The 141,769-nt window shown below is 41.1% G+C and overlaps 8 protein-coding genes and 1 long non-coding RNA gene across 12 annotated transcripts; 1 reads left to right on the forward strand and 8 right to left on the reverse strand.

Moving 5' to 3' along the window:
* Nucleotides 1-1,331: 1,331 nt before the first annotated feature.
* Nucleotides 1,332-23,862, reverse strand: grb7 (growth factor receptor bound protein 7). Its single transcript, XM_040014358.1, has 15 exons — nucleotides 23,733-23,862; nucleotides 16,652-16,820; nucleotides 14,879-14,996; nucleotides 10,793-10,949; nucleotides 10,597-10,718; nucleotides 8,331-8,405; nucleotides 7,369-7,506; nucleotides 7,162-7,272; nucleotides 5,918-6,016; nucleotides 5,751-5,834; nucleotides 5,547-5,663; nucleotides 3,601-3,658; nucleotides 3,420-3,507; nucleotides 2,513-2,606; nucleotides 1,332-2,423 (listed from the first exon to the last, which is right to left on the reverse strand). The coding sequence occupies exons 2-15, from the start codon at nucleotides 16,813-16,815 to the stop codon at nucleotides 2,277-2,279; spliced, it is 1,572 nt and encodes a 523-aa protein (XP_039870292.1). The 5' UTR covers nucleotides 16,816-16,820; nucleotides 23,733-23,862; the 3' UTR covers nucleotides 1,332-2,276.
* A 3,084-nt stretch (nucleotides 23,863-26,946) lies between these two features.
* On the reverse strand, nucleotides 26,947-35,837 carry arf2b (ADP-ribosylation factor 2b). Of its 2 annotated transcripts, none has more exons than XM_040014362.1 (5): nucleotides 35,709-35,837; nucleotides 34,455-34,612; nucleotides 33,503-33,613; nucleotides 30,974-31,098; nucleotides 26,947-28,832 (listed from the first exon to the last, which is right to left on the reverse strand). In XM_040014362.1, exons 2-5 carry the CDS (start codon nucleotides 34,600-34,602, stop codon nucleotides 28,671-28,673), a joined length of 546 nt encoding a protein of 181 aa, XP_039870296.1. In that variant the 5' UTR covers nucleotides 34,603-34,612; nucleotides 35,709-35,837; the 3' UTR covers nucleotides 26,947-28,670. The 2 variants fall into 2 exon arrangements, with proteins under 2 accessions (XP_039870296.1, XP_039870297.1); XM_040014363.1 differs by lacking the exon at nucleotides 35,709-35,837 and adding an exon at nucleotides 35,293-35,628.
* Nucleotides 35,838-40,087: 4,250 nt separating this feature from the next.
* Nucleotides 40,088-50,392, reverse strand: LOC120723062. Its single transcript, XM_040014356.1, has 15 exons — nucleotides 50,231-50,392; nucleotides 48,335-48,611; nucleotides 47,610-47,685; nucleotides 46,447-47,257; nucleotides 45,632-45,766; nucleotides 45,364-45,493; nucleotides 45,152-45,280; nucleotides 44,039-44,143; nucleotides 43,447-43,610; nucleotides 43,207-43,357; nucleotides 41,617-42,183; nucleotides 41,044-41,150; nucleotides 40,746-40,866; nucleotides 40,569-40,669; nucleotides 40,088-40,279 (listed from the first exon to the last, which is right to left on the reverse strand). Exons 2-15 carry the CDS (start codon nucleotides 48,603-48,605, stop codon nucleotides 40,115-40,117), a joined length of 3,033 nt encoding a protein of 1,010 aa, XP_039870290.1. The 5' UTR covers nucleotides 48,606-48,611; nucleotides 50,231-50,392; the 3' UTR covers nucleotides 40,088-40,114.
* A 1,980-nt stretch (nucleotides 50,393-52,372) lies between these two features.
* Nucleotides 52,373-56,755, reverse strand: LOC120722963 (serine/threonine-protein kinase pim-1-like). Its single transcript, XM_040014155.1, has 9 exons — nucleotides 56,610-56,755; nucleotides 54,061-54,303; nucleotides 53,822-53,956; nucleotides 53,606-53,700; nucleotides 53,421-53,468; nucleotides 53,099-53,317; nucleotides 52,811-52,991; nucleotides 52,554-52,724; nucleotides 52,373-52,464 (listed from the first exon to the last, which is right to left on the reverse strand). Exons 1-9 carry the CDS (start codon nucleotides 56,668-56,670, stop codon nucleotides 52,373-52,375), a joined length of 1,245 nt encoding a protein of 414 aa, XP_039870089.1. The 5' UTR covers nucleotides 56,671-56,755.
* Nucleotides 56,756-57,890: 1,135 nt separating this feature from the next.
* LOC120723065 (serine/threonine-protein kinase pim-1-like) lies at nucleotides 57,891-62,628 on the reverse strand. 2 transcript variants are annotated; one of them, XM_040014361.1, is made up of 9 exons: nucleotides 62,522-62,628; nucleotides 59,973-60,215; nucleotides 59,734-59,868; nucleotides 59,518-59,612; nucleotides 59,333-59,380; nucleotides 59,011-59,229; nucleotides 58,723-58,903; nucleotides 58,466-58,636; nucleotides 57,891-58,376 (listed from the first exon to the last, which is right to left on the reverse strand). In XM_040014361.1, the coding sequence occupies exons 1-9, from the start codon at nucleotides 62,580-62,582 to the stop codon at nucleotides 58,285-58,287; spliced, it is 1,245 nt and encodes a 414-aa protein (XP_039870295.1). In that variant the 5' UTR covers nucleotides 62,583-62,628; the 3' UTR covers nucleotides 57,891-58,284. The 2 variants fall into 2 exon arrangements, with proteins under 2 accessions (XP_039870295.1, XP_039870294.1); XM_040014360.1 differs by lacking the exon at nucleotides 62,522-62,628 and adding an exon at nucleotides 60,595-60,876 and having other exon boundaries at nucleotides 57,892-58,376.
* Nucleotides 62,629-62,755: 127 nt separating this feature from the next.
* LOC120723064 (serine/threonine-protein kinase pim-1-like) lies at nucleotides 62,756-68,636 on the reverse strand. The gene is made up of 9 exons (XM_040014359.1): nucleotides 66,511-68,636; nucleotides 65,889-66,131; nucleotides 65,650-65,784; nucleotides 65,434-65,528; nucleotides 65,249-65,296; nucleotides 64,927-65,145; nucleotides 64,639-64,819; nucleotides 64,382-64,552; nucleotides 62,756-64,292 (listed from the first exon to the last, which is right to left on the reverse strand). Exons 1-9 carry the CDS (start codon nucleotides 66,569-66,571, stop codon nucleotides 64,201-64,203), a joined length of 1,245 nt encoding a protein of 414 aa, XP_039870293.1. The 5' UTR covers nucleotides 66,572-68,636; the 3' UTR covers nucleotides 62,756-64,200.
* Nucleotides 68,637-77,213: 8,577 nt separating this feature from the next.
* LOC120722989 lies at nucleotides 77,214-81,047 on the forward strand. Its single transcript, XR_005693652.1, has 2 exons — nucleotides 77,214-78,181; nucleotides 78,280-81,047. It is a non-coding gene; the product is annotated as an uncharacterized LOC120722989 (long non-coding RNA).
* Nucleotides 80,038-95,987, reverse strand: grnb (granulin b). Of its 2 annotated transcripts, none has more exons than XM_040014207.1 (17): nucleotides 95,863-95,987; nucleotides 95,494-95,569; nucleotides 92,263-92,403; nucleotides 89,967-90,092; nucleotides 89,231-89,344; nucleotides 87,880-88,021; nucleotides 87,631-87,758; nucleotides 87,313-87,442; nucleotides 87,139-87,230; nucleotides 86,373-86,517; nucleotides 85,882-85,988; nucleotides 85,471-85,707; nucleotides 84,739-84,975; nucleotides 82,875-83,129; nucleotides 82,563-82,796; nucleotides 81,957-82,166; nucleotides 80,038-81,688 (listed from the first exon to the last, which is right to left on the reverse strand). In XM_040014207.1, the coding sequence occupies exons 2-17, from the start codon at nucleotides 95,494-95,496 to the stop codon at nucleotides 81,542-81,544; spliced, it is 2,448 nt and encodes an 815-aa protein (XP_039870141.1). In that variant the 5' UTR covers nucleotides 95,497-95,569; nucleotides 95,863-95,987; the 3' UTR covers nucleotides 80,038-81,541. The 2 variants fall into 2 exon arrangements, with proteins under 2 accessions (XP_039870141.1, XP_039870140.1); XM_040014206.1 differs by having other exon boundaries at nucleotides 81,957-82,205.
* Nucleotides 95,988-97,095: 1,108 nt separating this feature from the next.
* LOC120722988 (protein FAM171A2) lies at nucleotides 97,096-111,064 on the reverse strand. The gene is made up of 8 exons (XM_040014208.1): nucleotides 110,737-111,064; nucleotides 106,213-106,440; nucleotides 105,534-105,626; nucleotides 103,452-103,610; nucleotides 102,956-103,135; nucleotides 102,744-102,857; nucleotides 102,117-102,243; nucleotides 97,096-101,514 (listed from the first exon to the last, which is right to left on the reverse strand). The coding sequence occupies exons 1-8, from the start codon at nucleotides 110,831-110,833 to the stop codon at nucleotides 100,026-100,028; spliced, it is 2,487 nt and encodes an 828-aa protein (XP_039870142.1). The 5' UTR covers nucleotides 110,834-111,064; the 3' UTR covers nucleotides 97,096-100,025.
* Between the last annotated feature and the right edge of the window lie 30,705 nt (nucleotides 111,065-141,769).

Genomic DNA, 141,769 nt, shown 5'->3' on the forward strand with positions numbered 1-141,769 from the left:
TGTAACATTAATTGTGACTTTTTTGCCCCTTTGATATGAATTTCCATTCATTTGGCAAACAGAATGGATAGCTGTAAATGTTTTTACCATCGCAAGCTTTGATTTTATTGTAATTTTCCACTTCGAATGACTACATTGTGATGTTTGCACTGAATCGTGGATAACAGACCCAGATTAATAGGCTTTACTGCTGCAGAAGCCTCAAGGCAGACACTTAATACCTAGCATGAACGCACGAGATGATTCAGGTTAACCCCTTTTTGCATGAAATTGATTAAAAACTATAGTTGATGTTTTTCAATGTGTCATAAATATGGGAAACAGAACAAGAAACAAATGGAGCCTAAAAAAAATAAATAAAATGATACACCTCCCCGGACCGTCACTTACCCACTGCCAAACGGGTCATGCTGGATGATTGTCTCATCTATGGTCTCTGCAGACTCTTTCACATCTGTCGCACATGCTCAGTGTGAATTTGCTGTCTGCGATGAGATCAGGGTGCCAATAACAGAGCTGCCAGTTCTGTGTGTTCTCAGGCTGACGCCAACTGAACAGCGGTGTGCTAGCACAGGTCTGACTGAAGGACATCAGGTCTGCGTGTCACCTCATGGTGTCTAACAGTTTTTGGCCAAAACATGCTGAAGGAGCCCACTGGAGGTCAGGTACCAGTCATGCTGCTGGGTTAAGGTCCTTCATCAGCTCTTTTCTCGTGTAACAGCCCATAAATGTGCCACCCTGGAGGAGCTGGACTATGTGCAACCTAAATGGACTGTAGGCATGATGCAAACCCACCAGCCACAAGGACAAAAAAACAAAAAAAGCTAGAGTCAGGAGGGACGAGGAGCGATCATCGAGCTGTGGTCACCTGTTAAACCATGACCTCCATGGAGGTAGTCTCATTTCCTCTCCAGCGCACCTGTAGTCACGTCCATTTGCACTAAAGGAGCTGAAACAGGCTCGCAGTGGTTTCTGCTCTGAACTGGACAGGCTGACATCCCTTTGTTATGCTTTGATCAGATTAAGTAAAGTCAGTTAAAGTTTGAGTAGTAAAAATAATCATTTTAAATTCAGAATCTTTTTAATATGAAAGTTTATTCAACATATAAAACATCTGAAAACATTTCATGTCAATAAAAGTCACAAATCCTGTTCAACATAATAAAATGAGTGGAAACTAAATTTGTCTTTGAATGAATAATGCCCATGTGGGTATACATGCAAACATTTCAGCAACAAATCTTCATGATAAAATCCAAAAATGAGGTGTAGTCAATCGCCCCCCCCCCCCCCTGTTGGATTTTTAATTTAAAAAAAAAAAAAAAAAAAAAAAAAAAGCTGGTGCATATTTTCCAAATAAATTCTGAGAAGTAGAAAAACATTTTGTAATTATTGCATTTTCTCTCCACCTCAACACCAGCTCTGCTTTTTGGTGTAAACTACACTTTTTCACCTCAATTACACAGAAAACTGTCAGAAATCGACCTATAAAATAAAGGGTTACGACAGAGTTGATGTATAGCTTTGACCGCATCTCCTCTGCAGTTAGCTTTTTACTCTCGTAAAACCAAAAGACAGATTCCCCTTCACCATCATTGTGCAAATACAGCAGTGAAATAGCTTTTACTGTTACACGAATTAAAGCTGGTTCTGTTTAAGGCACAAATACAAGTACAAAAAAAAAAAAAAAAAAAAAAAAAACTGCAGTCAGGAGAGTGAGAATTTACATGCTACATGATTGCAACCAGGTGCATTTTATGGTTAAATGTTCTCAGTAATCCACACATGCTCTCGTCCTACGCTGAGCTGAGAAATCCATGAATTCCTCCTCTGAGCTTTGAGTCAGAGCGCCCTCTGGTGGCCACACTTCTACTGTGCAGGTGAGAATCACACCTCTCGCTGCTCATCACAGTGAACGTCTGACTGCTCATGGCAGCCGCAGCATGGATCCGAATCAAAGTGCACGTCATCAACATGGTCCCCAAAGCGCTAAAAAGTCTGTCTAACGCGGCTAATTAAGCCGTCTCCGGTGGGGCCGCTGCTCGTTAATTAAAATTAAAAAAAGCTACAGTCTGGAGCCGCACGATGTGGAGAATGTGTTTAAAACTAAAGGGAGGCGGAGCAGAGAGTATGCTTTTCGCCCGTCTTCCCTCGAGTCCTCGTCTCACAGCCTGATAAATTCATCACACTGCAGTGAGAGATTTTCTTTGACAACCTGAGTGGGGAGTTTGGGTGGTGGTGCAGCTGGGCAGAGGTGAGGTGAAGGAGCTGCGGGTTTATAGTGCTACGCAGACGCAGGGGTGTTTGAGGCACACTGGCAGGATGCCCTTGTTGATTTGATGAAACTCGACCAACTGCAGGAGGTCGATAAAGAGCGTGTCGCCGTCGTCCATGGTGTAGTACTTCCTGCCGCCGTTCTCAAACTGCAAACACGAAGATGATCAAAATTAGGGCGCGTCATACGCACAGAAGGCTTCTCCTTTTAAGCAGAGACTGAATGAAGGGAACTCACTGGGATCACCAGGTAGTGTTTGGTCTTCAGCTGATAGCACAGCGACAGGACGAAGCACTGAGTGTGCTGTTGGCTGTCACGAATCAGGAACATCCTGCAAAAAGCAGCTCGAGTTAAAACTGCGAGAGAAATGCACGACAGACAATCCTTCAGCCTGTGGGATCACTGGTAGAGCTACACGGAGGACATGCTTTATGTCAACTTGGCCAGTAAACCCAAATATGACCTTCAGTGCGTCACTGAAACTTTCTTCCTCTATTAAACCTGACAGGATGGATGCTGTATGGAGTATTTTAGTACACTGCACAAAAGCACCATGAGAGGCAAATTCTACAGGTTAAAGATTGCAACTGCAAGAAGTAAACTTTGTTCACGTTAAAAAACAAAAAACAAAAAAAACAAAGCTGTATTGAGCAAGTAAATCAGGTCGCCCAGCAAATATGGTGAAACATTCATGGGAGCCGAGCTGTAACAAAACATGGTAGCAGCATGCAAGCCTTCCAGTGAGCCATCGAGCACCAATGAGGCTTTGTGGACTACTTAGGAATTGTAAGTAAAGACGGTAACGCTTCGCCCAGGAACCCTTTCAGCCCATTGATGAGCAGAAAGTGTCAGTGGTTCCCTCTGAGAATAACAGAAGGGAGAAATAAGGGCATCACCATGTTCCCTCTGAGGTTGGGTTGTGGTGGCAGCAGGCCAAGTAGAGCAGTGGGCCTTTCCAGTTCCTTCTAGGTGACCTAACCCAGTCCGGATGAGACAGATAATCTGTGTGTTTGGCTAACATTAATAACAGTAGCACAACCTCAGTTTTACATTCGCATGCTAAATACTCTCCATACACAACTACTTGAATACAAACGATCAGTCCACAAGACACTCGTACAGATGTGACGCCTTTATCACTCACCCGTCCACCAGCCCCTGCTTCTCTATCAGTCTCTCTGCTTCTTTTCTGGAAACACCACCATGAAACCACAGCTGGGTCTTGTGGATGGCTAATAAGAAAATAAAAATAAATTTAAAAAAAAAAAACCCCACACACAACCACCCCCGGACAACGACCCACATCTCCACTCATGTGAACTTACAGGAAGGGCTCACAGCAGAGTTCAGGTTAGGCAGACTGCACCTCAGGGCCTCTCGCCTCTGTGGCAGAGAAGGAAAAAGCAGCAAGAGAAACCAGTTAAAACATCAGGCCAACACAGTAATCTCAGGCTGGGTGGTGAGTTAGCTGTAGTCTAGGTTTATCACATCAAGCTAAGAGCAAACGCCGATCAAACACGGGGAATCTAAATTTCTGTGGAAGAGAAAAATCATGAAGAAATGAAGGTCTACATCTGTACCAGATATTTGTTGTGAAAAGAATTTATTCCCTTTTAGAGATCTGTATAAATATGCATGTTTTTATTAAATGTGGAAATAAAGCCTGCACCATCTCTGCTTGGATGCCTGACATCTCTCTCTCCGACAGCAGTGGCTGTCAGGCTTCAGTTGCTGATTTAGTGACTTTCCCCTCCAAAGAGCGCCTAGTGAAAAATCTATGGATGGTGCAGAGAAGGATTTGCTCTCCTGCCGCAGGCACACCTCACTCTGACTGCTGTTTACGGCGAGCAGCACCCACTCACTGTGGAACGGGGAAAAAAAATAAGACATCTTGTGGTGTCTAAATTCCTCCGTCAGCAACCAATTTAGATTTTTCCATTAATTTTCCCATTGGTCCCATCTCACATGTACCAATTTGCATCCATGTACACAAAGTGAATATTTTTCACTTTAAAAAAAATATATATTGTGAAAAAGTCCACATTTGGATGCCGGAGGTTTGACGCTGCCATGGATCATTTCACCACTCATGTTTATTTATTAGCCCATTAGTTATTTTAATGGTGTTGTCATCTGTTAGGATTAGACAATAAAATCTGTTAGGTTTAAATAGTAAAACTTCTCAGCAAGACAATAAAAACTTTTTATGATTCAAGTTTGAATATAATGGTCTGACATTTTTTTCCCTGGTTGCCACAGCGACGGGTGAACGGTTAAAAGTCTCCACAACATGTAGTTTGTGCTGCAGACGTTAATCATTTCAAGCATTCTGGGCGGAATGTAAACAAAACAACATGGCAAACAGTGAATGTGACCATTCACTGTTTGCCATGAGGTCGAGCTGAAACCACATTACATAAGCATCCTCACCAGGTTTCCTTTTAAAGCCTTTACAGCAAGTTTGATGGATGCTCAGATTAAAGACGTTTCACAAGTTTCACACAGGGATTATCTGGACATACTGAGTGAAACCCGAGCTGTGATTCAGAGGCCGCTCGAACCACATCTCTGTAGGACGTCAGAGAGTAGATATTCCAAATATGTTCATTCCTCCCGGGTGCTGCTCAAACCTTGTGTTTGTAAAGGGGAAGTTTACAATTAAGAAAAATAAAGTATGCCGAGTTAATCATCAGTCACTGTTTGCTGTGCAGCAGTGGAAATGCTGACAACCATCACTGGAATATTTTAAAGCAAGTTCTGAAGCCTCAGAGGGGGAGGTGGGGGGGGGGGGGGGGGGGGGGGTTACTTTCATCTGAGAGCGCTAAAATAATTTTGTTTCTATATATAAAACTGTACAAGTGTCCTTTTAAAGTTTTTGCTTCAGTGATGTTATTAAAAGCTGTGCTTTACACGGGGTCATAACGTTGCATATAAAGCTAACAGGGATTTGATGACTCTTCCCATCAGCTCTCGGCCAACTCGCCGTCAGTGTCACAGGCCTGAGCTGTTCTGGATCAGCCTCACTGCTCTCAGGTAGCACACGTCAGCTGCAAACCCGCGAGTACAATCACTGGACACTAACCAACCAGGACCAAACTGTACAGAACCAACGACAGAAATGAGGTTTATTTTATTTAGTTCTGTGAAGCACTTTGAACGGTACTAACGTGCTGGAAAGGTGCTCCATTAGTAGTTTCTTTACATTTATTTAATAAAAAAAATAAAAAAATAAAAAGTCTGGTCCTGCATCAGCACCTCCCTCCATCCTTACCCTCCATGCAAGCCCCTCCTCCCGCTCTGCGCTCTGGGCTTCCATCGGGTTCTGGATGACCCTCCCGCCAGCCTTCCCAGAGAAGTCCATGGCCACCAGGCTAGCCTCCGACTTTGACTGCCCACACAGATAAAAGAAGAGCATGACCATGAGAGGACGATCCAAAGAGGCTCAAACTCTGTGCATCGTGTGTGAGGAGCTCACTTTGCCATCTGCTAATTTGGATCCTTCCACTTTTTGTGGAGCTGCTTTGGACATCTCATAGTTACGCTGAAGCTGCTTCCCGTACTGACAGCACACAAGACTGTTGTAAGTACACATGGAAAATAAAATGATAAACAAGGCGTTTCTTGCATAAATATGGACAATACCTTGAACAATCTGAAGGCGGACGTCCAACAAGTTCGTGTCTGCTCGTTCTCAGCACACAGGATCTTCAGGTCCTGAACACGGATGGGATTTTTGGAAGGCTGTGCAAACACAAGTGAAAAGGTATATTTAATGGAGGTGCACAGAAACATGGAAGAAACTGCCAAAATTTATAATAAAACAGAAATGGATGTCTCAATATGAGAGACTGGGCCACAGTCACACAGAGTAGGACTCTGGTGTGCAGCAAGTTACTGACACAACTCAATCAGCTCCCCAATCTTTTATTTTCCATGGCAAACAAAAAGATCGCCATTCGATTCAGTGTAAATCTAACGAATCAAAACATGCAGTGCTACCAGCAGCCATAAGAAGCTGCTATTGGCTGACTGATGAGTTGAGCTGCTGTGAGACTCATTGCACGGTCGTCCACTGTGAGATGGAGGACTCCTCCAACCAGAACCTGCAGCAGGAGGAGAGCCAGTGCTCCATTTTTGAAAACCCTAGTCCAAGATGGTGGCGCCCGCGTACATCCAGCTTCGTGACAAGAAAGCCAATATTTGCACCACGACTCCGTGTCAAACTATATTTAGTATCATTAATAAATTTAGACAATGTAGCTGCTCCACATGCACACCATGCTGCAGCTTGTAGCGATTTTTGAGTCTAATTTAATTTTCCTTTCAGGATATCAGGAACTGGCCTCCTGACCATCTCAATCCAGCCCACAGGCCAAATTTTCCCCATGTGTGTTTTCAATTCAGCAGCTAATCTGCAGTAAAGAAAACAGGAATGATGCCACATCTCAGCAAAGGAGTTCTGATTTTGTGCGTGCAGGTTCACGGTCATGGCTTCTGAGCCATCATTAATCCACCCGTTTCCTTCTTCGTGTGACAAGTGAAAGTGATCTTTATTGACTCAATGAGCCACAAAGACTACACAGGCAAGAGGAATGCTAAATGGAAGAGGTGACTGAACAAACATGAGATCATTGTACCGAAAAACCCAGGTAAAACCACTCCGTAGGGTTTTTCCACTGACCCAGGTTGGCCTGGAGTTCTGTCTGTGGTTTGTCAGATTTCAGCTTTATGCTTCTGTTTACTGAACAAGGAGGGATGCTTTTATTGTGAAGCATCAGCAGAGCTTCCTTTCACGTAGTGGAAAAAACTGTTTTTGCAGTGCTGCTTATAGTGGAAAAACCCTGTTTACCCTGCCTTGGGGGGGGGGGGGGGGGGTGGAAGCTCACCTTGATGCAGAAGGTGAAGTCTGTCGGCGCTCCGTATAGTTTACGGCTGTTCACCACAGTGTAGACGTTCAGATCGTTCAGATCAGCCACATACTGCAGGTGACGAGGCTCCTGCACGAAAACACACACACAGAACCTCGATTTACTCAAACTAGAGGTCATGTAGTTACTGTGACTAAAGTCTGTGACTGTGCTGGACCTGCTGACCTTGGACGAGCCCTTGCTGGAGCTGTAGAGTCCCGAGCGGCGCAGGAAGAAAGAGACCTTCTTCCAGGCCTTTCGACTTTGTTCTTTAACATGCAGGAAACCCTGGATCTCCGGACAGGTCCCAGACTTGAGCAGGTTCTGATGAGTAAACACTGCTCATTACTGCAGGAACCTCAAATCACATACTTCCATACTTTGAAAGCACTTCAGCACTCAGAGACTCCAAGTACTCAGATGATTTATGCACGAGTAAATGTGCATTTTGAAAGCATTTCTCTCATATTTTGTTTTAAATAGTTTTAAGAGCAAAGTCAAGGACAATGCTTTTCAGATTAAAAAAATAAATAAATAAAAAAATTCTAGTGTCTTCCTCACAGTGAGGATTACTGTTTATTAATCCAGATCAGTGCCGAGTGCAGAGCACAGCCAGCCAAGACTGGCAGAATTTTCAAAGCGTTGCAGGTCAGACGACACATTGCAATTTTTTGTAAAGTTCAGACGCAGAGCCCCAAATCTTTAAACTTTATACAGATTTTCTGTGAGTTAAATCTCTTAGAAACCCAGAGAGTCTGCTTTGTTGCTCCTGAATTAATGAAAAAAAAAAAAGTCTTGAAATGTGAATTTCAATGTGATTAAAACAATTTAACCAGTCGTTTGGTTTTTCATGCATCAGTAAGAGTTTTTTTTATTAAAACCTAATTAAAAACAAATACTGGCTTTTTACTTTTTAGTAATATTCATGCTGGACCCATTTCTTTTTTTGCTGTACTCTATCATTCTGATTGAACCTTTGTAAATACACGTTTCATTTTACATTGTCAATTATAATCTTAAGACGTTTTGGTTTTGCAGTGTAAACCACTGAGCAGCAACATTAAACATCATTAAGCTCTGAGCTGACAGATCTAGCAGTGCTTTCAGCGAGTCGTTGTGAATGAGCTTCTGATTTCAGGACGGTTTACCTTAATGAGCTCTGATGAGGTCATACCCTTGTTGACATCAGCGCTGTCGGAGATCATGGACTCAGGGAAGAAGAGCTGTGAGAAGCAGAGGACTGTCATTATACCCCTGAAACGATCAGACACTCATTTACATGACAAAGAAGCTTCTTCTCCTCCTGTGACTTCATCATCCAACCAATCAGTGAGCGGGGAACACGACAAACTACACAAAGATAAATATACACCACACCTTCCACCAATCATGATCCTTTGTTCAAGACGTGGAGAAAAAAAAAAAAAAAAAAAAAGTAATAAAATGAGAAGTGATCAGAAAAAGCCCGAGGTAAATTTCCAGTCGTGTGCACAAAGAAATCAAACTGGTGCCAAACTGGCACTTTCAAAGTGCCCAGAGGGAGACGGCTGCTGTGGTTTTGTTAGCTTAAAACATGCAGGTTTCTGCACGTTCATCAACTTAAATTTAACACTAACGCAGACGGTTAATACCCACTGTGCCCGGAGCGTGAAGATTTGATGGAAAACCAACGAGGAAACATTAAACTCTTATTATTGGCATTAAAATCTCGTTCATATAAAGGAATAACTGCACTCACAGGACTCGCATAACTGCTATAAAAGATAATTATGCATAAACAAAATTAAAACCCACAAAAGAAATTCCATCATCCGATTTTAAAAAAAAGACTGTTGAAACCATCCAGCAGTCTGCAAACTGAAGCATTTATGTTGTAATGTGACCGAGCAAAGATTAAATAAAGAACATTTACTTTGCAGCTTTTGTTTTCGGTGCTGTAGCCACAAATGTGGCTGGATGGGTAATTCCAGCACCAGAGGAAAGAAAATTACACCCATTGTCTGGCAGGTGCTAACGTGCAGAAATGTTTTACACAATCCCAGAAAGGCAAAGTGTCTGCTGGAATCACTGGACTGTGTTACCGACTGATTTCAGTGCAGCATTGAGCAAATGCAGCATTTACAACGTGGGAAAATCCCCACAAACAGTGTTCAGCTCGACACTTCACAGATCCAGAAAGATGGGCCAGATGTGCTGCAGAGGTGGACCAACATCTGACCTGGTCAACACCCGGTGTGCACCCTCTGCTCAAAAGCTCTTGCGATCAGACTCAAGACACCAACATAGACAGCTGCAGGAGCAAAACACCAATCGACATCAACTGATGGAAAATGCACTAAGGGAAAATAACACGAGGCTAAGAGAAAAGCTAATAAAGTTTACATAAATTTTAAAATCTGATCTTAAAATATCAAAGAAATATCCCCGAGTATATCCAGGGTTTGAACTTAAAAATGCACTTCTGGATCTGTAAAATCCACCATGAGGTGCAGATGTGACAGAGGACAGCAAAAAGAAAACCACCAAAACAAAGACAAAAACAGAAACTGCAGATATTAAAATCTAAGGCAAGAAGAGGAAAATGCATAACCTGCGATTACACTCACAACTACATGCTACGCATGTAAGGAGGAACTCCAGCCAACTGTACTGTGAAATATGAATTTCAAGCCCTGTACATGTATAATAGGAGCAGTTACACCAATTATTTGACATGTACTGAAGAGGACAGGACATGTTTCCCAGTCTGCATCCCTGACAGCTCCCCCCTCTCTGTAGAGGACAGTGTGGTCCAGCAGTGCTTTGGCTTTAAGAGATGTGCAGCTGTAAGTTTATCAAAGGAAACTGGCATTCATATTTAACCACATTCAGCCTGAGCGCATGGATGCTAGCGTTAGCCACACCATGCAAACTAATGTGACATAATTTAGCAACATTTAAAATGCGGTTGCTTTTAGACTTCAGAGAATGCAGTATTTTCTTACTTTCACTAAGATCTTTAACTGTGCTTCACAATTTCTGTTTGCTTTATGCAACTGTGCAAGTTTAAGGCCTAAATGTATGATCTTATTCACTCCTGAGCCTTCTGGAGGCAGTGTGGGCACACGTTAGAGAGCTGTGGGACGGGACTGTTTTCAGTGCGTTTCAAGTGTCGTTTCTGTTTAACAGCACAGGTGACAGCGCAGAGTCGATGTAATGAAATATCTGAGGCATTAAGTCAGTGTGTCTGCACCAGCACGCAACCTGTCAGTCAAGCCACCATGACGTCAGGCCTTATTAACATCCACTGCACCGACTTGTTTAATAAAGACGCTGAAAATACCTCTGCTCAGAGTCTGCTGTTATGCAAGAAGGAAAAAGTTCTCTTTAGATTTGCATTGTCACATGGTTTTAAACAAACTGCTAGCTGCATACCATTGGCTTCCTGAAGAACTCGTACTTGGCGTAGTTCTTGCAGAACATAAACCTCGTGTCACCCTTCAGAGACCAGGTCGCCTGAACCTCCAACACAACCTCGTGGTCCTCCAGACACCTCTCTGTGGAGACAGGATGAGGTATGAGAAATTTCGACATACCGCGGTTAAAAGGTTGGTTCACCGTGTCGTCTTACCCAGACCGAGGGTGGGATGGACTTCGAGGAGGGCCCAGTTTTCCTGGTCGCTGCAGTGAGCCGTCTGCACCAACATGTGGCACGCCTCCCTGGCTGTGGCTCCTGGAGAAACCCACACCGACCTGCTGTGGCTGTCCTCTCCATACACCTTAATCGCCTGAACAAAGCATTCACACACGTCACATCAATGAAATTACCAAAAACTTCTCATGTTTTATCCAATACTTCACACATAATGAAGTCAGTTGGTGCTAATATTAATCTTTGTTAAAACTAAATTAGAAGCGTATAAAACTAAATCTGACTTCATATGATAATATGAAGTTATCATTTCCCAGCCTTGCATAACAGAATTGCAGAGACGCCTTCTGTTTTCTGCATTTAGATATTAATTAGCTTTTTAACTTAAAGAAATAAATTACATTTATGAGGGCAGCAATAGGCATTACCTAGGACAGTCTAGAGAGATGCTGCTGGCAGGCCTGGGCACGCTCTCATTGTGAGCTACTGACAGCCAATAAATCTCCCAAGAGACTTAATTTTATAGTTTGAAGTTTCAGAGACAGGTTGCAGCTTTTTTTTTTTTTTATATATATAAATAGTAGCTAAGTGAGAATTAAAAACTATGAGAAAGTGCACTTTTTACAGGCAATCATGAATATTTGACATAACCTGACGGCTCGGAGCAACGAACAAAACGCTGATTTACTGACAAACTTAAAATCTGTGCTCACAGCTGAACTGTATGATTTGTAGAAGAGCCTCAGTAAGCGTGAGACCCTGACCCATCCCTGTGGGAATGTTTACGTCCTGCTATCGTTTTCCCTGCACTTTTAAAATAAAAAACAGACCTCATTGATAAGCAAGTTCTTATTTAACAGCAGAACCGATGTGATTAAAGCCCATCAGCTCAGGTTCCTGAGCATCCATCCTCGGATGCGTCTTGTAGTGGGATCCGTCTTCGCTCCCACCCTCTACATTCACGTTAAGCCACCTGAACTTAACCGCGATAGGTCACCGAGTTAAGGGAGGAGCAGAAGAACGCTCCGTTTTAAGAATTCAGCGTGAGACTCAGCTTTGAGGTTCATATTGCCTCCAATTACACACTTGCCGTACCACCTAGTGACAATTATCACAACCACATCAGGCAATAAATAAACTATAATAACCAGTTGAGGAAAACAGATATCAGTGTTGGATTTTGAATAAACCAATGAAAACAGCTTTTTAAAAGCAGCATTTAGGGTCCTGGAGAGAGTCTGCAGATGCTCTGCTCGTATCACCACTGAGGTGCTAGACGCTACGTGCACAGTATGATATCAAGCTCACTGCTGGCACCACTGGCTGTGGAACAACTGTAGTACGAGGTAAAAACAGCACTGAGACGCAAACAAGTGCGCTACACGAGTCTTGCAGCTGGTTTTGGCACCGTTTCAACATCAGTGCATTCGAGACAAGCAGCCAAGATCCTGCCAACTGCTGTGCAACGTCAGACAGCCACAATGTATTTAATAAGCCTTGACACTTAAACTGAAGGCCCTTTAAATTCTTCCTAATTTCAGTGTGACATGGGCGAGGCTTGTTTTATTCTTCATCTTGTTTGCATCTTAACTTTGAGCGTCTACACCGCAGGCTTCAGACCCAATCCTCTCACATCTTCATCTTCTTCTGCACACGCTGAAGTAAACAGACCGATGAAGCAGTCGTGTCCATGCACTCCCGATGCTGCGGAGGTGAACCGAGTGCAGGTTATTCACCGGTCAGGATGAGACTGAGAGCGCTGCTGTCTGACACTGTCTGGATCTCGCAGCACGCTTTCAAGCAAAAGACAACGAACCTGCCCGACCAGAAACCCCTGAAACCTGCGCCTGTCAATCAATTAAGTCCAGACTGGTTGGGCGAGTGACTGCGTCAGACATAATAGGTACCCATCGACCAAGTGGGATTATGGGGGAGGAAAATTCTTTTAGCTGAAATCCCCACAGGTCAGTATCCAGTCAGTCCACTGACTATTCACACTGATCATTTGAAAAAGATAACATACATTTCCGTATTTAAGACACAAAGCTCATGATTTTATCTTTTAATCCAAAAGGAACTGGTTTCACTGGTTTACTACAAACACCTTTACACTCATGCACATGTGCGCTAATGGAAAGCAAAGAGTGAAGACTATCCTCTATGCTAGTCATTCATAACCTCCAGATCGCCACAGCCCATTTGGAAAGCTGAAAATCTTCTGCAGCCCACACGCAGCTGACTCACGACTCTGTTCACGAGCTTTTGTGTTTCCAGATTCATTTCAATCTCATCCCTCGTTTGTTTCTTTTCAGGTTAATGCTCCATTAACGACTTTGCATCCTGCGCTGGTTTAGTTTTTCCTGCTACTGATGGGATCAAACACAGGTCAGGATGCATCGTTTTTAAATCAAGATTACTAAATTAAAACTACTTTTTAAATTAACTGTTTGATGGCTCAATGTTACCTGTGCATTTGAGTTGATCATTTCATTTTCAGAATTTTTGGAAACTAAAATGGTAAATTAAATTAAAACACAATTAATCAGCTTGTGCAAACATCCTCTGCTTCTCCTGCCAGCACCAGATGTTTAACCAGCTGCAGTGAGTGAGAAATTTACCAAGGTCCAACATGGATACGTCCCGGCTCAGAGACGGTGTGTTGGAGGAACAGAGTTCAGGTTTCTTTGCAGGACAGTCAAGTTCTTCCACAGCAAAGTGGAAAAAGGATTTATTATTTATGGAAGTGCTTTTGGCCATTTCTTGTGTCTGCATGACTAAACTCCTGTGCACAAATTGTGGCCTCAAAGCTGGACTCGCACTCTCTCGCTCAGCTTCTTGATCTGGATGAACTCACTATTCTGTGATTTTACAGATGGCAGCAAAGATCAGCTTTAGTTTCAGCATTTTATCGCTGTGTGTGGAGCTGCTGGTGATGGATGGGAGCAGCTGAAAAGATTGTTTTCTTTCCCTTTAAGCTTGCTGAGCAGGTGGTGTGACAAAAAGACTTTCACTGGGTTTTTGATTGTGATAACGCTAATGAAGCGCGTCTGCTGTCGAACCTGAAAATAAACTTTTTTCACTCCACCTGGGTTCACCGTCCCAGTCATGGCACCTCTGTGCTGCTGGCCATGTGTAAAAGAAGGCAGGCTGCAGCTTCATCTTAAAGCCCACGCAGAGTCACACTCAGTTTCATTAACCTCAAACGATTCATTTAAAGAGAAAGAAGTCCACGGACTATTGGGACACTGATTTTGTTGAACCCTGGAAAGACCTGAAGACGTCCTCAGGGGAACAAAAAGTTAAGTCACGTCGAGTGCATTTCAGCTCACGCAGACGTCACTCAAATCGAGGGTGACAAAAGGTAAGAGCATCGATGTTTTCTGGTGGAATATTCAGAAAAAAAAGTGATAAATTCAGTCCACAGCTGGCTCGTGCAACATGCTGATGTAACTGCAGACATGTTTACTCTGGCAGTGTTTGCGATTCAAAATAAGTCCATGCAGGCATGGCAACATAGCTCTGTCAGTCACAATCAGACAGGTAAAGGCTCCGTGTTCTGATAGCACCTGTCAGCCAAGCAGGTGTGATGGAATTCACTCAGTAGAAGCTCTGATTAGCCCAAACAAACACTTCCAAAAAGTACAATAAATCCCATGAAAATAAAAGACCTAAACCAACAAAGTGTTTCTTCATATCGTACTTTCTAACTCCTCTAGCCCGACTCTGGCACTCAGCCTCCAGTGAAACTGAAATTACAACCTAATGTAGAAAAAAACAGGAGGATCCACTGGGGACAGCTTTCAAAGGTGGATTAATGATAATTTGCCTGCAGAATTGTAAAACGTATTCTTCTAAAAGGCATGACTGAAAGTCTGAAATGAGGTTTGAATTCAGGGAAACTGAAAATGGGGAATGAAAGGATTAAACATGCAGTGGTCACTTTAACAAATAGTCAAAATAAAAAAGACTTTAGAGCTATTAAAACACAAAAAGAATACTTACTACTGGAAACATTTAAAGGGTTACCTTGGATCTCTGAATTAGCTGATTAGGAAGGACACTTACATGTTTGTCACTCGACTGTGGTGGAAATGAACTGATGAGCACCGGAGATTTGGAAAGCTCAGGGAACGGGTTTGGTATGGACGGGACGGAGGAAGAGAACGACTCCACGCCCTTCGCCCTGAAACATTCAGACAGAAAGAACGCAACGACATCAAAATGAGGCAAACTCAGAAAAACTGACAAATAAGCTCATTGTGCAGTTAAATGATAAGCCTGGTAATGTTCTATATTTATCTTGATGATAAACAAAAAATAATCTACTGTAACAAGCATGATGCAGACACAGTGAAGCAGATTATATTCATATCTATTGGGGCTGAGAATTGAGACAAATGAATCCCAACAACAAGTCAAGTCTCACGTGTTTGAGACAGAAGTTCACGTAGCTAACTGCAGCGTGCACATAAACTCAACATGACAGGTCGCCCCTGCAGGCCTGCACTCATATTGCACGTTGATCAGACATTGAGAGGTCAGGTAAGGTACCAAGACAACATTCATTAGCAGCCAGTCATCGGTATCTGGTGATGAGCAGCTCGAGATCCTAGGTGGGTCTCCCTTTAGTCTGAGATTACAGGTGGTTTGCAATACCAAGCAGGATTTGAGACTTCGTGAGGTTTAAGCCTGGGTTTTCATGGGTGCTCACTTATTACCAGATATGTCACCATGCTAACTTACGCTGCAGACCTACCTGCTAAAGAACAGGTTGCGTATAAAATCCTCATCTCATGATCAATCAGGAAAAATTGTGTCATAGTTCCTGGAATATTCCTCTCACCCAGATGTGCAGACTAAGAAGATGATAACTGTTCAAAACCATGATAAACCTAAAACGGGGCGCCTCAGCCTTGCACCTGAATTTCTATAACACTTGCCAGGTCTAGTCACAGCTCAGCTAAAACTTGTAAGCAACATCAATTAAATCGAATATTAAACCATGAATGTAGTCTGGATTTCTTCCCAGGTTTCATGGGAATCATCCCCGTCACCCTATTAAGTCTCAGCTGACACAGCTGGATTTTTTCCTTTAGTTTTAAAGTCACGTAAATATTTATGCGTCACTTTTCCAAGTGCACTCCTCACATAGTGCTGTATTTGCTGTGAGATTTCCAGCTGTATAACATGCTTTTACCTCTTCTGCTCATGCACAGTGAAGAGGGGAGGAGACAGGTCAGATAATTTACAGCTGGAGAGGAAAAGTGAAAGAGAGGCAGACAGATGCTGTTATCTAATACTGTTTTAGCTGTTGGGCTGATATCAGTCTACTCATGGACACTAATAAAGCTAAATGATTCATAATCATGCGTGTGTGTGTGGGGGGGGGGGGACTGCAGCGGTGGGAGAGCCTATATTCTTTCTCCCACTGCTGGCAAGAGGAACCCATCTCCTCTTCCTGATCTTGCCTAATGTGGAACACCTATTCATTTTACTGCGCTGACACAGAGGTGATGACATCTCTGCATCATGAGAACGTCGCTCTCTTTGTCTTAGCTCATCCATCAAGCCGTGATAAAGAACCCCAGCAAAGAAAAGAAGTCAAACAGCACCTGTGTGACATCTACCCACTGACAGCTCGCAGTATTTATTACGTCTTTAAGACTGGGAGGAACAGAAACTCACTTCTTTAAACAGATGACTCTTGAGTCACTGACTTGAGTCAACATCCACCTCCTTCTTCACGAGTTTAATGATTCATGTCCATGGTGTGTGTGTGTGTGTGTGTGTGTGTGTGTATTGAGCAGTCACCGTGAGTAATGTGTGTGCTGGTCGTACCTGTTTGAGGTAATCAGGATGGGCTGGGAGCGGCGGATGGATGGCGAGTCCGATACCAGAGGAGCCAGAGTGAGAGTAGAGCTGCCCAACAGCGTCTCGGACGATTCCTCCTTCGTCTCTGAGCCCTCAAACACTTCTGCCCATGAACCTGCCACCTCCATCATGTTACCTGAGGGCAAAGGTGAAGGTCAGCCCTTAGTCACAGGCTGCTCGAGAGCTCAGGTTTATTATTATAGCCGATGTCGTCCTTGTTGCAATGAGCTTGCTGGTGAAATCCACATGCAAAATACTGCTGACCTTTACTCAGACAGAGGGAGTGTTCCAAGTGCTAAATGTATACTTAAAGCTTTATCAGCCAGCTGTACGTCACAAATGTGAGATTAAGCATAACAACTGGGAGAACGACATTTGTGCTGCATTATTGGAGATATTAATAGAAACAGTAAACACAGTAAACACTTCCTGCTGATTCCAGATTTTCCATCCATTTATTTTTGACTACCCAAATCAGGGTCATGGTTGGGCTGGAGCCTATCCCAGCTGTCATACGGCATTCGCACCTACAGCCAGTTTAGGATTAAACCATTTGTATATATCCAGTATTTTTCATTAGCTATTGTTTCAGGATTATGTTCCACATTGATGGTTTAGTCAAAACATATTGACTAGATACAATTTCAAGCCCATTTTCTGTGTTACTTATGTTGGCCTTTTCTAAAAGTTTAAGCCTGTAGGGTAACAATCTTTTGCATCTGCCTCATTTTCATTCATTTCACCAAAACTACTTTCATAAGTTTTTCAAAATAAAAGACATTATGCCACTGCCATTCAGAGGTACTACCTACTTTATTAGGAACACCTGTTCATCTCCTCACTAACACAGACAACAGCGGAAGTTCAAACCGAGCATCAGAATGGGGAAGGAATGGGTGGGGGACGACGCAATTTAAGGGAAGGGAGTTTGAATGTCGGAGATGATCTGAGATTTTTCCCTCATAGCCTTTATAATTTACAGATGATGATCTGAAAGGGAGAAGACGTTCAATAAGCGGCGGTTCTCTTGGTTACACGATCAGTGCTCAGGTAGGCTGCGGGCTTTAAACAGCGACAGTCAGGACTACGAAGTGTTCAGAGCACCGAGTGCGAGTCACATCTCAGTGAAAACGTCACAGACGAGCAGCTGGTCCAAAAATTATCTCCACACTTCAGTTAAATATAATTTCTTTGTTTTGAATTAAAATCTTAAATATAACATGAAGCTAATAAGTGCAGAAAATAATACTGCTTCACTTCCTAATAACAAGTACTGAAATGTGTATGCCTGCACTGAGATCTCACCAAATAAAACCACACAACCTCACACTTTATCATTTATAATCTCAGGGAATACTTAAGCTTCTCTCTTCTCTTTAATTCATGACAGTAATATTAGAAAGGAGGTTTAGTTTTTAACCACATGTTGACAAACTACTGCACAGAGGTTTGTTTTTCAGATCTGCTGCTGATCTCCGGAAGCTCTTTTTGTCACCATGTTTGCGCAAATTGGCGATAAACAAAATAGCTTTCATAACATGACAACAATTACACGCATTAGCATACAATACTACTAGAACAACAGCTCGGTTGAGTCATGTTTGTCTTTCTGAAAATAAACCTGCGTGGCAGACAGCCCGAGATAAATGTGAACCTGATTTTCCACAAACACCTACTGCTGCTGCGCACCGTCTGAATATGAAAACAGATTTCCTTATAGGTCGCTGAACATTTCCGTAAACACCCACACTGTGCTGCAACAGAGAGCACTGATTTGTATCAAATAAAAGAAAGCATGAAGTTTTAGTGTTTTTTTAAATCATTTGCATTTTCAGGATGGGGTCCGTCTGTGTGGAGTTCACATGTTCTCCCCGTGTCTGCGTGAATTCTCACCGGCTTCCTCACACAGTCCAGAGACATGCAGTTACTGGGGATAGGTTAATTGGTAACTCTAAATTGCCCATAGATGTGAATGGTTGTCTGTGTGCGCGTGTTAGCCCTGCAACAGACTGGCGACCTGTCCAGGGCGTACCCTGCCTGTCGCTCTAAGACAGCTGGGATAGGCTCCAGGCTCCAGCCCCCCCGCACCCATGAAAAGGATCAGCAGAAGAGGATCGATGGCATTTGCATTTTTTCCTGGAGCTGAACCATTTTAAACAAAAACAGTTTAACATTCTCTCAAATTAAGATCTCTTCTCAAACTAGTACTGATTGCCACTAATAATTGAAGTACCCGCTCGGATACTTTAGGATTTTATCAAATACAAACCTCTTAAAAATCATTTTTAATCATTTATAAGCAAATTCTAGAAAAAAAATACAAGTCAAGCTTATATAAAAACAGAGTTACAGGTTCATAAAAGCTGGAAAAGCAGGGTTAATACAGTTTTACTATCATTGTATTTACTTTCAGTTCACCGCTAACAAGGGTTTCTTTTTTTTTTTTTTAAAGTTTCATATTTAGCTGGTGGAGAGGCGCTAGCCATGTGATGGACATGTCTGTGTAAGATGTCTATCTTCTAAGACTTTTGTTTATTCTGAAACGCTAAAAACATTTCCTCCATACTTCTTCCAAGATTTATGTTGAACCATCAGATACAACTTCCTGTTGCTCCGTCTAATCTAGTTTATTTTTATTTTAGTGAACCGATCTTTTCTCCTTGAATGATAATCTGCCAGAGCACATTCATTCACATCAGGCAACATCTCACTTTAATAATTCTGCATTAGTTTGCCAACGGGTCCAAAAAGTGTCGTGCAAAAAGCCGTCTGCAGCAAACCGACCAGACAAATATACCTGTGACACTTCTCCTAAACACTTTTCCTTGATCATGATGAAAAAAAGTCGTGAGATCAAGGAAAGGTGAGAAGGATAACTCATAAAGACGTGAGGAAACAAAAAGAAAAGAATCTTTCTGCGCTTGCATGTTGCTGACGTCAAACTAAAATCCAGGAGGTGGATCTTCGATACTTTACCCACTGAGTTTTTACTGGCTTTCCTGAGCCACTGGTGAAAAATACCACTTCACTGCCAGAGCTGTAATTTCAAATAAATAGAAATGATGATCGAGAGCAGCACTGTAAGAAAGCGAACATATGTACTATTGGATGGCATCACCTCTTTTCCTTGCATTAAGGAGGATCCAGTATATCCTCTGCTAAAGGACGCAACAAAGGAAGCATTGCAGTACCTTACAATTTTATCCCAAAATAAGATTTCACTATTACTTCCACCATCACAGCTCGCTCATACACACCATCTCTAGTTTGAAGCAGCCTAGAAGTCTCCCCTGCTCTCACTGCGAGGTTCAGAGTTTTGCTTCATGACATTTCGAGCAAACCACCATCAATTGTACCATCGGCAGTAAACCTGCTCCACCACCTCGCTGCTGTCACTGTTTTACACCTCAGATTTGATCTGAATTTTATCACGCTCCTGTCATTTATCAGATTTCTCATTTTAAAATTATGCCAAGCTGCCAATTAAAGGCCTTCGAAACGAGGTTTTTGTTTCCAATATGAAAACTTGACTCGTCACTTTTGACACGCATTTCTTTTTATGATTCATATTCGAACAATTAGACATTGTCCTCTCTCAGAAAAGCCCTGAATGTCTACGCTGTGCAGACAATGAACCCAGAGCACACTGACTGGGTTTATTGTCTCCTTGTTATTGCCATGCAGATCGCGTAGCAGGTGACGAGCTGTGCTGCCAGTCTGCAGGTTTTTTTTCAAAAAAACACCATCCTTACATCAGAGCCGGGGTATCAGAGCATTGCCTTTATTCTCAAAACAGCAGCAGCAGATCAATAACACTGCCCTGTTCAAACACAGACACCCAGTGTGCAGCGGTTAGTGGTGCAAAATCTCCCCAGTTTGAAAGAGCCATGTGTGAACAGGTGTACACGCTTTTAAAGAAGAAAAGCACCGGTGGACCTCAAAGCAGCTGAATGAAATCTGCAACTCCAAGTCAAGGGCTGCCAACACTATTCATCTGCTTGAAATGGCGTGTATGCACGCGAAAAATCCCCATCACTACAAATAAAGTACCACAAACCCGAGTTACACATTAAAATATCAAAGTATTCATTTCAGACTGCAAAAGAAACAAACCCTCACCGAGTCACGTCTGATTGACTTCACTGTTAAGAAAGGGCCTTCTCACAATACAGCAGAGCAGTTTAACCGTATCAGCTGCAGACTGATTACTACTAAAATAACAGTTTAAATCTGGCTAATTTTCATAATTCATTCATTTGGCAACAATTTTCTGGAGTCTTTAAAATATCTAACAGATAAAAGTCTCAAACCTCTGAAGCTCATTAGTTTAATACATCTGATTTTGTATCATTCCTTATTAATAAGGGGCAAATCATCCCATTTTGTTAGCATAGTAGTGACCCCGTTCCTCCATAATCAAATTTCCCTCGAATAAATGCTTCACCAGTGGCAAAATTATTCATTTCACAGTTTAAGACTTCATTTTTAAGGGGTTTTTTTTTTGCCACATTTAGGTCTACTTCAGATGTGATTGATCATTTATCATGGACACACATTGCAATATACTCGTTCTACTATGAAATATCTCACTTGTAATGATTTAACTTGTGAAAATGACATTTTATTGATTGATTTATTAGGATAAATAAGTCCAACTTCCTTTACAACTACCAAAAGTCGGAATGAATTATAATCCAACAGTACAGTTTACAGTAGGCCAATGATAAGGCTCCTCTTGTAGATGCAGTACCTGAAACGTGCCGACACATGGAGGGAAAACACTTATCACTGATTGGCAGTGTAGGCGTTTATCCGCTAACTATGAAGAAACACTGTTTCATAATTTCCCATTAAAGCTTCGACCTTATGTTAAGAAATGTGACACATTTATCTGTAGGCGTCAGTGAAACTGCCAGCAAACGTAACACCTGTGAGGTACAGATGTAGCGCTAGAACTTAATACTAAAATTAAGAAAAATGTCTTAGACGTGTTTATTTTGTCCAATTCATTCAGTTATTTAGTTGAAACCAGGCCAATGATAAAGTCGGCCACGTTCGGCTAAACCCATCCCTAGATGTAATCTTTTATTGACGAAATCACAGTGCGCTCAAGGGAAGGAATTCATTTCACAAGTCACACTTAAACCCTTAAAGCTTATCCCGGGGAATGTTTGGGTCCGCTCACGGCCTCTTATCACATCTGTAAATGAAAAGAGAGCCAGCTGTACAAACTGACAGCAGCAATTAAGTCCCAAATCACAGCTAACACAGGTGAGGCGTAAGCGCCGTCACAGAACTCCATAGTCAAACTGTGGGATAATCGCCCACGTGCTTTTCTATAACATCAGTCCAATTGAACACAGCTGTATTTCATTAAGACAAAAACAGTGATCAATTCGGTCAAGTTCGGTTGACTACACGAGTCATTTTAACATTATTTGGGAAATATTTGTTTGTTAGGTAAATAAACCGATTTCTCAAATCCACCTTAAAGCCTTCAAGCATGGACTCAGGAATCTTTGAGTTCTCTCGACACATCGCGCTTCTGACCGCATCTGCAAACAATAAATAACGAGCTGTGCACCCTGGAAGCCCCAATAAGGCCCGAACTCAAGCCGACACAGGTGAGTTCTAGGCACGGCGCCAGAACTCTATAATGAAACCACGAAAAAAAAAAATGGTACCAGTGTCTTTACAAAGTGTCCGTCTAATTTAAACACATACGTAATTAGTTTCCATATCACGGAAGCCAACGGCCAATTGTCGGCGGACTTACTAATATAAGCTTCAGATGCTACAAAACCAGCCTGCACCTGTCTGACGCCTTTGAAGTAGTGAGGGACGTTATCGAGGCTTCGGACGTGTGTCGTATGGAGGGGCGTTTCCGCGAGCGCGTATCGAGCTTGCTTCATTTATGGGAGGAGCTGAAAAACCGAGCCCGCTGCCCGGGTACCACGGACTGTTCAGGCCGTGGTCGACTTGCGCAATATGACAGCGATCAACCCCCAGTTCAAAATGTGGGTTTTGCCGATTGCGGTTAGTGAGAGTTTGGAGACAGTTTGGAGGTTTATGAGAGTGAGGAGAGAAAGTCAGGAGAGAATGGAGCCAGCTAAGAAGAGGAGGATGTCCTCCCCTGTGTGGGAACATTTTGATCTTATTCCTCCCAACAAGGTATGTACATTTCTACAGAAGATGTATTTTCATGATACTGATGGTGCAATACAATTTATGTTGAGCTGTCTTGACTTTTGTACAAGGTGAAGTGTTTGCTATGTGCCAGGGAGCTGGAATATAACAACAACACCTCATCCATGCTTAGGCACTACAGAGCTTTGCATGAGAATAAGGGGAACACCGATTGTGGAGCAAGACCAGGTGAGCCATCAAATGCAATGATAATATAGCATGCAGTAATGTTACTAAATGATATAAAAATATTATACAACTGTTATAAGTTACGTGTGTGATATTTATATTTGTGCTTTATCTTTATTGTCTTTCCTCAGGAGAACAATCTCAAATAGATGAAGACCTGGTCAGCATGGTGATTGAGGACTCACAGCCATTTAGCATTGTGGAGGACAAAGGATTCAAAAGATTTGTTAAATCATTAAATCCTAGCTATGTTCTCCCCACTAAAAAGGTCATAAAAGCAGTGAAAATTTAGTTTTTACAGAATAAAATGTGAACAGGCAGGACTGAGGCTCAAAGCCTCAGTGTGTAGCTGTCCATACCTCAACGTTACAAAAGCACAACTACTGTCCACACCCCAACCACACCTCACCTCACAGTAAATGATCATTTCCATTTCAAGCATTTCCAAATAATCATTTCCCATACTGCCACTATAAATATACACAGTATGCTGCCATCACTACAATATAGATGTTTTACACACTCCTTTTGTTGTTGACATTTACTGGCTGTGTGCAAAATGCCACACTCTTCAAATTCATGCCAGCTATTATTTTTACGTCCAGTAGGTGTCCTGCTAGAGCAAATGAAGCCTCATGAAGCTTCGCGTTGGGGTGAACCATTGAAGACTTACCTGTAAACTCCGTCTGTTAGGTTGGCGGGTTTCAGCTGTCAACCATACTGTTAATATCCTACTCTGATGCTGAGCTTCGCGTTTTTCTAACCCACGGCAGCCAAACAGAAAGCCGATAACTGCGTATGTGTGCTAAAGAGGTGAGAGGGGGAGGAGCCAGTGCGTCAGGTGTGCACGGTGGCCCCTCCCTCGCCGAGGCCCTTGCTGCCGTTTACGGATTAAAAAAAAAACAGTTTAAACATGTCTGTACCTTCCGGGTTCATGTACTCTTGTGCCATTTTTTATTTCTCCTGGAAAATACCAAGACACTTACATAAAGCAGAGAGTACAGAATCAAACCTGAACACAGAATATTCTGAGCCAGTAAAGCAGGGTGGACTCAGGTAAAGGGAAAGAATTTGAGGAGAAACCTCTTTTGATGGGTAGTTTTACCCATGATTCATAGATCAAATGGTCATTTTGCATCCAGAGCCTCTTGTTTTACTATAAAGTTTTACTTATTTCGCACGTCCCTTGGGAGTGTCTCTGCAGTTTTTCCACGTCTAGTTTTACTTCCTTTATGCATCTTTCCATTACTCTGTGTCACTTTGTGGTTATTTGTGCCTCTGTGCATCCCAGTTGTGAGGTCTCATTTTTTTATTGTAAGTATTTTGTATCTGTTTTGAGAATTTTCCATCTCTATGGAGATGTTTTGTATCATCTCTGCATTTTTATATCGTTTTAAATCACTTTGCATCAGTTTTGTTATTATTTTCTCTCTTTCTGTCTCATTGTGATATTTTTATCCTCGTGTCACTTTGTGATCATTTGGGCCTTTTTGTCTGCTCTGCCTTACTTTGTGTCTGCTTTTTGCATCTCTCTGCTCATTTTGCATGCAGTTGTGTAACCCAGCTTTTGTTGCTTTGCATTACTTTAGTTATTCTGCACCTTTTTTGGCTCGTTTATAGCTCTATGCAGTTTTTTGTGTCTCTAAGTAGCTCTTTGTAGCACTATAGTTAGCTTGGATAATTTTGTGGTCACTTTTGAGTGTCGTTGTGTTTGCATTGCATCTGTTTATCTGTAGCTATTTTGCATCTTTTTGCATTAATTGTATGCCAGAAAAGTCTCTTTAACCTTCTTAGAGCAGAGGCCCAACTAGAAGAGCAAGAAAACGTGGCCTTCTTTGTCCACACGGGAACCAGAAATCTTTGCTGGTTTAATATTAAAAGTCACTGATTGGCTGCCTTTACTGTTTAAAGCAGGGGTCCCCAATCCCAGTCCACGAGGGCCAGTGTCCCTGCAGGTTTTAGATCTCACCCTGGGTCAACACACCTGAATCACATGATTAGTTCATTACCAGGCCTCTGGAGAACTTCAAGACATGTTGAGAAGGTAATTTATCAATTTAAATCAGCTGTGATGGATCAAGGACACATCTAAAATCTGCAGGGACACCGGCCCTCGTGGACTGGGATTGGGGACCCCTGGTTTAAAGGTTCCATCCAACTTCATCCAGCAGTTTCAGGATTGATTTATTTTCATTTACTGCATCTACAAGGCTTTTATATTTTAAAGTAGTATTTTTGCTTCATTTATCAAAGTTGAACTTTTTAAAAAAATATAAATGAATAAATTATCTCACAATTTAGTCAAGAAAATAACTGGCTAGAAAAAAAAAACAGATTTAGGCACTTTAGTTTTTATTATTTTGATATTTTAACATCTGAAACTTAAAAGTGAATAAAAATGAACAATCTGGGCCTTTTTTGTGTTTCATATAAACTAATAAAAACTTTGTTTTGTTTTTTGCTTGTTTGTTTTCACCAGACACCAAAATGCTTTTTCTGCCTTACTTATGACCAATAGCTTCTATTTTATAGTTTCATTCTCACTCAGACTGGAATTCTAGTCTGCAGTAGGCCTGCATGTACGTGACTGTGTATGTTTGTCTCCACCTAGAGGTTAAATCTGGAGGCTGGAGTTTTCTGTTCAAAGTTTAACCAGCAGTTTAGTCCTGGTTACATTTTTACAGACTGCTGTCAGAGCAAGAAACAGTTTAAAGAAGACATTCAACAATCAAAGTTAAAATTTCATAAACAAATTCATGTTTAAACTTAAAGGAAACACTTCTGCCTCTGCAGGGTAATTATGCAAACCTGTGCCTTCACAGTAATTTCACATCATGAATGCAGCAACTTAATTTATTAAATCTTTTTCTCTTCTCTTTTAGAAAGGTTTGCTGTTATTTCCTGATAGATTAAGAATTCCCACAGTTCATTCAAACGCAGACTTTGTGCTGGCGAAAGAAAATTTTAAGAAGTGCGTCTGAGTAAACCCAACAGGAACAGAAACGCTGTCCTGAAGAGAAAACAACCTAGTATATCTTTCTTTTCCTGGTTAGTGTTTCTGCAGCCAGCAGCCACTTCAGCAGACAGACGTTTTTGCTATATGGAGAGCCAGGAGAGCCAAACTGAATGAATTAATATTAAGACGCGTTTCCTTTATTTTGCATCAATGACAGGAACCCTCCTCTGTACAGTCATCAACACATTTTGACAGCATAACATCACCTTCAGTTTGCAGAATCATATGTTTTAGATAAAATATATCAATCACTCCTACTTTACATAAATATTTAAATTAGGTGAAATTTAACTTTGGAGAATAGATTGCCTGCATTGCAACTCATCCTTACCTCCATAGACCCCATATTAAAACGTTTAATTTGACAGCAAAAACAAACTCGTTTGCAAAAAGGTTTTGGCCTCTATGGATATTTCCCCGCTTTATGACAACTGAAAAGGTTAGCCACCGAGCATAGTGTGGTTTATCGTCCTAACTGTAATAATCAGCATAACTCAAAAAACGAGCTTTGTTTTTACTCAGTATGACTTGAAATGAATAATTGTGCCCATAAAACCACCAGAAAAATGTTGAGCAAGTCATCTGAGTAGCTCCACATTTAAAAAACAAAACAAAAAACCCACCAAACACCCTTCCTGGAGAAAAAAATTCCAAGGGATTTGCATCCCTTCTCTGGATCTCCTGCTTGTTAAACACTAGTAGTGTGCACCACCACACTGTGAACCATGTGGACAAAAAAAACAAAGCTGACCAGATTTGGGCGCCATCTAAGGCCTGAACTTTCACAGGGATTGCATCATTATTACAACCTTGTTTAATGCAAAGATCCACTACTGTAACACATGAGAAAATAAAAAGCCTCTCCAACAGCTGTTGGATCAAATCATGTTTATTAATGTGTTCAGGAAATCCCCACAGAAACAGTTTATAGGGGAACTTACAGATTTACAATCATTCTTGACAGAAGTGCCAGCTCTAACCCCCATGGTTCAACACTGAGGACGACCAGCTAACTGCACACCCATTCCCCTCAACAGGTCTACCACCAAGTCCTTCCAGCTCGCCGACGAGCCTCCGACAGAGTACTTACTGTGTTGGTCTTTCTGCCTGTAAACACCCAGACGTCTGGACCGTTCACAGTTATAGAGAGCCTTCATTATTTTATTTTTTTATCATGGTTTTTTTTTTTTTGGTGCCAATCCTTCATCCCGACCAGGAAGAAAAAAAAAAAAAAAAAAAAAAAGATCACACACAGCTGGATGCTTTCAGACTTTCAAAATAAATGTGCCAACCGTTGGTGAGAAGAAAAAAAACTCGTCTGAGGCCCTCGAGGATGCACTTTCTACTTCCATATACAGGATTTGTCATACTGCTCAAATGCATTTGGTTCAGCAGTCAAAGTACAAATAGAAATGCTAAAACTAGTTACAGAAAAAAAAAAAAACATGTAACATCTCTTTAAAGGAATAACATGTGACGCCTGTGAATGTATTAGGACACCTGCCTCAGTCTGAAGTGTGCGAAATGTCCAACACCTTGTATCTGGCATGGAAACACTGAAGGTCATCTCCAAAAAAAAAGAAAAAAAGAAAAAGGAAAATCCTAATTTAATCCCAGGATTTAAACGCCAGCAACCCAAAGTCAAGAATTGCATATTCTCGTAGAGTTTAATTTTTTAATTTTCTCTTCTTTTGTGCTTCACGCTCTCACTTAGTGGTGGGAGGGGAGAAAGGTAGTGTTCACTGGAGAACCATTGCTAAGAATAATCTTTTATATTCCAATATAATAATAATATTAATAAAACAAACAGCATGATTTTCAGATGACACCAGAATGATCAAGGATGGGATTTTCTCTTTTCTTACTTTTTTTTTTTAAATTTTCCATTTTTTGTTTTTTTTTTTTCCATTTGCTTCGACCTGATACAGGTTAAGATGCAATTTACTGAATCTCTTGGTGGGTTTGAGGTCTCAAAAATCAGATTAAAATGAACACCTAAGCACTGAAGGTGGGAGGGAGGGGGGCATTTCTAGTCAACATAGATATATTCTACAGGGAGGAGTGGGGGGTTGCACCCTTGCTCTTTCTTTGCCGTATGAAAACCGTGCTTCCTCTGAAGAGTAAGGGTGGGGCAGAACAGGGTCAAGGTGGGGGGGCCGTGCAAGACAGATTAGGTGAGGAGGGGGGTAGGCCGAGCAGGGCAGAGACTGAGTTTGGTGGATGGAGAGAGAGAGAGAGAGAGGGGGCTTGAAAACCAGACTGCTGATTCCACAGGAGGTGTGTAAAAGGCACGCCAGGGTTACTCCCGATCCCAGCCAGCATACACAGAGACGCCTTCACACCCACACATCCACACAGGCATACACACCCACAGCCACACGCACACACACAAGCAGCACAGGCTAGAGCCCCAAGAGTACGGACGAGGAGGAAGAGAAAGCAGGAGGAAGGCGTTGAAAGAAAGAGCCGGGGCAGAGGAGTTAGAGGGGCGCAGAGGGGGGCCTGAATCCGGTGCTGCCGCTGTGTCGAAACAGAAAAAAAATAAACAACAAACAAACAAACGAAAAAATAATAATTCAAAACTGCTGGAATGGATCATTTCTGGTTCTTCAGCTGGTTGGAGAGCCAGTCGAGGCCCTCATACAAGCCGTCTCCGCTGGTGGCACAGGTGGCCTGGATGTACCAGCTGCGCTGGCGGAGGGCGTGCAGGCCCAGCTTGTCTGTGATCTCTGCAGCGTTCATGGCGTTGGGGAGATCCTAGAGGGAGAGGAAACAGCCAGTTATGATGCAGTTCTAACCATTTTTAACCATCTGAACCAAAAAAATCCCACAAGCTTTCATCAACAGTAGAAAAGCTTCTGAACAGTTCAGCCAATGTGAAAGTGCCTTAATCATGCACTCTCTTTAATGGCCACTAGGGGGCTACAGCAGTGGCTGAGGGGAGGACAAAAAAAAAAAAAAAAAAACTTCCAGTCCAATACAAGTGTTCGGGGATCAGCTCTCAGTAAAACTTTCCTGCTGAGTTTGAGTATAAGTCATTTGTTTCAGGTGATATTAAATAATCTTATTTTTATCATTCTCAGAGTCAGAGAGGAGGGTTATCCAGAATAGATGATGGTGGGGGCCAATAAACATCTAGTGATGTCATAATGCGGTGACAGATCATGGGAGTTGTTTTCACAACAGCCTGAACACTGAATGTGCTAAGGCTCATTAATTATTCATTTACTGAATGATCCTTAGTAGTAGTCGTAATACTGATTTAAGTTTCATATTTCTATTAATATTTACATTTGGATTTTATTATTTTACTATAGGGATCTATTAATACACTACTTTATATTAATACAAGTTTTATTATGCTGCCGTTATTAATAGTATTATTATAGTAGTATAATTAATAGTAATGAATTCCATTTTTGAGGCCTTGAACATGCTCAAACCCTCATGAAAGTGTGCACACCTGCCAGAAGCAATGGAAAGTTTTGTATTTAATCAATTGTTGGTTCCCTCACATCCTGTACTTATACTGTGCTAAAATCTGCACACAGACCAGAAAGTCTGCAAAGACGGACCAACAACAGCCTCTCTGCAAGATTTTGAACAGAACCTCCTGCTAACTGAACACAGCCAAGCTTCAAAGGTGTGAACTTGACACAGAGCATGCAGACACAAAACACCAGATGAACATTGGAATCTACATGAACTGAGGAACCTGCCGAAACAAACGTATGACCTGTTCTGATAGGTAGATGAGACGATATCCTGTTGGTTTTTCTCCGCTGTCACTGATGTCTGTGGTTAGGTCTATTGGTTAGCACATTTAAGATTTCAACAGATCAGTAACAAAGTGGTTTGTAGCGGTTTTAGTCACGGTTCATTTAGGGAGGAAAAAAAAAGGTGTTACTTCTATTAAATCTGTCTGAGATTTATCATCATTTGCATTTTTCTTGACTTACAGAGTTCTGACAAAGAAAATGAATGAGCAGCTGTTACACAGTGAGGGAAACATCAGACTTCACTCTATTTTAATTAAAGTAATTGTTTTATTATCTCTTGCCAACATCATGCACACGCAGACAGCAACTTCTCAAAATGGCTCCCAATCCATTTCCTGCTCCCTTTAAATACTCTAAAGACACACCTTCTTAATACAGACTGGCCTATAAAAGAGCTGCAATTGAGGCAGGCTTCCTCTTTACTGGGAAAACAAGATGGCCACCACAAAGGTAACCTGCAACACTTTGTTACTTAAATGCTTCCCAACAGCAGCCTAACATTTAACAAAGCTCCTTATCTAATCAATGCTTTCTTTTTCTTCTCAATACATGTGACCTACCGCAGGGCAGGTTTCAGAATAGAGAATCAATGTGCAGATGTTGATCCTGCAGTGACAGCTGTTCTTCATTGTAAAAAAATAAAAATGAAATAGCTTCTACATATGGACTGCATTCGTTTTTTAAATATTAGTTTTGTCAGGTTATTGTTTTTGGCTTATTTTTGCCAGGACTCGAGTACAGGGCCTCAAACCAGCAACCTTCAGGTTAGTAGCAGGATGCACCAATTTATGGATTTTGTCTCCCACAATATGGCCGCCTGATATTTCTGCCTGCCCACATTAACACGGCTAGCTACATGATCCCCAGTCCTATCTCAAAGTATATAAATCCCCGACAGGGAAACATTTAAGGTGGATGTTCACACCATTTTGATACTTCTATTTCTGCCTCTGAACCAGCAGAGGCTTCTTTTGTTTTTTTTTTTAATTAAAGAAAGGTCCTGTACAAATAAAGTCTTGATCTTTATATCTGAAAGCTTTTTCATCCAAACCAATTGAGAAGTAAATTTGAGGCTCATTTCTTTTCTTGGCTCTGCGTGTGTCTGAAACTCAAACTCACCTGTTTATTTGCAAAAACAAGCAGCACGGCGTCTCTGAGTTCGTCCTCAGCAAGCATTCTGGACAGTTCCTCCCTCGCCTCGTTCACCCTCTCCCTGTCGTTGCTGTCCACCACGAAGATGAGCCCTGCATACAAAAAAAATAAAAAATAAAAAAAATAAAAAAAATGCAGAAACGTGTCTTCATTTATATTCTGGTTACAATACATGCTCTATTGTCCCAGATAAAAAGCGCTGACTCTGTTCCAGTAATAATTCAGTCTGGACCAGCTCTCCTGGCCATTTATTAATCCCCAAAACAGTAAAGTAGAGTGGGCATTAAAAAAAAAAAAAAAGTATGAGTAATAATTTGTGATTTGGCAGCTGCAGGTCTGCTGACTGTGAGAATATATTAAATCCAGAAGCTGTTAAACACATCAGTCATTTGTTAAGTTCAGTACAGATTAATTTATGACTTAAAGCTGCCAAATCATTTTCAGTTGTCATAGATCATGTGAAAGCTGTATTTTGAGACAACCGACAATTTAATGACCGTATTAAAAAAGCTTCATGACACGAATGGATGGATGAAAGTACAACAGTGTTCTGAATGATGTTTTCCTGCTTCAAATTTAACACAAAAAATAAAGACAAAGCCAAGAAAACTGAGGTCATTTTGTTAGATGTCCTATGGCTGAAGCACACTTCCTGATCTGTATGCCAGCTTGTTTGAGGAAATGTTTCATCATACCCACAGCTCACCGAATGTACAAACAGGATGTTTTTATATTCATGTAACAGGGGACGACGTGATCACATGCTCAGCTCCGGTCTATAACTGAGATACTATTTGTTTGTGAAGCTAGAATCTGTATGCAGCCTCACTGACCTGTTACATTACAGACTCTGTGAAGATGTGAAGGGCACAAAAATGAAAAGAATATCTACAGGACACAGTGATGCTGTTAATTTGGTCAGTTTGCCTGAAATTTAGGATTCTTGAGACTCAGCTGGTGTTCAGCTGAGGGATCATGATCAAGAACAGGAATGCTGGTTTTTCTTGGCTTTGAGGGTTGATTCTTTATTACCTTAAGCGATAGATAATTACGCATTTTTTAGGTTAACGCCAATCTGATATTTTGGTTAGATATTGGGTTAATTCTATCTACAGAACCTGGATCAGATATCAGAGACAAAAATCCGCTATATGGTCTGAACTATTCAGTTCTTTGTTTTTCATAGTGCAGAGGAAGCTAACAGCGAAGCGGTAACTTGGGAACATTTCACACAACACCAACCAGCAACTTTCTACTCATGTTTACTAATTATTACAAAGTTGTACAAACTCTCATTTTAACTCATGATGTTCGGACAGAAAGACGTCATAAATGTGGAGGCTTGACTGAGATTTATCACTGTTTGGACTTTCTCTTCATGTTGGGATAAAGATATCAAGCTATAATTCAGAATGGCCATTTTCATTATGTTTTTGACAGAACTGATAGAGACAATTTCAATTTTTAGATATTCTAAGCATTTCAGTTGTAATACAATAACTTTGTCTGAGCATTAAGGGCATCACAGCACCATGACACATTTGACAGAGAAAATTACGTATCTACAGTGTAAAAACAGTCAGTGTTAAAAACCTAAAACAGTGATGGGCAGCTCCCCCCCCCCCCACGCCCCCAGAAGACAATACTGACTTAGATAATGTAAGAACAGGGCCATACTTTAAACAGAATTTTCTGTTAGATTGTCAAAAAAGCCACTTGCATGCTAAGAACTTTACCATTAGAGTGAAGATATAACAGGTCATCATAAAAAAATGAAGTATCATGTGTTTTTACTTTTTTTTGTTTGTTTGTTTTTAACATTTCTTGGGGAGAGGCTAGACCATTAAGGACATCAGACTAGATTGAGATGGGCCGCAGGCCTAATTTTGCATAGAGCCTTAATCTTTTTGCCTGGAAAAATGATGGAAAGAAAGATTTTCTGTCACCTTAATCACGAAATCATTAACCAATACTCGGCACTCTAACCCAAACACAACTATCCTTGTTTGCTGTAGAAGAAAATTCTGTAGTCAGACATGCTGTTTGTTAAATGATGCTGCGTCTTAGATCATCACTGAAATGATTCACACATTCAGTTTCACACTTGGGTGCTCAGTATGTGGAAGGTGATGTTCATCTAATGCATGCAGGGAAACCACAGGAGCACTGATGGCAGTGCAGCAAATAAGGTGGCTTCAATCACAATAAATTTCTGCAGATTAAAGATACCACAAAATGTTCAACTTAGTTTGCTTACAAGCCGGATCATGACTGGCAAACACAAGACAGCATAGGCTATACATTCTGATGAGTTACACATCAGGAAACAGTAGAGGAGTCACACAATACGCCCTTTGAGAATGGAACAATGGCATGTGAGTCATTGGTCTCTTTAATATCCTCTATGCACCAACGAGGCCACCTACGGGCAGTAATGCTCACTGACACAACTGCCAGCTAAGATAATGCCACTGCACACCCCCCCTTTCACCTCACCTTGAGTGTTCTGGAAGTAGTGGCGCCACAGCGGCCTGATTTTGTCCTGACCGCCCACATCCCAAACTGTGAAGCTGATGTTCTTGTATTCTACAGTTTCAACATTAAAACCTGGGGAAAAAAAAAAAGAAAAAAAAAAAAAAAAAAAAAGGAGAGGAAACATAGATGAGTCACTAAAAGGCTTTGGACCACTCGATAGCAAACACTACACGCAGGTAAAGATTTCTACATATTTTTTTTCTTCCACTGTTTGTTCCTAATATGACTTTTTTATTTTTAAAGTCAACATTTCCTGACTGCATTTTAATCAAGAAAAGGTCTTCAGTTACTCTCATTTTATCACTTATTCTTTGTTAAACCATTGTTAAAATGAAATGTCCCAAAAATCGGACATAAGGAAACATCTGGCTGCTGTAGACCAAAACACAGTAAACTTGGACCCGCGCAAAAAACCCCCAAAAAAAATAAATAAAATAAAATAAAAACACTAATCAAAAATTACCATAACTGCTTAAAGCTACAAAATGATTGGTCACCCTGTTGACTGGTAATGGCATTCACCTGCCTTTGTGGCCAATATTTATTACATCACTCCTGGTTAAGTTTTTTTTTTTTTAAAAAGACTTTAAAATAGATCAGTTAATTTTAATTATGATTTAATTACTTCCCCTGAAACAAAGTAAGAAGTAAATTGCAATAAAAAAAAAGAAAATAAACACAAAAAGTAGATATATTATTGCTAGACCTAAGTTCCGTAACAGTGTATCCCTAGTAATTAAAACAAATTAACAGTCAAATGTTTAAAAGACCTGAAGATCTGCTGAACAGGATTTTTTTTTTGTCCTCTCAAATAACAATGGGAAATAACTAACAACTTACAATCTTCTCATAGCAGTCAAAAAATACAGCTTCTTTACAATGACAGTGGAGTGATAGATGTAAATGTTCATACCAATGGTGGGAATGGTGGTGACTATCTCTCCGAGTTTGAGTTTATATAGGATAGTTGTTTTTCCAGCCGCATCCAGCCCCACCATTAGAATCCTCATCTCTTTTTTGCCAAACAGGCCTTTGAATAAGCTTGCAAATACATTCCCCATGGTGATGAAGCTGTCAAAGCAGAGACGGAGACAGGGTTAAGACAGTGTAAGGTCTGCTGTTAATCGGTTTCAGTGCAGTGTGGTGAGAGGAAGTGAACACAGGGAAAATGTATCATAGAGAAAACAGCTGACATCTGGACTGATTTACCGTCGTTTTATCGTTAGTCAGTTCGTAGAGGCACACCACATTAGAGCAGTTCGGTGACAGCTGTATATTTAGTCGAAAAAACGAGGTACATTGTGTGACACACGGAGGAGAACAAGTTAAATGTTTACACAAACGAATGATTGAGGCTTTCGTCTACGACTCTAAGTTAAGCGCTAACTCTGGCCGTCCATATCAGGCATTAACTTCTACACTACAGAAGTGTTAAAACTGCCTATGTGTCAATTATTTAACAGCAGAAAAATCGCATATCCTGAGGCTAAGCTGTACAACCATGGATAAAGCGAATAGCTAACTGATGAAAAGATAAGAGAGGCCTGTTCCAGCTAGAAAACTCTGCAATAGCAGGTTAGGATAATGTTTCTGTACGAGTGAGCCGTCACAAGACGCTAGCTTTCAACTATAAGGTCAAGCTAAGTTAATGTTAAAGTTCATATCAGTACGTGTCAATAAAGGCTGAAACGTTCTGCTATGTGAACGCGCAGATTTTCTGTGAAAAGTCTGAAGTTTTCTGGTCTCTTTACCTGGTTACCAGCACTCGAAACAGGATACAGTTCGCTTCTAAGGGCGGATGCTTCAGCTAGATAGCTAGTTTTCCTAGCATATGCTAACTTGCGACGAACAGGCGACACCGTTCGTCAACGGTCTAAAGACCACTGCCGGTTACAGCATATATTATTAATACCTATAACGACGACCTGCTACGAAATCCACCTGGAAAACTGAGGCCTGGTTTCTGTGGCGTGAACATTAAAAGAGCTGATACACGGTAGCTCGCTAAGCTAACAGCCGTTAGCTAAATGCCGCGTCACAGTTGAGAAAGAACCTCGTGACGTCATGCTCAGGCGAAACTAAATCGAATCGCTGGTACCGCGCGACAATCGCCGTACAATAAATGGCGTTACAGGCAAAACACAAGCGAGTTTATGTGGGTTATTACCTTTAAAACGACAGCTTCTCGATCTTTCCGTTATCTCTCACTGTCACCCCAAAATGGCGTCTTGCGCAACCAGGGAGACACCGGCGTACGGCCACTTCCCACTCTCATACCGCGTCCAATCGTAGCACGCATGGTGTAACGGATAACCCGCCCAGATGACGCCGCGGTCCAATCAGCGTGTCGGCAGAGTCCTGTGCGCACAGTGTACAAAATGTCGAGGAAGTGAGCCGTAGACAAGTTTATTCAAGTTTCAGACACTGAGAACCGGGCCCTCATAGTTTTCCTGTTTTTTCCCCTTTTTTAATCGACGAGAAATGACTACAGGGGAACAGAAATTGGCCACAAAAGAGACAAATAATGATAATAACGATTAAATGACATGAATAACCACAAAGACATGCAAAAAAGCATACAAGTCAAGCGGAAACGATCCATGAGATCCCCAACAAGTACATGGGGCCATGAATAAACATAAATAACCCTAAAAAGACACCAATAAATAAAGAAATCCACACATAAACACAAGGACTATAGGGAGTCAAAAAAACAAAACACAGAAATACAACATTAGAAAAATCTGTTTCTAGTTTATTGTTTTTCCTCTATGTTTGCTTGTGGTCATTTTGATTTACTTTTTGATCGTTTTTTTCCAATTGTGTGAGAGAGGTGGAGAGTTCTAACATTTATTTGTTTAGAGGCCCGTTTTTCCATGCCGGGACTCAAGATCCTGGCTGATCCCAACTTTTAGGCCTTACTGTCCATCTCGTTCTTCATAATCTGATTATTGCATTTTTTTGAAGACTTGAACCAGTGAAATCCTTCCTGTGGACTCTATTGAAGAGACATCCTGACATTTCTTTTTAGATCCTGACTTATTTTAATTGTGTTAATTCAAATTGCTGACACAGAAATGCTAGCATTTATCTATTATATGATTAGTCCAAGGCTGCAGGCTATCATGAATAAATTCATTGTCTGCAAGTCTCACAACCACTGTCTTTAATCATTTATGGTTTTACTTTTAGAATGGTAATTAATCACACTTGTCAGCAGTTAACAGCACCTGATGTCTGCAATTATTATTGGCTGTGTTTGCTATTGGAGGAATGTTTAAAGAAAACTCAGAAGCTTCACATTCCTCAAGCACCAAGCTGGAAATGTGAGGCCTTATTGTAGACTGTATATAAAAGATGGGTGTAGTCATCGTAATCACCCATTGGCTAGTGAAGCGCTGGTGACTCAAGATGAGTGTTTTGTTTTTACTGTTGCCATCTTGGTATTTTGAAAAAAGTGGACACCACAGGCCAACGATTGCCATCTTATGATTAACAAGTCATGAGCCAAAGAGGAAACTTCATGTTGTTTTTCAGTATGACTTAAAATTAGCTGATTGTGCTCATAAGCACATAGCACAACCAGCTAAGACTTTACTGAGGGCACAGATCAAGGAAGGAAAAACTTCAGGAAGTGTGTTTGCATTCAAAGGAGTCGCCCCCTGCTGGTCATTAGAAAGAATGCATATTTAAGGCACTTCCACGTCAACTACACTTTCTGAAGCATATATCTTTTTACACTTTGTGGGCCTTACAGTAGCAATACATTAAAAAAAAAGTCTAATAATAAATTATTGAGCCTCTTTTATTCGTAGTTTAAAGGGTTTGTAACATAACTAAAAAATGGGACTTTGTAGTGACCTTTACATCAGTGAGTCAGTTTGAATTTTCCGCAAAAAGTTTAAAGATGGCTGTGCTTGTTCATGTGAACCTTGTCTGAATACCACTCTTCTGTTCACAGCATTAACAGTGAGATCATCAGCTAACCTTAGGGTAGAAAGTCTGTTAATTAGCAATGTCAACAAACAGTTAACACCACACAAGGACAAAAAGCAAGCACTGGTCTGGGTTTAGATAGCACTTTTGCCATTGATGTCAATGAGAAGCAAGCCAAGGTTAGCCAGCTAGTTGCTATAGTCATAAAGAGTGTCGCATGTACAGTTACTTTCATTTAATAACATGAATCTCTCTTCAGTGGGAACCTCTAGCTGAACTATTTCAAATACAAATAATACAAAATTGTATATTTCATGCCCAGACAGAAACATTTTTATATTTGATATTTATCAAATACAGTTTATACTGTACAAAAACAATTTGTATAAGATCAATACCTATATTACAATTAATGAATGAACAGGATCAGGCTGAGGCGACCGTTTTCATACACCTTCCTGGTCACATGTAAGAGCCTCACGTGTTTAACAGCATCTGTTTTTATAGGGCTGGGCCTCGTTATCAGTGCTGTAAATGTTTACAGTGTGCAGCAGGTCTAATCCTGGTCTTTCTCAAATGACGCCAAGTCAGAAACCACTGGGAAAGGCAATAGCTGGAAATGAGCAGAAGACAGCAACTTTTGTGCCTCTGAGTCATTTTTTATTAGAATATAAAATGTAAGACACATTCAAGTACCAAGAGATTCCAGCCTTGTTGTATATTGTGGAAAACACACATCATTTTAAGGAGCTTCATGCCATTTAAACTCTAAATGAAACAGATGACATGACAAACTCTTTCTTCCACATCAGAAAGTAAACAGAGATACAGAGAACGGATTTTTTTTTGTTCCTAGTGATCCATAAAAGGGAAAAAAAGCAGGAGAACGGAAAGAGGGAAACAATCTTAACACACAAAATAAAAAAATACAGATGTCACAACCTATTACAGCCCTACCAACACCATTTCTTATTCAAGCACGTTTACAACCTTGGAGTGTAAACTACTTGTATCCTTACTTAAAACACATAGAAACAGTTTAACCTGAAAATCAACATTTTTTTTATTTGTACACTCAAGGAGCACTTTATTAGGAACACCTGCTTGTGATAGTAGTTATTCAGTTAGCCAATCACGTGGCACCAGTGCAGCAGAAACTCTGAAGCTTCATTTACAGTGCTGTGCTGAATGGTTGACCATAATGTTTGCTTTTATTCTCGTTCCTCTGCTTTGCTCTGCTAACACCAGTGAAAACAGAGATGATCCTGTCAGAGCTCAACGTTTAGATGTCAACAACACTTTGCTGAAATGAAGGAAAGAGGTGAGCATGACAAAACTAACAGTTATTAAAACGAGGTAAACAACATATCTCCACATATTAGCTGTTGTATTTGCATAATGAGCAAGCTAGGTACATGTAAATCCCTCTTACATTTTATTTTGCAGAAATATTACTCCTGTGCTCATCAATATATTGTGTTCACACTACAGACCTAACACAGGGGCTGAGGTCTGGATTCCTACAATGTGTTGTTGGATTTCTGGTGGGGAGCGGCTCAGGCTGGGTGTAGGTTATGACATTGGTTTAACACAGCAGTATAAGCTAAGTACTGGGGTTCGGTAAGGTAACGGACATGTAAGTAGTCATTAAGTACAAATTACAGTTTATTTTTGCAGTTGATTCGGTTTGTTTGTGCATCTTTACCAGCTGTGGGACTTTGCACAACCTCAAAGCGGTCATCATTTCAGGTCTGGATCTGGGAGATTTTGAAGGGATCCTTTACCATAGTTTGAAGGATAGGATATTTTGTGTTACAGCTACAAAAATACATAAAAATATCACACTAAAAGAACAAAAATGAGAAATTGTGTTGGGATTCCTTGAGGAAAAAAACAAAACAAAAAGCGGATCCTGTGCATACTCAGTTCATGTGTGGCATGGAGGGAATTTTCAGCCTTGGTGGATCTGCAGGAATATGGAGTCTCAGACGGCTCCTGTTAATAATGTGATTCACTGGATTTAAAAACATGTAATCTAATCTAAACACAGGATGGTGAGATTATCACATACAGTCCAGATAGCAGAAATGCAGCAAGGATCTATCGCCATGTAAAAGGTAGGTCAAAATCAGCATGAGCCAACCTGCCCAGGCTGCTGCTGTCAGTGGGATAACATGGGGAATGTTTTCTTGGTCTCTTTCTGCCAGCATATTACCAACAATCACCAGTCACACTGGAAGGAGTCATCTTCTAATGGTTCCTTCATCTTAAATGTGGTTTTATGAATATGAGACTGAATTCAGACGACCTACGTTGACGTAGTCATAACCAGCAAGTCTGAATCCAGAAGAACAACTCTGGCAACACAGGAAGTAAACTGAGGCTGTTGGGTAGCAAAGAGAGGGCCTACCTGAACCCAGTGTGGTGTTCCTAATAAAGTGCTTGATTGGTATCTTTGTTTTTCCCGTGTTTAAGCTTTTTTGCCCATTTTTCTGTCAAAATGGATTATATATGTTGAGCTATGTGTAAATGCACTGAGAAAAGTTTTAAAGTGCTTAAAAGCTTTTCCCAATGGAAAAAACAAATGAAATTAGTGCAAAAGACCAAAACAACAACAGAGAACAGAAAATATCCGTCTCATTCTCGAAGTTCGAGCTTGCCGTCTCTGACTCTCCACCTCCAGTGCTGGCATCTGTCAGGAGCAGGAACACAGCGAAGCCACAGACCAGACTCTCTGATCTCTCGTTCAAAGGACACCGTCTTCCTGTCCAGAGTCTCCAAAGTGAAGGCTTTCCCTGAGATCTGAGCGACAGGTGTAATTATTCATGTGGATTCTGGCTGACTGGGTGTCAGATGTATTTGCAAAGTGGTAATGATAATTTAGTATATTTGTTCTTTCATTAGATAGTTACAGATTTAAATCTAAACTTCCCCAATTTTGTTCTTTAACTGTACTTCGGGACATTTCACTTTCTGTTCCGGAAATAAGAAAAGAGAAAAAAAGCAAACCAAAATACACTTTGAGGAAACAAAACAGAAACCTCGGTCTGATGGCCAAAAGGTTTCTGGACATCTTAAAACTCTCTCATACCTGATCACTAATGCCTATGGCAACATGGCCCACTTTGATCCGCCTACGTTCGCGTATCCTCAAACACTTGCCCTCGGGGTCCTCTATCCAGATATCGATACCTGCAAATGTCAGAGCATTAGAAAAATTCTGCCAACAGCCCTCGATCAGCACGGAGGTGCGTCCCTGCCATCTTACCCTCAAAGCACTGTGAGGACGGCCGATTGGCTAAAGCTAACCACTCCAAGCACGCATCAGTCTGACTGTTGCAGGAGGAAAAGATGCCAGAGCTGAGGTCATCAGACGAGTGATCAGAGTCCTAAAAATAAGAAAGAAGATTTTCTTTTGTGGAGGATTTTGTTTTGTACATAAATGTAAACATGAAGCATGCATACTCATGTCTCATGTCTGGTTTCTAAACGCTAAGATGGCGAAGACTTTGCAAACCAGTAAGTGACGTCAAGGTTGGCTACATCCCTCGTGCACGGGTACTCACCTTCTCTGAGGCATCTATCTGCGATGTGTCAGAGCAGCTGAAGCAGGATGGTGGTTCATCTCGAGGTTCAGGGGACGGGGTCTTGATTCTGGTACCTTTAGTCACATCTAGTAAAGGACAACATGTTAAAAGTTTCTGTTATTAGCGGACACTGATGAGGCTTTGACAACCTTGTCTGAAACAAGCCAAGTTAGCTCCAGTCCCTTTAAACCGACTTTGTTTGATTAGCTGTGCCCATAAACAAAACATTTGAAGATCATGTGGATGTGTGCCTGAAATGACCATATTAGGGATATCTTGTCTCTGTGACATCATGCAGAACCAAGAGTTTAAAAATGCATGAAAACGAGTGTTTATTGCAGTCTGAAGCTGGAATTTTGGGATTAGGTTTACATAAACAGACTACGAACTGCAAATAAATGACAGAATAACAGAAAGAGGATAATATGTCCCATTTAAAAGTGTATCTTTGAATATGACACGAAGAACAAAGAGCTCTGTAACCTCACCTGAGCCACATTTATAATAATAATATGATTCGGGGCTTTAGTAATGAGTTGTTTTATGACTCACCATCTCTGAGGTATTCCAGCTCTGCTTCTGATCCCCATGAATTCTCTTCTATCTGGTGACTTTTTTGCAGTAAAGGGAAAAGGCCTCGGAGAGCACGAAGATACTCCGTGGACTCGGTAGAATCCCACTCTTCCTCCTCCTCTTCATCTCCTTCCTCTTCCCAATCCCCCTCATAGTCCTTGTCAGTTTTCAGCCACTTCTCCTGAATATATTCGTCCTCCGCCATGTATATATCTACCTCTGAATCAGACCCAGTCTTCCAGTCTTTGTCATTTGTGATGTAATCATCCTGCAGTGGTTTTGGCTCAGAGTCCCACTCCCCAGTTAAGCAAAATGTCTCCAACTCAGATTCTTTGTCTGAGTTTCCTTCTGACCAGTCGTTGCTGTCCTCGTCTACTGCTGCAGTTCTCCAGGGGCTCACCCAGTACATAGCAGGTGCTGAGCCAGTATGTGATGGTTTATTCTGAATCTGATGGGACAAAGAGCAGCGAGCGTCTTCATTCTGGTTCTGGACATGATACAGTTTTTCACAGGCGCTTTTCATGGACCAAGAACTCAGACCTCCAACTGTGGAGAAAATAATTTGCAGTGTCACAATATGCTTAAAATACTTGGCATCTATAGACAGCTGAGTCCCTTCTTTGGCAAAAAGTGGATTTGGATACAGGTCCTATTTTATTTTCCTCAGGAGATACTCCCTCTTGGAGATATTATATAATCTGTTTTCTTTGTTTTACCAAATCATCTTTATTTATAAAGCACTTTAACACAAAGTGCTGTACATGCAAATAGCATAAGCAAAGTAAAAATAAAATAAAAATAAGATAAAATAAGATAAAATAAATAACTAAATAACGCAAATAAAATAAAACATATTGAGTCAAAAATTGAGTCAACCCCCTTAAACAGTGCCAAAGGCTTCAGCGAATAAATATGTTTTAAGGAAACTTTTAAACTCAGAAAGAGAAGAGGCCTGTGTAACGTGCAAGAGCAGATCATTCCACGACTTTGGAGCAGCTACAGCAAAAGGTCACCTTTAAATTTATACTTAGTTTTCGGTACCTTAAGGAGCTGCTGATTGGCGGACCTAAGGGAACGGGCAGGTGTATATGGTTGTAGTAGCTCTGAGAGGTGGGGGGCCAGGCCACTAAGAGATTTAAAAACTAATAAGAGAATTTTAAAAGCAATCCTAAAATGTACAGGTAGCCAGTGGAGTGAAATTAAAATGGGTGTAATGCGCTCAGACTTTTTTGTTCCAGTTAAAAGGGGTGCTCCAGCATTTTGCACAACCTGCAGACGCCTAATGGATGCATCACTAACCCCACAATAAAATGCGTTACAATAATCCAGCCTACATGTAACAAAGGCATGGATTACTGGATTACTGTCTCAAAAAGCTGTTTTGATAAGATGGGCTTTATTTTGGCTAATTTTATGTGTTTGGTGATTACATGCAGCTTTTCTCTAAAGGCTTGTATCGTGATTTAAACTCATTTTAGTTTGTGGGCCATGATTTCACTGCTCTCACAACTCTAATGTAATATAAACTGTACACACTTAAATGATTAGAAGATCATAAGGTGCATGGACCTGCTCTGAGGGCCTTGGTGGTTTTCTTCCTGAGCTCAGTTGCTGACGCTCTTCTTTCGGGGTCCTTCTGGAGTCCGGCCCTGAACACTTTAGCTGTGAAGTTGTTACACTTGGATGGCACCTCCCACAGAGGCGGAGGCTCATTGACAATCTAAAACAGATGAATACGCAAGTGTGGTTTTGTCCCATTCAGCCTGTAACTGTCTGATTTTCCACAAACAGCAAATAAGAGATTTTTACCTGGAGACACAGTGGATGGGAATAGTAACGTATCCATGGCTGGCATCCATTGAGCATGTGCAGTAGCATACAACAGCTGCTCCACACATCCGCCTTGGCACAGGGTTGATCCCCTCGTGCCACCTCAGGGGCCATGTGGGTCTCTGTGCCGGGGAATGCAGCTCCTACATTCACAAACGTTAAATGAATTGAAAGTCTTTAAACTCAAAAAGCCACTCACAACGATGCAGAGGTCAAAATATGTCCAGCGTTGTGGTTAATAATCAAATACTGGGAAGACTGTTGCAAATCTTTGAATGCTAACACGGTAGGCTAAGAGTATTGCATGCTATCTTTTAAAGTTATGAATGTTTAAAGGTTGAAAGATGATGGTGAAAGGCAGATTTATTCATTGAAAACTCCTTTTTGTGTATTTATGGGAGCCTAAGCAGTAGATCATTTCACAAGTAGATTTTAAAAAGACCGACAGTTTGCTGTGATATATATGTATGTGTTTTAATTAGATCAATAAAAATCATGGTGTTTGAACCAAAATGTTAGTCATCTGTAAACTGCACCATAGTTTATTTCAGACTTTTGAGGATCAACTTACCCCTGAAATTCTTGGTGCTCCATCCACTGTCATCTAAAGTCTCTGAGAGACCAAAGTCACAGAGGAATGTGTCTCTGCAGTCTGCAGACAGCAGCACATTGTCAACTGGAATAAGATCAACACGCAGGATTCAGTGGGACAGCTTGTTTTCATTGGGTGCTCATTATGAAACAGTTGACTGAGAAGCAGGAGGCTGTCAGAGGCTGTAAGAGTGATGGGTGCATGGGGGGCTAAAGCGTGAACGGCCATCTCGAGGTCGAATGAGGTACCATCTACAAAAAAAGCACAGGAACTTTGTGCTACCTGATATGATGAGAGCGGGTAATTTGACAGATGTATGATGAGCGAAGCTTTTAGACATGAGCTCAGAGCACAATAGAGGGGCCTAATGTGAGCAAACCCCTCCTGCTCAATCGTATGAGCAGGGATTACCGAGGGTTTAGGGGTGAGGTGTCCCTTTAGGATTAGGTACCATCACAGGAGATGTTAGCTGACAGCACAACCACCAGCTTGAGGCTTCGCTGGGCTCTTTTCTCTGTATGTTCTACTGATTATATAAAATCTCTGCAAAGGTACTTTGGGGTCTCACAAAAAACTCGGGGTAGAGTTTAGCACGTCTTATCTCAGTAGAAAGATACTCCAAAACAAGTAAAAGTCTCCATTGCAAGTTAAAGTCAAAATGAGCCTAAATAATGTGTATAATGAACTAAAGATAAAAGTACTACCTATATACTTGTGTCCTTTATTTTTTAGCAACTTCTATAAATTAAGAAAAAGATTTTGCTATAAAATGCACGTCCTAAAAATAAAGCATGACATCATTATTGTTTTTATCTACTCAGTGAATAATGCAAAGAGGCCAGACGCTTGTAGCTCCTGCTTCTCAGTGTTTTCTTTTAATGATTATTTTTAAGAGTATTTGCTGATATTTTTTTACTTCCTCAAGTAAAATGCCTGAATACGTCCGCATACACCTGCACATTTGATTTATCCTATATATAAAATGATTGGGACCACACTGGTCACTCTAAAATGTCCAGAGGGTTTGAATTCTCTTAATTTCTGCATATTATCATTCAGATCTAAGTCATTATACAAAAACAGAACACATACCTTTGACATCCAAATGAACCACCCTTCTCTGGTGTAGGTGTTCTAGCGCCCCCAGTGTTTGATGAAGGTAATGCAGGGCCAGATCTTCAGGTAGGCAGTTCATCTCCTTTAGAAGCTGGGCTAAACAAGCTGATGGGGTTTGGGAGAGTATGATTACTCTCTCAGACTGCTCAGATGGTTTTTATGCAGTTTGTAGCGTGTGGTTAGGTTACCTGGCTTCAGGTCCATGAGGAGAACGACGTTAAGCCCCTCCCTCACAGCTCCAAAGAGCTCCACGACTCGAGGAGAGTTCAGAGCACTCCATGTGCTCACCTCCTCGCTGCTGAAATGACTCAGTGGAATCTGAGAAGAACGGCCAACAATGAGCTAAATAACAGAAATCAGTTTAAATAAAATCAGCATGTCAGCTCTCGGGAGTTTAAACCTCCCGGGTGGAGCACATCTGGATTGTAATGACTGACTCAGCGGATCTTGGCTTACCCTCTTGGCAGCACATTTGAAGCCAGTGCTTCTGTCACGAACGCAGAACACATCACCATATGATCCATTCTGGATGTGATGAAGGACAAAGTATTCCTCTCCCTCTCTGTACTGACAACTGCTGGGCTGGAGATGCTTGATGAAACAAAGAGAGAAAAAAGGAAACGAGTTACATCACAAATCCCCCATAAAAAAAACCTTTCACAGCCAGTCTTCCTCATTTAAGCGCTGAAATCCCAGATGAGCCTTCCCTTCAGGCCACTTCACCTACCTCACCACCAGTATTCAAATCTAGACCAAGTTACTGCTAACAGTTCTTCATCCTGGCGTTGTTCCCGCTGGTGCAGAGGCCGCTCTTCAGCAAAGGTTTCTCCATTTGGAGAACTGCTAACAGTAAGTTACCTTATTTATTTTTATTTTTTTATTGATTTCTTTTGGCTCATAACTTTTATTGTATTTTAAATGTGTCTTTAGCTTCTAAACATTCACATCTTGTACACGAAGTAAAAGTTTCCACCTTTATGTGGTGAAACGTCTGCATTCAGAGTTTTAGATGTCACAGATTTTTACACTTTATTTATTTTTTACTAAATTATGAATTAAAAACTTTGTTATTCATTATTGTTGGTTAAAGTGAAATTTTTACTTAAATTCGAGTCCTTGTGAAACGCTACGAGGTAACCTGATGTGCATCTCCTTAGAAGCTGAACCAAATGCTGCACTGATGCAGCCTGCAGCGACTGAATACTACTGCTTCTGCTGTCTACTGTCCATAAACAAAAACAGTGTGGATAGACTGGATGTGAATGTCTTACGTCATGAAATATGAGTCCTTCGTTTGCAGGTTTCGATGTTTTCCAGCTGTTTAGGATCTGTTTGATGAAATCTCTGCAGAAAGCTGAAACAAGCAGCTTTGGTATGTGTGCCACTTTGCCCCTCAGCTCATCTAAAACTGTGTCACTCATGTCATCAAACCCAAAGGAACACTGGGATGTATTCTCAGTGCTGAGGCTGTGGGAATACTCTGAATTTCCCAGTGGGTTTTGCACACTTCCTCTAGAGTCAGAATTCCATCCTGCATTGGAGGAAGGGGTAAATCCAGACACATACATGAGGTCAAAGGTCGACATGATGCCTTGTGTGCCAACATCGACGTCATAAGACGAGTCTGAGTCGCTTTCATGAGTGCGAACGGAGTCAGAATCAGAGCCCGAGCCTCCTCCGTGGTCGGTGCTGGATGTGTCTTCTGTATCTACGGATCTGCATTGGTCCTCTGACGGCGACGCCTCCTCTGATCTCCTCACACAGTCACAAACGTCTGCACAGCTGCAGCTGTCACACATGCACGAGTCTCTGCAGGGGTCTGAGGCCGAGTCAGTAAACTGAGGAGGAGGAGGTATGATTTCAGCTGATGAAGTCGTCTCTCTGTCTGCTGATTTCAGCCAATCAATCTCCTGCACCCACAGACCCTGGATGATAGGAGGCTCCTCCCCTTCCTCCAGGCTCTGTGTGGTTCTGGTTTTCCGGCGCTGTTTTCTCTGGAGGTGGTAGCGCGGGAATTTGGTGGCTGTTTCAAAGTTCTCATCATCTGAGTCGCTCACAAAGGCGGCTTCCTTACCGAGAGTCCTGCAAATGAGAAGAAGTATGAAGATTTGGTTTCTCACACAGAAAGCTTAATGCTTTCTTTAAAATCCAGCTGATCACAATGTTGTTTGGAGCACATGAGTTATTTAAAGTGCAGGAAGAGGTCATTGTCTCATGCACACAGAAAAAGCACAGCTAAAACCTTGTTACTGTCTATGAATACAAATATGTAGCTGGTCATGAGCACAAAAGCTTCCTTCATACCCAGGCACATAAAGAACCCTGAACCCTCACGTACAAGCTAAATGGAAGCCATATAATACCTGTAACCTATATTTTTGGCCATGGAGGGCATTTAAGCCTGTGCACAGGTAATGTGTGTTGTGTTCTTTACCTGTGCTTTTGGAGGAGGCGAGACTGAGAGTAGGGGCACTGAGTGTTGGTCGGGCTGAACTCCTGGAAGTCTTCTCCTGGGACAGAGAAACAGTAAGAGTTAGAGTTAGAGAAGTCTCGTTGTGGATTAAAGTTCATAAACGTGATTTGAAAATGTGTAAATGGAGAAAAAGCCTGGACCTTTTAACTGGTCCATGTGCTACAACTGCATGCTTCCATTCAGAGGTGTAACAGTAAAAATGTTGTCTTCGGTTTTTCTGCATTCCTCTCTGGAAGCTTTTAGCTGCTATTATGTCATTTTGCACAACAGGAGCTAATGCACCATTTCTTTAATACACCTACTTGTTAGTGAACATTAGTGATCTTCGGTTGCATAAGCAGCTGTTCTGCAAACCTGAAAAGTGCTGATGTACAACTCAAAACAATTATAGGTAATTGAAAACCTTTAAGCCTGTTTTAGTCATTACTCTTTAAAAGCAAGATCAAAGCCCTTTGATTAAAGAAGTACTCATCTTGTGCTGACATGAAGTCTTTTGGCCCCTCAGGGCTTGCATTAAGTCTTGTGCAGCCCCATGATAGACTGGAGACTTGTGCTGGATGTACTCTACATGTGCTTTCATTGTGTGTTTTTTTTAACCAAAGTAATAGAAGGATGCAAGTAGCTAAGACAAAAAGGAAAACAATGTAAAACAGTCCTGACTCAGATCTGATCTCAGTCTTACTTACGCTCAGCCTGCGCGACTATAGAAACACACGGATTCTCCTCGGAAACTTCACGCCCCTGTGTGACAACATGCTTGGCTGTGCCGCGCTGCATCACTCGACTCAGGTGGGGGCCGATGGCTTGGACCAGCGAGTCCTTCTCCTCCTCGCATCCCTGATTGTCGTCCACTTTGGTGAGAAACGAGATCTCAGATCCGCCGGCCACGATGATGAAGGGTGTGCTGGAGTTAAACAACCGAGGTATGGCCATGTCTCTGTCGCTGTCGGTCGGCATCTAGAACTGGAGGAGAGAAGGAGATGGAAAAATACGTTTAAAAGAAGAGAAACCAAACCAGTAAGCTTCATACGGAGTATTTTGAAGTAAGTCAGATCCTACTAAAAACCCTGGTGTGGATAACTTGGCCACACAGAATGGACCCTGTTCTTTTAGCATTTTAAAGGTGTGTGTTTGCACCATGTAGAATAATGTTAAGAGACTGTGTGCGCGGATAAATGATGGATACATTTGTTTTTTCTTGGCGATAAAATGTCTGAGAATAACCAAAGTTAGCAGGTTTCATCCTGAATATTTGAATATAATTTGGTCCCCAACCCTCGTAGTGAATGGGGAGATATTTTTCTTGCTTGGCTGCTGATAAGTTAGAGTATAAGGAAGCTATATGCTTTAAAAAGACTTCTAACAAGGTTAGAAGCATTTTATGATCAGTAGGCCTGTCTAAGAAAACTAATATGTGAGCTTTTTGAGCGGCAGCAGATGCAAATGCTTATCCCTAAATCTGCTTTAATTTTATACAAGAACAAAATAATAGACTGAGTTTGCTTTTTCGTTATAATCGACTGTTTAGGGACAACACCTGCACAGGTAAGGAGTTTAACCACTTGGGGTCACTATAGATCAGATTTTTTAGGTGCTGCTCAGCTCATTTCTTTCCCTGGTGTGCAGATGGATCCATTCGTTTTTTTGTAAAACATATGAATCATCATCTAAAGCCAGGAGTTGTCCTATAATAAAATGATCAGGAATACTGTATACTGTACGGAAATGTGTGATGTTGGATATCTTTTCTGTTTTTATTTCAACAGTTGGAACCACTGAGAAATATGTATGAAGAAATATGTGTATATGTTTTATTTTTTCATTAATTATTTAAATATCTATCCTACATTTTTATGTTAAGCAGGGAAACTATTTCATTCTTATATCCTTAATTATACAACCCTAGTTTTGTCATATTTACACAAGATATGGCAGATATGATATGACAAATACCGGGTTGTAATATCAGGCAGTAATTGAGCCTAAAATAATCCTTTATGTCTTACTTTTAGGTTCCTGCAACACAAGAACCCTGATTAATTCAGCCGTAGTAGAAACCACTGATTTGTAGCTGACAAGCACTTTAATGTGGTGGCATTTGCCGTGGCGGGGTGTGAATGAAGGGACACCGGTTGTAAGCCCGACAAGGTGAATATAAATAGCGCACAGAGGGGCGGTTGCATGCCTTCCACTGAGGCTGTCCAGCTGTCAAAGTCTCTCTTCCTCAGGGCTCGCCATGTTGACAGCGAATACAGGGGGATCAAAACAGACACTCTTCCCACTCACAGAGGCCACACTTGTCCTGGAAGTGCTCGCACAGAGCCTGCGTGAATGGATACCTGAAGAGCTTTACTTTGATAATATGGAATTAACCAGGCTTTATCTACAGATGAGCTTCATCTAAGAGCCAATCAGACTTTCAGGACATGCAAGATCGACATGTTAGACTCTGGAAATGCTGCAACTATCACTAAACTTTCCATCAGCCTCAAACGTCCTTCTTACTCTGTGACCTGACAGTGAGGACACCTCCAGCCCAGCAAAGTCTGACTCAAACATCCAGTCACAGCAGAGCACATTACCTTAGGAGCTCAGTCAGCTGGTCTCGGGTTCAGCTGAAATCCTGCAGAAGAGATCGAGGTTTCCTCTCGTGACTCCTTCTGTCTTCTGCTGTCTGTCCGTTCTGTGTTATTATGTGTTTGTTAGTTTCCAAGTGTAACTTACCGGCTTTCTGCCCCCACAGGCCCTGCTGATTGGCTGACCATGTGTGTGAGTTACGAGCTCTTGCACCTCTGTCACCCGGGCCCACCCACTCGCCCACACCAGCCTCAAACACGCTTCATGGATTCCGTAGCTGTCCTCGATGACACTTGGGTCTTAAACCCACTCCAAGTGTCACAGTTTAAAGCCAAATTCCCACTGTTCAGCTCTAAGCCTCAGTATGACGGCTCTTATTTTCAATAAAAAAGATGTAGAGCAAGAGAAGCATTGTTTTCCACCAATAGAAACGTGTCCCCTGTGCTTAAGAAGTTGTGAGGGCTCAGAAATGCTGGAAAAAATCAAAATAAAACGCCAAATTTCAGCCCACCCATATGTGGGGCCTATAACTGGTTTCATTAAGGGGTGGATCGGGTGATCTCAGGCGACCTCATTGATATGCTGCTGTGGGTTTCCCATGATGCACTGAGACCACATAGAAACCTGCCCTGTGGTGAATTGGAGCTGCACAAATACAATAAAATTAAACTGAATGAAATCTTTAAAATCTTTTGTGTATTGTGGTGAAGAAAACCATGCAGCTTAATCAGCAGTTTCATAATAAAGGTACTGATGATGATTTAATAATTAAATAGAGATGTTGTGTAAATAATGCACATATTAAGATGCTGTGAAGAATTGTGTAATTATTGTTTTGTACAGTTATGCATACGAACTCTTTTCCCACCTGTATACACAACCTTGGAGTTAATTTGCTGAAAAGGTGAAAAAGAAATCATAGTAGAAATCATACTTTGTATAAACGTAAGAATCAAATTGAGGCTCATCTTGTTATTTGGTGACAGACTGTTCAGAACCAAAAAAGAAGACAAAATCAAATTGTTGATAAATTGAACCCTATTGTTGATATGATGTCCTTACATACACACACACACTGATATCTGTTTGTGTATAGAGTTAAAGAATGATTGCATAACATATTTGAAGTTACACTTGTAAAAAAAAGCTCAGTTTCTTCTGTCCCTTGACAACTGGACGGTGCATTCCTGTGTGAATTAGTAAAATACCATAGGAGGGAGTGCGCTATGTGTGTGATTTGGGTGGAGGGTCCCTCTCCCTGGCAACACGTGAATGGAATCAGAGGTCGACCAATTGTGAGGCTGTGCAGAAAGTTTCCTCGCGCGTCACTGGGTTACTGTCACTCCAGTCCTCGCTGCTGTTGGTGGGTCGAATCAGCTATACATAGAAGTGAAAAGCCTCGTTGAGGCTGTTTCAGCGTCTTCATTTCTCATTCACTGATGGAAATAATGAATCAGTGCCAATGAGGGCAAACCATAAAACCTGTTTTTATGTAATCAGGATCTATTAAAAATAATTTTTTACCACTTTCTGGGGCAAAACTGGAGAGGACTGAGCGCAGTCATAAACAGAAACTCTGCACAGGTGCCGTGGGAAACCTGAGTTAAGTGGTACTTGTGGAGAGTTTGCACTTACTGGTAAATGCAGGCCAGTAGTTAAACTTTAACCTGATTCATTTTCAGTTTTCTTCTTTTTTGGGTAAAAAACAATCCTTGAAATGGTAATAAAAGAGTATTCTCACCAAAGTTGAATTTAACAAGTTTTATTTTGATGGAAATTAAATGTTCAGACTTTTACTAAATTTTATTTGATTAATTAAAGTATTTTATTACATTTAACTAATCAAATTAGGCCAATTTTGATGGAGCTCCTGACCCAGCCCAAGCTCTCTATGAAGACGAGGAAAAACTCCCCGGGGGGTCAGATCGATGGGAAGAAACCTCGGGAAAGCCCATTCAAAGAGAGATCCCCTTTCCTGGGACGGCTGGGGGGGTTACAGGAACTCCAGGATAGCAAAATTTAGAATAGGCCAAAAAAACTAAAAACACACTTTTCCTGTAAAAAAGTTAATAAAAAGAAAGTTAGGTAATGTATCACACTTATATGACACAATATGAAGTGTGTGTCTGTGTGTGAGAGAGACGGGCTTATCTGAGCCAGGGGTGAAGCTGGAGGTCCCCCAGCGTTGGGCGCTTCTCCGGGACGTTGGTTAAACATGCGTCCAAGAAGTTCCGGCAGTCTGGAGAGAAAGAAAGGAGAAAACAGATGAAGATGATAGTTCCAGTGATCCAAGCCATCAGTGAATGTTGAAGCGTGACGTTTTCTTACGTGGCGACAGATCCTTGTTGAATTTCAGTTCCTTTTGGAGGAACGTCATGGTATTAAAGTCCCCCACATGAAGCGCTTCATACAGCACCACTCCCATTTGCCACACCGTGGTGGGTCCGGCCCTGTATTTTTTGCGTCCGTAACATTCGGGAGGGGTGTGAATAGGTGTACCTAATAAACAGACACAATGACAATTTCTTGTAAAACAAAAGGCACAAATTGCTACATGTGTGAAGAGCAGGAGCTGAATATGTTACCATAGAAGAGGCGGTACACCGATCGCTCCTTAGCAAAGCAGCTCAGTCCAAAGTCGATGATACGCACACGAGGCACATCTGAGCCGGTCTCAATCAGAATGTTCTCACTCTTGATGTCCCGGTGAAAGATGCGTTTATCCTCCAGGTGCTTTGCTGCATCAACCAGCTGCTTCAGAATGACCTGGAAAAGATGAAAAAGACAGTAATGAGTCAACAGGTTGATGCTTCTCTGATACTCTGTGCTTTGATTGAATGCTGTACAGTCTAAGGCTCTTCCAGTCAACTTACCTTGGCCTTTTCCTCTGGTAAACATCCTCCATTTGCTGTGATGTAATCATGCAGGTCCACAGCGGGGACGGGTCTCTCCAGCACCAGGATCAGCTCTGTGCCGAGGTCAAACCAGTCCAGCAGAGACACGGGTGCTGACGCTCCCACTGGTCCATCCGCTTCAGCTGCAAGCTTCAGCATAATGGCCACTTCCACCGAGACCCGCTTCCCGTTTTCACCCTGATATATTCCAACAAAGTGGATGATGAGGAAGAGACGTTCCACAGGTGAACGCTGCACTCAGTCCAGGAATGTAAAAACAGTTCAAGTGTTGCACACTTACCGTCACTTTGATGGGGATTCTGTCCTTTGGAATGTGTTTGATGGCTACCTAAAAGACACAGAGCATTGGTGAGCATTTCCTCCGTATGACATCACTAAAGGTGTGAAACAGCACACGTCTCAGCTTACGATATTATCCCTTATCTGCGTTACTGCCTGTCTTACTCCCACCATCTGAACACTTACTGGGCAACGATCCGTTATCCGGTAGCCAGCAAACACTGCTCCACAGCCGCCTCCTCCAAGATGGTGCTCCTCCACGTATCTGGCCTGGAATTCACCTGAAAAGACAAACACACATGTTGTTTTACTACAGCTGTGACACAAATGACTCTCTGCTGTAGCCTAAATGTTCATTTTGCTCTTCACCTGAGTATAAAAGCCAAGCTGCTTGCTACTTACGTCTCTGGTCAGCTGCTAAATTTTGGGCGCTGTGTTTGGTTTTGTCCCCTTTCTTTCTCTTGGGTGGCTCTTTGCTGTCTCCTGCAGACTTCCTCCTGCCATCTTTCATGCACCCATTTGTGCTTTGACTGCAGTCTGCAGATGTGGAAAACACCAAAAGCACATCAGCTCATTAGATCATAGACACAAATATCTCCTTCATCTCCTTAATCTACCCCTCACTCAACTAATTAGTCTACCTTTACCAGCGTCCAAGGAGGAAGACGCTTGCTCCTTGTCACCGCTCGTAGGCTCAGCAAGTTTAGGCTTCTTTGCTGGACTGGTTGTGCCCGCTGCATCTTGCTGGACCTTACGCTTCACTCCTTTGACCTCATGAGCGTCTGAGCTGGTGGAAGGAGCAGCCTGCTCAGTGACCCTCCTCCTTTTTACGGGGGTCTTCCTTTCAGGACTGGCCTTTCTTTTAGCCATCCTGTTCTTAGAGTCTGTAAACAACAACACAGTAGTGAAAAAGAGTGCTCGACATCAGGACTGGAAGGATTTTGATGGCATTCTAATAAGTTTATCCTTTTGATAAAAACAGAGCAACACCAGTGCATACTAGGTCTACTAAGTGTTAGATCTTCATGACACTTGTTGGTCTGTTTTTACTGCTGAGTCCAAGAATAAACTTGTCCCATTATTTTACCAAAGACAAAGTGCCCCAGTAACCTTTCTTTGATTAGACATGTTGTATTTCTGCTATTTTCACTCAAACACAGGATTCAAATGATTCATTTTATACACAGAGTGTCAACATTTTTAGAAATGTAGATTCTGTTATTTGGGGGATTTTACACAGATTTGATGTATTTGTTTACTTACTTTGATCTCCTGGATCTTTCTTATCTGCTGGACTTGTATTTTTTCTCGTTTCCTTGTTCATCTTAATTTTTAAAATCTTTCAAACAGGAAAACGTAGTGAATATTTCTTCAAATGTGTGTGCTTGTCCTTTCTAAGCTGTTTAAGCGAGTTCTGCAAGTGAGCTTTCAAAATAAACTCAGGAGACTATGGCAACAGAATCTTGCCTTTCAGTGACATCACTGACTGCCAGTAAACGTGTTCCCATGTAGTTTAAAGAGAAACGCTGTGGCACACTTAGCCATAATATTTCATATAATTGAATAAGTCGTCGATATATCCAGCTATAACAGTTCTTTTTAAATTTTGCATTTATTCTTTATATAGTGAAACTACTAGACCTTATTTCTCTTTTTAAATCTAGAGGCAACCACGCTTTTGAGGTTGTATCACCTTCCAGTTTTATATTAAAGTACATTAATTCATGTGTACGGACTATTTTCTAAAATAAAAACATCATAGTTACCCAACACCCAGTTTTTGTGTGAATTGCTACGGTTAACTAGCTATTGGTGTTAATTTACTGATTAACTTACAAAACACGTACAAAACTCAACTTACTGAAAAAGTTCCACAGTGGCTTCCATCCTTATGTTGATTAGTCCACTTTAAGGCATAACACCTCAAACTTGGGGCCCATGTCACCCCTACTTGCTGCCTGTATATTTAAGTGACGAAATATAAAGCAATTTGGCGCTTGAAGTTCCTTTTTTGTTAGCGAGGATTTATTTGTTGTTGAGTCCAATGTTAAAATATGTTCTTTAAAAAGCATAAAAAAAAGATATTTAATATATCTTTTTTAACCCATGTGAAATACAGGAAATTATCAAAGTATTAATTCAATAAATCTAAATCTTCCAAAAAGGAAGCAAAATATGTAGCCTTTTTCTTTTTAATCAAAGTCAAGGATTTAATAAACAGGTTTAAGTCGTTCTTCCAGTGAACTAAGGTTGGTTTGGTCTTAAAAAAAATTGACATTCATGTATATACTGCTTACATAAGATTAAATGTATTGGGTTGTTTTTATTAAAGCTATATTGGCTTTATTTAAAACTAATATAGCTTTAAATAAAATTTCCCTTAAGTCTTCCCTGAAAAATTGAAGAAATTAACTTTCAACCCATCTGGACCAGGGGATTTAGTAAACGCCATTTTCTTAACAGATGCATCTAACTCTTCAATTCTAAAATCAGATTCACAAAATTCCTTAAATGATTCATCAATTTGAGGGATTAAATTATTTGTTTGATCAAAACAGACATCACAGTCTGCTTGGGAGAACTGTGAGGAATATAGATTGGAATAGAATGTATAAACTTCATCTTGCAAAATTTTAGGGTCATCACATTCAATGCCATCAATTAAGAAGGAAGATATAAAATTTATTTTTGCCTACTCTTTTCTAAATTAAAAAAAATATATATCAAATTGTCATTTTTCTTTAAGCAGCGGTTCATTCGCATTTTCTAGTTTAGCAACTTTAATTTTACAATGACCATCTATGCAGTGTTAAACTCTACAGCCTTAGCCAAACTGGCGACCATAGCTGCACTCTGTCTGTTTTGTTCTCTGATATCTTCCAGTTGTGTTTCAAATTTCTTCTCAAGTCCCAGAATGGCTTCAAAGATTGTTTTATTGGAGATACCATCTTCCTCTGAAGATTTGTTCTTTTCTCCTCTGGTGGTTGTTTGGACAGAGTTGGCGGCGCTGAGTCTGCTCCGCTTTCTTGTTTGTTTAGGCCCACATTAGCCGCTTCGATGTTAGCATAGCCATGATCACTGACTTTAGCATGTGAAGACGTCTTAGCATTACAGTTTGGTGGTACAAATTGCAGCTTTTTATGTTTAATAATCTTGTGGGCATATTCAACTGGAAGGAGAATAAACTTACTTAGCAAATTGTGCGCTCTTTCGGTGCTCCTGAAAAAACACACGACCGTTAAAGCCGCCATCTTGATGCCACCCTCTGGCGGTCAAGTGTACTTTCAACAAAGTATGCAGTGCTGCAAAGCAGTTAATGAGACCTTTTTTTTTCCTTTTTTTTTACACATACCAGTGCTAATAAGCTGCTCTTTTATTAGGCCCCGAACTCTGACCCCAGAGGGAATAACATCTGTGGAGTTATTTGTGTTGGAAAATCTCTGTGAGTCACTCGCTTTCGTTAGCTACCTGTTAAGTTTAGATAATGTATTTTACTGGCCGATTAAGCTCAAAAACATTTGGAAAAAAATAATCGGGAGCTATGAGAATGTAGTGTGTTGTTTTACTTATCTTGTTGTTCCTTACAGTGTGGTATAAGTGTTGAATGTTATAAGCTACAGATGTTACTGCCGATGCTAGGCTAGGTGTGAGCCTAGCCTAGCATGTTAAGAACCCAAGATGGAATGGAAATCCATTGTTCCACTGTATTTCATTCAGCTGGATTATACATAATATATTTAATGTAGGTTCTAGTGCATTATTAATATTTCATATAAAAAATCCTCCTGTCTGTGTCAAACAATGCTGTCCAAAGTATCCCTGTTGTAGGTTAAACTTTCCCATTTACAAACACTCCTGACTTTAATGGTCTTTGCAGCTTACAAAGATTTGGCTTATGTAAGCTGTATCCTTCAAATTATGCAGTTGTTTGAAATAAGTTCATACCACCTGTTTGAGTAGTGTGTGGTATTACTTGACAAATACAAAAATATTTTATGTTTAAAGTCAAAATGTCTGTAGAAGCAGTTGCATTCACGAAAAATGTTCCCATTTGGAGTTGCAACACAACAGGGTTACAGAGGGTATTTGATTGATATAGCACAAAATCACAACAACGGTTGCCTCAAGGCACCTTGTATTGAAAGGTAAAAACCTAACAATAATGCAAAGGAAAGAAAGACAGAAACCCCCATGTCACAGACTGGAAATGAGACTGCAGTTGGACCAAAGAGCAGACGCAATCACTTGAACTATTTACAAGATTTATTAATGAGAGGAGTCATAAACAGAAACTCTGCACAGGTGCCGTGGGAAACCTGAGTTAAGTGGTACTTGTGGAGAGTTTGCACTTACTGGTAAATGCAGGCCAGTAGTTAAACTTTAACCTGATTCATTTTCAGTTTTCTTCTTTTTTGGGTAAAAAACAATCCTTGAAATGGTAATAAAAGAGTATTCTCACCAAAGTTGAATTTAACAAGTTTTATTTTGATGGAAATTAAATGTTCAGACTTTTACTAAATTTTATTTGATTAATTAAAGTATTTTATTACATTTAACTAATCAAATTAGGCCAATTTTGATGGAGCTCCTGACCCAGCCCAAGCTCTCTATGAAGACGAGGAAAAACTCCCCGGGGGGTCAGATCGATGGGAAGAAACCTCGGGAAAGCCCATTCAAAGAGAGATCCCCTTTCCTGGGACGGCTGGGGGGGTTACAGGAACTCCAGGATAGCAAAATTTAGAATAGGCCAAAAAAACTAAAAACACACTTTTCCTGTAAAAAAGTTAATAAAAAGAAAGTTAGGTAATGTATCACACTTATATGACACAATATGAAGTGTGTGTCTGTGTGTGAGAGAGACGGGCTTATCTGAGCCAGGGGTGAAGCTGGAGGTCCCCCAGCGTTGGGCGCTTCTCCGGGACGTTGGTTAAACATGCGTCCAAGAAGTTCCGGCAGTCTGGAGAGAAAGAAAGGAGAAAACAGATGAAGATGATAGTTCCAGTGATCCAAGCCATCAGTGAATGTTGAAGCGTGACGTTTTCTTACGTGGCGACAGATCCTTGCTGAATTTCAGTTCCTTTTGGAGGAACGTCATGGTATTAAAGTCCCCCACATGAAGCGCTTCATACAGCACCACTCCCATTTGCCACACCGTGGTGGGTCCGGCCCTGTATTTTTTGCGTCCGTAACATTCGGGAGGGGTGTGAATAGGTGTACCTAATAAACAGACACAATGACAATTTCTTGTAAAACAAAAGGCACAAATTGCTACATGTGTGAAGAGCAGGAGCTGAATATGTTACCATAGAAGAGGCGGTACACCGATCGCTCCTTAGCAAAGCAGCTCAGTCCAAAGTCGATGATACGCACACGAGGCACATCTGAGCCGGTCTCAATCAGAATGTTCTCACTCTTGATGTCCCGGTGAAAGATGCGTTTATCCTCCAGGTGCTTTGCTGCATCAACCAGCTGCTTCAGAATGACCTGGAAAAGATGAAAAAGACAGTAATGAGTCAACAGGTTGATGCTTCTCTGATACTCTGTGCTTTGATTGAATGCTGTACAGTCTAAGGCTCTTCCAGTCAACTTACCTTGGCCTTTTCCTCTGGTAAACATCCTCCATTTGCTGTGATGTAATCATGCAGGTCCACAGCGGGGACGGGTCTCTCCAGCACCAGGATCAGCTCTGTGCCGAGGTCAAACCAGTCCAGCAGAGACACGGGTGCTGACGCTCCCACTGGTCCATCCGCTTCAGCTGCAAGCTTCAGCATAATGGCCACTTCCACCGAGACCCGCTTCCCGTTTTCACCCTGATATATTCCAACAAAGTGGATGATGAGGAAGAGACGTTCCACAGGTGAACGCTGCACTCAGTCCAGGAATGTAAAAACAGTTCAAGTGTTGCACACTTACCGTCACTTTGATGGGGATTCTGTCCTTTGGAATGTGTTTGATGGCTACCTAAAAGACACAGAGCATTGGTGAGCATTTCCTCCGTATGACATCACTAAAGGTGTGAAACAGCACACGTCTCAGCTTACGATATTATCCCTTATCTGCGTTACTGCCTGTCTTACTCCCACCATCTGAACACTTACTGGGCAACGATCCGTTATCCGGTAGCCAGCAAACACTGCTCCACAGCCGCCTCCTCCAAGATGGTGCTCCTCCACGTATCTGGCCTGGAATTCACCTGAAAAGACAAACACACATGTTGTTTTACTACAGCTGTGACACAAATGACTCTCTGCTGTAGCCTAAATGTTCATTTTGCTCTTCACCTGAGTATAAAAGCCAAGCTGCTTGCTACTTACGTCTCTGGTCAGCTGCTAAATTTTGGGCGCTGTGTTTGGTTTTGTCCCCTTTCTTTCTCTTGGGTGGCTCTTTGCTGTCTCCTGCAGACTTCCTCCTGCCATCTTTCATGCACCCATTTGTGCTTTGACTGCAGTCTGCAGATGTGGAAAACACCAAAAGCACATCAGCTCATTAGATCATAGACACAAATATCTCCTTCATCTCCTTAATCTACCCCTCACTCAACTAATTAGTCTACCTTTACCAGCGTCCAAGGAGGAAGACGCTTGCTCCTTGTCACCGCTCGTAGGCTCAGCAAATTTAGGCTTCTTTGCTGGACTGGTTGTGCCCGCTGCATCTTGCTGGACCTTACGCTTCACTCCTTTGACCTCATGAGCGTCTGCGCTGGTGGAAGGAGCAGCCTGCTCAGTGACCCTCCTCCTTTTTACGGGGGTCTTCCTTTCAGGACTGGCCTTTCTTTTAGCCATCCTGTTCTTAGAGTCTGTAAACAACAACACAGTAGTGAAAAAGAGTGCTCGACATCAGGACTGGAAGGATTTTGATGGCATTCTAATAAGTTTATCCTTTTGATAAAAACAGAGCAACACCAGTGCATACTAGGTCTACTAAGTGTTAGATCTTCATGACACTTGTTGGTCTGTTTTTACTGCTGAGTCCAAGAATAAACTTGTCCCATTATTTTACCAAAGACAAAGTGCCCCAGTAACCTTTCTTTGATTAGACATGTTGTATTTCTGCTATTTTCACTCAAACACAGGATTCAAATGATTCATTTTATACACAGAGTGTCAACATTTTTAGAAATGTAGATTCTGTTATTTGGGGGATTTTACACAGATTTGATGTATTTGTTTACTTACTTTGATCTCCTGGATCTTTCTTATCTGCTGGACTTGTATTTTTTCTCGTTTCCTTGTTCATCTTAATTTTTAAAATCTTTCAAACAGGAAAATGTAGTGAATATTTCTTCAAATGTGTGTGCTTGTCCTTTCTAAGCTGTTTAAGCGAGTTCTGCAAGTGAGCTTTCAAAATAAACTCAGGAGACTATGGCAACAGAATCTTGCCTTTCAGTGACATCACTGACTGCCAGTAAACGTGTTCCCATGTAGTTTAAAGAGAAACGCTGTGGCACACTTAGCCATAATATTTCATATAATTGAATAAGTCGTCGATATATCCAGCTATAAGAGTTCTTTTTAAATTTTGCATTTATTCTTTATATAGTGAAACTACTAGACCTTATTTCTCTTTTTAAATCTAGAGGCAACCACGCTTTTGAGGTTGTATCACCTTCCAGTTTTATATTAAAGTACATTAATTCATGTGTACGGACTATTTTCTAAAATAAAAACATCATAGTTACCCAACACCCAGTTTTTGTGTGAATTGCTACGGTTAACTAGCTATTGGTGTTAATTTACTGATTAACTTACAAAACACGTACAAAACTCAACTTACTGAAAAAGTTCCACAGTGGCTTCCATCCTTATGTTGATTAGTCCACTTTAAGGCATAACACCCCAAACTTGGGGCCCATGTCACCCCTACTTGCTGCCTGTATATTTAAGTGACGAAATATAAAGCAATTTGGCGCTTGAAGTTCCTTTTTTGTTAGCGAGGATTTATTTGTTGTTGAGTCCAATGTTAAAATATGTTCTTTAAAAAGCATAAAAAAAAGATATTTAATATATCTTTTTTAACCCATGTGAAATACAGGAAATTATCAAAGTATTAATTCAATAAATCTAAATCTTCCAAAAAGGAAGCAAAATATGTAGCCTTTTTCTTTTTAATCAAAGTCAAGGATTTAATAAACAGGTTTAAGTCGTTCTTCCAGTGAACTAAGGTTGGTTTGGTCTTAAAAAAAAATTGACATTCATGTATATACTGCTTACATAAGATTAAATGTATTGGGTTGTTTTTATTAAAGCTATATTGGCTTTATTTGAAACTAATATAGCTTTAAATAAAATTTCCCTTAAGTCTTCCCTGAAAAATTGAAGAAATTAACTTTCAACCCATCTGGACCAGGGGATTTAGTAAACGCCATTTTCTTAACAGATGCATCTAACTCTTCAATTCTAAAATCAGATTCACAAAATTCCTTAAATGATTCATCAATTTGAGGGATTAAATTATTTGTTTGATCAAAACAGACATCACAGTCTGCTTGGGAGAACTGTGAGGAATATAGATTGGAATAGAATGTATAAACTTCATCTTGCAAAATTTTAGGGTCATCACATTCAATGCCATCAATTAAGAAGGAAGATATAAAATTTATTTTTGCCTACGCTTTTCTAAATTAAAAAAATATATATCAAATTGTCATTTTTCTTTAAGCAGCGGTTCATTCGCATTTTCTAGTTTAGCAACTTTAATTTTACAATGACCATCTATGCAGTGTTAAACTCTACAGCCTTAGCCAAACTGGCGACCATAGCTGCACTCTGTCTGTTTTGTTCTCTGATATCTTCCAGTTGTGTTTCAAATTTCTTCTCAAGTCCCAGAATGGCTTCAAAGATTGTTTTATTGGAGATACCATCTTCCTCTGAAGATTTGTTCTTTTCTCCTCTGGTGGTTGTTTGGACAGAGTTGGCAGCGCTGAGTCTGCTCCGCTTTCTTGTTTGTTTAGGCCCACATTAGCCGCTTCGATGTTAGCATAGCCATGATCACTGACTTTAGCATGTGAAGACGTCTTAGCATTACAGTTTGGTGGTACAAATTGCAGCTTTTTATGTTTAATAATCTTGTGGGCATATTCAACTGGAAGGAGAATAAACTTACTTAGCAAATTGTGCGCTCTTTCGGTGCTCCTGAAAAAACACACGACCGTTAAAACCGCCATCTTGATGCCACCCTCTGGCGGTCAAGTGTACTTTCAACAAAGTATGCAGTGCTGCAAAGCAGTTAATGAGACCTTTTCTTTTTCTTTTTTTTTTTTTAAATATATCAGTGCTAATAAGCTGCTCTTTTATTAGGCCCCAAACTCTGACCCCAGAGGGAATAACATCTGTGGAGTTATTTGTGTTGGAAAATCTCTGTGAGTCACTCGCTTTCGTTAGCTACCTGTTAAGTTTAGATAATGTATTTTACTGGCCGATTAAGCTCAAAAACATTTGGAAAAAAATAATCGGGAGCTATGAGAATGTAGTGTGTTGTTTTACTTATCTTGTTGTTCCTTACAGTGTGGTATAAGTGTTGAATGTTATAAGCTACAGATGTTACTGCCGATGCTAGGCTAGGTGTGAGCCTAGCCTAGCATGTTAAGAACCCAAGATGGAATGGAAATCCATTGTTCCACTGTATTTCATTCAGCTGGATTATACATAATATATTTAATGTAGGTTCTAGTGCATTATTAATATTTCATATAAAAAATCCTCCTGTCTGTGTCAAACAATGCTGTCCAAAGTATCCCTGTTGTAGGTTAAACTTTCCCATTTACAAACACTCCTGACTTTAATGGTCTTTGCAGCTTACAAAGATTTGGCTTATGTAAGCTGTATCCTTCAAATTATGCAGTTGTTTGAAATAAGTTCATACCACCTGTTTGAGTAGTGTGTGGTATTACTTGACAAATACAAAAATATTTTATGTTTAAAGTCAAAATGTCTGTAGAAGCAGTTGCATTCACGAAAAATGTTCCCATTTGGAGTTGCAACACAACAGGGTTACAGAGGGTATTTGATTGATATAGCACAAAATCACAACAACGGTTGCCTCAAGGCACCTTGTATTGAAAGGTAAAAACCTAACAATAATGCAAAGGAAAGAAAGACAGAAACCCCCATGTCACAGACTGGAAATGAGACTGCAGTTGGACCAAAGAGCAGACGCAATCACTTGAACTATTTACAAGATTTATTAATGAGAGGAGTCATAAACAGAAACTCTGCACAGGTGCCGTGGGAAACCTGAGTTAAGTGGTACTTGTGGAGAGTTTGCACTTACTGGTAAATGCAGGCCAGTAGTTAAACTTTAACCTGATTCATTTTCAGTTTTCTTCTTTTTTGGGTAAAAAACAATCCTTGAAATGGTAATAAAAGAGTATTCTCACCAAAGTTGAATTTAACAAGTTTTATTTTGATGGAAATTAAATGTTCAGACTTTTACTAAATTTTATTTGATTAATTAAAGTATTTTATTACATTTAACTAATCAAATTAGGCCAATTTTGATGGAGCTCCTGACCCAGCCCAAGCTCTCTATGAAGACGAGGAAAAACTCCCCGGGGGGTCAGATCGATGGGAAGAAACCTCGGGAAAGCCCATTCAAAGAGAGATCCCCTTTCCTGGGACGGCTGGGGGGGTTACAGGAACTCCAGGATAGCAAAATTTAGAATAGGCCAAAAAAACTAAAAACACACTTTTCCTGTAAAAAAGTTAATAAAAAGAAAGTTAGGTAATGTATCACACTTATATGACACAATATGAAGTGTGTGTCTGTGTGTGAGAGAGACGGGCTTATCTGAGCCAGGGGTGAAGCTGGAGGTCCCCCAGCGTTGGGCGCTTCTCCGGGACGTTGGTTAAACATGCGTCCAAGAAGTTCCGGCAGTCTGGAGAGAAAGAAAGGAGAAAACAGATGAAGATGATAGTTCCAGTGATCCAAGCCATCAGTGAATGTTGAGGCGTGACGTTTTCTTACGTGGCGACAGATCCTTGTTGAATTTCAGTTCCTTTTGGAGGAACGTCATGGTATTAAAGTCCCCCACATGAAGCGCTTCATACAGCACCACTCCCATTTGCCACACCGTGGTGGGTCCGGCCCTGTATTTTTTGCGTCCGTAACATTCGGGAGGGGTGTGAATAGGTGTACCTAATAAACAGACACAATGACAATTTCTTGTAAAACAAAAGGCACAAATTGCTACATGTGTGAAGAGCAGGAGCTGAATATGTTACCATAGAAGAGGCGGTACACCGATCGCTCCTTAGCAAAGCAGCTCAGTCCAAAGTCGATGATACGCACACGAGGCACATCTGAGCCGGTCTCAATCAGAATGTTCTCACTCTTGATGTCCCGGTGAAAGATGCGTTTATCCTCCAGGTGCTTTGCTGCATCAACCAGCTGCTTCAGAATGACCTGGAAAAGATGAAAAAGACAGTAATGAGTCAACAGGTTGATGCTTCTCTGATACTCTGTGCTTTGATTGAATGCTGTACAGTCTAAGGCTCTTCCAGTCAACTTACCTTGGCCTTTTCCTCTGGTAAACATCCTCCATTTGCTGTGATGTAATCATGCAGGTCCACAGCGGGGACGGGTCTCTCCAGCACCAGGATCAGCTCTGTGCCGAGGTCAAACCAGTCCAGCAGAGACACGGGTGCTGACGCTCCCACTGGTCCATCCGCTTCAGCTGCAAGCTTCAGCATAATGGCCACTTCCACCGAGACCCGCTTCCCGTTTTCACCCTGATATATTCCAACAAAGTGGATGATGAGGAAGAGACGTTCCACAGGTGAACGCTGCACTCAGTCCAGGAATGTAAAAACAGTTCAAGTGTTGCACACTTACCGTCACTTTGATGGGGATTCTGTCCTTTGGAATGTGTTTGATGGCTACCTAAAAGACACAGAGCATTGGTGAGCATTTCCTCCGTATGACATCACTAAAGGTGTGAAACAGCACACGTCTCAGCTTACGATATTATCCCTTATCTGCGTTACTGCCTGTCTTACTCCCACCATCTGAACACTTACTGGGCAACGATCCGTTATCCGGTAGCCAGCAAACACTGCTCCACAGCCGCCTCCTCCAAGATGGTGCTCCTCCACGTATCTGGCCTGGAATTCACCTGAAAAGACAAACACACATGTTGTTTTACTACAGCTGTGACACAAATGACTCTCTGCTGTAGCCTAAATGTTCATTTTGCTCTTCACCTGAGTATAAAAGCCAAGCTGCTTGCTACTTACGTCTCTGGTCAGCTGCTAAATTTTGGGCGCTGTGTTTGGTTTTGTCCCCTTTCTTTCTCTTGGGTGGCTCTTTGCTGTCTCCTGCAGACTTCCTCCTGCCATCTTTCATGCACCCATTTGTGCTTTGACTGCAGTCTGCAGATGTGGAAAACACCAAAAGCACATCAGCTCATTAGATCATAGACACAAATATCTCCTTCATCTCCTTAATCTACCCCTCACTCAACTAATTAGTCTACCTTTACCAGCGTCCAAGGAGGAAGACGCTTGCTCCTTGTCACCGCTCGTAGGCTCAGCAAATTTAGGCTTCTTTGCTGGACTGGTTGTGCCCGCTGCATCTTGCTGGACCTTACGCTTCACTCCTTTGACCTCATGAGCGTCTGCGCTGGTGGAAGGAGCAGCCTGCTCAGTGACCCTCCTCCTTTTTACGGGGGTCTTCCTTTCAGGACTGGCCTTTCTTTTAGCCATCCTGTTCTTAGAGTCTGTAAACAACAACACAGTAGTGAAAAAGAGTGCTCGACATCAGGACTGGAAGGATTTTGATGGCATTCTAATAAGTTTATCCTTTTGATAAAAACAGAGCAACACCAGTGCATACTAGGTCTACTAAGTGTTAGATCTTCATGACACTTGTTGGTCTGTTTTTACTGCTGAGTCCAAGAATAAACTTGTCCCATTATTTTACCAAAGACAAAGTGCCCCAGTAACCTTTCTTTGATTAGACATGTTGTATTTCTGCTATTTTCACTCAAACACAGGATTCAAATGATTCATTTTATACACAGAGTGTCAACATTTTTAGAAATGTAGATTCTGTTATTTGGGGGATTTTACACAGATTTGATGTATTTGTTTACTTACTTTGATCTCCTGGATCTTTCTTATCTGCTGGACTTGTATTTTTTCTCGTTTCCTTGTTCATCTTAATTTTTAAAATCTTTCAAACAGGAAAATGTAGTGAATATTTCTTCAAATGTGTGTGCTTGTCCTTTCTAAGCTGTTTAAGCGAGTTCTGCAAGTGAGCTTTCAAAATAAACTCAGGAGACTATGGCAACAGAATCTTGCCTTTCAGTGACATCACTGACTGCCAGTAAACGTGTTCCCATGTAGTTTAAAGAGAAACGCTGTGGCACACGAAGCCATAACATTTCATATAATTCAATAATTTCATATTAATTTAACTGTTTCTTTCCTTATATTTTTATATATTTTTTTATATTTTAATATTGTTTATATAAAGACTTGATGTGTGGCTGCCAATTTGAACAGTTCTGGTTGACCTAATACTTATAAACACAGTGTCAGCTACGTTGTCATCTGATTTAATGTATTTATTTACATTAAACTTTCTTATTATATCAAACGATTAACCAATAACAGAGTGTGTTACTATCAAATGTGAAATAAAATATAACAGTTTTTTTATAAAGGCATTGGTAACTGTTTTTTTTTTGTATTTTTTTCTGTTAGGATCATTCAGTAATACAATGTGCACGTAGGTCTGACCATCAATTTCTATCACTTGGTCAAAGGTTGAGAGTTGGGTGTCATCCCGAGACTGCTCCAGTGGAAAATCTCTCACGGGGTGGCAGGCCCTTGTAGTGAGGCCCTAGTGAGTCTCCTCCCCCCGCGTCACCCTGAGCCCAGACACTACACGCTACTAAAAGTTGTGATCACATCCCCACATACTGCCCCAAAATTTATTATTAAACCCCAGCCAATTTGTTTCCAAAATTAGGGGATGTGACAGGCACAAACTAACTGCAGCCTTTATCCTATGTGTGGTGTGACGCAGAACACCTAAGGTATCCGTCTGTGCCGCCCTTGGTGCTTTGGGTGCAGTGCCTGTTGCTTCGTGGGCCCAGGGAGGCAGAGGGGGAATACGAAAAGTCTAAAGACACCATTTGACCTTAGAACTGAAGAAGCTTCTGGGATGAGAGGTGAAACGTCTTCAAGCAACTTAAAGAAGTCCAGACGCTTTTCTTTCCAAGCTCCTTAGACTCTAAAGACAAGAGTTTGCACTTTAAGGAATGTCAACAAAAGGGAAGACTGATATATATATATATATATATATATATATATATATATATATATATATATATCTTCATAATGACAAAAACACACTTTAAATCTATCATGAATTTGTTGAGAGGACCAGTCCTCTATGCAGGTATCTTCCGACATACAAGCTGAATCAGGATAACTTGGGCTCCCCTTAGCTGTCCAATATCAGGCTCACTGTGCCCATCTCATGCTCTTGTGGTAGGAAAGATGCGCTTCAAGTTCATATTATGAAAAAAAAAAATTATTGTTGGTTTAAGAATAAAGTCAAAATTCTATTAAGAGATAAAAGTTGAAATGTGGAGATTATAGTTGTTTTAGGATAAACTTCCAAATCTGCTATACCCTCTAAAAAATTATTTGTTTAGATGAGTTAGTGAAAAAAACTTAATCAGCCTTCTTATCATATTTTAGGATACAACATCCATCCTACATATTTCTTAAAGGTGTAACAATCGATATCCTTGCATCTGTCCATTGCCAGCCATTGATTTTTTTTATACAAATCCAGCCAACAAGCTTGTGTATTTTTTCTAACCGTATTGTGCAAGTGTTGCACAATATGGTTAATACATTTGTAATAAATGTAGTGCTGTCAGCATTAATCTCGTTAAAATGACGTTAACGCCATAACTGCATTAACAGGTAAATCTCAGTTAGCGAGTTATTGCTGATCGCCCGTGCATGGGGCTGGAATGCGTTAACGAGCTAACCGCGCTAACACCGTCAGATTAACGCTGACAGCACTAAATAAAAAATAAATAATCTCCTTGTAACTGAAACCAATTCTAAACTATGATTTCACTAACTCTATTATGATTTATTTGCTAAATCGCAGTCTTGCAGTGTTAGTGAAACGTCTCTGAAGTGGAACTGCAGCAAACAGCTAACAGAAGCTAATTGCAGCTAACAGTAGCATAAATAGCAGAACTTACCTACAGAAAGGATCAGGACCGTGATAGATGAGCCATGATACTTTTGCAATAGACTGCTGTTGCTTATCTATTGAAATCTATTTACTATACCTCAAAAAAGCATGAGTGTAGCAATGTTAATTGCCCATTACCAATATGGTGAGTAATGAGGGTTCCTAACATGCTCTATGAGCTATACTGACAATTTAGCTATGTACCAGTTATCATAGTTATGTGCAATGTTATAAATGAAAATAATTTTACTTATCTTATAAAATGGGTTAAGGATAAGTTAGCTGTTGTCATTCGCATATTTTAATGAGTCCTTTACCCACAAAAGTTGTGTTCATCTTGATGTAGCATTATCAGTGGGAGAAACGTTTTTACACTCGTCCAAGAAACTGGACGAATGAGAAGAGCGAAAGTGGATCGTTGAATGAAACAGATGAACCAGAATTGGTTTGTAAAACTGCTGCTACTTCAGTGGTGGGGAACTGGTTTAGCTTTCGTCTGTCAGATACACAACAAAGCACTATTTTTGGTAGAGCATGCTAGCGGCCGTCGTTATTACCGTGTTGTTTGGAAAATACGGCACACTTAAAATCAATCCTTTGATTTTTCTGAAAGTCGACAGTGCCCCTTATAATCCCGTGTGCCTTATGTATGAATTCTGGTTGTGTTTACTGACCTCGAAACGATTTTATGTACACGGTGCTCGAAAATCTGTCAAATGTTTTAGTGCGACTTTGCTAAGCTACAAAGCGGCGCTTGATGGATTGTCGGAGAATTACGGCTATCGTAAGCCGGAGCCTCGCGGAGTGATACGTACTGTGCTTCAACATAATATTACCATATTGTGTGTGTATAACCTCTTTTTAAGTTTTGTGGATATTATACATGGTAATGCTGAGGATATGTCAGCTGGAAATGCCTTTTGGTTAAACTGTCAGCAAGGAATTTGCATTTGCACTGTTAAATTTTTATATAACTTTAATGCACATAAAAAACAGCTGCTTGTTTAAGTGAAAATACATTGATGGGATTTTTTGCACTAATAAAGTTGTGGAGTTGTAAAGTAGTTTGTCTAGTGTCAATTCTATCGTCAGTTATATCGTTATCGCAAATTTTCAAATGTATATAGAGTGATAAATATTTTTGGTCATATCGCCCTGCTCTACTTTCTACCACTAGAGGTGGCCTGGCATCTCTGACCTTCCAAGTTCAAAGTAAAGTAGGACAGGCACACATAGACCACCCCCACCATCACAGCTGTGTCTCTGCTCTGCTCTTCTGTTTACTCAGGTCGTCATAACAACTTTTGATGACGAGAAGGAGCTGGGTGGAGAGGGTGGGGTTAGATGATACAGGGAGAAAAGGTCACAGGAAGTGTGTGGGCTTGTTTTGCTTTTTGTGTACGGATGACCTCACCAAATTTAATTATCACATCATCAGACGAAGAAGCTAATTTCAGCCTCGAGTGTTTGCCTGCCTATTAAAAGGTCAAATTAAGACTTCAGGGGGAGGAAAAAACAGCCTCTGGAAGGAACATTTCTTGCAAGATGAGCCAAATCCTAAATGAAGAGACAGATTACAAGCCATTAAAGTTCTTGAGATGACCAGAGGTGGCAAAAGTATAGGCATTCTGTACTTAAGTAGAAGTACAGATAGTAGTGTTACAAAGTACTCCAGTAAAAGCTGAAGTACTGATTCAACTTCTTTACGCAAGTAAAAGTGAAAAAGGACAGACTTTAAAATGTACTCCCAGTAAGAAAGGAAAAAGTAACCCCTTGGAGGACATTTTTATTCTATTCAATTATTTATATAGTGCCAAATCACAACAACCAATGACTCAACCAATGACAAACCCAAACAGTCCGCTTTAACCTGAAACTCCCCTTTCTGTCAGTGTAAAGAAGTTACATATTTAACTGTTTTTCTATGTGATGAAGAAAAAGCTGCTGTGACAAAGAAAGAAATCTGTCAGCACGAGTCTTTGGACTTAAATTGTTAGAAAATGTTCTTGTAGCTCATTGCCCAGACTGTCCAGTTTTTTTAAAGACTCATCTAGACACTCAGAAACCGAGCCAAGGTTCTGTGCTGAACGTGAGATGGAACATCTTATCTCTCTTCTGAGGTTACAAACCACAAAGTTACTGCTTATTTTCCGTGGTGTGTAAACTGCAGATTTTAATCATGCAACAGATAAATTCTGATTTGTAAAATCAGACTTGCAATAACTAAATATTATTTCTAAGTCCTTATCATTTACCAATTTTAGGAAGGCTATACATCCCTATAATATGCTTGCATTAACGTGGTGAATTCACAGTAAAGTACTGTCAGTAAAGTGTTGTCAGTGTTGGCTTTCATCAAGTGTAGTAGAGTTTAATTTACATTAAAGCTGATGATGCTTCAATTCATTCACTGAATTCATTCACTATACCAACTTTATACAGTTTAGCATGAGGAGAACATACAGTATACTGTTAGTGGAGGAAATGAAACTCAACCAAGATAGCTGTGTAACATCTGCTGACATCGTTGAATTCAGTGGTGTAAATCTACAAAAAGCAGCAGGTCAGCTGATCATAGCTTGGCCACTAAGAAAATCTACTGGAGCTCACAACAGAAATGATTTTGAATTCGTATTTTCCCCATGCTGAATGACTATAACAGATCTTATTGTTCCCCCACTCTCCAAATCCCACTTTAACCTCTGACTGTTCATATTTTTCTGTTTTGGCATTGAGGCAAAGCCATCCTCCACCATGTAAGGAACACAAAAAAAACCCTCTTGCCCCTGTGGGCGATCTATCCTTCAAGCTCGGGTCTTCTATCAGGCGCCTGGGGTTTGAGGATCCTTGTTGTTCCTGGGATCTGCTGGAGCCACACGCCTAGCTTGGGAGTCACTGCACCTAGTGCTGCGATTACCACTGGGACCAGTGTTACCTTCACCCCCCACACCTTCTCCAGCTCTTCTCTGAGCCCTTGGTACTTCTCCAGCTTCTCGTGTTCCTTCTTCCTGATGTAGCTATGTCTATCACTATGGCCGTCTTCCTCTGCTTGTCCACCACTACTATGTACAGCAGGTTAGCCATCACCATTTTGTCCGTCTGTATCTGGAAGTCCCACAGGATCTTAGCTTGTACATTCTCGGCCACCCATTTTGACCTCGAGACCTCCAGCCTCTATGGAGCTTGTGCTCAGAGCTTGTTCATGTGCTGCCATGATTCAACACATTCTCTGTGCTGGGTTTCAGTCCAGCTTTGTCCAGCCACCTGTTGGGTTTCTGGATGTTAGCAGCTTCTTTTATCTGCCGGTGGTACATAGAGTCCTGCCGTGATGTCTCCTCCTGTTTCTCTGGTTTCTGCTGCCTAAGGTATTTGCTGAGCACGCTGTCAGTTGTTGCAACCTTTCTGATGTACTCGTGGATGTTTGCTGTTTTATTTCGAGAACTCTAATGGCTTGTAATCTGTCATTTCATTTAAGGTTTGGCTCCATCTTGCAATATATGTTCACGTTACTCCTTTCAGAGGTTGTTTTTTCCTCCTCCTGTAATCTTAATTTGACCTTTTAACAGCAGGTTGGGAGGCAAAGACTCAAGGCTGAAATAAACATCTTTAGAAAATCTGCCTGGCTGATGATGTGATCATTAAATTTGGTGAGGTCACCCTTACACAAAAAGCAAAACATACATCCCACTTACCAACTGTGACTTTTTCTCTTCTGCATAAATACATTTCTAAAGATTCTGTTGACATGAAATTCTCACCATATGTAGATAACAACCTATCCAGTCCACACATAGAAAGAAACCAAACCACAGATGCCCATAAATTATGTGTAATAATGAGAAATGACACAGTGAAAAAGTATTTAACATGTTTACTTAAATGTATTTGATACTTTGTACAAAAGCCTTTATATGTGATGACAGCTTCAAGACATCTCCTGTATGGAGAAACTAGTTGGATGCATTCCTCAGGTGTGATTTTGGCCCATTCACCACACAATCAGTCTTCAAATCCTAAAGGTTCTGTGGGCCCTTTCTATGAACTCTTTCCACAGATTTCCAGTTGGATCCAGGTCAGGTGATTGGCTGAGCCATTCTAACAGCTTTATTTTTCTTTCTTTCTGTGCAACCAGTCAAGAGTGTCCTTGGCTGCGTGTTTGGGTTCATTGTCTTGCTGAAAAAGCTTAAATAATACATACTTTTCCACTATAGACGAATATGTTCACGTTCATTTATTTTTGTATTTATTTTTATTACTAAAACATTTTTTTTATCCAGCACCAAATCACAACAACAGTCACCTCAAGATGCTTTATATTGAAAGGTAGACCCTACAATAATAAAAAAAACACCCACACAATCATATGACCCGGCACACCCACAGTGTGAAGGGAAAACTCGCTTTTAACAGGAAGAAATGTCCGGCAGAACCAGGCCCAGTGAGGGGCGGGGCCATCTGCCAGGACCGGTTGGGGTGAGAGAAGGAAGACAGGATAAAAGAAATGCTGTGGAAGAGAAACAGAGATTAATTACAAGTAATTTTAGCACAATATAATGCTAAAATAGCTGGAGTCACTGTGAAGCTGGAGGAGGAACGCTAACACTTTTCCACTCGATAAAAGTTAACGGGAGGGTTCCTGATGGTTAGGGACAAATGCAATGGCATGGCAGGATGCTGGTAAACAGACCAAACTTCAGTCAGGAGAACAACTGAGATAATCCATCCACAATACCAGGTTAGTCATTAATTTACTGCAACAACATGGGAATAGAGCAGCTGCGAGAGAATTCAACATTAATGAATCAATGGTACGGAAGTGGAGGAAGCGCCATTTTTCCATGGATTTGCGTTGGTGTGTGTGTGTCTAAATGCAAAAGCATACATAAACAAGAGAAAGGGTAGGGAAAAAAACATTGTGTTTATCTTGGTGCTATGGGAGGAATAATGTCTGTTGACCCACTTTCAAACCATTTTTTTTGCACAATGAAATCTGAAGCCTGACATTTTCACTGGTCTTTCTACCCTCAAAATCAATCAGCATCTGTAATTTGGGAAAGATAAAATACTGATGGAAGCCCTTCGCTTCCATTGCTAGACCCAAGGTTGCACTATATGGTCAAAAGTTTAAGGGGGTCCAATCTGTGAGGTGGTCTAACTGTGAGAGCAGGGAGGCAGGCAGGTGATAAGAAGAAGGGAGTCCACAACTAGGCACAAGAGAAACAAAACGAGTACAAGCATAAATTGCAATGAAGCGTATGAGTGAGGCGACAATAACGCTGGTTAGCAGACGATCTGGTGGAGAGTTGCTGTTCCAGCTGGCCTTGAAGAGGAAATCAGTAGTGGTGTGCGGATCGATACGGAAATATTGATTCCTCTGATATAATATAATAATATAATATAATATATATTATAATATATATAATATAAAAAAAGCTGTGGCTGGAAAAGAGTAAGGCGTTCAGAAGCGGAGACAGGGACTGCTACAGAGAGGCCAAGTACAGGTTCACTAAAGAAGTGGACATTGCTAAACATCAGCACTCTGAGAAGATGCAGCAGCAGATCTCAGAGAATGACTCGGCCTCTGTGTGGAAAGGTTTTAGGAATATCACCAACTACAAGCCTAAAACCCCCCACTCCACTGACGACTTGCTCTTGGCCAACACCCTCAACGACTTCTACTGCCGTTTTGACGAGCCATCAGGCAGCCTTCACACCTCCAACGGCCCCAACAATAGAGACACTTTGGACACTCATTCCCCCACCTCTCCCCCCTCCATAGAGCCATCACCACCTTCAATCACTTCACCTGCAACACCCCCCTCCTCACCCCACACAAAAGAGGATTTCACACCACCTCCTCCCACCACAACTCTTCATATTCATGAAGCAGATGTGAGGAAGCAGTTTAAGAATCTGAATGCTCGAAAAGCTCCCGGCCCAGACGGTGTGTCTCCTGCCACCCTCAGACACTGTGCAAACGAGCTGGCCCCAGTGTTTTCTGGCATTTTCAACTCCTCACTGCAGGCATGTCATGTGCCTGCCTGCTTCAAGTCCTCCACCATAATCCCTGTCCCCAAGAAACCTAGGATCACTGGACTAAATGACTACAGACCCGTGGCTCTGACATCTGTGGTCATGAAGTCATTTGAGCGCCTAGTTCTCTCCCATCTCAAGACCCTCACGGCCCCCCTCCTGGACCCCCTGCAGTTTGCATACAGAGCCAACAGGTCTGTAGATGACGCCATCAACATGGCCCTACACTTCATCCTGCAGCATCTGGACTCCCCAGGAACCTACGCCAGGATCCTGTTTGTGGACTTCAGCTCTGCCTTCAACACCATCCTTCCAGACCATCTCCGAGGCAAGCTCTCCCAGATGAATGTGCCTGATCCCATCTGCCGGTGGATCACTGACTTCCTGACGGACAGGAAGCAGCATGTGAGGCTGGGAAAGAATGTCTCGGACTCCCGGACCATCAGCACCGGCTCCCCTCAGGGCTGTGTTCTTTCTCCCCTGCTCTTCTCCCTGTACACCAACTGCTGCACCTCCACCCACCAGTCTGTCAAGCTAATCAAGTTTGCAGATGACACCACCGTTATCGGACTCATCTCGGACGGGGATGAGTCTGCCTACAGGAGGGAGGTTGAACGTCTGGTGTCCTGGTGCAGCCACAACAACCTGGTGCTGAATGCCCAGAAGACAGTGGAGATTATTGTGGACTTCAGGAAGCACACAGCCCCACTCCCCCCCATCATCCTGACTGACACCCCCATCACCTCTGTGGACTCGTTCCGCTTCCTGGGTACCACCATCACCCAGGACCTGAAGTGGGAGCCCACCATCACTTCCGTCATTAAGAAAGCCCAGCAGAGGATGTACTTCCTGAGGCAGCTGAAGAAATTCAACCTGCCAACACGGACGATGATGCAGTTCTACACTGCAATCATCGAGTCCATCCTCACCTCCTCCATCACTGTGTGGTACGCTGGAGCCACTATCAGGGACAAACAGAGACTGCAGCGTGTTGTGCGCTCTGCTGAGAAGGTGATTGGCTGCAGACTCCCATCTCTGCAGGACCTGTACACCTCCAGGACACTGGGGCGTGCAGCTCGGATCTCAGCTGACCCTTCTCACCCTGGACACAGTCTGTTTGACCTGCTCCCCTCAGGCAGGAGGCTCCGGTCCATTCGCACCAGAACCTCTCGCCACAAGAACAGTTTCTTCCCCTCTGCTGTTGGACACATGAACAATAACCATATGACTGTTCCCACCACTAACACATGACCCTACGCTGTGTTCACTGCATCATTCCATGTTTGGCACTGATCACCACCTGCACTCATGTATATATCATGTATATATCTATCCACTTAGCACTTTTAATTCTTATTCTTATTTTTATATTTTTATGACAGCATGTTGCACTGAAGCACCGCAGCAATTTCCTAATGTTGTAAACCTCCTCAACATCTGGCAATAAACCCTTTCTGATTCTGATTCTGATTCTGATAATATAAATAACTGGTATCACAGGAATCGATATTTCAGTATTGATCCACACATCACTAGTGCCCACTCACAACAATGGCTGAGCGTAAACGGAGTCATGTGTGGAAGTATTTTATGTGTTGAACCGAAAGTGAATGTACTGAAGCAGGGAAGAGGATGGAGGTGAACAGGAAGGAATGGCAAGTGAGGAGAAGCTTAAAATGATGCGGGAGCGTCGTAGCAAGAGTATTTAGATTTACAGTACGTGGCAAAATGACAAATTTACTGATGGAGAGGTGGTATGAGTCTATGATTTGGATACTTTAGGGCAGTGCTTCGCAATTATTTTCTGCTCCGCCCCCCTTAGGAACAAGAAAACATTTTGCATCCCCCACTCTCCCCCGCAACTATAAATAGTATAATTTGTCTAAATTGTTAATATAAGTACATCTCTGCACAACACTGTATCCTTATTAACATTAAAGAAAACAAAAAAAACCTTAAAACAAAGAATAACTTTATTAACATTGTTATTTACTCTGTAACAGAAACAATTTAAAGTGCATGTAATAGCACTGCATTAATGATCAAGGAACTGACCTCACAGCCCATTGTTCATTCAGTAGGCTGGCTTCAGTTATTGTGCAAAGGAACTTGGATGAGTGATGAAACGTTTCTCCCATTGAAAATGTTACGTCCGGATGAACAGAATCAACTTTTTGGGAATAATTTATTTTTTCCCTGTCTATGGCTGAGCCCCAGTCAAGTTCTTGCTTAATACTGATGGATTCATTGCTTTTCTCCACAGACATCCAGCCTATAGGGACACACAGTTCAGCAGGTAAATAAACAAATTAAAGAAAAAATGAATCACAGAAGAGAATGAGCAGTAAAGTTTTTTCAACTTATTATTTGCAGAAGTACATTGACTTCGTTACTAATGATACTCTGCTTTCTAATCAGACCCTGATGTCAGGGTGGTGGGCGGAGCCAGTCGCTGTGCTGGCACAGTGGAGGTGAATGGGAGAATGGAGAGCAGTGCACAGTATTGGCTGGACTCTGAGACAAGCAGCTGTTTTCTGTAAACATCTGGGCTGTGGCTCTGCTATTTCTTTAGGAAAGAAAAGGGTGTCTGACAGGACTGTGTGGGAGCTCATACATGACTGTGTTCAGTCTGCGTTTGCTTTGAGAGAATGAGCAACATCATCGTCCTCTGTCAATACCCTGGATCTCACCTGCTCAGGTAAGCCCGTTAGTGACATCAGCAATGACTTCAGTGCTGATAGTACGTGTGTTTAACACCTATGTTGTGTGTACGTGAGGAAATGCTGACAGGTGTTCTTCTAAACCCAGATGTCATTTTTGTAAAGAGAAAAAGCAAACAGCATGACGGAGAAGACAACAAAAACACAGACAAGTAAATTCATAAACACCACAAAACTTTCTCCAAGACAGCTCACTGCTGGGGCAGTGTTTACTTTTAAGGGAATTATAACGTATATTGTATTTTGTTTAAAAATATTACGTAGGAGTAGGTCATGGATAATAAATATTGATTTTTAAATAACTGAACAGATATGAAATCTACCAGTATCGTTTCTTTAAAGTTTGTGGGAACTGAGCAGCCTGTTGGCATAAAAAGCAGGCGCTCCTGTACCTTATAGGCTGGTGGCCATGATAGAAGTGTGCACATTATGTTCCAGCAGTCTTTGCTAAGATGCAAATTCATGGTTATATTTTCACTTTCGTGATGCAACATGTCTCCCGTTAATGTGGCCAAACAACAAACCTTGATTAATCTATCCAGAGGAGGTTACTCCCCTCGCTGCTCTTTGAATGCACAATGACAAACTGTAGTTGGGCTGTGATGGTCAGTATTCAATGAAATTGGTGAAATTTTAGATACAAACATGGGCGTGAATCAATCAACTGTGTGTTGAAGCGATTGTCGGACTGCTGATGACTGAATGTGTCTGATCAGATCTTAGCATCACAGTGGTCGTCCTGCCGCTGATTCTGCTGTTGGAGAATATCGTCCCGTATTTCTACTGGAAGGTACTGAACCCATCTTTGTGCTGAGAATGAACGCTTTATTGGGCTGAAAAGACAAGTGACGCAGTCAGTCTGACGCATGTGCTGTCATGTCTCTCCAGGCCCGCAGGGGGCAGATGCTGAGCAGACAGGAGACCAGTGGGCTGATTGACACTAACCTCTGTGTTTGTGCATCTCCAGAAGGTCAAAATGAGACCTCTACATCAGTGTGATTTCCTTTTCCCCTCAAAAACCTGCTGTATACAGTCAGACCCATGCAGCGCTACTGTGAGCAATAAACTGCACAAAAATGATGGGTGTATATAAAGTCTGAAGGTTATGTAAACACGCCAGAATAATTAAATGCCAGAATGTTGTAGCAATTATTTCATGGTTAAAGCTTTACAAGGTTAAGATGCGAACCCAACTTTGGCAGTGTTTCTCCAGTTGTGTCCAATATCATCAGTAAGGAAGTCATTTTTGACCAAAAAAAAAAAAAAAAAAACCCAAACTACAATCTTTTATTGTGCATTTGTTTTAGTTTTCCAATTGGAGTGTTTTTCCTTTTTAAGAAGTTTGCATTTTTAATATGTACACATACACAGAAAATGTTAGTTTCTACTTTGGGATTTTGCTTTCGTTTCTTGTTTTGTGATAATCAATTGTACTTTTATGGTATATTGTAACATTTATTACAAGTGCATATTAATATTTTTCTATATTAAAAATTTGAGCTTGAAATATTATGATAGAGATATGATAAAGTTCATCTATGAAGAACACAGGTCACCATGGACAAAGTTGCTAATCAGGGTGTTCTCTAGCAAATGCCAAACATGCTGCTACGTGTTGGGCTGTAAGCAAAACCCCCACCTGTGGACGTAGGGCCCTCATGGAGTCAGTTTCTGACTGTTTGAGCAGACACATGCACATTCGTGGCGTGCTGGAGGTCATTTTGCAGGGCTCTGGCAGTGCTCCTTGCACAAAGGCAGAGGTAGTGGTCCTACTGCTCTGTTATTGCCCTCCTACAGCATCCTCCACATCTCCTGATGCACTGGCCTGTTTCCTGGTAGCACCTCCATGCTCTGGACACTACGCTGACAGACACCGCAAACCTTTTTACCACACCCCAGATTGATGTGCCATCCTGGATGAGCTGTGCTACCTGAGCCACTTGTGTGGGTTGTAGACTCCGTCTCATGCTACCACTAGAGTGAAATCACTGCCAGCAGTCAAAAGTGACCAAAACATCAGCCAGAAAGCACAAGTACTGAGAAGTGGTCTGGTCACCACCTGCAGAACCACTCCTTTACTGGGGATTGCCCATCATTTCCACCTGTTGTCTGTTCCATTTGCAGAACATGTGAAATTGATTGTCAGTGTTGCTTCCCAAGTGGACAGTTTGATTTCACAGAAGTGTGATTGATTTGGAGTTAAACAACACAGTTTAAGTGTTTCCTTCATTTTGAGTGACACCTGCACACATTTTAACAAAACAACACCACAAACAAGCAAAGGAAATCAGCGAAATGAACTTTTATTTTCAGATTGAGCCAATCTGTAAACCACTTTACATGACAGTTATTTAAAAGTCATTGAAATTACTTAAGTTTAAGAGATCGTTCAGCTTTTTAGGAACTCCTGAATCTACAAACTCAAACATCTTACCAACTGTGACACTGACCAAGTCTCAATTCACAAATAACTCCAAAAGATTCTCCTGAGCGCCTGTGTTACGTTTCCATGAAGACAAAGATGCAAATCAATGTTACAACTGCACAAAACAAAAGACTTTCCAAAGGATACAAGTAACTCCTACTGAAGAAGGCACAAACTGCTCGATGCTCGTTCGTGTCCCGTCAGCTTCCAAATGAGGAAAGAAATGTTTTTTTTTTTTTTTTTTATTAATGTTGCTGCTTGTTGGCGGCAACATTAAAACAGCAACAAGCAGCCAAGTTGTGGCGAAAGCGTGAAATGGTTATGAAAACCTCTGATTAAAAACTGGCTCAGCCATGAAACGTTCCGATAAATCCTTCGTTTCTGGAAGTGAAATGTCTAAACTTTTCCCTCGCACCTTTACAGACGCCTACATTTCAGTTTGTATGTACAACAATAAATGTTTGACAGTCTGCTGTACGATGTTTTCTTTTTTAAAACTCTTAAGAGTCAGTGAAACATCGAGTCTCCAGACACCAAAACCACTTTACCATAAAGTAAATGTGCCCACAATCACAGCAGCTCGACTTCATCCTCTAAGCCTGAAACAGTCAAATTAACAGCTGCATCAATAAATTCAGAAACACTGGAAACAATTCCAAAGGCTACCTGTTAGTTTGTCCAGATTTGCGGTTTTTCCACTGTTAAAGTGGTTAATTTGTGGTTTTGCTATTTTAATGAATAAACTATCAGGAAAGATGATACAGTTCTGCTGACTTAACAAAAACTGCCTTTTAGAGAAGACACGTGGTTAAAGTCAGATTATTTAGGAAATGTTGCTCACAAAAAGGCAGTTTGTACATTCATGATTCTCTTCCAGAGAGTAGACCAGCTCTGTGCACTCATGTTTAAACACTAATGATCAGGGAGTTTCTTTCATGAAAGTATCAACAAATGTCATCAAAATATGCATAAGATTTGTTACACAAACTCAAAGGAACTGCCAACCTTGGTACAAAAACATGCTCCTCTATCTTAAAGGTTGAAGAGTGCATTCTCCGCCCGCTGCACCCACCTGTTGTTTAAAGTTTTGGGCAGCCAATCAGAAGACACGTAGAGCTAAAGGAGTGAAGCAGCCAATTTCAGACAGAATGAACTGAGAGCAGGCGTCAAGCTTCCTGTATGGGTTCATTATTTTAAGTTCACTCATGCTAAGCTGCTGTGTCTGAAGAAGAAGGAAAAAAATAAAAAATAAAAAATCAGCAGAAACAATCGACTTTCAAAAGAGACGAATTCACTGAAGTTTATTTTGAAATGGGGTTTGTTACCTATAAGAAAACTTCAGATCTGACATTAACAGATAACACCGCAGGTTGAAACGGACGCACTGTAAAGCTGTCCTGGAACCTAGATGTGGAGTGGCTCTGAAGGAGTGCAATAAATATTTTCAACCAGAATCCAGGCTAGGTTTCACCTGCTTCCCCCTTGAAAACTACTTCAACTTCACTAAAATTCCTTCAATGGTAAAAAGCAATTAAACAAATGTTTTTCCTGCATATGTGGACCAAATCCCCCCCAACCACACAAAACTCAAAAATACGCAAGAGTGCAAAAAACTCAGTGAATGCACCTCCACGAAATGAAACAGGAAGAAGCCCTTCTTGTCCACAGACAACACTAGTAGATGACATAACGGAAAGATTGAGATCATCATTGCACTTCAGTGGATTAGAGTCCGTGGGGGACAGTGTCTCTCTTTCGGTCCCCAAACCACGAGTCCCAGGTCAGCTGGGTCTGCAAGGTGCAGCCTCCGGCCTTGAGGTCGCACGAGTACCCGGCAGGACAGCAGTGCTTCGAGTCAAAGCAGCAGACGGCCTGAGAACAGACACAGCGTGTTCAGCACCGAATCAATCGGCAAGGCTCAAACTTCTTTTATTCTAAACAAACATATGAGCTGAATGAATTCAGCAACAATAAAAGTCGATAATCAAAGATGAGTAGCAGCACAGCAACATACAGTATACCTGCTAAGTTTTAACATAAACATTCCAAAATCGAGCCTAGAACAAGGACCATCCAAAGTCACTGCTGGAAGAATGACTTCAAATGTAAATGAGTGGGAGGGACTGACAGGTGAACGTACCCTGGGGGAGGGGCAGCAGCTCCACTCCGTGGCGGAGATCTTACAGCAGGTGTCTCGTTTGGAGCAGCGAAACTCGCCCCTGCCATCACACGCCACATCCTCCTCTGCTTCCTTCACAGACTGTAGCACTTCGATCTGAGGGATGGTGCTGAGGTGGTGGTAGTGTTGTTTCTTCTCGCATGTTCCTGTCTGCATGTTGCAGGTGTAGCCCTGAGGGCAGCAGTGCTCGTGGTCAGTGCAGCAAACAGCCTGAGCAGAGACCACGATGCCAGATATTAACATGTTACAGCCACGAGTGAAGCATTTCAGTGATTCCTATTAAGCTTTTCCTTATATACTATTGAACACTCCAAAAATATGGTCTAAATGGCAAATGTATTTCCTGCTGTAAGCACCAAATTTGTTTAAACAGGAAAGAAAGCCGGTTTTACATCACTTTTGAAACTGCTGTCTGATTCATTTTAGTCTGTTGTGAAACCAAATGATAGTCTACATCAGCAAGACACTGCAGAAATGTCACAGATCAGTTTGTGATCTTATCAAATGAGCACCTTTGTGGAAAACTCGAGGATTTAATGACAGTCTGAACATCACTGATGCACAAACCTTGAACAGCGGGCAGCAGCCCCACTTTCCGGTCTTCAGCTTACAGCAGGTCGTCCCTGAAGCGCAGCTGCTCTTGTTGTCACATTTAACGTCGATCACGGCGCCCGGCTCTGTTACAGCGCTCACTTTGGCGAACCACGGTATAACATGGGAACCTCTGGAGCAGGAGAAGTGGTGGGGCTCACAGGTGTGTCCGCTGGGGCAGCAATGGTTTCCATCTTTGCAGCAGACAGCCTGACGGGCAACACGGGTAACTGACACTCTCCCGTTTAAAAAGAATTAATAATTTAAGAAGGGAGGGGTTAAACTCACGTTCGGCAGAGGGCAGCAGCCCCATTTGTGTTCCTTTTCCATGAAGCAGCAGGTCGTGTCTCTGGGACAGCTGGTCTGGGCGTCGCACATGTTCTGAGTTGGATGGGAAACAGTCTGGCCGAGCTCCTCCTGCAGGGCTGGGCTCTTCTGCAGCCAGGCCACACTGAGGCCACCGGGTTTGTCACAGGTGCCCTCTGCCACATTGCACTTGTAGCCTTTGGGGCAGCAGTGCTCGTGATCGTTGCAGCACACAGCCTGGAACGAAACAAGGAACGAGTTCTACATCACAGACTGAAATCCTTCAAAACATCACAGGCTGCTCTTCTGTTGATGAAACAGCTGAAAAGTTATCCTCATTTTATTTGACACCATATGATCCACCTCTAGTCAGCTTCAAAACACCAACTAATTGTCTACTATTAAGAGTTCTGTTGTTAAACCACTGGTTCCAGGTGTAAATCTCAGTGTTTCCTGTTACATCTTCCCAAAAGAGAAGGAGTATTTTGGATGATTTAACACATCTATACATTTAAATTCAGACTTTTGAATTTCGATCAGTTTGTCTTTACCTCTGAAAAAATCCACTCAGGGTATACTAGCTGTCTCAAAGTAGAAGAAGTACAGAAAATCTCTACAGTCACATGAGGGAGAACAAGGTTGAGAGCATAGGTTGACGAAAATTACTGAAACTGTGTGCAATGAAGTCACTGGAACAGCCACTTTGAGGACGGGCCCATGCCTGATCACCCGGTCAGCTGCCATGTGACTGAATGGGGGTCATGCAGACAATTGCACTCAGAAGAGGAGAAGAAAGAAAAAACAAAAAAAAAACACAACCCTTAAAAACAAAGTTGCTGCAGGATGGAAACTTAACTGCAACGTTACAATGTAGCGCTTGGCAACATCCCATTTTTATGGATTAACAACAAAACAACTGGCTGTTAACCAGTTAAGTTGATTCCTGTGAAGAAACAAAGATGAGATGTGGTCAGCCTTCAACTGAGACCAGTTGCCTATTGGAAGGTCAGCCCATGTAGTCAGCTTATGGCCGGGTTGTCGTCCAAAGGTTGAGCATTTTTCATGCTGGTCAACGCATCTAATTGCCAACAGTTACAGACCAAATAAAGATTCAATACATATTCAAATGAAGTTTCCCTGAGTTACAAGCAGGCTGCTGTCCCGTTCCATTTTGTGTTTAAACTACTGTGAATGAGACTTTACTGAAATGCACTCAGAGCCACAGCTGACTTCTTATTTTCCATCCTCAGACTTGGGTTTGATTGACATTTTCTAACCATCACACGTCTTAAGCTGGACTGTAATCACTGTTCACATTGGATCTAGGATTACCTGGGGACCTCTAATGAATTTAATTCAGGATTAGGAGGGGCGTGCATGTGTCTAAATCACATAAGGTCCCCTGGTACTACTAATCCTGTGCAAATAGGGCTTAACAGATGAGTGTGAACTTTCAAGACCTGGAAGCTGGAATCTACAAGCCCACTTCCTGAAATACTGGTCAAATCATCTACTACTACTGTAAACAAATAACCACCCAGAAATAGGTCGTGACCTACAGATGAGCCACTTATGCACCATGAAAGCACTCCTGGGATCACACAGGAATTAGGAGATGATGCCAGGCAAAAAAAGAGAAATACAAATTACAAAGGCTCTGTACAATTTCTGTTGTGTTTGAATGTGCTGTGGATAAAAATAATTCAAGTATCAGTAAGAAATATTAGAACTGGATGTCAGAAATAACCACAGCTGACACCAAGAACAAACAAACCCTTGGCTATTTGCACATCAAAGTTAAATCTGGCCAGCACATATGATCAGGAGGCAGAAAGGAGATGCTGACCTGTGGTAAAGGGCAGCAGGCCCACTGTCCGGAGTTCATTTTACAGCAGGTGGAGCCCCACGGACATCTGGTCTTCTCATCGCATTTCTCATCCTCCACCTCCAAGGTCAGAGCTGCTACCTTTGTCAGCCAGGAGACGGGCGGAGAGAAGCCCAGAGGGTCATCGCAAGTTTCGGCTGCCAGGTTGCAGACTTTGCTGTGAGGGCAGCAATGGATGTGATCATCACAGCAAACAGCCTGCGGGTACACACAATACAGACCAGAGGAGTGTTACACCGAACTACTAGCAAGCCATGTAAGACAATTACTTTTTTTTATTTTTATTTTTTTTTTAAATTTACAAATGTAAACTCTTAAGATCATAAATCTCCTGTGTGAGCGTCCTGGGCAGCATTAATTTAGCACGTCTTTCCAAAGGCGGTGATCGGTACCCGCTCCCTCATCGAGTCTGCTTGTTTAACACACACTAATTTGCTCTTTGTGAGTCTTTGAAATAAATTGGCATCATGTTTGTTTACGAATTAGCCCATTGTTACTAGCTCACCCGCTGACCCGCGCCACTGTTCGCCCACTCACATCAGCATGAGTTTGCCCTCAGAAACATCTGGCTCAGTTCTCTCTTGATGGTTTGAGCCTGATGTACTTGTGGTTACAGGATTTTCGTGAGCTCAGCATTTTGAATACTAGAGACAGGACAGAAGAAAGCAGTCCTCACTTCAGCCCCTGGATTACCTGACGCAGCGGACAGCAGGCCCAACTGCCACTCGCAGTCTTGCAGCAGGTGGATTTCCCAGGACATGTCGTTGATTTGTCGCACCTGTTGTTACTGTCTTCCAGTAAAGGAAATACCGGCACGTGTCCAAGCATGGGAGTCACGGCGTTACCTGTGGAGTCGTCGCACGTGGAGCTTTTCAGGTTACAAACTGTGCCGTGGGGGCAGCAGTGCAGGTGGTCCTCACAGCACACAGCCTGCAGGGATGAGGAACAACCCAGACTTAGAGTCTGCAAATGAACTACTACATTACCTAAAGGAGAGCCCGTTAATAAGCTCTACTCATGTGAGTTATTGTCCATTAATAAACACGAGTTGAGTTACAGAGTGCCTGTCGGAGAGGAGAACAGGTCATTAAAGGAAAAGTGTACCTGTGGTAACGGACAGCAGGCCCAGTCTCCTTTCAGTGTTTTACAGCAGGTGCTTCCGTCAGCACAGGCCACAGAGTCGTTGCAGGGGATGGAATGGACTGAAAGGTCTGCAGAACAATAAAAATCACCACCACAGCTGCTAACATTTTTAGATTCCTGTAACACTGCTTGACTCAATGAAACGTTTTGAGGGAAAAATAAAAAACCCACAATGCAGCACAACCAGATATACATTTCACACATTCTTCTTCCTCCTTGTCAAATTTTGGCACAAAGAAACCCAATCACTGACAAGATGAAAACAGATGGAGAAAAGCTTCTTCCCACTCCACTCAAAACGTTAAAGTTGACGAATTTCAGTCAAAAACAGACTAAGGCAACATTACTGAAGATATTAATAAAACATTTGTATTAAAACATGTTTTTCTCTGAAACACATTAAATATTTAGAGTTTGATCACAGAAGATGTGACGATGGCCGTCTCACTCACCTTTTCTCTGGACTTTAAGGAGCTCGGTTGCAGCTTCTGCCAGTGTCATGGTGGGGTTTCTCTGGGTAGACTCACAGGTCCTGTGGTACAAGTCGCACTCTGAGCCTGCAGGGCAGCAGTGGATGCGATCTGAACAACAGATGGCCTGAAAGAAGAAGCAAATCTTTGCAATCAATGATTGTGTGAAAGTGAGAACTCAACCTCATCAAATACTGCATTTCCTCCCCCGAGCTGCTCTCCTGGGCCTTTACTGCAACTACCTTCATTTATGAGTCTTTGTGCTTTCAGTAACTGAAAAGCTATTGAGCAGAGCTCAGGTGAAGGACGTACACTGAAGAATATCCCTGCCTTGATTTTGCAGTGTTTTTGGCTAATTATCCATTCATTTTGAAGCACTGTGCAGCTTATTCTGGTTTTTCAGTCTAATGATTACTTCATTCATTGCAACGTTGTAGCATTTCTTTCAACCTCGTATTGAGTTTCAGAGGAAAAACTACCAAAAGGAAGTCTTAACACTTTGAATCAACTCTCCATAAGTATTTCAAATTCATAAATGAAAGGAAATTCCAACAGGGACTCATTACATTTGAGCAAAAGCAGCCTTCAGTTTGTTAAATATGCCACTTATTTGATATCTAAAGAGACTAAACACCTGATAAAATATTAAAAAGCTTCACAATGACCTTTAGATAGTAAGAGTCTGTCTCTCTGCAACTTTCTGTTCCTCTAAACTGACCCCATCGCTCAGTGACTTCGTACTACTTACACTGGGCATCGGGCAGCAGCCGTAGGTGTCGTTGATCATCTTGCAGCATGTGGTGTGATCAGGACAAAATGACTTCTTGTCTGGACAACTGACTGAGGGGATGACAGGAGTGACACTGATCCATCAATAAAATCCTATTCAATGTTTGTTTTTTAATTTGAAGATAAGACTTACTGTCACTGGCTACAGCAGGGATCTTCTTCATCAGGGGCATGACGGTCTCGCCATGCCTACACCGTGAATGCTTCAGGTCACACTCCATGTTGGCAGGGCAACAGTGAAGGTGATCCTCACAGCATGTGGCCTGCATGAGATTCAAACACAGGATGTTTTAGCCTTATTAGGAACCCTCGTGTCAATGTTTTCCTCCAATCAGTACAGTAAGAATCAAACAGCTTTAATTCAGCAACATAAAAAGATGAAAAACACTGGAAACTGTTGGAATACTTTAATTCAAATCACTTGTACTACATCTACAGCATTTATATGCACCTTTGGGTATGGGCAGCAGCCGTACTCTCCGCTGGGTAGCAGACAGCATGTGAAAGCGTTCGGGCAGCTGAGTTTCCCATCAGGGCACGATATTGAACTGCCAATGGAAGCTACAAAAGTAGTAAGACCTGAAAAGAAACGCAGTCTTCTGTTAACACTACAGTATCATCTGCATATAAATTTAGAAACGTTGTAAGTGAATACATGATCATCACATTTCACTGTTTATTTATATGATGTAATCCCCACCTGGGTTATTCCCTCTCCTTCTAGCAGGTAGTTTGGCCAGCAGAGGGAAAGACTCCAGCGAGGCAGAGACGCACCGCAAGTGAGCGATATCACACTTCGTTGCCTCAGGGCAGCAGTGGCGCCTATCGTCACAACACACCGCCTGCAGAGAGAAGATCACGGGATCGTGAAGCACACCAGCACTATAGATATACAACTGGGACATGAAAAATGAACAATTGATGCATGTGAGACATTTAAATTCAGTATATAGAGTAGTTTGAATAAAACAGGCAGATGTGCCTTTCTATTAAAGCAAATGAGCACTGATTGCTGAATGTGCAGCCAACAAACACCATCTGATTCCAAGGAAATGCTGCAGCTTCAATGAGTTTTAAATACTGAAGAAATTCAAAGTGTTTCATTGGAAGCAAATGAATGTCTAAAACTGGTCATTTCACTCTGAACAGACATTTTTATTTTATTTTCCACCAGGAGTATACAGAGATTATAAGACTTATATTCACACAATATTAGCCATTATCAGAATATGAAAAAGCTGAAATGTATAAAGTTTTCATTTTTGGTGTGTCTAAATCAAGTCCTAAGTGTCTGACATTTTAACACTTACTTTAGATTCTGACATTTCTATAGTTTTAGCTGCTTTCAGGATCGATCAAGTTCTCCCCTCTTTGCCTTTGCTGGCAGCTGCAGAGTGCTGAAATCAGCAGCTATAAGTGACTCAGCAAAAGGTCAGACTCACTAATTTTGACTTCAGAAAATGTGCAGTCTGTGGCAGACGTGCAGTGTCATTCTGTGTTGCCAGCCAATTTGTTCATGAAGCAACTTCAGAACCACACAACCACCCCTCAATGAGTGCTGAGGCAACATGATTGAAGACATTGGCAAATAGACGCAACACAGACAACCACAGTAGACCACAAGTCCAATGACACTTTTGTTTTGTTTTTTTAATATAAAATGAATGATCAGGCTAAGAACTTAAAACAGACTCATCACTAAATGAAGTGTCAGGAATTTGTGGTAGTAGAAGGGTTGCAAATAAACTTGAAGATTCTTAAAGCTGTTGCATTTTCTAAGCCTGTGCATCCTTTACATCATCTATAAACATGGTCTGAAACCATCTGAATGTGTGTGTGAAACTTGAGGCAAACTGAAGTGCATATTAAACATACAGTGTTGGTGAAGAAATACATCACATTTCATTTTAAACAGCTACAAACTTTCATAGGCAGCCTGTCAAGAACTCATGCAAGAAACAGCTGATCATTTTTTGGTGTGAGAAACCTGGGGCTTGTGTGGAGTCAGTGATTTTAGGCAAAGAGATGGCGTTTGTGCTTATGTGTGTCACCTTGGCTAAGGGGCAGCAGCCCCAGGAGCTGTCAGGAAGCTGGCAGCAAGTCGTGTCATCCGGACACTCTGACACCTGGTCCGGACAAACGACTGCCTTCACCGTCTCCTCGAGCTGAAGCAATCACATCACAGCCAACGCATACAAATGCAAGGACGCCACATGGTCGAATAAACAAAAAGGTTTAAAAACACTCAAATATGAACAGTTCAAGGAATCAATAATCAATTAAAACACACTGAAAATCACTCCAGCCACAGCGTAGTATACATATATAAAATATTGATTTTCCTTGCAAGACAAGAGAACAAACAACTGCTGGAGAGATTAAGTCCGTGGAAACATCTTGGCGCTGCACCAAGAGAGATCAGGTAGCCTGTGTGGGGGGAGGTCGAAGCATCTGTGCTTGTAGTGCCATCGTGAAACCAACACTATTGCGCCTCTCAATACTCTGCACATTTCAAAAACATTCCCCGCACCTCTTCAAACACCTTATTTACCCATGAGTGTTGTTCTTTTACGTCATTTGTTTTTGGAGTGGGAGAAACGTACAAAGCAGATAAGACAATTCCATTATTTTAACAAATAACACCAACTGAGCAAACGTATCCAGATAACAAAACTGAGCTTGGTTCACTGGAGATTCCTTTAAGATAATCTTTCCATGGTTGTTGGTGGGGTAATCAACGTTAAGATGTCTAAAGACAGAAGCTAAGCTTTGCCCCACCCCCTTCACCTGAGGCTGGGTCGGGAGTCGTGTCATCCACGGCAGGGAAACTGTTTTATTGACGCATTTCTCATGGACCAAATCACACAGCGTGTCCTCGTAACAGCAGTGGAGGTGGTCTGAACAGCACTCTGCCTACAGAGGGATTCAAACAGAGTGTAAGAGAAACAGGTTCACTGAGAGGAAACTTTTAAAATTTTAAATCTATTTGAAGTGACAGCAAACTGACATTTTATTTTACAGTACTATTTTTCCCAAGCAGAACATAAATACTGAGTTTTATTAGTTTATAGTACAAAATATCCTGCAACTCTTGTACAAAAGTCACATAACATATACTGTCAATAATATGCATAATGTTCAAGGTCATTCTATGAAACTGTATGTTGACTGTTTTGCTCTATTAAACTTTCTAATACTATATTTTTAAAAGAACTCCCCTTCAGCGTGTGAGCAATATGAACAAGCTCTCAAAATTAAAACACCGTCAGAAGGAAGACGCCCCTGCACAGAGGGAAATAAAACCCCGTGTCATCCCCGATCAGTACAACGGACACGCCGTTCTCAGTGAGAGCGCTTTATGGCTGAGAAACGGCCCAAGTTTGAGCGCTTGCCTTATTCACAGCTAGCTTCTAGGAAAATTGTACTCTACAGCTCACATGCTGCAGGTTTCCAGTTTTACTCATTTACTGTGGCAGAACAAGCCAGAGTGGTGTCTGTGGGTAAAACTGCCATGTGACCCCGCCTACTGCGCCATTGAAGGCCCTCTAATGACTGTTTTAAATGGATAAAAATACTCTTTTCCGCATTAAGTAGTCTTCATAGTCATGAGAAAGTTAATTTTCACAGGACCCTCTGCCGTCATGTGAAAAACCAAGTACAAGCCGTGACTCAGCAGATCGCTACAGACAACTTAAAGTAATTCTTTTCTACATGACCATGAGGCTTGGACTTTGCAGTGGAGGAATTTTCCCCACTCTTTGCAGTGTTGCTACTGATCCTTGAAGCATGTGGCATTGATTTGTGCACAGCTCTCTGAAGGTCCTGACTATATTTCTGTTGGGTTGAGGTCTGCAGCTTGACTTACCACTGCAATAACTTCAGTCTTTTCTCCCCCCCCCCCCCCCATTCTGTTGTAGATTTGCTGCTGTGCTTACAATCATTGTGCTGGTGCATGATCCAGTTTGGACCACGCGTTGACCATTTGACTCTAGAGTACAACGCTGTGGCTGTGAAACAAACCCTCAGCTCTCCACCACTGTGCTGACATTTGGAATGACGTTTTAAGATTAGAGTTGATAAAGCATGTACTTGGGGCTGGAACATGTGACCCTGAACCCTCCCTTATTTATGCTGCAACAGGCCTAGGCTGCTGGGCACGTCCCATGATTGTTGATGATGTTATTAATAATCTCAGGCTTTCTTCCACAGAGCATCTTTTGTCACGTCTTCCTCCCCTTACACCCGACCGGTCGTGGCAGATTGCTGCCCCTCCCTGAGCCTGATTCCAGGAGTTTCTTTCCTGTTCAAACGGAGTTTTCTTTCTCACCGTTGCCAAGTGCTTGTTCATCAGGGTCATCCAATTTTGGGGGTTTCTTTGAATCCTTGTAGGGTCTTTATCATATAATATAAAGTGCATTGAGGTGCTTTTGTCATTTGGACAGATTACATCAAACGTTATTTATACAGTGCCAAACAAACATTGTTCTGCAACTCTTGTGGAATATTCACATGCAACTCTGCAAACCTAAGCTGTGCTGCCATGACAAGGCACTTTTTCCTGACACTTGTAAACAAGTCATACCCGTTTCTTTTTTTTTTTGTTTAGTTTCTTTTTTTGTAAATTGTGCATCACAAACTTTAACACGCTGAGGCATGTAGAGTGTGAGATGCAGATCTTGGTTTTTTCAGTTTAAGCACTGGACAGTCTGATCTCATGGTAAATGTGCCGGGACCTGAACTCCTGGGAAGACTGGCAACTGTATCCAATGTTTTCCACTTATGTAGAATGACAGACTTCAGACTGACTGGAAACAGCTTTCTAACCCTCCCTTAGATTGATGGGCAGCAACAACTGCTCCTCTGAGATCATTACTGGCATCTTCCCTCTTCAGCACTGTGTTAAACACACAAATGCTTTAGACCAGCAAACTCTTATACGGGTCGCTCACACTCACTGATGATCGATGAATCAAGTGCATTTGGTTAGCAGTACCTGGCTGCTACCCTCGTCTTAACTTATAGAAGCACGATAGTGTACTTGATTAATATCCTAGGTCAGACACAACAGTGACGGGTAACTCACACGTGGTAGCGGGCAGCATCCGTATCCCCCCTCAGTATTCTTGCAGCAGGTGTTCTTGTTCTGACATGTGTGTCCATTGGGACAGACCAGCGCCGAGCTCAGACCCAGCAGGGCCAAACACAAGAACCCCATCTGCAGAGCCTGAACACAGGGAACAGAGGACAGGGCTGTGAGCGATTAATACAAAACCTTATGGGGATTTCTGGGTTTTATTCTGGCTGTGAGTGAGGAGGAGGGAAACAAAGACAAGTATGTTTAGCAGCTGCAAAAGAATTTCAACTGAAACTGGATTTCGCCACTAAACAAACCCAGATCCTTCTGAGATTGACGGTCCCTTCATATCATAACCACTTTATGTCCTAAACAGCAGCACTATAAATGGCAAGTCACGAGTTCAAGATTCAATTATTGGCTTTTGCAAAAACTCAGACTGAAAGTGACTCATGTCTATTATTTTTAGTTGGCCGCTAGCATCATTAACGGCCTTTTAACTCAAGCAGAAAGAACAGAATAACAGACTTAACCGACTGCTGAATATGTAATGAAAAAAAGATTTAATGCTAATTTAAGACTGATTTTCCTCTGGACTGTTGTGATACAGCAGTGACTTTTTGTCCCAGAAAAACTAAACTCATTGGACGTTCCTGCTGGCTCATGTCACAAGTTTGTGATAACATTTTAATTCCTATACATTTAACAGGCTGGATGGAAATAAATAAATAAAAAGTTTTCCATGTTATGAAGGTGGTTCACTTCTTCCTGGAGTACATAGCCATGATGTTATTATCTGTTCCAGTGCCGGTTAGATTCCACATTAGAGAACAGGTAAGAAATCGCCACCTACAGACCAATTAAGTCTTCAGAAAAATGGCATCACCGTTCCTGGAAGAGCTCTTGTTCATCTTGTTTGTCTTCGTTTTTCCCTCAAATGAGCATCAGGAATGAAAACAGATTATTAATACCACTTTGATGATACACACTGCTAAAGCACAGGTTAAGAGGAAATCACGAGAAAACACAAAACACTCCGAAATGTCTCCTAAAAGTCTGGATGCTTCTGACAAGGTGGCAATTCTGGGCTGAAACCACAAATATTTCCTCAAATATAATTTAATAACAGTATGCACTGTAGACGGCAAGCAGTAGCATCTGTGGCAGGGGTTTTAAACTCAGGGCAGACAGCTGCAGTTTATGGAGATGCTTTAATTTTAATACAAGTGAAAAGTTTGCCTCATGCAGCCTCTTGGAATTTAATTTTGTTAACAAGAAGCCTTCAAGTAGTCCAAACATAAACTTTAACTTTTATAAAAGCTTAGTCTTATAGAACTCCTCATTTTACATCTAATTACAGTTCAATTCAAAGATGACGCCTGAAACTGCCCAAATATGAAAATGAAGCTTGCTTTTACAGCTCTGTCACTTGAGACCAAGTTCCAACAAATACATTTTGCTGTAGTTAAGGACTTCTCATCTTTTGCAGATTCTGTACCGAGAATGAAAAAGGGATGTTCAAACTGAACACATGCAACATGTTTAAAATAGCGTTATGAGTCTGCTCAGAACGTCAATTTTCACTTTCATATTTTTGTACTAGGTTAGCGTTGGGGTGGTTTTTTGCACTTCTCACTCTTTGGAAAGCGTCCATATCTATTACTGATGGCATTCAGCTCCACTGCCATGAGCACAGGCAAATGCAACCTTTCAAATTTTATACACCTCAATACTCATTTAGCTTCATGAGCTCCTGTTCTACTAGAATCATTGCATTCTATTATTTAAAGATTTTACATCATTGCATTTCACAGGTTTCTATTTATTCGTTTCCTTCTCTTTTCTGTAACCTAAGTAAGACACCTGGTTTGTAATAGAGACATGTTCAATTTCAAAGATCCTATAGTCCCAGTACTCTTAAGTAGCTACTAGTACTGCAAAAAAAGGGGCGCAAGAATTAAAATGCAATGTTTCAAAATGCGCAAAACACAAACTGTTTCTGTGCAGTTTGTCTCTCAGCCCGATCTCCAATTAGAGAGACTGTCCAACAATAAAATATTAATGTGCAATAATCTCAGAGATCGAGAAGATGTAGAGACAGAGAGAGAAAAAAAAAAAGCAAACATGAGGGGAAGATGAAAGATTAGAGACTGCTCAGGATGCTGACATTTGATAAATTTCCTGTCTTATGTTAATTACTGTCATATACAGATCCACTGTCTTAATCAGAGAGCAGATCTATAAGTAACGTGCTGCTGAAATGATCTGATCAGTTCATAAGATCTTTCAGCTCTGACTGATGTGCTGTTCATGGCATTTAGTTCAAGAGTAGAGACCATTAAAGTAAATTCAAACAGGTAATCCACTTTAGTTTCATCTGCCAGATTCTAACTTTTACCAAATCGTCACACTGGCTACAAACTAGAAAGGAGTCATGATGGCTCATATAGTGGCTCAGTCTTAAAATTTCTACCCAGTTTTTTTTGGGTTTAGAAAAACTGTCCCAGGTCATTTGGGAGTAGTGACCCAAAGTGTTTGTGCAGGTCAATCCTGTCACCTGAGCAGACAAGTAAAACCTCAGGCATTGCTCCAGCCCAGCATGATGTCAGTCACCTGAGACAAGGTGTGAAAGGACAGCATTCCCTCTCTAAAACTGAAGAAGCCTCTTGGATGACAAGTAAAATATCTTCAAAACCTTATGAAGTCCAGCTGCCTTATATTCCAGATCTAAAGACTACCATGACCCAGATAAGTGGGAACCTACACAGACATACTTAAGAAGTTCGACACGATGCTAAAGTGCAACGCCACGACACCCATTTAAATCTAACGTGGGAGGGCAAAATAAACTAAAAGACAAACAGATCTGGTACATAGCAAATGAAAATAGATAAGAAAAGGCTGCACCAACAGGGCAATAATGGAAGGTCTAGTTTCTTTGTAAACACACGTTAAGCTCACATTTCAATAAAGATAAACATTACTGTCAACGACTTTAAAAGAACAACTGCAACAATTCATAACGTGAAAGACTGCTAAACTTCACCTGTGCAGCCATATGTCAATATATACTGGTGTCAAGCCAGCCTCCAATTCGAGTTTTGCAGTCAATATATGGTAAAGCTCGGAGATGGGGTTTAGTCGCTTTCCACCCACTTTTTATTTATTTTTTCTTAAATATACAAACTAAACCTTTACAAATCCAATACTTAAGCAATATATACGAAATAAAACATTTACCATGATTAGCAGGAATCCCGAGAGCAGGTAGAAAGAGTTTAATCGTTATCAGCACTGGGCACTTTTCTGCATACTCCTGAAAAACAACAGTACACTGTCAGTCGATGTTATGCTTTTAGGAAATACTGCATTATACTACAGGGGGGGAAAGGAGTGACAACGTTTAAGAAAAATAACCTGGAACTTATAAAAAATACCAGCTGAAAGGAGAGAGCTTTCTAACGCTAGCTTTTATAATAAAAATACAAGTTAGCGTAGCAGGCTATGCAGCTAAAAACAAAGCTAGCTGGTTTAAATGAAGTTAAGCGGATGTTCTCTTTTCTTTTCTTTGTTTTAAATCAACATACGAAACGGAAATCATCCTCTTACCTCGTCTGAAGGGTCACATACATGTACCGTTTGATGTGGTAGTGACAGCCTGCAACACCCAGAACGCACAAAGCAAACAGTCTCTGATAATACTTATATCACATGACACCTGACACGTGACTCTACAGGCTAGCGTCTTAAAGGGCCAGTACACTGCAGCGTTCCAGGGTTAGGAAAATAAAACAACGACAACAAAATAATATAAAAATAGAATATTACATTAACTTTTTATCTATTGCATTATTTGAATTTACAAAAACTTACGATACTGGCACAGATGTGGTAAGAATTCAAACATCACAAAGTATTGAAAGCATGTTTTCTGTAAGAGAAGGACGTTATAACTTAAAGCGGTGGGGACGTCAAACCTACGGTTTTCGTGTTTGTGTGTGTGGAGAAAAACCATGGCAAAAGTTGCTTAAAACATATGGTCCTTGTTAGGTATAATAAAAAGATAATGATGGTTGAATTTCAAAGTATATCTCTGTTTATTTAGTTTTTATATTCCTTTTCTACTCAGATTTTGCAGTCAACATTCCAAAATTGGAGATATTTTCCTTTGACGTGCGGAAATAAAATTGCGGAATTATAAAAACTATATATGAACATTTTTTTGCATTTCAAACAGTGCATAAATTATGTGCAAATATGTATGTTGATGTTCCTGAAGTTTCTATCAACAAGGAAGCTGAAACAATACTTCAGCATTTATGAACAAGGGGTGGGATTAATTATATGTGCATACTTCCCACTCCTAGATGATTAGAATATTTAAAACATTATTGTTGTGTATTTTGCTTTATTTTGGTATGGGTTTTTTTTTTTTTAAATCAAAGTGAATTAATTGATTTTATTTTATTTATTTGAAAACACTTAGTTTTCTAAATATTTGATACCTCAGGTTTACTTTATTCTTTTATCTTCTTCTTGTCAGGTTTTTTGCCTGCTTCCTGATTTAAGTTGGCAGTGAGTTGTGTTTTGTGTCTTGTATTTAGACTTACTTTAATTGTATCTTTGATCTTGATTAATTTCAGCTGTTTCTTTTCCTCCAGCTGTTTCCTCTCTCCTTGATTGCCCTCAGTATCCTTTGGTAGAACATCTATTTGCCATCTGTTTGTTCTGCTACATTCACTTTTCCAACAGCTTGAGTTTGCTATTTTTCTTCATGGACTTTTGACCTAATTAGAGGCTAGTTTTGATGTGGTTTTCAAAATAAAATCCCAAACACAGACAGACCGTGGGAACAAATTTATTTCTATTTTGTCTCATGTACAGAAAGTTGAATCAATTTACAGTTTACAAACAACTGACCAGGTGAATGAAGCCGATGATTTACTGCACAGGATGAAGGCCTACAGCTCAGTCCTCTTGATGCTCTTAACTATCAAAAACATCCAGCGCGGTAGGTTGCCAGATTTGAAGTTTCCTCTCAGGGATTCGGTGTCAAATCGTTCACCAAATCTGAGAAAACACTTCATTAGCAAAACATAAACAAGCAAGAAAAGCCACGATTGCACAACTCAATACTTTCCATATCTGGTTCAAAAAAATAAAAGTACACTTACAGCAGTGGGCGCAACATTTTAGCAGGATTCGATTCATGGTTGTGCTATTCTTCAGACTTTGAGTTACATCACATTTTCAGCTTGTTCCGTAGGCTACTGACACAGGCTTATGAACAGCAAGCGAATGGTACAAAGGACCAACATGTCAGCATGACTTTTATACAGCCGTTTTCCCTTCATAAGCAACCCATTACTCTGCAAAAACCACCAACAAAACAGCCGTCAGCCTCGCTAAGTTCACAGTTGTTGAATAGGCAGTGGTGATGCTAGTAACAGCAGGAGCGTGTTGGTCAGTATGTTATCGTTGTAAACATTTACGACCGGAAGTGAATTTCGTTAGAACTGGATTAAGGGAAAAGTCAGTGTATCTTCATGAAGTTCATTTGGCAACACAGTCCAATGCATCATTTTGTGCCAAACATCCTTGTTATCAATAATAATAGTTAAAAAAAAATCATTAAAAACACCCTATTCTACATTTAACATGCACATTGTATACACATAAAATCTCATATAGATCATACCATTTACAGGTTCCGTGAAAAAAGAGGATAGATACAAGAAATTAAGATATCCAAGGACGGAATAGCCGCAAGAAAAGTTGTCTGTTTTGGCAGGCATGCTCCCCAGAGTGACGCGTGTTGCTGTTGTTGTTACCGCAATGCAGTGTGCTTATCAGTGCCTGCCGATCTCGACAGTGAGTTTAGGTGACCGCTGACTGCATTTTAAAAAGGGACCGGCATGCCTATCACTCGATCCTATGTGAAAGAAGGCACTTACAGGAGAGAAGTGGTTCAGGCTCTGTCTACAGGCAACCCCCGCTGATCTCAGTAGGATATTTCAGAAATAGTAAGTCTTCAAGTAAAAGCGGTTTGGAACTACGCTTGTTTCTTGGCGTTTAGGGGTTGTCTAGCAGGAAGTTGTAGGGGAGGGCTTTTGGTGCCTTCTGTTTATTTCATACATTCATATGCATGCAACCTTTCTATACCAAATGGTCTTTCAAATATCTGGGCATGTATTTACACAAGATAAATGGGTCATTCCATATAAAATCAGCCCAATCTGAAAAAAAAAAAAAATCCCACCTGACCCCCTCAGAAGCTTCCACGGCCCCCCCCCCCTCAAATTGAATGAGGCCATGCAAATTTTTACCTTCATTCTATAAATACTGTCCAAGTTAAAGGCCCTCAAAGTACACAGGGTTTTACTTGAGTTTTTAACATCATAAATGTTAGAAACTGTGAGCAAATCAATGTTACACCATCTCCAAGTGTCACAGTCTAAAAGCCATAATGTTGCTTTTGATGAACACAGATTTTACATAAACAACTCTAATATTTCACCAGAGAAATGACATTGGTGCTCACATACTGTGTTTAATCATTTTGATAAATCACATTTATCCAAAAATTTTAGGTTCTAAAGAAGTTTTTCAAAATCCTTGAGGGTCTCCAAATTTTCTTTGGCCATTACTTTTGTTCAGCGCAAGTGTTCTCATATGTTGACCTATACTCAGAGCATCCACTCGTCCTGAGACCCTTTGGGTTGTGACAGAGTGGGTGTGAAATTGAAGTTTTTAACAGAGCTTTAATGTGAATTAAAAAGAGCTGAATTTTAAACCACTCTTAGGTATTTTGAGGGCTTATAACTGTGAAAATATCCACAGTATTAAGGTGAAACCTTACATTTCTTTATTACAGATGCTAAAGTTGTTGTATAAAAAATCTGCTGATTCAAACAGGGTCAGGTGGGAGGCACTGACTGATTTTTACTGGAATGACCCAAATGCAACAAAGTCTCTGCTGGCCAAAACTCTCACCAAGAGAAGAAAGGCAGAAATGCGTACTTTTGGCAAAATTGTACAGTAGATCACTGTGATATTACAGAGAAGATGGAGATGATGCCGAACAGTTCAAATCATTACTATTTGAGTAAGTAATTACAACACATGAACACACTACAGGAGGAAGAGGAAATCAAGAACATCCCTGAAGGAGCAAAATGCAAGTTGCACGTTGGACTTTATAATATTTCTGTAATCTGTTCACAAGAGCTCAAGGACAAACTTTCACAACTTCTTCAGACAGGGAAGCTGTTTCGGAGTAGAGAAGAAAAAGAAGCTCACATCTTCTACAGTCATTGTGAGCATCTGGGTAGAATTAGTCCAGGGAAAAAAAACCTAATTTGCCAAGAATTCCCATCAGTCCCATAAAAAATGCCATCCACTTCCAAATACTCTGTAAGTATCAATCAATAAGTTATCAAATTATTAGCAAGTGCTCTATTCTTATATTTTGCTCTATAAAATGGCTATTTCCACAGTCAGTATGTGCAATGGCTCAGACCATGGTTCAGTGACAGGTGATAGGAGACGGGGTTCACAATAAACTGGACAGATTTCAATCTACAACTCAGTGGAAACCAGAGGGATTAACTGACAGTGAGGCTACGAGAGTAACTGGCAAACACAAAGGTCAAACAACAACCTGGATATGGATTGGTGAAGCAGTGGCTGTGCTTATTGTGACCTCCCTCTCGGTGATGTGAAAGACTCCTCTTTCACAAGGCTGTTATAGTTCCAGTGTTCATTCAAAAAGCTCACTTCCTGGGGTGGAAGACCATCAGAGGCCTGTCTTCGATCTTCTGCCAGGGGCTCTTCTTGTTCTCATCTTTGTCCTCGGAATCATCCTCTGGACTGGTCATGGAGTCGCGGCGGTTCTCGCTGTTGCTGCTGCGGCTGCTGTTCACGCGGCTGCGTCCTCTTCTAGGGATGGTGGATCCTCGGGAGGACGGGCCTTCGTCCAGAAGAGGGGTTAGGGAGTTCTCCTCGGGAGAGACGGGACGTCCCTCACTGCTGCTGGGCTCGCTGTGGTCAGGGTAGGCCAGCTTGGAGTAACTCTTCCCGCCGCTGCTGCTAACACCGTGGCCCTTCCGTCCTCCCGTCCCCCAGCGCTCATCTTTTCCCTTTCTATTTCCAGCTGATTTTCGCTCTTGGGCCTCCAGAGGCGGTTCCAGGTTGACATCCCGTGGAGTGCTGCTGGAGCCACCTCCGAATCCACCACCGCCACTGAGGTCATTCCCAACATCTATGTAGGAGTGGCGCACGTGAGCATTAGCTCGACCATCAAGAGAGATGAACCACGCCCTCGGGTGTTGTTTAACTCCAAGTTCCAGGAGCTTCTTCTCTGTCAGAGCTTGCAGTTCCCCGTTCATTTGAGCCATGGTGGAATCGTTGAATAGCACTGGGATGGTCACAGGTCCCCCGGACGAGTCAGATGCCCAGCTCGGTTCCTCAGAGTCGTCGCCTTGAGATCCTCCTTGCTGTTGCTGCTGCTGGCCTTGTTTCTGGGAGTGGTGGTGATGGTGCTGCTGGCCTCCTCCCATCTGTGTGCCATCTTTGTCGTGATCCTTCTGGTCCTTGCCATCTTTGCCAGAAAACTCAGATGGCAGGCGCATGTAGTGGGCGGGGATAACCAGGGTTGGCACCATGCTACGGTACATGTTCTCCTTCATCTGGTCAATGGAGCTGCAAAAGATGATCTGACCTGGTTGGGTGTTGAGGGAAGTAGGTCGGGCAAGGCTGTCTGCTGCTGCTGCGGAATAATCCGGAGGCTTGTCGGACTGGCTTGGGACGTAGCCTTGGAAGCGAGGTGGGGACGGGGGATCGGAGGAGTACCCTCGATTGTCGTTGGCGTTGTGGTGTCTGTGATAGTCGGACTCCTTGTTGTCTTTGGGGCTGTAGTTCCGGTTGTAGTCGTCATGCAGCAAAGGGCTGTCCAAGTTGTTGGTCTCTGTGGCACGTGTAACCTTCATGGGGAAGCTTTCACCCCGTTGGGAACCTGACGCATTTTTACCCTTTGCGTGTCGCAGCATGTGGGCTGGAACATGCTTAGTTAAATCCTCCCTTGAACTCTGGTAGTCTCGCGATGGCGACAAGTCAGATTTGTCATTGGAGGGGCCTGATTCGACATGGCCTCCACAGATCAGATTTAGCCGTGACGTGGATGTGCCCTGGTCTCTCTTAGCACCGTTTAGATTGGACGTGTGAGGTTTGCCTTGCTGTCGACGTGGTTTCAGACACTTCCGTCTGAAAGATAAACAAAAACTGAAAGTCAGAAGGAAGCAAAACAGCTGCAAAAAAGGGGAGGGATTTCAAAAACTGTCTAATGAAGCAGGAACCCCATAAAGCCAGTTTTTAAGACCTTTATCATAGGCAAGATCAGTACATCACTGGAAAAAACAGGTACACTATCTGACGCATGTTTCTTGCCCTCTGGTGGATTATTTGTGTACTGCAGTACTCAATAGCTCCTTTAATTTGTCAAAGTTCCATTTCAAATAAAGTATGAATGCTTATTGTACACAGGAAACTTTTAATTAGTTTTTCATATGTTATTTTATAGTAAAAAAAAAAGGAAACATGTCTACTGGAGTATCTTTGCTCAAAATAAGCTTTCTTCGGACCTTAATTAAGCCCACATTTAAAATAAGCTGTTTTGGATGTGTAGAACAAGCCCGTCCTCTGGTAAGCTATTTTCCTTATAATTGGTCACCCCTCATAAACAGCAGGTGGGTGTGGTCCTAATTTATTGATAGTAGAAAAAAATAGGCTTTGCAGGACTAAAATAAACCCACGTTTTGCTACAAATAGAAACCTAAAAGTGAGACCTGGACCTATGCTCCCCACACCTGCAGTAGTAGAGCAGCACACAGAGCAGGATGAGCACCAGCAGGGCCAGCGATCCCAGGATGGAGAGCAGGAACAGAGTGTGGTAGGTGGTGATATCCCTCAAGCCTGGATGAGACAAACCTAAACCTGCAAGACATCATTGCAAAAGTTAACTCAGATTCATTCATAGCATGTCAGCTCCCTATTATGCTGTCCAAACAACTGCTAGTTTGTCTGTAAAGTGAGGGAGGAGGAAAGAATTTGATTTACATTGATCATGAAATAATCAGGAACTTGGTTCAGCTGATAATAGCTACATGACGCCACCCATTGGTTTTGCTGTCACCATCTTGGTGTCTGTTTCAGCCGGAGGAGTCACCCCCTGGTGGCCATTAAAAACGGATGCAAGTTTAAGGAAGCTATCATTTTTCATACGATCAATGCTTCAAACTCAAGGCTATTTAACCTTGTCCTACAAAATCACCTTGTTTATTGATTTATTATTGAGTTCCTCAGGGACGATAAAGTGAATCTTATAGTAAAGGCTTCTCCAGCTTCTTGTTATCTGTGTTTCCACAGCAGTATAAAGGCACATGAAGAGTCACCAGTTAACATTTTACCGATAACAGCCATTTTATTTTCAATACCTGAAGACGTCGGAAAGGCAGCCAACCAGTATCCCATCTGAGGAACCACGACGTTCCAGACAAACTGCGTCCCGTCCTTTTTGATGTAGCCCGTCCCGTTCCGAACCCACAGCCCTGGAGGAAAGAAAATGATCAGCAGCCTCTAAGTACAGTCATACACACATAGTTTACATTAATAAAAGACTATTTGTAAGTTTTAGCACACAGCTTACCCGTCTTTGGCTGATACAGCCAAGCGGGCACACTCGTGGCCATCCTGTTTCGGGTGTCTGATGGCAGCGGCACAGAGATGTGGATCGGATCTGAAACGCGGATCACGCTGCCATCTTTATCAAAAAGCTGAACGCTGACCACTGCCAGCGCCGTCAAGTCCATCCACCCAGTTTCTGCACCTGTATTGGTGGTGAGGCACAAACACAAACAGCTAAAAATGAACAGAATAATAACTCTGATCTTCATTTTGCTACCAGACGGTGGTATACGAGTGACTATAAATGACAATAACTTAGCGAAGTAGCAGCAATTTATTTACAGCAAGCTTATAGTCAGATCTGGGACAACTATTTCTAAAGCACACTAAAATATCCATGCAAACTGCGGTGCAAAATTTTATTGGAAAGACCTAGAAATGAAACCTCCTCAGATGATCCAGAAAGGCACAGAAACTTGGACCACACTGTAACATCAGTTTGACAGACTGACACTGACCTGAGCTGTTGGTCTCTTGGCCCAGCAGGAAGGGGAATCCCCCGATTTCATACTGGCTCCTGGCTGTGGTCAGCACAGCAGTGAGTGCTGTGTAGTTGGAGCTGGACGGCAGCTGAATGGACTTCCTCTGGAGCTGCACCAGCGGCTGGTTACGAGCCCCTGGAAAAGAAACAATCCCCCTCCTCACAGTCTGTCACGCCTACAACCACCGTGTTTGTTTCTAAAGCTCAAAAAGGTGTAACGATATATGTGTGAGTGCATCACAGCCGTACGGAGGCGGCTGCGACTGAGCTATATTTGTAATAATAATGCACAGCTCTTCTAGGTTTAAGGTTGTGGAGAGGGGTGTGAATCCTTAATTATGGCTTATCTGTTTGTTTGTTTGTTTATCTCATTATTAGCAGGATTATGGAGGATTTGCCACAAAATTTCTTGAAAGATGGAGACTGCTACAACTCAGAAGTGGTTAATTTTTGGAGTGGATCCAACTCTGGATCCAGTAACTGTTTAACCATAGACAAGAAAAACTGGTTACATGTTCACAAATATGCATTACTTCGCACTGAAGTAAGTAAAATTAGGAAAAAGAAAACAAACCTGATCAAAATCCCTGCTGGGATCCAGGGATTTCATTTATACAGGGTGTGGAGGGAATACAGTACAGTCTCAGAGCTCTGCTGTTGTGTAACGGCTCAGTCACAGGAGGGTAAAAACAGGAACCACTGAACTGTTTCATGCTCAGTAATTGATCACAATAGTTGTGGTGACCAAATGTTCACCCAGAAGTTTAATGTGCAACGCCCTCAACCTCTGAATGTCCACTCTCAATACAAAGTAGTATTTTTACTCAGTTGTATATCGAATTTGTATCCTATTTTTATCTTATTGTATATTTTATTCTATTTTATTCTACTGTATATAGTATTTTATTTTATTCTATTCTGTACAGTTGTGTACATTACAGTATATTATTTGTATTGTATTCTAATTTTTGCTATATAACTTTTGCACTGTCCACTTCCTGCTGTGACAAAACAAATTTCCCACGTGTGGGACTAATAAAGGTTATCTTATCTTTATCTTATCTCATCTGGTTGCCAGTTGGTTGTATTCTGGTTATATTCCTACACAGGTGAGGTGTCAGAGGTGTCGTGTGTGGATGCGAGGAAGAGATGACCCAAACGCAGGACATTGATTTATGAAGGATTACCACGGTGTTTATTATAGGCTGGATGAACAAATATTGACTGACTGAACTGAAAACACACACAGAAACAGCAGTGACAACGTCAATGACAAGACAATGAACTGATGAAACTGAGGGACTTAAATACACAGGCTAAATGATGAGTGATTAGGGGCAGGTGAGTAAACAGCTGGACTCAATCTGACTAATGATAAATGGGAAGATAACTAGAACATAATGCACACAGACTAGGGCTAACACAATAAAACAGGAAGTGGAACATACGGAAGATAAACAGTGAATATGAACTGAAAATACCGGGTCAACGACCCAGGAAACCTGACATGAGGCTGTCGAGCACCATTGTAATTGTGCAGTTAAATTGCCCCTGAAGCAACGGCATCGCTGTCTGTGGATTCATTTCTACATTTCTGTTTCAGATCTTCGAGTTTCAGGCTGAACTCTGAACATAAGCCAGTTAGTGTGAACTTCTGTGCAACAGATTTGCTATTTTCTGCATTTTGTTGCAGTTAATCACCAAAATGTCACAAACAGATTGCATGTAATTAGCAACTTGCCTCCTTTCAAACGCAAATTGATATCCGGCTGTCTCTTCTTACTGAATTTTTTTGCTAATTTGACACACCAAGATTGCTTTCAAGACAGCAACTGATTGGGAGTGGGTGCAGAACCAATTCAAAACAACCATTTAAAAGGCAATGAGATTGCGAGATTGTGATGATTTGCAATAATTCTGGTATTGAAAAATAAAAAATAAAAACTCAAATGGCCAAACTGAACAATCCAAATCACCACAACAGGACTATCGTTTTCTAATGAGTCTATATTATATTAAATATGTTCTGCATGAGGCTTTTTTTAGAGGCTGTTTTTACCTGGAGACCCAGAGAGCACCTGCAGGACGTCATCGTACAGAATAAGAGTTCCCGGCCTCTGAACGAGCAGGTACAGGCTGACTGCTGCATACACTACAAGAAGAAGAAAACGAAATCAGCAGATTTCACAGGTGCAGGAACACTGCTGAGACAGAGTTTGTTTTAAGACTCAAAATAATAAAAATAACCATCATCTAGGCAAAAGCAGCTCCATAACCTCAAGGCTAAAGGGAAAAAAACTGGATTCTGTGGGTGAATTACACATGACGCAGTTTTTAAATCCAGTCTCCTCGTCCTCATCGACAGGCCCGACTGAGATTTGAAAACTCCAGCGACAAAACAAAAAAGACATTTTTTTATTCCCACAATTAAAAACAAGAGATCCTGTGATCCTGTTCTAAAAAAACCTGAGCTGTGGCACTACCAGGCTTTATGCAACAGAAATGCTGCTTCCATTTTAATCACAGCAGTATCGAAGCCCAGCGCAGCCATGGGGGTAACCTTAAAATGGATGAGGTAGGTCAACAGGTAAAAAATACTTTTTATACTTTTTAGGTTTTATTATCTACTGGATGTATATAAAAGATGGACATAGCATCTAATGTTTCTATACGTTACCGTTACGGTACTTGCAAAGTAGAGAAAAAAGCAAACAAGTCGTAAAATGCGCTGGACTTACGCGGGATGCGGCTGGAGTGCCAGGGCACAGAGTTGGTGACGTAGTCTTGTTTGGAGGCTGTAATAATGACCCATGTTCCCGCACGGTACAGGAAGTTGACCCTCACCACGCCATCCTTGCCAGCACGGCTGGACGCCAACAGGGTCTGGTTACCGTGTACTTCCACCTGAGCGTCTGCCAACTGGGACAGGTCGCTGTTGTCGAACACCTGGACTCTTATTTGCACCTCTGCAAGGAGAAAAAGAGGGAGAGTAATTAGCCAGTAGCTAACTGATGAGTGTTTTGAACAAACAAGGCTAATATTTTGTCAATTATTGAACAGAATAAAAGATATTTCTTCTATAACATTTCTGTCATATTAAAAACGAAGCTTTCCGATTCACCAGTCTTGTGTCGTCTCATTAAACTGCAGTTTTAAAGATCTAATTACACTTGAGTATGGCTCAATTTATCAAGTCACCCTCAGCTGTCCTACAAGGACGGCATAATTATGCAGCAGCGTTACAATGTCATTCAAAATGACCTACACGGAGCGAAGGCCGCATAATTACCATGAAACACAGCATGTGCCCCAACAGGTGAAATAAAAACATTAAATACACTTTGTATTTTATTTACTATAAGAATTAGAATTGCCTGAGGAGATAATCAGGCTTTAGGTTTAATCACATTAACAGAGATGGTTTTTGTATTAAAAGTTTTCTGAAAAGTTATGTTTAAAAATGGTAATGTTAAATTTCCTCAGTTAATTACTTACATTAAATAAGTTCAAATTAAAGTAATTAATGATTTTTGCTATAAGTGTTCAGAAAGTTTATGTTTAAATATGCAAATATATTCCTATTAAGTAAGTATTAAATTACATACGTACAAGTGACAAAATTGGGTTAAATAAACATTTTAACTTCATTTTTCCAAAAAAAGAAAGATAATAGAAGCAAAATGGCCCAATATTTAAAAACATGTGTTTTTGTCTATAGTTAGCAAACAGCACTGTTAAATCATCTAACAGTTCATATCGACTCATAGATATTCAGGATGTTTAGCTGGCAATAATATTTTTTGTGCTGATGAAAAAAAGTCATGGTGATTCTCAGTAATAACTTACTTTCATGTATATAAAAGGTAGTTTCGTTTTTTTAAAACAATGAAATCTCTTTTGCATGACTCTATTTAACTAAATTCAGGGTGCTTTATGTTCTGAAGTATGTTATAAAATAACACAGCAAAGACCACAATGATGAGCAAGTGCTTTGGCGACAGTGGGAAGGAAAAACTCCCCTCTAACAGGAAGAAAACTCTGGCATAGCCGTTAAGGGAAGGGAAGTTATCTGCCACGACTGGCTCGGGGGTGAGTGGAGGGGGACAAAGAACCACTGTGGAAGAAAGCCAGAGATAAATAATAAGTAATAATTAAAGCAGAGTGGTGTTTAAACACACAGTGAGTGGAACAAAAATCTAAATAATCATATTTATCCTTTACTAAGCCTTTTAGCTCCTCCCACTTTAAGCCGGCTTTCTTGTGATTGGTTGACCCTTGTAAACTGAAGGTTTGAACATCAGGTGGGTGGGGCTTCTGTGCCTGAGATGAGAGCTTAAAGGTATCTCCTGTTACTGACATCACACAGATCCAAGACCAGAAAAAAATAGCTCAAAGCTGAATGTTTAGGTCAGTCTGCAGCTTGATCTATTGTGCATCCACCGTAGTAACAATATATCTACGTGACAGAAAATTAGGAAAAGCATAATAGGTCTCCTTTAAGGGCATCGGCGACTATAACATCACCAGGAGGTGTAACTTATGTTGATCCCACAGCATGTATATTAGTCAATAGATGTGACTGATGAGGAATGCATTCAGAGTTTTAAATGTATTGACCGGTGAGCTGTGTGCGCTGCTGCTGCAGACTAATCACTTCCAGCAGGGGATGATTGTTGTTGTTAGTTTGATGATGATGTTTGTAGTCATCACAGCCACACCCGTCATAAATCCGTTGCGTGGCTATTTCCGCCCCTCATCCCCTCATCATTCTTGTCAGCTCGGGAACATTTTCTCATCTCGTCTCTTGGACGACGTAGATGTGGGTCATGCTGGGGATGTTCCCATGGATACAAGCTGACACTCCAAAAAGCTGGCTTGTTGTGTTTCAGTCCCTGAAGGACTGCGAGCTAAAACCGCGCAGGCCTCCAGCGACAAACCCCTCGATGCACAACTCTTCCAGAGACAGCAGCTAATGGCCGCATTCAGATAATAAGCAGTATGTTTGTGTGTGGGTGTTTGTGTGTCCATATCCACGGTGCATGCATAAATGCTGCCATCCATTAACATAAATTGTCCAATAAAGGCTCCTTTGTGTGTGTGTGTGTGTGTAGAGAGGATTTCCTCAATCTGGGCTACTCACTTGAAGGCTTGAAGCAGCTCCATTGACACAAACACAGAGAGTCACAGTGCCACAGTGAGACACAGTGGGAATTTTTCACTCCCTCAGTGTCCTTCAGAAGTGATTCAGTAGACGCATCTCAAAACACAACTTAAATTCACCGAATGGTTGTCAAAATCGAAGGCAGGAAGCCTCTTATTTCTTGTACAGTTTGTGCTTTTCTTTTAATATAATCGCCATAAACTCTTCTTTAGTGACTGAAATGTCAAAGTGGCATTGTTTTTGAACCCATTATATGTTTTACAGCAAGATTATTTAAAGGCTCTGATTGTGTTTATCATACCTGCGCTGTTTCTGTTATCTCTGACGTTATGTTTTAAAGTCATATGCAAAAAGGAGTAAACCTGACTCAATATGGATGCAAAGAAAAATCTGCAGATGGATTACGCTTTGGTGTAAGCTTGTGTTTGATTTAATCTATTTCCTTCCAAAACAAGCAACATCTCCACCAACCCAGATAGCAAACAATGTATGGTCTGTGTTTCACATCTGGAGTTTACTTATTAGTAATGTTTGGCCTCGACTAACTCAGCCTTTGTCGATTAAATGACCAACTGTTAGAAAAGAGTTAAATGTTCACAGAAATTCAGTGTAACATCATAAAAAGGAACGAGTGAGTCAATATTTGGTCTTACTGGGTAAGAAAATGATTTCAAAAAATGTGTTTTTTTTTAACTAACACATGTTTGGACTTGCTTTCAGCCACATGTGCAGTTTTCTCATGGGCCACATTTGTCTTCGACCAACAATGTTGGCTGAGGGTGAATCTGGCGGCTCCGACTCAGTCACAGGACCACAGTGCAAGGGCCTGATCTCAGATGTGTCGTGACAGTAGCTGACCCAAAGAACACCTGCCAGGGCTGTAACCCGAGCAGTAAGTACATAAAGCGGCACAACTTAGGCCCGAATGTGTCAGCAATCTGACATTTCTAAATACAGGAATAGATTTGTAGCATTGTGCAAATGCTTGCAGGTCAGGAGAACTGCTGAGCTGTTCCCGAAACAAGCCTGACGCATCAATTAAATGACAATTTCCTCCCTCGAAGCAAAGGTGCAAAATCTATGTTAAAAAGTTAGTTTAACAGACAAAACATTTCTTAAAGGAGAGGTGGAAGCAGCATTCAGAACCTTTTTCTAAAAGTAAAAGTGACAATATGAAAACTAAAGTGAAGAATTATCAATAGAAATCCACTTTTCACTGCACAGAATAAAAGATACAGGACCACTAAAGAACATTTTAGGTACGGTTTCGCAATCTTCTGTAGTTCCAGGTTATTATTAGCTTGCTTTTGAGACTCTACAAATAAGGACCATGATTAAAAAGAAGAACATTTCCTTCTACGGTGTGGAGCTGTAAACGGAGAAGGTCACAACAGGAAAGCACTGCAAGTGCAAGTAACTCAAATACTGTATACTCAGTTACATTCCTGCACTCTCTGTGCCTGGGACCATTCATGCATGTCAAAAATAGCTTCAGGCATGCATAATGCAATGTAATTACATAATGTCCTAAAGCATGCACCACAATAATATAAACACGGAGTATGTTAAGGCCTCTGCTGAAGCATTACTTAACGGAACAATAGCGGGGGGGTTTCTCATGCAGGGGAATTGATTTTGGAGTGAAGAAATCTAAAATGTTGGCTCAGGGACTGACACATTTCCAAGACCGCAGGCCCTCCTGCTCTCACCGTTACTCACTGTGCAAAGCAACAATGACACACATGAAGGCCCGGCTTAGTTGGGCCTGACACTGCACAGGAACAACAGACTCGGGCCTGCGCTCACATCTGAATCTCTCACATCTGCACAGCACGGGGACATAACCAGCTCACGGCCACCAGCGTGGCCTCTCTGTCAAAGCAACTCGCAGATATTAAAGAATCTATACCGCCAAAAGACGACGCTATCCCGGGGCAAGCACGGCAAAAAGCCTCGCCTGTAATTAACCGTAAATATCTTTCAGGTTGCCATAAAATCAGGGCGCATCGCTGCACAGATCGACTGATTGTCGACAAAAGCCGTAAAAATGCAACCACTCCCATCTCCTCATTGTGCCGCATCCCCCGTATGGCGAGCTTACCCAGTGCTCCCTGATCTGGAAGAGATTTGGCCAGCGCCTCCCAGACCGCGCACACCGACACGAAGAGGAGCAAACGGGAGATGCAGTTGGCTGGCATCCTTGCAGCTACATCTCTAGTCCCAGACCGGCGGCCGTGTGTCCATATTTCTGATTTTTTTTCCCCTTCAGACGTCTTTGAATGGAGCCGAGATGCTGCCGACTGTGTGGGCTTCGCCTTGTTTTTATTGTCTGAGGAGGAGCGCAGGAAAGAGAGCTACGTTTCCCTCTGCTGATCTCCAGTGGAACAGCGACCCATCTGCACTACTCTGATACCAATCTGGACCCTCCGTGGACCTTTAATCAGGAGGTCAAAGTCCCTGTTCGGATTGTGATTATTAATTATTAGATTATTAATCTCAGTTTTTCAGCTTTTTTTTTAAAATCAATCAATGCGTGAAACAGAGGGCATCTTTAAAAGCCTGTATTAGGATAAACCTCAATAACAGACCGGAAATTACTTCAACCAAAATAATAATCTAGTTCATCAGCATTAAACAAGGACAGATATAGCAGCAGGATAATGCAGTGTTGTTTCTGATGGCATCCGTCATAATAGGTGCTGACCTTTTGCTAACCATGTATTTTAGAGGCCAAAACTACGGAAGCCTGTTTCCGCCACTAAAAAAAAAAAATCCATAGCTCGAAATTCCGACTTATTTTCTCAAAATTTCGACTTATTAACTCAAAATTTTGAGAAAAGTAACTCGAAATTTCGAGTTAGGGCAGCCAATCAGTAATCTATGTGAATGACGTCATTTCCTTGTTAGCCCCCAGGTACAAATGCTACAGCTAAGCTACCAGTATTACATCCAGTCATGAATGCACAGATTGCTGAGTATTTTCAGTGTGGCTTCAAAAATGATGAAATCCTTGTTTTATTAGCGGAGTCACATGGCGTTACTATCAGCAAACTATGGAAGCCCGTTTCTGCCACTAAAAAAAAAAAAAAAAGCTAGTATCCATAACTCGAAATTTCGAGTTATTTTCTCGAAATTTCGAGTTAGCTCTGCCAATCAAAAATATACGTGAATGAGGTCGCTTTCTTGTTACCCGGAAGCATATGGCGCAGGACCGCGCACTCAAAAACGGATCCCAACAAATTAAAGTATGTTTGCTGATAGTAACACCATGTGATTCAGCTAATAACACAAGGATTTCATCATTTGTGAAGCCAGGCTGAAAACACTCAGCAATCTGTGCATTCACGACTGGATGTAATACCGGTAGCTTAGCTGTAGCATTTGTAGCTGAGGGCTTCAGCTTCCGGGTAACATGGAAATGACGTCATTCACGTGAGGATTACTGATTGGCAAGCGCTAACTCGAAATTTCGAGTTGCTTTTCCTCAAAATTTTGAGTTAATATGTCGAAATTTCGAGAAAATAACTCGAAATTTCGAGGGAATAACTCGAAATTCGAGAGGAAACTCGAATTTGAGTATCCTTTTTTTTTTTTAGTGGCGGAAACGGGCTTCCATAGCAAACGTACTCGCAAAAGCGCCAATTTGTTGCGATGCGGTTTTGAGTGCACGTTACTCTGCGCCATATGCTTCCGGGTAACAAAAAGTGATCTCATTCATGTAGATTACTGATTGGCAGAGCTAACTCGTATGTTTCTCCAAATTTTGAGTTAATAAGTCGAAATTTCAAGAAAATAACTTGAAATTTCGAGTTATGGATACTTGTTTGTTTTTTTTGTTTTGTTTTTTTTTGTGGCAGAAACGGGCTTCCATACAAAACTGACTGATAGCTGGAGTTTAATGATACAAAACCATCAAATATTCCCACCTGAAAAGATGCTAAATGTTTTGTAGTTTTTTGCTTTTTTTCATGATAAAAAGAATCTAAACTGTTACCGGACGTCCCAGCAAATTCATCCCAAGGTCAGACTGCAATGCTCAAAAAAACTACAGGCCTCAAAATGTTTGTCCATGACAGTATAATTAGAAGAAAACCGAACATGTGTGGTTTATTTGGAAGGTTTGCAGAGAGGAAGCTGTTCTCTGTGAAAAGAATAATGCAGAATAGCTTCCATCTGTTTCTGGAAAAACCGCAACACTTCTGGAACAATGTCCTTTGGACAGATGAGACCAAAATGGCGATGTTTGTCAATGACCAACCACGTCTGGAGAAAACCAAACACAGCACATCAGCACAAACACCCCATACTGACTGTCAGCACAGGCACGGAGGGCTGATGAGTTGGGCTTGTTCTGCAGCCACAGGACTGGGTGTCTTCCAGAAACTGAGTCGATCGTGAACTCCTCTGTATACCAAAGTATTCAAACGAGACTGCAGCTGTCTGAGAGCTAAAGCTCTTCAACCTCAATGAACTGAAACAAAAAAAAGCCTTTCAGTCACAGCTCATCCAAGTGTCCATCGACCTGCATCAGGTCATACAGGAAACTATTACTTTAAGTTATTGCTGTTAAAGTTAGTTCTGAAAGTATTCAATCACAGGTTGTACTTGGTTTTGTTTGTTGCAGAGTTCTGCAAAAACGTTTTTTTTTGTTTGTTTTTTAATATAATGAGTTCCTCTTCTGTGGACAGGTATAAAAACTTCACTAAATTATTTATCAGTCACCTTAAAATATTTTTGGCACGTTATCTTTAACTTTCCCACCTTTTTTATCTTATCTTACATGACTATATATGCCTGACTGACTGAGCCTGATTGATATACGATAATATAACTTTTTTTTTATCCCTTTGAAACTTTTTCTGTGACCCCAGTTCTTGAAATTGGACTTCTTCTTTTTAAAATCTAGCTTTATTCATTTTGGCCCCCACTCATTTGCAAGGAAGAAGTCACCTTCAGGTCCAATAATTAGCCCTAATGAGTCAGTGTGTGTATTCGGGTGTTTTAGTGGTTAAATCTTTTTCAAACGTTAACTTTGAGAGGCTTCAGTGTTTCTCTTAATTTGTGCATTTACAGTAAATATCAAAGGAAATTTGAAACTTTTCACTTAAACTCTGGGTTACACCGATATCCAGCCAGCATGAAAAGCCTTTAACAAGAACAATGTAATGCAAAACTGAATGTAGGAAGGTAACACTTTCTAGTTTCTGAAAGTATGCTTGTTTAGCGTCCAGCTAAAACAAAAGTCAACTCTAGATGTGGCGCTGAGCTGGAGCAGGGGAGTCAAACATAAGGCCTGGGGGCCAGAATTGGCACGTGCCATGCTGACAGATGTCTTTCATATCCCGCAGCAGCATTTCTTCATCATGTAGAAAAAATGTGACATACTGCTGAAATTAAATTTCCTTTTCTCATGTTAAGACATTTGGAGGATTTAATGTGAAAATATATCATATGATACGATATGATGTGATATCAGTGTGAGCTGTGTGTGGCTCTTGTTGTAAAGTCAAAAGGAATAGCTATAAACACAAGGGATGCTCGGACATTTGACTACAAGAATCACAAAAACCTCCAGTAGCTGCAGACGCTGACTGGCTGGAAACAGGTGTTGAGGACAACACAGGTGAAACTAATCAGAGGGGGGAAACGATCACAAAAGAAGGAAAACCAACCAAGATCAGTCAGAGACGTTATAAGAGAGAGACGCAGTGCTCAAAGAGTCCTGAACTGAAATCAGTAACAGAAAAGATGGCAGCAGAAGCAGAATTTAGGAGGAAAAAAGTGTTTTTGATGCAAAGTTTTTAAACTTTTTCACTGTTTTGTTACTGGTGATTCTATGCACGCACCTTTTATATGTTGTTGATCATTTAAATTATGCTAAATCTAAATAACGCTTCAAAATAAATAAATGTGGTGACTTTTAACGACTTCTGGTTTTGCGATGTCTGCTATTCTGATGAGGAGCTCGGTAAATCTAACTATAAATCTGTCTGTCTTTGGTTTCTTTGAGCAGAAAAGTTAAAGCACAGTGATTTTTTTCTCTCGCTCTGTTATTCACATCAGGGCAGAAATCCACAGACGGGCTTAGTGCTGGACTCTGTTCAGATCTTCCCTTCGATCCAGGTTTCTCTCTGTCTGCTTTCATCACTCACCAACGGCAGCCGGCTGTCATATTTATCATCCTTATTATTTAATTAAAAATTCTTTGGCTTGAGGATTTTTTTCCCAGGCGATGTACAGAGGTGTTTGTAGATTTATTGTTATAAAAAAAAGTGATACATTTGACAAAGTGGTATTTCATTTTCATTACAGAAATCAAATCTCTTGTCTGTGGGGCTGCAAGGGTTTTTCACATCTGCTTAGAGGATTTTATTGATGTATGAAATCAGGTGAAAATTTAGAAAATGTTTGGCTGAGCTCAAATATGAAGGAACAGGACAAATCAAACCTATGATATTTTAATGCTCTACTGTGGAGTTCAGTGTAGTCCTGGTTGTATGGATTCATGCAAATGTAAAAGAGGTTTACTTCAAACACAGACACGTGGCTCACGTTTAAGACGAGCAGCAGGTGGCAGAGGTGAGAGAAAATGATGCCATTAGATTAAAAGATCTTGTGGAGGAAGGTGGGATTTTTCAAAGCATCGTCTCTGAAAGTGTCTCCACCTGAGACAGACATGTCTGACTGCACAAGCGTCAAGCTTAGGCGCTTTCTTTTTTTGCAAAGCTAAGATAGTTGAGTTGGATGCAAATAAGATGCTGCACATTTTTATGTGTGTGGATGAGGCAGGATTTGACTTGAATAAAGTAAAGAGGCCTGAGTGGATGTGCCAGACCATCACAATGAGTGTTGCTAATGCTCAGCATGGGGTAATTTACCATGCTGCATCCTTGGGAGCTGCTCCACAGACTGGCTTCTTCAGCTGTTGTACATGGCCTCTCCAGTGCCCTCATTCCCCCAAATGAGAGGCTGACTGTGAAAGCCAATATGCCACCCAATGTGGAAATTTGTAGGTTTTCACCACTCGAGCCATGTGAGGGAACGGATTGAAAGCCACCAACAGATAATAATGAAGTTCCTGCCACTGAAGTCATTTAAACCCTAGTAAGGAAGTCTTCTCTGTTTCGAGGTGGAAGGTGTATGATTGAGAAATTTATATTCAGATGTTCTGACTGTGAGGACATCGCGCCACCGACTTGTTGAGGCTCAGGAAGGCATATAAAAGACACTCCCCTCTGTGTTTCAAGCGAAGTGATTGGATGTGATGTAGGAACAGCGATGTGGTGTGACACAGAGGACAGACAGGATGTTCCTGTAATATTTCATTTTGTTTACTTTTATGGTAATTTTACATTTATGTTTGTATATATACATGTGTGTTGTACTATATAGCTCCTGCTGCTGGGTTCTATGTTGGAGCATTTTTTTCTTTGTTTTCTAAGACATATAGTTTCACGTGTCATTTTGCGTTTCTCAATTTCACTTTAGTTAGAGGAGTTCAGACATTCAAGAGGGGCTCAGAGCCAGCTGAGGTGGTTCAGGCATTTTACACGGACACCATCTGGGTGACGTGTCCTACCATGAGACCCTGGGATAGACCAAGGACACACTGAAGAGATTAGATCTCCTGGCTGACCTGAGAACACCTCGTGTTCCCCAAGATAAGGTGGAGGATGTGGTTGGGAAGAGGGAGGTCTGGGCTTCTCTGTTTAGGATGCTAACTGCACAACCCGACCTTGGAGAAGCAGAAGAAAATGGATCAAATGAATGGATCTGCAATATTTGTATGAAGTTTGAAATAAATCCTTAAAGTTTCATTTTTGTGTTAACACTTGAACACTTGTTACTCTACATTAGGCCTGTACTTTTTTGCAGTACTCTCTTCAAAGAGTACAGTAAGGTTTGGGAAGAAATATCAAAACATTTGGGATCTTAACACAGAGGTGAGAAGTTTTTATTCATTGGCCAACATCATGGTCTGTAAGACTTATTTTACATGTTCTTCTAGTTTAGCTCTTAGTTTGGGATTTTCTGTTGTGATTCCTTGAATCTAGTTTCTGATAACTTAGCTGTCATATTTCTGTTATGTGTCTCTAGTGTCTTTGTTAGATTTAACTTCTGTCTCATCTTTGTTCACCTGCCTCTCATCACCCTGCTGTGTCCACTTCTCATAATTACCCTCCTGTACAAAATGTTTTCTTCAGTCTTTGTTTCAGCATGCTGTTAACCTCCCTTATGTGTTTCTGGTTGTGTACACCTGTGCACATCTTTGGATTTTGACACTTTATGTATATTAGTCCTGGATTTATTGTACACGTGCCAGAATAAACAGCTCACCTTCGTTTGGATTTGGGTCCTAAATCAGTCGCTAAGTGATGGACTTTGAGTGGTTTGACATTTGAGAAAGGTTCAGATTGCTTCAGTGTCTTTTGCACAGATTATTATGAGAAATGGATTAAAAGTGGTGAGAATGAACTTTCTGGTATGAGAATTGCTTCAAAAACTTTAAAGCCCAGTATAAGTTTTTCTAAGTCTGTGTAAATCCATCTACTCATGACATTTTACTTCAAGGTAATGTAATTAGGAAGGGGGCGTAGTTTTTTTTTAACTGTTTGACTGCAGGCCTTATCTTGGCTTAACATCCACCAGAACTCTCTGAGACCTGTTCTATAAGTAGGATCTGAAATCATACAAAGCAGGATTTCATCTTAAACTTTGGGGTTAACCCGTGTTTGATACATCACCATGGTAACTTGTTCTCACCGGAGTGCATTCCTATGGTTAATCATACTGTCAACATTATCTGCTCTGGAGGAGGTCATGTGCCAGATTAGAGCTCACCGCTTTAAATCTCCTACCGACCAATCAAATCTCTGGAAAATAGCATCACTGTTCCTGAAAGAGGCAGCACGGTGGCACGGTGGTTAGCACTGTTGCCGCACAGCAAGAAGGTCCTGAGTTCAATTCCGCCATCAGGCCGGGGTCTTTCTGTGTGGAGTTTGCATGTTCTCCCCGTGTTTGCGTGGGTTCCCTCCGGGTACTCCGGCTTCCTCCCACCGTCCAAAGACATGCAGCTTGTGGGGATAGGTTAATCGGATAATCCAAATTGCCACTAAGTGTGAATGTGCGAGTGAATGAGAGTGCGAATGGTTGTCTGTCCCTGTGTGTTAGCCCTGTGACAGACTGGCGACCTGTCCAGGGTGTACCCTGCCTCTCGCCCTATGACAGCTGGGATAGGCTCCAGCGCCCCCCGCGACCCTGAAAAGGATAAGCGGAAGCGAATGGATGGATGGATGTTCCTGAAAGATCTCTTGAATCTGTGCACAAAGAAGTGGGAGTGTCTGAAGTTTAATAGTGTCTGAACTTTGTGTTTCCCAGATGAGCATCAGGCTGAATACAGAGTCTTACATACATGCAGCCTATTCCTTGATTATGGAACAAAACTCTGTGTGTGTTGAACCTGTGCAGGGTTCAGGTTATGATTATGTTCATGTCCACCGCTTTAGATGGAATTTCTTATTTGGAGCACCCAAGTGAAAATCTTATAATTGGAACGGCCAGATTTGATTTGACAGATAACATCTTTTAGGCTTATTTAGTGTGCAGCTGAAATACTGCTGAAACCTCTGTGGTTCTCTGGTGAATGTTCTGTGATTAATGAAGACATCTTAGCAATTAAAAGAACCTATGTAATTATGTTTTACACAGAAATATATATATATATTTAAATGTCTGTCTGTGTTTATCATACTTGTACTGTTTCCTTTGTTTGTGGAAAATGTTCTTAAATAATTAAATCTAAGTAATTATGTTTTTTGATCACTTTTATGTGAAGAAAAATTAGCAAATGAAATTTATTTAGATAAATCTTGTGGCATGATCCAAACAAACATAATCTTCCCAGGAGCAAGCATCCCACTAAGTTCACCCCAATGTTAGAATGTGCAATGCTCATCTGAGACTCTACAGGCCTCAGTTAGCATGTTAAATATTTAAGTCCACGGTGGTACAGGAAAAAAAGAGTCAAGAGGTTTGTTAGGAAGGGTTTCAAGGAGTAAGCGTCTTATCTATAAAACAAAACAAAACATGGAAGCACAGCTCTTTTTTTTTTTGAAAAGTTGCATCTGAACAAACCACGAGACTTCTGGAACAATGACCTGTGGACACATGAGAGCAAAGTGGAGATCTCTGACCATGATCCACCACGCTGGGGAAAACCAAACGCAGCATATCAGTGCTGGGGGGCTGATGATAGAGTCAAATGTGAGCCATCTGTCCAAGTACTAAAGCTTGGACCAAACTGAGTCATGCACCAGGACAATGATCCCAAGCAGAGCAGCAAATCTACAACAGAATGACTAAAAATGAACAGAAAAGTGTCCTGCAGTGACCCAGTCATAATGTAGAAGTCAGCCTGATTGAAATGCTGTGGTGAGACATTCACAGAGCTGTGCATGAATAAATGCCTGCAAACCTCAATGATCTGATGTATTGTTGTAAAGCTGAGTGGGCCAGAATGTTCCCACAATGTGAGACACTGAAGGTCATACAGAAAGTAACTTCAGTAGTTCCAGTTATTGCTGCTAACGGTGGCTCTACAAACACTGACTCATGGCTTGTACTTAGTTTTTCATGACAGCAGTCCTGTGAAAACTTTACAATTTACAGTCATAACAGTCGTTTTTTTTCTTCCTTTGTTACATCCATGGTTCTGTTTCAAACTAAATATAAACATCTGGTTTGCTGCTGTGTATGATTCAAAGTACTTTGTGCAAAGATACTCCACAGTAACGGCTCTGCGGCATTAAATCTTGCTACTCTAGCTCCCTTAGGCATTGCTCACTCAAAAACATCACGATGTAGTGATTAGACAATTAGATGTATGCACATAACCTTCAATTATCCTCGCCACAATATTGGACCAATTCATGTAAACAACTTTGAAAAGTTGTAGGAGCATACTGACAAATTCATTCAAATATACAGCTGGGATCATAAATGTTGTTTGAAGATTAAAATGTGACAGTGCTGAGGATAAATTTCACAACACCAAAGAAAAAGATTTAATTTGTGCTTTTTATCAGCAAATATTCTGGCCACTTTCTCATGTTTGGGAATTGAGATCAAATTTAAATTAAGATCAAAGTTAAAGTTGGATCAGGCACAACCGCTGGTTATAGCTTTTTAAGTGTAGGACTAATTTGTTCTATAGTAGGTTGTTATTCACTTAGACAAATGTCTTTTTAATGGCTTCATAAAGAAAATGAGTTTTGAAACTTTGCCAGCGTCTGCTGCTGCTTGGAACATAATAAAACAGATTAAAGCTGCTGCTGACACTTTTGACTGGACAAAGGGATTTTTAATTAAGCTCATGAGTGAAGTGATGACTCTGCATTACATTCTTCAGCTCTCGGATCAGGAAGCATCCTTGAGTCAGCAGGGGAGGGGGATGTTCGGGCACACACAATCAGCCATTGTTCTCCTGGAGGCCTCTCCATCACATGTTTGATATTGCTTCATTTTGTTTCTTTGAAAACAGTCAAGTGATATTCCAGAAAGCTGTTGAGCAACAAACAGCAGCAACATGGCATCCATGAAGGAATCAAAGGACTGTAAATGTGGAAACTGTCAGCACACATTTAAGTCTTTCTGCTGCTTTCATCTAGTGAGCATATATTTCATCAAAGGCAGATGGTCGCCTGTTCGATGTCTCCTTAGGAAATGAACGATAAAGTGACAGAGGCTGGTTTATATGTGGAAGGGAGAAAGTGCCATTAAATGCTCACTAAACATCCTGATCTAGCTTTACAGAGGCAGTTTAAATTTGCTGTGCTGCATTTAATAAACAACTTTTGTTCTATTGTATTTTGTATTTTGATCTGAAAAGTTTTATACTGTGATATGTATACTAGGAGACTGTAATAGGTGTGTACAGTGTGTTCCTATACATGACAAAGGATTTAATTTTTCTACAAAATGTTTTAGAAAAAAAAATTATATATTCATTTGTGCATAACTGATATGATTTGGATATTAAAGTTTGACCATGTTAACCTGTGTTAGCTGAAATTCCTTATGTGAAGGTTGTTAGCCAGATCTATTATGTTGATGACTGATAATTATGTTACAGTTTTAACTCAAGTTTATACAACAGATGAGACAAAAAACAATTGTTACATCAGATATTAAATAATATTCAATCCAAGGATTCAAAGTTACTTTGGATGCAGTTTAACGAGCTTTGGCACAGATAAGCTCTTTCAGCTTTCCACAGGTTTTTGCACAGGCAGGCTGACACATCAGGAAGAATCCCACTGATCTGGTGATGAAAGGGCAGCTGTGGTTAAATACTGCAGGTCAGTATTGATTAGAAACAGGTGTGCCAGCAGAGATAAGTACAGTTAACCACATACACATGCAGAAACGATAGAAAGGTGGTTGGTCTCAGCCTGAGAGGACAAGGGGAACATGACCTACTCACATATATTAAACTATTTCCTGTCTTTGGACATTCATTTTCATACAGATGCTTCGTGCAAAATTGCATTTGTTGGGTATTTCACAGAGGACTCATTCTTTGCTGCACCAGTCACTTCAGTGCAAAGGACAGAGCAAAAAAAGAAAATTGAAATCTTGCAGAATAATGTCAGGATGTTTCTTCTTTAAAGCTTTAATGCACTTGTTAAATGAATGAACTTACTGCAGTTTTTTGTCTTTGTCTTTTGTTGCACTGTATTTAGCTTTTGACTTCATTTCACCTTTGTTTTGTCATTTTGTCTATAAGATGGATCGATGAATATTTAGTCAACATCTATCCCACTTTATAAAGCCAGTAGATTTCTCCCTGTGGTTGAGTGGCCTTTTTGACTTCTTCCCACACTCCAAACATGCATGGGTTAGGTTAACCACCCATAGGTGTGAGAGTGAATAGCTGTCTCTCAGTGTTACCCCTGTGATAGACTAGAGACCTGTCCAGGGTGCACCTACATTTCACCCCATGACAGCTTGGATAAAATGAACGGAGGATGAGGAGACATGTTGGACATTAAAATCTGGACATAGACAGCACCTGTGAGTCAGGTACACCTTACTGTACTTCTGCAGAAGACTGTATGAGAAGGACCACACCTGTCAATCATCTATCATCACTGTCTAGTGGATTGTGTATCAAGTATCCAGTGCTGTGAAGCGAGGCAATCTCTTGTGTGAAAAAAACACCCAGATGAACGGACTGTGATGCCCTAATGCACCACTAACTGCTGCGTAACAGAGACACGCCAGCAGCTTTGACAAAACAGCATTAATTGACTCCCCGGGAATAAGAAAGAGAGCGGGTAGTTTGGCAGGCTGGGTGAAGGGGGGCTGTTGTTTTGTAGCAAAGAAGCTGAGGGAATGTACCAAGAGGAGTGGAAAGCAGGGGCCAGAGATACAGGTCTGAGCAGGTCTGGAGGGTCAAAGTGAGTTTAATAAAGAAAATGCAGAATAGTAAACACAAGTCTTGCTTAAAGCGTGGAGACGCTGACAGCTCTGGCATGTGCTTGAAAAGGCTTCATGTTTGATGAAGTGGTAACTATGAGGCTCTGCTCCACTCGATATACTGCAAACCCTAAGGGAGAGAGAGACTCTCTCAGTCAGTCTGACCAAGATGCCAACAGGGAGTCAGAGGGCTTATGTAGGAACTTATACCAGGAGAGTGTGCAAACAAGCTGGATTTTCCGCTACAGGTGAACAAATAGTCACAAGGCCTTTAAAAAAGGGAGACTTACACAAATGCAGACTAAGACTATTTATTTTAAATTAAATAAACAAGGAAAGAACTTATCCCCGATTCTTTTGTCCCCATGATAGAACAGAGAAAACCGACTCATAGTGTGTTAAAACATTTATATTTCTTTTTAAACATTGCTTATATGGAAAGTTCCTCTTTTCTGTCTTTATCTATTAATATGCCTGTGCACTAAAACTTCCTGTTTTTTAGTCTGGCTGAGCACTTTGTGAGTCAAAAGTGGCCTTGCTCTACAAGCCTTCATTATTAAAGTACATAAAACAATATAATAGGAAAATAAGGATACTAAGGATATTGATTTCATGACAAACTCAAGCTAACTGTGGTGTCTGTAGTCGGCAGAATTAGTCGTATAAATGAGTGTGTTGTAACAAAAAAAATGATGTATGCAAAAGTCAAATCAAAGAGCAACCAAAATCAAAAACGGTATCTCAGGGAGGAGAGGCTCTGAGGGCTTTTGGCACATCAGTGTCACTGATGTGAAAACGAGCTGCACCAGCCCTCCAGTGCCTGCAGATTAGACCTGCCACATAAAAAGGCTGAAAGGAAGAGGGGGTGGAGTGGATCATCATATGAAGCATCAGAGATGGGTTATCTGTTAAAGCGAGACACTGAGCACGAGTCATATGCAGTTAGGATACACCATCATAAAATCTAACTTGCAGCATAAACCAGCATACTCATGCTGGTTTATACATCTATAGTGTCTCTTACCTGGACACTACAGATGAGTACCGACTTCCTCATGGAGAGTGCACAAGAAGTCTGAAACACTCACCCTCTGATCTCTAACCCTTCATTTAACCTACTGAGATGTGCAGCTGTGGAGCCAGGTGCTAAATCAGTAGCACCTGGAGGTTCTTACATTGTGATTATAAAATGATATAATATAAGTTTTTGTGGGCTTGAAACTTTGAGTTAAAATCCACAGAGAGATGACCAGCTGAATTCTCCAGCTTGTCTGATACTTCCTGCCAATCTGCATGTAAATCTCAAGTTTCTTCATTTATTAACTTTGTGTGTTATGGTTACTATGGTGCATTATGCGTTTCTGTTTAGTTTTTTTTATTATTATTTTGATTCTTTGGGGGTTTTTTTTGTTTGTTTGTTCTAATTGCTGATTAGGCCTAAAGCAGGAAAGCCTCTAAACTCCATAAATATTAGAGCCCTTGGTCTTTATTTAGTCCTAGCTTATATTCTGAGTTGGTTATTTCTCATGCATTTTGTTCATTCCAGATTTCTGTTCTTTCTTTCTTTCTTTTTCTGTGTTCATGCCATCAGCATCCAGTGCACTTTTAAGATTATGTTTCAGGGTTTTTTTGTGTTCAGTTTTACTTCCCACCTAATCCTTTGTGGGGAAGGGCAAGGCAGTTTCTCTGTGAGTATTTCACCCGCTTATAATTGCTTTCTCTTGTTTTCTGACCGCACCTGTGCCCTTAATTACACTGTATCTATGTGTGTGTGTGTGTGTGTGTGTGTGTGTGTGTGTGTGTGTGTGTGTGTAGGCAGGCTTGCCCCATGGAATGTAAAAAGCAGACATTAATTAAGACCAAAGTTGAAGCAATCTCTCGCCTTACATGCAAGGACTGCACTGTCATAAAGCTTCTAGCTTGTTTGCACAAGAAAATTAAATTAAATTTCTGCCATCTTGTGGCCACAGTTGGCTATTGTCTCTGGAAGCTGGATTAACTCCGCTCGCTTCTGATTCCATTTACATCCATAGAACCTTAATTGAGAGCAGCATGCCGGATAAACTGTCCCAGGCTTTGCCTTTACTGCTCTGAGATCAGAAACGATCTGTGTCTTGTGTGGAATAGTGCTAGCATTAGCAAAGAAACAATCACTCTGATTTGTTTTGACAGATGTGTTTTCTCTTGCAAGCCACCTCAGGCAACATGTGTGATGTAGAGGAGTGTAAAGAAGTTTTTAGTGATGGAGAGGGGAACTCCTGCCATATATGGTTTAAAAGAAATGGGCAATATAAACAGATGCATACGCTGTATCAGTTAGTATCTGAGAATTCACTTGGGTGTAGATAGATATCTATATCGATCATCTAGATATAGATGTGTTTCTGTTATGTTCTCCTCTCATTCAGCACACTTTACTCTTGGGTGTTTCATTCATTTATTGCCTGTCTTTCATGCTTTTGCATTCCTTTTTACCGTTATGGACTTTATAGTTTTGGGGCTTTGTATCAGCCACAGTAAAGGATCACTTCTATTTCGTGCTTGTTTCCCGTCTTCACTCTAAGCTGGACTCATTCATTGTGCTCTTCTAAACTAAAAATATACATGATCTATGAAAAAATAAAAAGACCCAGACTTGAACCCTGAGCCTCTGCACGAAAAGCCACAGAGGCGACCAGCTGAGCCGCCCAGCAGCTCTGACATTTGAGCCTGATATTTCTGTACTAGATGATATTTGGCTTCATCAGCTCTCACAAAGAAGATGGTCAAGCGGTCAATCTGAAATCAGAGCAACGGCGATGGACACAGACACACAACTGGATAACATGGAATCAAATCTGCACTCCTTTAGCACAAAACAAAAGTGCTAAAGGAGTGCAAAAACGAAAATTGAATTCTGAGTAAGACATCATTTTAGACATAAATGAACCTATACTGGTAATAAATATGGACAGCAGTTTGGAATTGTTAGGGTACCTGGGTCGTTGACCCAGTGTTTTCAGTTTTGTACCTTTATGTGTTTGCATTTTGGTTTATTACTGCGAAGGTTTTGGTTTCTGTTTTGCATTTCTCTTTTCCCCAGTTCTTCTTGGTGTGTGATTTTGTAGTTCTTAAGTTTGGTTCCATACTCCCTCTGTTCTGTGTCCAGTCAGTGTCTGTGTCTGCCCTGGTCTCACATCTCTGTTCCCTCTGTTGCAGTCCGCTTGTGAGTCTGTGTCTGTAAGTTCAGTCTGTGTTTCCTGTTTTACTTTGAAGGTCCATGTCTTATGTTAATGTGTCTGGTTTCACTTCCTTTGTCTCGTGATCTGCTATCATATATCCTGTGTGTGTCTGCCCCCCCCCCCTATTTGTGTCAAAAATGATTTTCATATGCTCAGTTGTTTAGACCTGAGGTACAACAGACAGCCTTTCAAAGCATCAAGCATAAAAAATTGTTTTATTTGGTATTAAATCACATTTCAGCAAGTTCAGGATTAATTGCCTGACTCGTACTGCAAAAACTCATATCTCAGCCTCTGTTGAATCAATTATTATGGATATTTTCTAAATCTGTTTCTACTGAGTAAAAGCGTGTTACCAAATCTTTTTAATAGCCACAGTCTTGCTCATACTTGCGATATAGTATCCGAAAGCCTGGTTTATGTTCTAAATCATAGATTTATTTCATAGTGTTATCTTCTAATGTTCTTCTATTCCTCCAGTGTTCTCTCTTTTTCTGTGTTAGTTTATTCTGAATGTCCCTTTCAGACTATTTCCTAAATATTTTTCAATATTTGTTAGTTTGTTTCCTTTTCCTCAGTACGTGATTGTATTCGTCTATACCTAATAATAGCTTCTCCATGCTAGCTTTAATTCAAAAGCAGAGAAAGTTTGTCCCCTAAACACGAACGGGGAGCTGGTTCCACAGGAAACGAGCCTATTAGCTGAAGATGCTCCCTTACTTTTAAGCTTATACGCTGATACTATAATGTTTTTAAAAATATGATGAGGACTGATTATTCAAGACTTTGTATGGAAGGATAGTTCTTAAATTCTGGGGTTTACAGGAGGCCATTGAAGAGAATCGGGAGCAACATCATCAGTCTTTGCCAGTACTCTCTGTAGTATTTTGGATCAACTGAAGTCTTTCCAAAGAGCTTTTAAAACTTGATAATGAGAAATTATAGTAGTTGTAGCCTAAAAGCAACAAATGCACTGTAAACTGATACTGGTACATTTGTCAGGGTCCTCCAGTCCTTATCACAGTTAGCGTAGCCCCAACTCTCCTCGTGAGTCCCGTTTCCATCATCGTGCTATCTTGGTTTTCTGTGTGTTTCCTGTCCTTGTGCAGAACCTGCTTGCAGTGAGATTTCGGATGTGTGAGTCACAGGTTGTGTGAAGAGGAGCTTGGATGTGTGTTCCCTTTCCCGGATTCACTGGATTCCCTTGAGCCCTCTTCCCCCCCATCACTGTATATAAATATCAGTTTGTGTCTAGCTGTAAATAAACTCCGTTTATTGCATCATTCAGAGTCCTGCATTTAAGTCCTGCCTGTTTAATCGTGACAGCATTAAACTCAGTTTCTGCTGGTCTGTGGTGTGTACTTATACTGCGTTATCTATATAAACAAACCACAAACACTTCTGAACTGAGCAGCACAGATTCACAGGCCTGCTTTACTTTAAATCCTTCTCTTAGTTGTGATCATTATTTTACTGATGTCATGTTTGGATTTAGATACTTGTAGATGTGACTGGCTGAGGCTCCTGCTGTGTTTTAATGACTCCCGGTCAGTGATCATGTGCAGATTTGTTTTGCCAGTATTATTGTAACCTGTGCAGAAATGCAACATAGCCTCAGATCTATTGTTTCTAAATCTTACATAAACAAGTAAAACAAAACTCTAAAAGAAACTCCAGACCACTCACAGGGACATTTTCTCAGCTTATTTTAAATAAAGAGATTGTATGAAGTGTTTCCAACTTAAACTCTGTAAACCATAATAAGTTAATTTGCCTTGTCCCCCTGTAGTACTGTACCCCTGATGCTGACACTTGGCAGTATTTGTGAGGTATTGAAGCCTATTTTGCCAAATTACAGAAGTAAATAAAATTCTTAGACAGTTCAGATGTGGGTCTGTGCATTCGGAGCTGTTTAGCCATTAGTGTCCTTTGCTCTGCATGGCTTTCACGCTGCGAGCTGGCTGTCTCAGAGTAGTGCCATCTTGACTCAGATTAGCACAGCTTTTGAAAGGTTGGCATTCATGCACCCTCAGCTTGGGCGGTATTGCACAAGGTTTTCCAGGAAGTTGTCTCTTTTTCAGACATTGGGATGAGTTGGAAAAAACATGACAAGTCCAACTCCCTCAGACTAAAGACTGCTGCCTTACCTGACTCCTTTCTCTGCAACAGCAGAGGCTAAAGAAGCCAGATTCTTCTAAATCGGCTAATTTACTGGCTTGAATGTAAATAAATTTAAAAGTCACGGTTCAAATTTTTATTACTTGTATGAAATGGAAAAGCACATCCAGTGGCTGCGGAAACAAACTTAGCAGGTAAATCTTCTCACGAGAATCAATACTTAAAGCCATTTTAATGGGCTAGAAATATGACTGTGCCTCAAGTTTCCAGCAAGTTTCCACTTTGCTGGAAATTTAGCAACACAAAGGTGGAAAAACATCAAAAATAAATGACAGTGTCAGATTCTAATCAGCAATAGTTCCATAAAAATAAGCCATAGTGTCATAGTGGTCTCAGACAGGGGTGGAGCTAAGCTGTGGTTATAGCCAGTGCAGAAAAAGTGTGGCCACAGAAACTCAACGTGAAGCTCCAAAAAACCTCATAGAACTGGAGTTACATCCAGTAACTACTGTTTTCCAAGCAAAAGCATTTTGCTGTGGAAACATTTCCACATGGAAACATTTTAACATCAAAACCACTAAAATTGTAATTATCTTTTGAACTTTACCATCACTTTCACATCCTCTCCAATTAAGGGCTTCATAAAATCCTTATTAGTCTTCATGATGTACAAGGCAGTCATGCCTTTATAATTAAGCGTTTGATTAACCATCATAGGAACGACAGCACTATTTGCTATATTAATGCAGGGCATCAGTTTCTGTTTCATCCCAAATGTGAGTAATCGTCTCAGTCTGGCAAGTCATATAAAAATTGTCTGTCTCCTCCATTGGTCTCTGAGGATGAGCGGAGCCTGTAAATCACTTTGAAGGATGGCAAATAAGGCTAAACCCTTGGAGCAGACTAAGACAGACATACCAGGATTTCACAGTGTATGATGGAGAAAAAAAAGTCCTATTTCCTTATGAATCCCAGTTAGAAGTTAGTGGGAGTAACAGCAGGGGGAATGCAAGGAGGCAAACAGGAAACAGAAGGATGCCATGGTGTCTGAGATGCTTAGCTACTCTAGAGTTGGACTAAATCGACTCCACACTGACTGAGAAGAAACAGCACTCTGTTCTTCAGAAACCTGCTCCACCCTGAGCTCTGCATCCACGGTGCAGCAGGATAATAAGTCCAAACATATCTCAGAGCTTTGAAGAACTACTGGGAGACCAAAGAAGGCTTACTGTTACTCAGATCCCTTCACTGCGACCTGACCTAAATCCATGTGAACGTTTAGAAGAAGTTATTTGAGACGTCTTCAGATAATTCTCTGACAACGCGACTTATAGTTTGAGCAGACTCGATGAGTCCGTGCAGCTCAGGAGCTCCATGTTAAAGCAAAGTAAATTAAGCTATAATGAAATTCTGATTTCATTAAATCTGTAAAAGTTTATCAATCAAAGCTTCTAAAACACAACAGCATGACAAATGTGGGAAATTATTTGTTTTCTTACGGTTTAAATATTGCAACAACCTTCATCTCATCTCCAGCTGGTTCAAAGTGACCCTCTTTGGTTTCTTACTGGTTCTCACTGATGGCATCAAATCCCATCATGAACTCTTGAGAGTTTCTGGATCATTTAGAACCAACTTTTATTCATCTCTTTTAACCCTCTGATATCCAAGTCATCAGAAGTGCTAACCTTATATTTTGGAGAAATGTAAAACAGACTGCTGCTTGTTAAGACTTGGGAGAACAATTTAGTAACCATTAAAAGATTATCAAGTAGGCTTATTCTGACAGGTTAGGTTTACACCTCAGTGGGTCAAAGCCCATCTTGATCCGTCCCTAAGCTCCATATTAGCCAGCTCACAATTCCTCACATGCTGCCCTTCTTGGTGGTTTCAAGGAGCCATCAGGATCTAATGGTTTTGGAACAACCTGCCTGAGGAGATCAGCCTCACAGAATCAGTGACATACTTTAAAATAACATCTTAAAACCTTTGGCATTAAACGTGGTGTCTTTCAGTGTCTGACTCCACCTTTGTTTGTCCTTTTCACTGTTTCATTTTTGTTTACCATTGATGTTTTTTTTAAATCCCATTTTTTATGGCTTTTGTGTAACATTTGTCTCGCTGTTTAAAATCTTGTCTTTGACTGTTATATTTTTCGCTCTTTTGACAAGCGCTTTATAAATGCTAAAGCTAAAATATATTTTATTATTACATACATGAGTGTTTATGGAATAATGCAGTCTCTTACATCCTCACTGACACCTTATATCTGTGCATCGGCACTGTCACCTGCATGTCCTTACTGGATTCTGGCACATGCATGGAGTGAAGTGCACCAGCAGGGGGCAGAGGAGAGCTTGAGAAGTGGTTTCCAGCTGTCAGTGACCTGTGTCACCGTGCTCTTGCTGAATTCGGGTCACCCGCGAGTGAACAGTGGGATTTATATAATGCATGATTATTTGAAATGAAGCACACCACTTCACCATCAGCACCTCTGATCTTCATGCGAGCCGAGGGATCACAGCACCCCTTCAGGGCTTGATGAAAGCGATGCAGAGACGTGATCAGCACCAGGCTTTAAATGATCAGATCCCCCTTGTGTGCTGACATACAGATGCTGAAATCCACGAGGGTGTTTCTGCTGCATGCTAATTGTAGTTCTGTTAGCCTGTATGGGAGTCTCATCAGATTAAAGCAGGTCACCATGTGACTCCTGTGCAGCAGGGAGGAGAAGGAATTGCCAATCAAATCTTATCTCCTGTAATTTTATGTATCTAAGTTTATCAATGCCTTTCATCAGTGCTTTTATTTTTTCTGACAGCTGCACATTGTAAAACTCACACGGAGCTTCTCTTAGCTCAGAGATAAAGAATAATGCTGAAAACCTGTGAATTTTTCAACAGAGAAACTCTAAGTGCTATAAATAGTGCTGAGATTTTGAATTAAAATCATGCAATACTGGAGTTATTCACATAACGCTACTTGTTATATGTTATTTTTGCAATACTCCATCACCTGGGTGATATCCCTTGAGCATTTCACATCGAAACATTTCTACTTAAATACTCTTTTTAATAAGGAGATCTTTCCTTAAGTAGCCTGCTTTAGTGTGACCACAAAGCTGACAGCAGAGTAAGTGAAAACAGCCCATAGAGCAGATAAAAGTACATCAGAGGAACAGCTCAAAGTTTGAGACGCAAGGACATGTGCAGAGGTGCAATAGTGCAAATACTGGACAAAGGATGTTGAAGATGAGGCTGCCAGGCAGGAGGGAAAGAGGAAGAGGAGGTTTGTGGATGTCATGAAGGAGGACATGCACAGGTGATATGGAGGCAGATGATCGGCTGTGGTGACTCCTAAAGGGAATAAAAATAAGGAAAATTGCACTTCAGATAAAACTGTTGTGGTGACACTGATTCTACTAAAGGAACAGGTATGAGTAGAAATGTAGAGTCCAAAGTTTAATCTCGCCACAGGGCACATGCTTCAAAGACAACATGTAAGCATACATAAGGTACAATGTAACCACACCTTTACCATAATCTGAATTTCATGGTGTCAATCAAACCTTCACCATGACGACAGCATCTGGAATTCAACATGTAGAGAATGTTGAGGGTCTGAAATGATGGTTTGTGTGCTTGAAAACACCCTGACATCAAATAGATGAAGCTTGTAAAGCACAGCTCAGGTGATCTTTCAGCCATCTCTGACTGTCTTCCCCATTTGCTCCTCTTTTTAGGATTAATCATAGAAAAGAGAAGTACTAACTCAATGAATGATTGTAAATTATATTTACATGAAAACATTGCAAGTTCCTTGAAACAAAAAAAACTAGCACTGAAAAATTTAACTTTGATCAGCGGTGGTTCAGAGACGAAGGGAAGGGGCCCAATCCAAAAATAAACAATCATTTCTTTAGGCTTTAGCTGCATTTTCATGATGATATCTCCAGTTATACCAGTTAAGTTAATCAAGGATTGTGATTGTGATAATGCTCCACTCCCTGCAGAAGATAATTACAGAGTCATTGACACACCTAACAATAATTCTTGATCTGACTGCTCTGACCTTAATTAGCAAATAAAACAAATAAAAGCGATGAAAGCACACAACCCCGAAGGGATCCAGTGGATGATGAGCACCTACCAGGTACATTAACCCAACTCTGTGGGATCTGGTTGTTAAAAAGTAAGTGGGCTGACTCACTGCGACATTGAAATCAGATGAAAGCCTTTGTGCAAGAAAATATGGATGAATGAAATTAAAAGCAGATGAAAAGTTAATAAAAAGCAAACATGCATGGATCTGATTTCTTTCACTGCCACTTAGTGCAGTGTTTTAACAGCGCAGCCCGTTTCCCAATGTGCCCTAAAGGCAAACTGTGTGGACTTCAGCATGTCACACACTGCATATAAAACTTCAGATTTAACAATGTGATCAAATGTTTTCATAATAACGGATGTGAGGGCCACAGAACTATGATAACTGAGTGCAGTAAGAGACTTACCCTTTGTCGCTGGCATCACAGCAGATTCTTTCCATATGCTGGGAACTTTCTGTCATTCCAAAGAGGATGGTAAATGCATGCAATACTTCTGTATTTTCCCTCCCAGACCATCAGGACCAGGGCCTCTTCTCTCTGTGATAAATCTGAAGGATTTGCACATCAGTGTCTCATTAATTTTGATTTTAGAATCAGCTACATGTTTTCGAGAAAGCTCTTCATTAAAATGAGATATATCAAGCCTACATAAGCCTTTTAGGCTTGCTCTGCATCAAACTATGGTGTTTATTCCTCTGCAGGCCAGCTTCAAGGGTCCCTTCTTTAGCTTTACCCTCCTTTTGTGAGTTTATTGCCCCCTCATAATGAGACAGCTTCTACTGAGAAGATGTTTACATGACTTACTTTCCACATGTGAGCAGAATCTGCCGATGCTCTCCTTGCACCTGACGTTTAGTTTTATGTCATTGTTTATATAATGATTTGAGAGTGATTTGATAGTCAAGTGTGCATCATGATCCAAATGCCGCGGGTGCCTAAAAGCTTCAGCTTTGACCGCCTGAGTGGGATCGATATACACACTGCTTTGACATTACTGAGGCATAGCTGCAAACAGTTTGGCTTAGAAATCTGGAAGTGCTTCCAATTGATTGGAAGGAGATGTTGTTTGTATTTAAATGATGTTGAACTCTTGAGCTGCACCTCTCTGTCACACGCATACATCCATTAAGTCATGCATGCAGCTCAGCTTCCCATTACTCATTGGTGGGATTATTCCAAAAGAAACAATCTTGTTATATGTTTATTGTGCAGAAAAACCCCAACTCAACCCCAATTGGTTGAAATGATTTAACTCAAGTGAGAATTCTCATGAGGCCTCATACGCACATCACTCACGACTTATCCATCTTACTGGTTGTCAGATAACCACTGGTTCCTAAGGAAAACTATGTATTACCCAGCAGGCTGCTGGTAGTTCCAGAAGCCTGCTTGCTCTCACTGAATGAAATTGATTGCAAAGAAGGTTGTTGTGGAAGTTTTCCATTTAAATAAAGCCTGCAGACAAGCGGTGAGCGGTAGCTAACATTCTTTAATCCAAACACACAAAGAACAGAAAACCAAGCTTGTGGAGAGCCTACATGACCGCAGGGCAGACAGTCAGCAGAGTCTCTCTGAGCCTAGCATGGCTCTCAGTTAAATACCTTCTTCAGGAACAAAAGGCAGAACTTGCTACCTCCCAGAGTCCTCAAAGAGACAAAAGATTCTTCCTGTGGAGTTGTCTGTATGAGTGTGAACATGTTAAATCCAGTGGCACCAAGGCATTATACAATAAAATAATGTGATTAATACATAAGTAAAAGAAATTCCTATACAAGGTGCTGCATTAAAATTCTTCTGATTCTTCTAAAATTCTAGTGACTCCCAGACACCACAGCGATGCATTGCCAATGTATATCGGCCGTGTGGGTAACGGTAAGTGTTATGTAGCGGAGACATGAGTTTGTTCAGTGGAAAGAGAGCCTCTCTGTCACTTAGCGCTACTTTGCCTATGTTCAACCTCTCTCTGCTTGACTCTCACAAAGAGGGATTCGGTACCATTAGCGTTCCAGGTTTAGCCTGGGGACACTTACTAGATTGGGATTTTAACCTTAGTCTATTGTAGATTTATCACTAGACTTGTGGTAAAACGTGGCCAAAACAAAGCGATAAAGAAACATTGTGAGCAAACGTGAGCAAACGTGAGCAAACGCAAGCCTCCACTACGTAGAAGACTGACTGACTGTTTCTCTTTTTTACCTCACTCAGGGGTCACTGACCAGTCTGTAGCATGACTAGGACACCAGGAAACACATCTGATGGAGGAATGGTTATTTTTCGTGAGGGAAAGCGTGGTTGCCAGATCACCAGCGGACAGGTCTCCAGGCTTGTTTGATTGGGGCGTTATTCATATGTCTGCAAAGCCTCAATACAGTTCCAGCTAAAATGAACCTGTACACTTATTTCGCCTATTTAAACCCATCTGTGCAAATGCACTTGTACTTAAATAGCACGTCTAGTCTATTTGAACTTTTCTTAGTACAAGCATTACTCGCACGTATTCACACAATTACTTTTTTCTTGGCACTTTTAAACCCGGGATTAAACCACCAACCTTCTGATGACTAGATTATTCACTCTCTCCTAAATCACATTTTTTCATCTTTTTCTGATAATAGCATAAACTGTTATCTCCCTTTAGCTTTTTTTTTTTAGCCAACATTTCCACTTTAAACTATTTAACAGCAAGCCAAAGACCAAGCCCACAGTTTTTCCAGAAATTGCATCATCTACTTTTGGTCTCTCTTTTGTTGTGTTGTCACAATGAGCAGAGCTTAAGTGATGAAACAACAGCTAAGAGAGTCAGATTCTTTATTCACCATGTAAGTGTTCTGGCTGTGCAGAGATTATACAAGATTATCATGAACCCAAGTGCAGACAAAAGACGACGGCCTGGCAACGAGGTAAATGAAACTTTAATTGCTCGTATAAAAAAGAAAAGCGCTGCTCGATGAGTCGGGAGAGTCCAGTCAAAAATAAATTCAACAGGAGAAAACAGCTGCTAAACACGAGGCAGTGGAGCCTAGCAGAGAGGTTAAGATTAAAAAAGCAGCTGATGAAGTCCAAAATCATGTCAAAATTCAAAAGAAATGAAAGCCAGTAAACAGGCAGCCAACAGAAGATGATTTAGGAACATGAAGAAGAGACACTCTTAACAAAGACTGCAGGGAGTAGACGGACACCCTGCAGTCACTGTGGGAGGGATAATAAGGCACAGGTGAGCTCAATTAGGACAATAACAAGGATGTGAAAAAAGGAGCGGAGGAGGTAAGTGGAGAAAAAACACGGACCCTTAACGTAAAGCAAAAACGAAATCTGAATAAAGGACAAAGAAGAAAATGATATAATCAGGCAAAGCTGCAGCCACCTCACACCCATTCAAAACAATAAGTGTAATCCCACTCAGTGCAACACAGTTCATCTCAGAGATGTCTCAGAAGTGACTCTCTGCTCCCTACAACTCAAAATACACAAGCTGCACCGACAAGATAGTGAGGCCAGGAAGTTTGATTCAGGAGCTGCAGAGATTTCCAAAGTGTGGGTGATTGATACACGAAAAAAATCTAATTAAACATTTATTATTAAAACAAAAAGCAGCAAATTTTAAATATAAGTCACTCTTAATTTATCTGAGCAGTTCTTGACTCAGAACTATTTTAATGTCTCTTAATTATTTGGGTTTTCTTTTAATTAACGAACATGATCTGTGGTACAAAAATGACACTGTTTACTGTTTCTGCACCACAAAAATGGGTTTTAGTCTCTCGGGGTAATTACAGATGATCTTCAGATTCCAAAGTGCCACAGAGACAATTATATAAAAGACCCTGTGCGGACTAAATGAAAGACTCCTAATGAGATCTGAAAACAACCTCTTCAGAAAGTTGAAGATGCACTGACATGGAGCACGTATATTCCCGGGATTAGATGCAGACAGGAGGAATATGCAAGGAACCAATGTTCAAAAACATGATTGAGATGTAAAGTAATCCTTGTTCTTCTCTGTAGCCTCGCTGAGTTCCACACAGCTGAAAATGCTCAGAAGAAAATCTTCTGTCGGAGGAGATGTAGTGAGATGCCCACCTCCACAACACCTACCCGACAATGGGAAAATGAGACAGGGCTAGCTTGTTAGCGGTTACCGAACTTTAAATCACTAAAAACAATTTACAATTAAAATCACAAAACATCCTCAGAAAGTAATCTGTGAATCAAGTGCAAGATAAAAGTAGAACAAGGAAGCTTATAGACCAAAATAAAAGGGTTTTAGTCATTTGCATGTTTCTATCCAGTCTTTCTCTCCATTCTGGCCCTGTTACAGAAAATGCTGGCTACACCTTTTTTACTGTTCATACTTCATAATAATAAGTAGGTAACAAAAGTGTCAGCTACCACTTGAGATCAGTAGCACCAAAGACAAAAGTCTAGCTTCAGGGTGAAAAAGTTCTTTTCATGAAAGCTCAAGAATAGGACACATTCATCAAGCGGTCCTACTTCCAGTGAAGTGCAGTGTCCTTAAAGAGCAGCTCTCAAGTCATTATAAGGGGACAATGTTGATTTTTAAAAGGAAATGCTCATATTTAGTGAGGCATGTTATTTTCTAAAAGCTGTTATTACTCAGTAAAACCCTGATTTTCTCGTATCATTTTGTAAACTCAAAACAAGCTGCAGTAAATAAGGATGAGGCAGCAGAAAGACTGCAAAACACGTTCTGTAAGCAAAAGTTTGTTCTGAGATAACACAGCAGCTGAAGAGTTGTGAAATTATAGCCTATTTGAATTAGATATGTGCTTCAGGAAAAACAGTTATATTACAATGTGAGGTGTCACCTCTGTAAACCCTGGAGGAATTAATGGGTCCACTTCAGTAGAGAACAGAAAATTGCACGCGGGTGTCCACTGTTCATAGACATAAACTACACCTTTATTGGCTATTTCCAAGCACATTGTGCGCTGTCGGTCCTGCTTGCTGCACAACAACATTCAACATTTCGTATTTACTGCTGATTAACGTGATGGTGTTGTGTTTAGTATGTTGCTCTGTTTTGTTTTGGCTTGTTTTCTCTTCTTTTTCTCTCAACAGGTGATCCAGGTCAGGAGATTTTCTCTTTTAAGTGCCCTCTCTCACTGTCCCTCTTCCCTTCTGTTTTTCTTTTCCTTCATCTTTCTTTCTCCCTTTCCTATCCCTCAGTCATGTCTGTCCCGTCTGTAACAACTGAAAATATTATAAAATAAATAATAACAACAAAGGTCGATCAAATGGACCAATACGGCAAGGCCGTGATGATCCATTTGGTAAAGTAAATCCATTGGGTATCCTTGTTGGTCTTCAGACAACAATTCTGACGGCTAAAGAACCAAATGGGACAGACAAAAAAAAAAAGAACAGAAAATTGATGCATGGCTCCATATAATCAAGAGTGTGTTTAAGTTAAAAGTGTTAATCAAATCAGTCTTAAAAGAAAAGTCTTGATTGTATCCACTGACAAATGAAAGTGAGTCATGAACAAAGGGCACATAAATACACATAATTATCCAAAGTATAACACATCTCTGTTGTTTCAGTGTAACTAGTCCTGTGGGAGCTCGCAGAGATCGTTCAGCTATAAGTTAGCATACTTAAAAGTTTTGAAAATTGAAACGACTACTTCAAAAAAAAAAAAAAAAAAAAAGGTTCATGGTCAGAGATGAACTGTTAATATTTAAAAACCATAGCTAACAAATCTAACGTTAGCTAACATTCTTACATTCTTGGGTGCTTCGTGATTTCTTTGCTCTTAGCTTTGTTTATTGTGTAACCTTCATTAGTTATTGCACTTATATTTGTTTGTTTACTGACAGCTCAGGCTTCTTGAAGGACATTCGAGGCCTTTCTTTGGGTTTTCACCGTATTTTGTTCTGTTCTCTGTCAAGATGATCCCACACTGCTTCAATAGTGTTGGTGTCCCGGCTCTGTCTCAGTGCATTGTGTGCTTTTTTTCTATTCAGGTGTGCTTTTACTGTATTGTATATCAGACACTTATTTGTACAGCACCAAATCACAACAACGGTCACCTCAAGGTGCTTTATATTATAAGGTAGACGCTGAAATAATACGTCCAGAGAAAAACCCAACAATCATATGACCCCCTATGACAGGGATGGGGAACTCGAGGCCTCGAGGGCCGGTGTCCTGCAGGATTTGGATATCACTCTGGGTCAACACACCTGAATCAAAAGATTAGTTCATTGCCAGGCCTCTGGAGAACTTCAAGACATGTTTAGGAGGTAGTTTAGCCATTTAAATCAGCTGTGTTGGATCAAGGACACATCTAAAACCTGCAGGACACCGGCCCTCCCTTTTAACAGGAAGAAACCTCCAGGAGAACCAGGTTCAGGGAGGGGCAGCCATCTGCTGCAGGTGAGTTAATAATCCAACAAGATCTTAAACCACTGACTGAAAGGCTGCTTCAAACTGCGACAGAGCCTCCACTGTGTGCAGCATTTTCTCCCTGTTTCCCTTCCTAAACAATGTAGAGTTAAGAGCAGTGTTGATTTTGTTGACTGATACTTTTCTTAGTTTTCTTTTTAGACTGGTCAGTTTTTTTTTTCTGACGAAAACGAGACGATAAATAAAAACAAATGCACAATGACAAAAACTACGACGAAATGTGTTGACACTTTCATCAATGAATACAAACAGGATGAAAACATTCAAGACTATCCAATCAGAATTAAAGGCAGCAAGAGTTTGGAAGTGATCCAGTTAGAAGTAACCACCTTATGCAGTAAAGTTAGACACAAACAGTTTGATCTGCCCCGACTAAACAGGGAAGGCGAGGGCACTCGGGTAACTCACGTGCTCCCTGTTTGTCAGGAAAATGTGACAAAATGTCACTGCTTTGGAGGAAGAGAAGGGTAGATTATTTCTGCAACAGCCAGCTGGTTCAAATGGAGCAAGTAAGTGTCTGACTGTGCTTTAGACTCCTTACAGACACACAGGAGTGGAGTCTGAAGGACATGCAACAAACTTCTGGTAGGTAACTGCGAAGCAAGCGAGCACAGAGGATTGTGCACTGTGCAAACACTAGACCTGTGAGCCAGTTTACTACCATAGCAGAAAAGACAATCAGGCAGAGAATGCAGCCACAGTCGTTAAGTACACAGTCTTAATGAGAGTATGCACTGCAGGTGCACAGCTGCCAGTCTGGGAAACAGTAGGCCCACCTCTCCACCTCCACTTTGTCCAGTTTCCTCAAATTTTTAAGATCACGCTGCACACTGTGCTCAGATACGTCACACTTCCAAGTAACAGCTTGGGAATCAACTTGTTGGTGCAAAAAATAAAAATAGAAATTTCATGCCTTTTAAACACTTTTCACTGATTCAACTTAAGAAATGGGGGGGGGGGAAGAAAAATATGTGTATTAAAATCGGTTCTCTGTTATGTGCAGACGTGTCTGTGTGGGCACCACACTGTTCAGCTCTTGAATTAGGTGCCTTTTTATGCTTGAATGATTCATAGGTCAGTGCTCAACAAAACACAGACAAATTCATTTTTTTGTGGTTCAACAAAAAAAAGAACTTAAGAACTGACCGCTTTAAAAAATGAGTCTCACTTCTTGGTAAAATATGTTTAATGTTGCACATTAGGTTGTGTGAGTTTATTACATAAGTAATTCCATTATTCGTCATAGTGGGACTGCTAACAGTGTAACATGCTGCGAGTGCACACTGCGCTGCTGTCTTACTGTTTGTCTTTACTGGTTTAAAGATAAACAGTAAGATCCAGAGAGACTGAGCGTAGTTACATTTAGTTTCCTGATAATTTTATTTTTGACTGTATTTTTAGTTACTAGTTACAGCTTTGGCTTCTGTTTCCTGATTTTAGTCATTGTTCTTCTTTTCCTGCTTTACTTTGGTAATTATATTTCTGTGGTGTCTATTTGTCCCAACTGTTTCCACTTCACCTGCTTTATTTCTGTGTGTGTAAATACTCCCATCTCTCATTAGCCTTTGTTTTTGTGTCTATTGTGCTCCCCTGTGGTAGTGCCTGTGTTTACACCATTGATAGTTTTCTGAATTTTCATGGTGAAAATGTTAATACAAAATGCAGACATATTTGTTACAGTTGTAATGATAAGTTCACATATATGAATAGTGATAAGCGGATGTACACAGAAAACACTTTCTCCCTGAAACATTTGAATGTGAAACTGAGCGTATTAAGTCTATAAAATTAAGAAAACAATAGACTGGAATCATTTTAAAGGCTGCACGGGATATTCAAGCTAACTATATTTAAATGACTTGATAAACTGGCGTGCACGATTACAACCAGTGTTGTGCACTCAGAGAAATGCAGCCACAAAAACAGAAGGCGTCTTTGGTAGCTGCTCAGCAGATTAAACGGATCACCGTGGGGAAAGCTGGACTCTGTGACTGCGACAGTGAGTGAGAATCACCTCCACACTTTCCCATTTGCTTCCTAATGAGGTCTGTGTCCTCCTCAGTCATGTTGCCTACCTCTATTTAGCTATCATTAACCAAATCATTAGCTTGAACCTGGTTATAACTACAATGACTTCCTACCTAATATAGTTTGACTTGATTTGTAGTTTTAAAAGTATGTATGATTTCCAGTGAGGGAGCACAGGGATGTCTTGGATGGGCCTGGAAACCCACGGTCTGCCCATTATGCCAGCATTGTGTGTACTTGTGTGTGAAAGCTGCAGTTAGGTTCATACTGGGACACGGAAAAAAAGAAAATCAAGTTATGATTACATAATGAATTTGAGCTAAAAATGCAGACTTACAGCTTTAACTGGAGGGGCTGAGTAAAATCACAGCACTGACCATTAAGAAATTACAGCCATTATTATACTAAGGGTTGCTTTTGTTAGCCCTGCTGTTATGCCGCTGGAGTCACAATGAAAGCCAGAAAAATAACATTCACGCCATGATTTAGAGCTTGCATCTGGTCTGCAGCAAAGTCTCCATCAATTTACTTTGCAATAATTTTCAGATAGACAGCAGATCTCACTTGTGTTGTCTGCAGCAGTTGTGAAAGGTGGATTTAAGGCTTTATTGTCATTTTAAGGCTTTATGTTTGCATGAGAGACATTTCAAGGATTTGTGAACAACTTTTAGTGGATTTATAAATACCCGACTTCACCAAAATCACGGTTTCTTTGGAGTTTAGCTCGTATTTTCAGTAGTACATTTAGTTCCTGATAGTATTTGGAGCTACCAGACAGAGCAACCCTCATAAGATGAAGCAATTTGGGCTCAAACATCAGCCGTGTTTTCTAATTTGAGGAAAGCCGACGAAGCCCAGCAAGTTAATGAACAAAAAGAAAATTCTGCTCTCTTGTGTGTTTGTCTTTTGTTTCTCTCTGCACCTTCTCAGTATTCATGTACCTGTTTATTTTTCCAGGGCGTTTAATTTTCAGCCTGCCTATAAATTCACACCTTGGCTTCCACTCGGTGTTGCACCAAAGTAATCAACACGCCCTGGCGATATATAGTGATGAGGCAATTATTTTGACCGCAGCATCTACTCTGCTTATAATATAAAAGCAGATGGAAACACACGCAGGCACACACATATCAGATGAGTTTCGAGCCTTGGCACACATGTCAGTAACTGCTGCCCGTGTCACTTTGTTGGTGCAGTCTGATTCCTGCTGTCAGTCTTGGCTCGAGTTCAGACTCCGGGAGCATTGCTATCGCTTCCTCGGCGCAGCCCTGTCTAGCAGACATTTATGCATAACAACAACCCCAGTGTGTATGCGTGATAATTAAAACGTGTGCGCTACAGAGCCTTTTCACATCTCCTTGAGTCTCACAGTGCAGAGCACGCTGGGGGAGTTTTATTTTTAGCTCCTTGGTCTTTGATTAAAATATGACTCTCCTGTTGACCTTCACACCTGCTGCAGCTCTGCCAGGGCCATGGGAACACAACCACTTGATAAATAAAAGCCTGACACCGGAACCGCTGACAAGACATAATCAATTCTCCACGAACTGTGCCTGGTCCTGCACGCTCTCTGTGACGCCTGTATTACATATCCTAATGCTGTGCGTGTGTGAAGCTCTTGGCCATTTTAAACCAGGCACAGCTCCGTGGATGGCAGCATCAGCATGAGTCAGATGACCACTTTACAGATGGAAATACTTCAACAAACGTCGGTTGGAAGGCTTTAAATTTTGCTCGTGCTTCCCGAATTCAGGCTACTT

Source organism: Simochromis diagramma, unplaced genomic scaffold (genome assembly GCF_900408965.1).
Source record: "Simochromis diagramma unplaced genomic scaffold, fSimDia1.1 OVJJ01000669.1, whole genome shotgun sequence".
Classification (NCBI taxonomy): Eukaryota; Metazoa; Chordata; class Actinopteri; order Cichliformes; family Cichlidae; genus Simochromis; species Simochromis diagramma.

Excerpts from the sequence above, each read along its gene's own strand:
- LOC120722963 (XM_040014155.1), bottom strand. The coding sequence starts at position 56,670 with ATGGCGGCTTTAACGGTCGTGTGTTTTTTCAGGAGCACCGAAAGAGCG. Across the intron at positions 53,957-54,060 it reads CTCCTTGGACGCTGGTAAAG|ACTGCAGTCAAAGCACAAAT; the intron begins GTAGACTAATTA and ends CCACATCTGCAG. Across the intron at positions 53,318-53,420 it reads GAATCCCCATCAAAGTGACG|GGTGAAAACGGGAAGCGGGT; the intron begins GTAAGTGTGCAA and ends GGAATATATCAG.
- LOC120723064 (XM_040014359.1), bottom strand. The coding sequence starts at position 66,571 with ATGAACAAGGAAACGAGAAAAAATACAAGTCCAGCAGATAAGAAAGAT. Across the intron at positions 66,132-66,510 it reads GAAAGATCCAGGAGATCAAA|ACTCTAAGAACAGGATGGCT; the intron begins GTAAGTAAACAA and ends TGTTGTTTACAG. Across the intron at positions 64,553-64,638 it reads GGTGTACCGCCTCTTCTATG|GTACACCTATTCACACCCCT; the intron begins GTAACATATTCA and ends TCTGTTTATTAG.
- grnb (XM_040014206.1), bottom strand. Across the intron at positions 87,231-87,312 it reads CCCTGCTGTAGCCAGTGACA|TCAGTTGTCCAGACAAGAAG; the intron begins GTAAGTCTTATC and ends TCATCCCCTCAG. Across the intron at positions 85,708-85,881 it reads CCTGCTGTCCGTTACCACAG|GCTGTGTGCTGTGAGGACCA; the intron begins GTACACTTTTCC and ends TCATCCCTGCAG.
- LOC120723065 (XM_040014361.1), bottom strand. The coding sequence starts at position 62,582 with ATGGCGGTTTTAACGGTCGTGTGTTTTTTCAGGAGCACCGAAAGAGCG. Across the intron at positions 60,216-62,521 it reads AAGAGCGCACAATTTGCTAA|ACTCTAAGAACAGGATGGCT; the intron begins GTAAGTTTATTC and ends TGTTGTTTACAG. Across the intron at positions 59,381-59,517 it reads GGATAACGGATCGTTGCCCA|GTAGCCATCAAACACATTCC; the intron begins GTAAGTGTTCAG and ends TGTGTCTTTTAG.
- LOC120723062 (XM_040014356.1), bottom strand. The coding sequence starts at position 48,605 with ATGCCGACCGACAGCGACAGAGACATGGCCATACCTCGGTTGTTTAAC. Across the intron at positions 45,767-46,446 it reads AAGGACTCATATTTCATGAC|CATCTCCAGCCCAGCAGTTG; the intron begins GTAAGACATTCA and ends TGTTTCATCAAG. Across the intron at positions 43,358-43,446 it reads CCCATCCACTGTGTCTCCAG|ATTGTCAATGAGCCTCCGCC; the intron begins GTAAAAATCTCT and ends CATCTGTTTTAG.
- LOC120722988 (XM_040014208.1), bottom strand. The coding sequence starts at position 110,833 with ATGCCAGCCAACTGCATCTCCCGTTTGCTCCTCTTCGTGTCGGTGTGC. Across the intron at positions 102,858-102,955 it reads GCTGTATCAGCCAAAGACGG|GGCTGTGGGTTCGGAACGGG; the intron begins GTAAGCTGTGTG and ends TCTTTCCTCCAG. Across the intron at positions 101,515-102,116 it reads GTGCTGCTCTACTACTGCAG|ACGGAAGTGTCTGAAACCAC; the intron begins GTGTGGGGAGCA and ends TTTATCTTTCAG.
- grb7 (XM_040014358.1), bottom strand. The coding sequence starts at position 16,815 with ATGATGGAGGTGGCAGGTTCATGGGCAGAAGTGTTTGAGGGCTCAGAG. Across the intron at positions 10,719-10,792 it reads CCATCCCACCCTCGGTCTGG|AGAGGTGTCTGGAGGACCAC; the intron begins GTAAGACGACAC and ends CTGTCTCCACAG. Across the intron at positions 2,607-3,419 it reads AAGCAGGGGCTGGTGGACGG|GATGTTCCTGATTCGTGACA; the intron begins GTGAGTGATAAA and ends TGCTTTTTGCAG.
- arf2b (XM_040014362.1), bottom strand. The coding sequence starts at position 34,602 with ATGGGGAATGTATTTGCAAGCTTATTCAAAGGCCTGTTTGGCAAAAAA. Across the intron at positions 33,614-34,454 it reads CACCACCATTCCCACCATTG|GTTTTAATGTTGAAACTGTA; the intron begins GTATGAACATTT and ends TTTTTTCCCCAG. Across the intron at positions 28,833-30,973 it reads TTGTTTTTGCAAATAAACAG|GATCTCCCCAACGCCATGAA; the intron begins GTGAGTTTGAGT and ends CTCTCCCTCTAG.